Source organism: Oryctolagus cuniculus, chromosome 17 (genome assembly GCF_964237555.1).
Source record: "Oryctolagus cuniculus chromosome 17, mOryCun1.1, whole genome shotgun sequence".
NCBI classification, from domain to species: Eukaryota; Metazoa; Chordata; class Mammalia; order Lagomorpha; family Leporidae; genus Oryctolagus; species Oryctolagus cuniculus.
This window is the reverse complement of record NC_091448.1, coordinates 25,092,196-25,230,964: the sequence shown is the minus strand read 5'-3', so window position 1 is coordinate 25,230,964 and position 138,769 is coordinate 25,092,196. Positions and strand designations below refer to the sequence as shown.

At 52.4% G+C, this 138,769-nt stretch overlaps 5 protein-coding genes across 9 annotated transcripts; 2 read left to right on the top strand and 3 right to left on the bottom strand.

Moving 5' to 3' along the window:
• Window positions 1-3,749: 3,749 nt before the first annotated feature.
• IGF2BP1 (insulin like growth factor 2 mRNA binding protein 1) lies at window positions 3,750-44,546 on the bottom strand. 2 transcript variants are annotated; one of them, XM_051824873.2, is made up of 15 exons: window positions 43,983-44,546; window positions 42,832-42,892; window positions 18,995-19,043; window positions 18,521-18,572; window positions 15,222-15,285; window positions 12,958-13,239; window positions 11,742-11,876; window positions 10,077-10,199; window positions 9,589-9,724; window positions 8,434-8,556; window positions 7,946-8,062; window positions 7,438-7,512; window positions 6,551-6,682; window positions 6,245-6,358; window positions 3,750-4,207 (listed from the first exon to the last, which is right to left on the bottom strand). In XM_051824873.2, exons 1-15 carry the CDS (start codon window positions 44,155-44,157, stop codon window positions 4,115-4,117), a joined length of 1,731 nt encoding a protein of 576 aa, XP_051680833.1. In that variant the 5' UTR covers window positions 44,158-44,546; the 3' UTR covers window positions 3,750-4,114. The 2 variants fall into 2 exon arrangements, with proteins under 2 accessions (XP_051680833.1, XP_002719162.2); XM_002719116.5 differs by having other exon boundaries at window positions 7,946-8,065; window positions 43,983-44,544.
• A 26,069-nt stretch (window positions 44,547-70,615) lies between these two features.
• GIP (gastric inhibitory polypeptide) lies at window positions 70,616-73,759 on the top strand. Its single transcript, XM_070060901.1, has 4 exons — window positions 70,616-70,717; window positions 71,841-71,987; window positions 72,546-72,638; window positions 73,624-73,759. The coding sequence occupies exons 1-4, from the start codon at window positions 70,632-70,634 to the stop codon at window positions 73,757-73,759; spliced, it is 462 nt and encodes a 153-aa protein (XP_069917002.1). The 5' UTR covers window positions 70,616-70,631.
• Window positions 73,760-79,002: 5,243 nt separating this feature from the next.
• On the top strand, window positions 79,003-89,063 carry SNF8 (SNF8 subunit of ESCRT-II). 2 transcript variants are annotated; one of them, XM_002719308.4, is made up of 8 exons: window positions 79,003-79,158; window positions 79,497-79,547; window positions 81,324-81,462; window positions 83,595-83,699; window positions 85,127-85,199; window positions 86,347-86,488; window positions 87,957-88,031; window positions 88,816-89,063. In XM_002719308.4, the coding sequence occupies exons 1-8, from the start codon at window positions 79,105-79,107 to the stop codon at window positions 88,951-88,953; spliced, it is 777 nt and encodes a 258-aa protein (XP_002719354.1). In that variant the 5' UTR covers window positions 79,003-79,104; the 3' UTR covers window positions 88,954-89,063. The 2 variants fall into 2 exon arrangements, with proteins under 2 accessions (XP_002719354.1, XP_017204652.1); XM_017349163.2 differs by lacking the exon at window positions 83,595-83,699.
• Window positions 89,064-89,068: 5 nt separating this feature from the next.
• UBE2Z (ubiquitin conjugating enzyme E2 Z) lies at window positions 89,069-108,517 on the bottom strand. Its single transcript, XM_008271334.4, has 7 exons — window positions 108,088-108,517; window positions 106,016-106,088; window positions 103,354-103,541; window positions 100,806-100,917; window positions 98,289-98,401; window positions 96,570-96,660; window positions 89,069-92,190 (listed from the first exon to the last, which is right to left on the bottom strand). The coding sequence occupies exons 1-7, from the start codon at window positions 108,408-108,410 to the stop codon at window positions 92,020-92,022; spliced, it is 1,071 nt and encodes a 356-aa protein (XP_008269556.3). The 5' UTR covers window positions 108,411-108,517; the 3' UTR covers window positions 89,069-92,019.
• A 12,116-nt stretch (window positions 108,518-120,633) lies between these two features.
• ATP5MC1 (ATP synthase membrane subunit c locus 1) lies at window positions 120,634-123,425 on the bottom strand. 3 transcript variants are annotated; one of them, XM_008271336.4, is made up of 5 exons: window positions 123,095-123,425; window positions 122,472-122,519; window positions 121,635-121,712; window positions 121,138-121,316; window positions 120,634-120,853 (listed from the first exon to the last, which is right to left on the bottom strand). In XM_008271336.4, exons 2-5 carry the CDS (start codon window positions 122,508-122,510, stop codon window positions 120,739-120,741), a joined length of 411 nt encoding a protein of 136 aa, XP_008269558.1. In that variant the 5' UTR covers window positions 122,511-122,519; window positions 123,095-123,425; the 3' UTR covers window positions 120,634-120,738. The 3 variants fall into 3 exon arrangements, with proteins under 3 accessions (XP_008269558.1, XP_002719355.1, XP_051680849.1); XM_002719309.5 differs by having other exon boundaries at window positions 123,025-123,135; XM_051824889.2 differs by having other exon boundaries at window positions 122,977-123,107.
• Window positions 123,426-138,769: the final 15,344 nt, after the last annotated feature.

Sequence of the window (138,769 nt, the reverse complement as noted above, 5' to 3'; positions counted from 1 at the left end):
GCTCTGCGAGGTAGTTGGCAGTGCGGCTGGCTCCCAGCTGGGCAGAGGGTCCGCCTGGGGCGGCGGGGAGGGGAAGGCACCCTTGACAGCTAACAGGCCCCTCCCCACGGCCGGTCTGCCAAGCCAGGAGGGAGCTGCCCAGAGCCATCTCTGCAGTGGGGACAGGGATGAGCAGGGGTCCCCCAGGAAGGAGGCCCCAGCCTTCCCCAAAGTGCAACGACTGAGCCCACGGGGGTCAGGGCTCCTGCTGTCTCCTCCCAGGCAGTCGGCTCTGGGGGAAACCCGGCTCCTGCGAGGACGTGGAAGTGGCCTCTCAGCCTCTGTCTTTGGCACAGAAGAAAACGGACACGCAGAACCAACCGGAGTGTCCTCCTCCAGTGTTCTCTGGGCTGGACGTGGGGTCAGTGCCAAGAGCAAGGCATATCTAAGAGAACAGCTCCCAACTGCCCCCAGAAGCGGAGAGCGCAGGGAAAGGCGGGCAAGGCTGAGAATGAGTCGGGAGGACAGGTGGAAAGGGGGCAGTTGCCGTCCGTCACACTGGCTCTCTCCTACCCGGACCCCGACCCCCACCCCCGGAGCTGAGTCCACAGCCTGATCCAACTGCAAAAGGCAAACGAGCCCTAGAGGGGATTAAAGCCACTGGGGTGTAGCTGGCAGGTGCAGCTCCAACGTCAGTCAGTAAATCAAACCGTTTTGGTTTTCATCTGTTCCAAAGAATTTCAAAAGCAATCCTACAGAGACGGTCCTTTCTCAGAACTCCGTATGTGGCACACACACGCACACGCGCACACACACTCATCTCCAAGCACGGAAGCCTTTTCCTCAACGTCACTTCTCTCCTATCCTCCAATTCTTCCAGGTGCTTTTTGCAGTAGCTTGCTATCTCACCAAGTGTGGGCAAAGACAGGTGCTGGGCAGGGCGAGGCCTGGCCCCAGGACCCAGCCTGCACGGCAGGGGAGGCCCCGGGAGACAGGTCCCCCAGCTTGCTCAGCCTTAACCAGCAAAGCATATCCTTTCACTTTCTGCTCATGCAACTTGCATGATTTTCCTGCTGGGCAAATATCAGCGATGAGTGGGGCCAGGCCTGACCCACGTCGGCCTTCCAGCCCCGCCACACCCGTTCCGGTCCCCGCGGGGAGCTGAGTCAGACTGGACGGTGGCAAGGGACAGGGGCTTCCGCCGTGAAGGGAGCAGGCCCCCGGGGACAACGGGACACTGCAACAATCACACTCCAGGTACTGCGGGGTTCTTTTCCTGATGACAGCTTGAACCAGATATCAAAACACGCTTGCTGCTGGAAAGTCACTTCCAATCACTAAAATGGCCAATGTCTGAATGCTGATCGGCTTCACTTTGGGACAAAGAACAGAGAGCCAGAGATGGAAAAGTTGGGAGACCCTTTCTGTGGTTGGGACAGGTGGGATGCTTTGTTCTGCTGGCCTGACCAGTGTCCCTGACCGCTGTCCTGCTTGTCCTTTCTTTGGACTCCAGTTCCAGGGGCTTGGGAAGGGATGCCACGGGGAGAAAGTGGTCAGACCACAGTGAGACAGGACTCTGCCCCCGTCAGGTCCCCATTGCTCCACTCCGCCCCTCCTAGCTGCCCCCTACCCCCTAAGCCAAAGCATCCCCTAAGTCAGGGTCCGCTTTCAGAATCCATCACTCAATTTAGAGATCACAAGGGAGATGGAGGGCGGGCAGTGTTCAGAAAAGCTGTTTGTCTCTCAGTCCATGAGGATATTGACAAAGAACAGCAAGACAGGACTGAAACGAAACTGCGACCAAAGTCAAACACGCAAAGCACTGCCATCCCCAAGCAGGCGGGCCTCGCTGAGCGGGAGAGGGGGGCCTGGCTTTTCTTCCATGAATGAAATCTTGGCTTCCATGTTTTCAGACAAATATAGATTTTTCTTTAAAAGGGTATATTTCTTAGTTATTATTTAGTTTTTCTCTCCTCGATAAAACGGAGGCAATAGTTTTAAATATCTCAACAGCACGGCTGGGGGAAAAAACCGGCCGGGTTGCTATTTAACCAAAGGGGAGAAGAGGGGAGACCAAGGGCCCGGTGGCGGCTGGGCCCCGGCTTCATCCCAGCTCTGCCAGCAGGGCCCCCAGCCGGGCCAGGCTCTGCGCTCTGCCCCTGGGCTCCCCCCATCTGCCCCAGGGCCCCCTGGAGGGGCCAGCCCCTGCTGCCTCTCCCACAGGGCCTGTTCTCCAGACAGTTCCTGAAGGGCTATACTGGCTCACGTTGTAAGAAATTATGAAACATAACTTTCTCATTTTTTTCTTTTCATTAAAAAAATAAAATATTCAAGACTATCAGCTTCTCTTTTGCTTTGCTTTTCTTTCTTTTTTTATATAAAATATCAGCAAGCCGCAAAGAAAAAAAAAAAGATTGAAAATTAAAAATAAAAAAAATTAAAAAAAAAAAAAAGTGGGGTTGGGGGGAACACAAAGGAACATCATTGCTGAGGTAACTTCATACCTTGAGGTAGTTCACTTACACAGCACCGCCCGACTCGGCCTGCACGCCATGGTCGTCTTGTTGTTCCGGTTCTTGTTGCAATGTTGGGACGAGGGGAGCCCCCTGCGCGGGCCTCCCGTCCTCCCTTGCCAGCACACTTGATAGTATTGTCCAGGGTAGCTAAAGTGCATCACCCGGCTAATTATGCATTGACAGTCAATCAGAACAGTATTAGCAGGGGAGGCCTAACCTCATTTAACTGATGGCTGCTGTCCTCCGCATGGGCTAAACTTCCAACAGGATCTTATCGAGCCTAGTGAATTAATAAATTAAGCTTACCCTTATGTGCATAATGCAACTGGTACTCTGGATTTTTATTTTTCCTTTTGACACAATGGTTCATCATGCATGATGATTCATGGAGGCAGAAGCCACCAGTTAAATACTCCTCTGGGATAAAAACAGTACTCTCCAATCTACTGAATTTGCCAGATGACAGACTTTAGCTCAGGGTCGAGTCTGACGTCCCACCACCACTAAGGACCCAGCGCTGTGGTGGGGAGTGCCCTGCAGCCCCTGCTTCTGGGAACCAGCCTTTACGTGAACACGTGGGCTGGGGTGGGGGCACAGTGGCAAGCCTCGGGCCACTCAAGTCCTCCACGGAACTGAGACTTTATCAAGGGGACGTCGCGTCCCCTTGCCAGTGCTCACATCCAATCAATAAAATAGACTTTAAAAAAATAGAAAATCCGCCTGAGAATGACGGGAATCAGGGACAGTGGCGCGCCCCGACCCTGCTGTGTGTCGGCCCTACCTACGTGCACCTGCACGTGATGTGGGACCCTCCCCAGGGTGAGAGGGACATGGATGTGGTGGGGAATCCGGAAATTTCACTTGTGCCAATTTGTCTAGACAGTGACCTGGAAAACATCAGGCGCGAGGGTACTCCTTTTAAACGTGGATTACTCTGTTTCAATCAATCTTCTCCCCCTTCTTTATTCCTTGCTGTACCTATCGGTTGAGTGGAGAGAGACTCAATTCAGCTGCAGTTACTGATAGGTCTTCCCCATTGGGTCAATACTGTAGGCAAGGCAAGGCATGAGTTCCCATTTTTTTCTGGTACCAGTAAAGGTAAAGCAATCAGGGTGAACAGCGGAGGAGGTGGTTTGAGGGCTGGAAAAGGGGGTATTTCAATCAACTACCCAGGCAGGAGGAAGAAGGCTGGACAGATTTTTTAGGGTCAAGAAACAAACCATCCTTGAAGGCTGATTAAAACACCCCTCTGCGTGTTTTAAAAACCTGGAAGAAATTTTATTTCTCTTCCCACTAGGGTCAGACCCACCCTCTGGCAGGGTGGGGAGGGGCTGGGGCCTGGAGAACTTCCTTTAACAATCCACGTTTAAAAGCACCCTGAGCTAGAATTTCAATGGTGACACCCCTGGGGCTGGCGGTGTCGGGCCAATAGGTGGGGCGTGGGGGCCGAGAGATCAGGGTTCCTCCTCACCGGAGCATCTGTCTCGAGCAAGCGGGCAAACCTGATCTACAGCCCGGCCTGCCTGTCCCTGATCCCCACTCATTCTCAGGCCTGCCCGGGAGCGCACGCGCTGCGTTTCCGCCCGTGGTCCTGGAGTCGCTGGCACGGGAGGGGCGGCTCACTTCCTCCGCGCCTGCGCCTGGTTACTCTGCCCCTTCTGGTGCTGCTGCTTCACCTGCGCCAGGATGTCCCTGATCTTCCGCTGTGCCATCTGCAAGGGGGCGAGAGGGAGGGTGTGAGGCCACCCGTGCAGCCAGACTCCCGTGGATGCACAGAACAGGAGGCAAGGCAACAGGAAAACCGGGGCGCGGGGACCCCGAGCATCCACCGGACAATGCAGCAAGTGCAAGGGCCAAGGTGCAGCGAAAAACCAATTCACCAGGATTTACAAGCCAATGAAGGTGACACGCCTCTGAACCCAAACTGGAACCCCTGGGGTTTCTAGACAGAGGTATGGCACATGTTGTCCAAGCACCGTGAATTGAGAAACACCACACATCCAGCACTCACGTAAACACCCCGGGGAAAGGTGGGAAAAAGCCCAGTGGTGAACAGGCTCCACTGTGCAAGGGGCTGAAGCGGCGGAGGACCACCAGCACGGCCTCCCCAGACCCACACTGGTCTGCGTCTGATCCCCAGCTACCACTCCTGACGCCAGTTTCCTGCTAGTGCAGACTCCTGGGGGAGCGGAGGGGATGGCTTCTACACAGACCCCTGTCGCCCTTGTGGGAGACCTGGATTCAGTCCCCGGCCCAGTTCTGCACATTGCTGGCACCTGGGGGGCAAACCAGTGAATGGGAGCTCTTTCTCTGTGTCTCAGTTTTATAAGGGAAATGAACTGTAAGACGGGATTCACTATATAGAAATTGGTCAGTCTGTCTCCCCTCCATAAACTGAATGCTTGGTTTCTTGGTTAAAAAGAAAAGTGGAGGACGGGTGATGTGGCCCAATGGTTACGTCACCACTCGGGGCACCTGCAGGCCATACTGGTGCACCTGGGATCCAGCCCCAGCTACTTGGCTTCCACTGCAGCTTCCTGGTAAGGTGCACCCTATGCTCAAGCACTTGGGCCCCTGCCACCCACGTCAGAGACCCATATGGAGTTCCTACTCTTGACCTCAACCTGCCCCAGCCCTGGCTGTTTCTGGCATTTGGGGAATGAATCAGCAGATGTAGATCTCTGCCTCTCTCTCTCGAAGATAAATAAAAAATTTTAATGAGAATAATGGGCCTAGCTTGGGGAAAGAACGTGGAAATTGCTACTTGTCTAAACGCAGACTTCTCCATCAGCCCTGGCTTGACGATTTCTGTCGTTTTTGGCTCCCTTCCTCATTCTGATTAACCTGAAATGCCTGAGTGATTAATGCATACCCTGGCCCTGTGCTTCCTCAGCCGTGTCGCTGACCATGCAGACCGTGCAGGCCTGTGCCACGTGTGCCGCAGGCGCCCACACAGGGCTGCTGTGGCTCCCGAGACGTCTCTAGGGGTATTCAGAGAAAGCCGCTCTCCAGGGTCACATGGCAAGCAGGCTCTGTGGGGTTTGGCTCAGGGCCCTCTGGCAGCAAATCCCATGCTCCCGGTGTTGCACCAAGTGCACCGGGAGCCGAGGGCCAGGCTGGTGTGGGCAGCTCAGGCAGGCCTCAGCTTGCTATGCTTGGCTGTGCTCCATGAGTTGACAGCACTGCGCTCGGCATTCCCCACTGCCCCGTGCAGTTGGAACACTGGGGGACTTCAGATTTGAGGGAAACAACAGCAGCTGTCAATCACCCCCTCCCTGCCTCGCTGAGGTTTGGCAAAAACTTGAACCTGATACTGACTTCCCTTTCCAAGTTCTGGAAGTCTGCCCTGATGCTGGGCAGTGCAGAGACAAAGAATTCTGGGAAAGGGCTAGGAGGCAGAGCAATAGGAGCCAGGAAGGGAGCAGCCAAGTGTGCGTTTCTGTTGTTATCACCGCTCCCTGAGAGACTGGGTGATGGGCAACAGTACCCAGGGCAACAAGCACTTAGGGAGGGGCTGAGTTTTAGGGTTAAACAAAAGAAAGGACCTTTAGGATCTAATACACAACCTGTAACAGCTCCAACAGTTATGTACTGTCCAAGACAGAGGCGACCCAACAGCCTCCCATCCCACTCCCGTACCTCAAAGAGGTAGGCAGAGGGGGTGAGGCCACAGGACCGGTTCAAGGCCATCTGGTCAACCACCGAAGCTCAGGCTGCTCCCAACCCCCGGGGGGAAGCACTGTGCGCACCTGGCTGGCATAGAAGTGCCCGATGATCTTCACGATGACCTGGTCATTCTCATCAGGGGTCTGGTCTCGCGGCACCACCACCTCAGCGGCTGTCAAGTTCTGCAACTCGTTCACCTGGGAAGGGGGAGGTCAACAGGGGCTCAGGCTGCCAAGTGAGGAGGCAGGAGGCCGGAGCTGGGCTTAGGGAGCGGGATGAAGTGAAAGGGCAGATCGGGAGTGGTGGGGCTGAGCAGGCCGGCGGAGCAGGCGGCCGGAGCTGCAGGCTGAGGCCCAAAGCTTTCGCCACAGGCCGCACGTGAGCCTCACCGTTTTGCCACCTTTGCCAATGACCCGGCCGGCTGCCGAGGCTGGCACCCGTATGTGGGTCTCCAGTTTTACTTCCTCCTTTGGGCCAAAGAAGTTCTCCTCTTTCAGCTTGCCGTAGATTCTTCCCTGAGCCTGAGAAGAGGAGGAGACTGTCACTCAGGGCCATGCCGGTGAAGGAAGGAAGAGTCCCCGGGCTCCCGCCCACCCGAGGGAGGCCAACCAGGAAAGGTAGGTGACATGAGGTGCTCAGCTGGGCCACCTGCCCACATTCTGCCTGTCCCCCGCCCCCCTGCAACACTGCAGCCCCTGGCACCACACAGGGGCCTGGAAAGCTGTCCCAACCCTCTGTGCACACACAGGACAGGCCGAGCTCAGTGGCAGCTCCGTGGCTGCCAGTTCAGAAGTCCCACCAAAGGCCTTCCTTAGGGACCACAAAATGCCGAGCGGCAGCCCCCAGGAGGTGAAGTGAACAGAAATGAAGCTGGACACGGGGCAAGCACTGTGGCGTAGTAGGTTAAACCTCTGCCTGCAGTGCCTATATCCCGTTATGGGCGCCTGTTCGAGTCCCGGCTACTCCACTGCCCATCCGGCTCCTTGTTAATGGCCTGGGAAAGCAGCAGAGACCTGGAAGAAGCTCCTGGCTCCTCACTGGGCCAGCTCTGGCCATTGCAGCCATTTGGGAAGTGAGCCAGCAGACAGAAGACCTTTCTCTCTGTAACTCTACCTCTCAAATAAATAAATCTTTCAAAAAAGAGAAAGAAACAGCCAGATGCCAACACAAAAGCAGCTTGACTGAAGAGACTGAACGGTGCCCCTGCCCCTCCCATGGCCATGGGGAGCTGCGGGTCCCAGGATCCACATTCAGCTTAGAGAACCGAGATGATGACCTTGAACTGGGCCTCCGGGGGGCCGGTGATGATGACCATCCGGACTTTGGAGTCAGGGGTTTCCGGGGGAGCAATCTGTGAAACAGACAGCAATCAGAGAGGGGGGTCCCCTCTGGGAAGACCTCCTGCCTCGCCCACCCCTCCGGATCCCCTCCCGCTGCCCAGCCCGTGGACAGCAGGAGGGCAGGACAAGCCACTGGCAGGGGGTGGGAGTCTGGCTGCAGTGACGCTTCCTGGGCAGCGCGTCCCCGCCCCCTCCCCGTCCCGGTCTCTCGGGGAGTTTCAGGGACACAGGGATGATGAGCATCCACGAGAGGACATCGGCCACACCTCCACTAGGGACAGCCACAGCTGCTGCCCAGAGCTTTTAAGACCCCAGAAATCCCTGGATGGATTGAGGTTTGTGAAACTGATTTGGTGTCATGGTGGCACATTTGCTTCTCTCCCCCAGAACCCTGGAGCCAGGCCAGCAGCGGCCAGCAGCGGCCAGCAGCGGCGGGCAGCTCACCTTGATGGAGGCGCTGGCGAACCGTGAGAGCTGCTTGATGTGCTGCCCCTTCTTGCCGATGATGGCGCCCACCGCCTGGGCAGGAATGAACACCTGCACCACCTCCTGCTCGGGGGCCTGCTGCACCGACAGGAGACCTCGTTACCGAGGGGCTCAGAGGGGCAGAGCCCAGAAGCCCCTCCGCTCCCTTGCTGGGAATTCTCAAGGAGGAATGCATGCAAACACCCAATGGGCAACCTGGGCTGGCCAGGAGCACCGGCGGCTCCTTGGTTCTTCCTACGGCCCCAGGGCTAAAGGAGCCACCAGGGAAAAGCTGCCAGCACCCAGGGCAGCGTCCTCAGCCGGCTGCACCTGTGCAGGGCCTGTCCCACTTGCTGGGAGCGGCCCAGGAGGTGTCCCCTGAGACCCCGTGCTCTTGTCCCCGCCCCGCCCCCCACAACCTTCCTTCCGAGACCCAGGGGTCTCCTGTAGTCTGACCTTCCACCTACCATAAAGGAGCTGTAGGGAGCCGCCCCAGTGACGCTGCTTGGGGGTGGGGGGACCGCGCTGGACGAGGCTGGGAAGAGACCGACGGCAGCCAGGTTCAGGCCCGGGATCAGGTGGGACTGCAGCTGGGGAAGAATGAGGAAGATGTCAGCTCAGTGTGTGGCCCCCCGTGTATGGCTCTGGCCCAATCAGAAGGCCGAGGGTCTCCAGGGAAACTGAGCCCCTAAACGTGAGAATGACGAGCTTCTGCACAAAAACTTGACCTTGTGGTTTCCACACAACCTTGAGCACACTTCTGGTGTGGGGTTGTGAGTGATGTGACGTCCTCATCGCGCTACCAGGGACCAACTCCCACCAAAAAATCCATCGGAGGCCCTCCCTCTCCACTTGCTGACTCTGTTCCAACGTGCAGACCCTGGACTCCAAACCCTGTGTGTCAGGTCCCCCTAGGAGCATCAGGGACAGAGACCACCACCTTTGACTTCTGGGACCTGCTGGTTCTGAGTCATTTTGGCCATGTGCCCCACCCCAGCGCTCCTTTCAGAATCAGATGGAAAGCAGGGCCGGCACTGCGGCGAAGTGGGTTAAGTTACCACTTGCAATACCAGCATCCCACATCGGAGCGCTGGACTCCAGACCTGGCTGCCTTGTTTCCCATCCAGCTCCCTGATGATGCGCCTGGCAAAGCAGGGCAAGATGGCCCAGGTATCTGGGCCCTTGGAACTCAATGTGGGAGATGAGACTCAGATGGAGTTCTTGGTTCTAGGCTTTGACCTGGCCCAGCCCTGCCTGATGCAGCCATCTGGAGAGTGAACCAGAGGATGGAAGATCTCTCTCTCTCTCTCTGTGTCTCTCTCTGCCTTTCAAGTAAGTAAGTCTTAAGAAAAATATATAGGAACACGATTCTGGGGACAGACATTTGGCAGCCCAGCCACTGCCTAGGACTTCGTGTCCCATGTCAGAGTGTCTAGTTCAGATCCCGGCTCCACGCCTTTTCCCGGCTTCCTGCCAGTGCAGAGGCAGCAGGTGAGAGTGAGTACCGACATCCCTGCCACCCATATGCGAGACCCAGAGGCGGCGGTCCTGGGCTCCCGGCTTCCCCTGGCTGTTGCTGAGTCTCGGGGAGTCGCCCACACAGGGCCCTGCGGGGCACTCACGCTCATGGCGGCCACGTCGTTTTCATAGGCCTCTCGCACTTTCTTCATGATTTCCTGCTCGGCCCTGCAGCAGTTCTCGATGGCCCCTTTCACGGTGATGGTCCTCTCGGGGTTGTAGAGGGTCAGGTCCTGCAACCTGCAAGGAAGAGCACAGCGGGGTCAACCCCCACCCGCTGGCCAGCAGGCCCAGACGCCAGAACCGGGAGCTACAAGTCCAGCGTCTCAGTGGGCTGTGTAACTTCTGCCATATAATCCCGCCTCCAGCCTGGGGCGTCCCTGGTTGTCCCGGGGAGGGGCGGGGAGATGAGGTCTCCCACAGGAAGCCCCTCTACTTGCAACATGTGCAGTCCTGCCCAGGGCAGTGGGGTGGCAAGAGCGCAGCTCTCACGGCCGTTAAGAGAAGGACTCCTTGCACGTCCGCGACTGTTCTGCATCCAGTGTGGGGTGTGTGCCGGAAGGTCCCCCGCCCCTCCGGGACAGCGTCTTACGAGGAGATGGTGATTTTCGTCTCTGTGTCCTGCTCCACCTTCTTCAGGTTCCGCCCCTCCTTGCCGATGAGTCGGCCAACGAAGTTGTTGTGCGCCAGGATCTTCAGGGGGACCTCGTCAGCCCTGGGGAGGCGTGGGAACATGAGCGCCATCAGCGGTGGACACACAGACCCAACCATCGTGCCACGCCAGTGTGGGTTTCCCAGGACAAAATGCGAGAAGTGATGGCTCTGGGCCGGCACTGTGGCGTAGCGGGTAAAGGCGCCGCCTCAAATCTCAGCTACTCCACTTCTGATCCAGCTCTCTGCTATGGCCTAGGAAAGCAGTGGAAGACGGCCCAAGTGCTTGGGCCTCTGAGACCCAGGTGTGGCTCCTGGCTTTGGATCAGCACAGCTCCATCTGTTGCGGCCATCTGGGGAGTGAGCCAGTGGATGGAAGACCTCTCTCTCTGTCTCTCTGTGTCTGTCTCTGCTTCTCTGTAACTGTCTTTCAAATAAATGAATAAATATTTAAAAAGAAAAAAAAAACAAGGAGAAGTGATGGCTCAGCAGGCCCAGGTGGCTTTGCGACAGAGATATGGCGGTGAGGATGAGAGGTTGAGGGGGTTCAAGGACACTTGGGGTGCTGACTTCGTGGCACGGTGGTATAAGCCGCTGACGGGGACGACGGCAAGCTATCACAGTGCTGGAGTCCCGGCTGCCCAGCTTTGATCCAGCTTCCTGCGCGTGCACCCGGGGAAGGCAGCAGGTGCTGGCTCAGCCTCTGAGCCCGTTACTCACGTGGGAAATCCAAATGGAATTCCTGGCTCCTGGCTTCAACCTGGCACAGCCGCGGTTATTGCGAGCATTTGGGGAGCAAACCGGTGGGTAGAGATCCTTCCCTCTATGTGTCTCTCTCTCCTCTCTAAATCTTTCACTCTGCTTTTAAATAAATATTTCTTTAAATGTGTGACTTACTGTCTACGAACTGACCTCAATAATGCTGTAAAAAAGGCCAAAAGCGTAAATAAACATAGGAGTAATGAAGCACGCCTGCTGTTTTACTTTAACTTATTTCAAAAGCAGAGGCAGAGAGATCTCCCATCTGTGGCTTCACTCCCCGAACTGCCAGAGCTGGGCTCTGTGGAGTCAGGAGACCGGAACTCCATCCCGGTTTCCCACATGGACCCAGAGACCTGCGCCGCATTCATGAAGCTGGCGTGAGAAGTGGAGTCTGGGCTGGAACCCATTCCACTAGGAAGTGGGAACCCAATCAGCGTCTTAACCACAGCTCCAAGTGCCCTCGCCCTCCCCTCGTAACCAGGGAGAACGGAGACAACACAAACACCCATCAAGAACCAGGAGACTACTTAAGGGAGCACACACCAGCCCACTATGCCAAGGACAAAACGAGGTGTGTCCACAGGCTCCAGGACACGGGTGTTGGTACAGAGAGCGAAATGTGGACAGAACAACATACCTGGCATCACGTGATCTTCCGTGCCAGAACACCTGCGCACACACCCACACGCACCCCCCTGGGAGCACAGAATTTCTGGGAGACCCCACAGTGGGTCTAAGGAGGATTTCACTTAGTCTACGTCCCTGTCTCCAGGAATTCTGCACCAGGATCTGCGTGGGGAGAGGGGGCCCAGTCCCTGAGGCCCGGGAGGAGCAGGAGACTCACGTTTTGGTGTCTTTTGCCTCCTTATGCATGATCTCCAAGATCATCTTGCAGGCGGAGGAGCAGCCCTCGGGGGTGGAGTGGATGCTGATGGCCTTCTCGGCGGCGCCCGCGTTCTCCTTCCTGTGCACGTCTATCCTGAGCCGAGCAAGGGCAGAGCCCGTTAGTTCTCGCCAGCGACATCTGCTCTTCCCCTGCCCCCGACACAAAACCACACACTTCAGGAGTCCAAGGAACAGAACCTGTTCTTCTAGAAACAAGGCTGACACAAGGCAGCCCTGGGGGGCTGGCCTCGTGGTGCAGCAGGTTAAGCCGCTGATTGCGATGCTGCATCCCTGACCGAAGCACCGGCTGCTCCACTTCCAGTCCCTCTCCCTGTGAATGTGCCTGGGAAAGCAGCGGAGGATGACCCATGTGCTTGGGTCCCTGCCGCCCACACGGGAGGCCTGGATGGAGTAATGGGCTCCTAGCTTTGGCCTGGCCCAGCCCTGGCTGTTGTATCCATTTGGGAAGCGAATCAGCGGATGAAAGATCTCTCTATGTCTCTCTGTCTTTCAAAAAAATAAAAATAAATTATATCAATCATATATATATATATAAATCATATATACATAGAAAGAGATTTGAAAAGGGCCAAGGCAGGGCCAGAGAGAGAGCTGTGGCCAGCCTGTCTTTGCAGTGTCTGGATCCAGATACGGCTGGGTACAGAATGTCACGTATCACACAACACTGGCTCCATGTCCGCTGGAACACTGTGTGCCCCCCTCGAAACAACAGAAACAGCAGCCACCTTGTCCCCAGCTAAAAGTAGATACAGAATTTATGATGAGGAGGACTTAATGTGACCTGTTCTTTCCCACTGAGTACACTGATCAGCTATAAAGATTAGAGAAAGGAATTCAAAGGGGTGGAAAAGGAGGCAGGACATACACTGATGGCCTCTGACCAAGGGCCCTGCCTTTCGGGACAGACAGGCCAGCCCTGTGCCACCACTACGTGGTCGTGAAACCACCGACACCAGTACTGACTCCCCAGTGCCTCCTGCGACATCTCGCTGGTGGCGGTGCATGGCCAAGCCACTGGCACCCATGCTGCACCCCAGGCCCATTCTCCTTCCCCACCGGCCAGGCCCTCCCAGGGACCCCGAGGACCCAAGGGTGCAGGGCAACTTCTGCCTGAGTCCCGGCCGCTGTCCCCTGCCCCCTGCCCCCGGACTCACTTGGACTGAGTCTGCTTCGTGATGTTGCGGATGGTAGCACCCTCCTTGCCAATGATGGCGCCGACATACTGGGTGGGCACCAGGAGCCGAAGGGGGATGTCCACCTGCTGCTGCTTGGCAGGGGCCCCGGCCGCCACGGGCGAGCCCTGGCGGGGCTGACCCCGGGAGCCGAAGCCTCCACGGCGCCCGTTCTCGGGGCCCTGGGCTATCTGCTCGTCGGGAATGTAGGAGACCTTCAGGGCGTGGTTCTCCAGCTGGTGGCCATTCAGCTTCGTGATGGCTCTGGGGACAGAGGTAGAGGGGACCAGTCACTCCCCCACCATGCCAGTCATATCAGGTGCGCTCCTGGCGCAAAGCACTCTGGGGTACCCCAGCTGGGCACACACTGGGGGGATCCACTGCCCACCACTCCTGCCCTGGGCACCCTTCTGATCTAAACAGCCTGAGACACGGAGAAAGACATGGACTCGGTGACACCCAGCACGGGGCGGGGTGGGCGGTCAGTGGACTTCCAGGCCGGGAACAACCATGGATCTCCCAGGGCACTCCTGCCTTGGCTGCAGGACACACCACACACCTCAGGTGGCTCAAAAAAACCAGACTCCAAAAACTTAAAAAAAAAAAAAATCTGACTCTCTTAGAGCTGGCGCTGTGATGATGATGTAGCAGGTAAAACCGCCGCCTGCATCGCCGGCATCCCACGTGGGTATTGGTTCAAGTCCCGGCTGCTCCACTTCTGATCCAGCTCTCTGCTATGGCCTGGGAAAGCAGTAGAAAATTGCCCAAGTCCTTGGGCCCCTGCACCCACGTGGGAGACCGGGAAGAAGCTCCTGGCTCCTGGCTTTGGATCAGTGCAGCTCTGGCCATTGCAGCCAACTGGGGACTGAACCAGAGGATGGAAGACCTCTCTCTCTCTCTCTGCCTCTCCTCTCTCTGTGTGACTCTGCCTTTCAAATAAATAAATAAATCTTAAAAAAAAAAAAAAAGTTGACTCCCATTTTTGGACACAAGGGGCAGAGACACACAGTATGGCCAGGCTGCTCCCTGAGCCCACCGGCCCACGACCCGGCCAACGCCCAGCACGGCCCAGAACGCCTCGTCCCATCAGCTGTAGAGCAGGACGCTGGCTGGCGCCTGCCCCCCAGCCAGGTGTCTGTTTTCATCATTTCTGTGTCTGGTCTCGGGCAGGGGCCCAAATTCATGTTCTTGGGTGTGGATCTCACACTGCCCGGGGCGTCTGTCCAGCTGTCTTCCTAGCGCCTCTGCAAAGCCACGCGTTGGGGGTCCTGTTCTAGGTGCTCGTGCTGATGCTGCCAGCACCCTGCTGGGGTTACGGCAGCTCTGGGGTGAGCTTTGCGGTCTCCTCGCGAAGACGTCACAGTGATTCTGCCTCCCCTGCATCTCCTCACACTGAATGTCAGGAACAGCTTGTCAATCAGCCGAACTGTCCCGCCTCACAGGATTCACCAATGCGTTAAGATTTGGTTTCTCCATCGGTGGCACCTGATGCTTCTGATGAGTTAAGGAGACAGCGCAGCTGGCTAGCCAGGGGCACACCGGTGTCTCTGGGGGAGGGGAGATCTCTAAAACGGGACTGAACTAGCTTAGGGGGAGAGGGCCCGCACCCTCCGCTCCCCAGCCGCAGGCTAACTGGCAACCAGCAAGTGCAGATAGGAGGGGGGGGAAGGAGCCCGGGAGGCTCACAAAGCATCGCTAGGCTGGAAGAGGCAGCACTTTGAAGAAAACCGTCCAAAGCTAAAATGGGCCAAAACCTAGCGCAGGGTTGGCTGCAGGTAACAGGAGTTAATTCGCAAAAAGCATACTTCACCTGCGCAGTGGGTGCAGTTGAATTCGTCACCCGAAGGGCTGAGGAACTGACACTTGTGTGTCTGAGGGAACGGAACGGACCCTGCAAACGCACCTGCCAGGTTGGCCGCCGCCGCGGCAATATTTAAAATGTCTGCTTCGGCCGCGGAACAAATCCTTTCTAGGCCCGCAGCGCCCCTCGCCACCACTAGATGGCGACATCGTCACAGCAAAGGGCCCTGCGGGGCCCGGCAGATCTGGAAGAGGGTTTTCTCCCAGGATTTCCCACCTTTCCTGAACCTTGAGGTCCTCGAACAAAGGGCACACCCTGAACAAACCTTTTAGGACAGAGCCTGGGGACTGGCTGGGCCAGGATCAGGACCCCCGGTGGCGACCCCGCCGTCACCCTGTCCCAGCAGAGGAACCCGGTGCCCAGCACCCCACTTCAAGGCACTCACTGCCTGGTCTGCTCCCGGTTGGAGTAAGTGACGTTCACCACGGCCGTCTCGCTCTCGGTGTTCACTGGGAGAGAAAAGGGGCCAGGGTTAACAGGGCGACACCCACCCGCTCCCCCACGAACCCTCCAGCCTGGTCTTCCTATGTTCTGAGGTCGAGAAGGCATCTAGCAGACTGGGGAGGAGTTTATGAGACTGGAGCGGAAAGGCCAAACAAGCATACAAACAAACCAAGCATTTAGCCCCGTGGTTAGCGCACCCAGCTCACACTTCAAAATGCCTGGGCTGGGCCAGCTCTCTGCTGTGGCCAGGGAGTGCAGTGGAGGATGGCCCAAGTGCTTGGGCCCTGCACGCCGGCCGCAGCGGCCACTGGAGGGTGAACCAACGGCAAAGGAAGACCTTTCTCTCTGTCTCTCTCTCTCACTGTCCACTCTGCCTGTCAAAAATTAAAAAAAATAAATAAATAATAAAAAAATTGAACAAAATGCCTGGGCTGAATTCCTCACTCCTGACTCTAACTTCCTGGGAGGCAGCAGTGAGGGTCAAATGGCGCTCCCACCACCTACATGGGAGACTCAGATCGCGATCCTGCCCCGGCTTGGGCCCTAGCCAGGGGGCTGGTGTAGGCGTCTGGGTAGTAAACCAGCAGATGCGAGCTCTCTCCTCTCTTGCTCAGCCTCACATAGACATTTTTTCTTTCCCCTTGAAAGCCCCTTCACCAGAGCCGCTGGGAAGCCCAAAGTAACCTCCCTGACCGTCCCCACCCAGCCCACAGAGTGTGTAACCAGGAGTGCAGCTGCTACGTCAGTGAACACCTGCCCCACACGGGCACCCCACCTAGGAAACAGACGTACCCTTGGAAAGTTAAACTAGTTAAAAATCAACACACTGGGTGAGACGAGCAGTTTGCAGAAGCAAACACCCAGGATACGGCTCAGAGAACACCCCGCTGCACGCGAGGGCTGTGCATCGTGCAGGAACCCAGCAGCCGCAGCGTGCTGGGGTGCTGCGCCCCGGTGGCCCGGTTCCACACGAGTGGCGGCGGCATGGAAGGGGCAAAGCATCGACCTGCATCTTCTGCAGGTGAATATTCCCAACAGCGCACCTGGCCGCAGCGTTCGGACTCCAGCCAGCAGTCCCATCAGGATCCTCAGCGCTGTTGGTTTTCACCGGATCCCCCACATACCAGGGTATTTCAAAGCATCCACAGCAAAAACCGAAAGATCACTTCAGGGGCTGAGCTTCTGGCACACAGTTAAGATGCTGCTTAGGGGGCCGGCGCTGTGGCATAGCAGCTGAAGCCACCGCCTGCAGTGCCGGCATCCCATATGGGCATTGGTTTGGGACCTGGCTGCCCCACTTCCCATCCAGCTCTCTGCTATGGCCTAGGAAAGCAGTGGAAGATGGCCCAGGTCCTTGGGTCCTTGCACCTGCATAGGAGACCTGGAGGAGGCTCCTGGCTCCTGGCTTTGGATCAGCACAGCTCCAGCCATTGTGACCAACTGGGGAGTGAACCAGCAGATGGAACAACTCCCCCCTCGCCTCTCCTTTCTCTGTGCAACTCTGACTTTCAAATAGATAGATAAATCTAAAAAAAAAAAAAAAAAAAAAAAAAAAAAAAAAAAAATGCTACCTGAGACATGCACGTTGCAAACTGGAATACCCAGCGTTCGAATCCCAACTCCACGTCCAACTCCAGCCTCCTATTAAAGGGCACCCTGGACGGCAGCAGGTGACACAAGCACCTAGACCCTCACCACTAGCCTGGGAAACCCACACTGAGTCCCAGGTCCCTGGCTCCAGCCTGGCCAAGCCCAGCTGCTGCAGGCCATGTGAGATCTCTCTCCCTCTCTGTCACTTTGCCTTTCAAATAAATAAAATAAACAGAATTTCAAGTAACTCAGCCACATAGTTCTCGTTTCAGCAAGCTTTATCCTGTCTTACACAGCAGTGTCTTGTGAAGCTGGGCGCCCTGCTCCAAGCCCCTGGCGATCCCCCTGCTCAGCTCAGCCACCTCCAGGGCAAAGGCTCCCCCCCAGGAGTAACCTGCCAAGGCCTGGGGTGCAGAGTGCCACCCCCAGGAGAGGCGGAGACAGAAAGCACCATAAGTAAGCAAATCCTCTCCGAGACCACAAAGTGCTCGGTGCTACGGAGAGGTGGGCACCTGGATCGAGAGGGCGAGGCAGAGCAGGGCAGACAGAATGACCTCCCACGCAAGGGGACAGTGGCACAGCCTTGAGGACCTTCCCTGTTCTACTGTCCCACAAAACCCAGCCCCTCCCTACTCTCCTCTGCAGGCGGCAGGCACCCCCACCGCACTGCTCCCTGGCTAAGCTCCTGTGCACGGCTCCTGCCCCCTGGCCACAGCGCGATCACACTATTTGTCCCGGAGTAACTCATTAATCCGCACTGTGAGTCCCAGGCACTGGGCTGCAGTGGGTTCGGCTGTGTCTGGCAAACACAAGACACCTGCTTCGCAGACCCCCCCCACTCCTGTGGGCAGGCGAAGACTCGATCATTCACAGTCGCTCGTCACGTGCACCCCACGAAGAGCTGAGCTGGGCATTTCAATCCTGGGCCAAGCGATTACCCACTTATTGCTTTGAAGATCTTCAAATCTAAACTATCTTGCCTAAAGACCACCTTACAGTGAGCCAAACCACTCCCTATTTTATTTAGACTCTCTGTTTCTGAAAAGAACTCGTAATCCTAATAACAGAGAAAACTCAGGAATCCTAGCAAACTTTTTAGAACGTTAAATTTCCTTATTATTTTTCCTTTTGAGAACCCACTCTTTTTAAAGAAGAAATCTTTAGATAAATCTTTAGATTTAGACTGCCAGTCAGACTACATCTTCTGCATTTTCATTAATTGACCAAAGACCTATGGAGCTGCCAACCAGAGTTTTAAAAAAAAAAGGAGCCTGTGGACAATCCACCCCCTAAAACAAGAAACACGGGGGCTTTGAGGGTCAGAGGGTGGCCCGCTTGGGTGGAACACACAATTTCCATTCTTACACTGCGCCTGGGACCCTGGACTGTTTCCACCTCGGTCGGCTGAGAGCCTGGGCACCACCCCAGCACAGGAAATGCCTGGCTCCAGGGAGAGCCCGAGGGGTGGAATGGGGGTCCCTGCGTCACTGCTTCCCACTCTGCATCACTCCAGCTGCTTGTCCGTCTGTCTGTCTTCCCTAGGGACCCCAGGGCGATCTGGAGCTGATCACTGGAAGTGAAGTCCAGATCCCCCAAGCCCCACCCACGCCCACCCACGCCCACCCAGCGAGGCCCGGCGCCCGCTCTCACCTTGCTCGCAGTTCTCTACGGTGCCGTACTGAGCCAGCAGGCTGTCCAGCACCTGCGGGGTGGAGAAGACAGGGACTGAGCGCCCAGAACCCTCGCCAGGCGGCCACCCAGCAGCCCACACACACCCAAAGCACTCAGGAAGTCGCAGAGCGGTAAGAACTGGGCATCGCCTGTCCGTCTGCCCTTCCCAGGTGCTAGGGCTGCTGTCCACACCGGCCAGGGGCCAGCGGGCCTGCAGCTGTGCCTGCGGGGCCTCCTGGAAGCACACCTGGTAGTGTGCACAGAAGCACCCTCTCGCCTCCCTGGCGATGCACACCGAAGGGAGACCAGAAAGAGCGCCAGTGAGGGAGGAGACACCCCCCAACCAAGCCTGGCCCAGGGGACACGTGCCAGCCTGGCCCCCCAAAGTAACTCAGGTCTCCACTACCTCCCCGGCCCCACCCCCACCACTGAGTGCTTCCCCAGGACACTCACTTCCCATCGGAGCTGGGGTGGAATATTCCGGATTTGGATCTTCCGACTCCTGAAATTAAAGAGGGAACAGAGTTAGATCTGGCGGGGTAGCGCCCTACGTTGCCCTGTCCCAGTTCTCGGCTCCCTTTGCTGGAGAAAAGCTCAGCACTGAGGAATGATGACCTTTAGGAAAGGAGACCGGGGCATCTTGCTGGAAAAGACCAAAATCAACGTCACAGCCACGGAGACAAACACGGATGTGTTGTGGAGTAGCAGCCACCCAATTTGAGCGCCGGTTCAAGTCCGACTGTTCCACTTCTGATCCAGCTCCCTGCTAATACACCTGGGAAGGCACCAGAAGATGGCCCCAGTGCCTAGGCCCCTGCCATACACAGGGGAGACCTAGGCGGAGTTCCAGCCTCCTGGATTTGCCCTGACCCAGCCCTGGCTGTTGTGGCCATTTGGGGAGTGAGCCAGCCAATGGAAGATCACGCTCTCGCTCTCTCTCCCTCTCCCTCACCCCCCAGTGTGTGTACCTCTGCCGGTCAAATAAAATAATCTTAAAAAAAAAAAAAAAAAAAAAAACAACCACACACACAATGGCTTGTTTCCCTCACGATTTAGCTTGTCTCACTTCTTCATTCAGTAGGCACCTGTCACCACAACCCTGGGCTAGGCGCTAGCATCGCACACTGAGTAAGGCATTATTAATTAATCTGACAACTATTTAAGTGGCACCTACTTCCTGCCCAACCTTGTTGCACATACTAGGGACACACGACAAACAAAAAAGTGCCTGGCCCGGGGCACTCACAACCAACCCTGGGAGATGACCACATGCACACACTAGAGGGGTGCGAGGGCAGAGGTCAGGCCCTGGGCACAGGGACAGATTCAAACCACAGCCTAGCACTGATCTTAAAAGATGACTCCCTTTTTTCCCTCTGGTAGCCATGGCCGGAGTGGCAGTGGCCAAAATGAAGTTCAAGCCCTCTGACTTCTCATGGGAGCAAGAACTGAAAAAGGCATTTCCATGCCGTTTCCCACGTGGGCCTGAAGGCTCTGTCATCCCCTCTTTCCAAGGGCCAAGGCAGAAGTGCAGCACGCCATCCGTGCCCATCGGATGGACAATGGAACGTGCTCCAGGCGCACAGGAAGAAACACTTCGTCTTTGTTCAACGGGTGTGGTGGGGAAAGGCCAGTGGCACAGCTGTCCACGTGGGCATCCACCCCAGCAAGGCGGTGACCACTAGGGCTAAAGCCGGACAAAAACTAAACAGACCCTCAGACAGAAAGCCAAGTCTCACCAAGTAGGAAAGGAGAAGGGGGGCCGGCGCCGTGGCTCAATAGGCTAATCCTCCAGCTAGCTGCGCCGGCACACCGGGTTCTAGTCCCGGTCGGGGTGCCGGATTCTGTCCCGGTTGCCCCTCTTCCAGGCCAGCTCTCTGCTATGGCCCAGGAGTGCAGTGGAGTATGGCCCAAGTGCTTGGGCCCTGCACCCCATGGGAGACCAGGAGAAGCACCTGGCGGCGGCGGCCATTGGAGGGTGAACCAACGGCAAAAGGAAGACCTTTCTCTCTGTCTCTCTCTCTCACTGTTCACGCTGCCTGTCAAAAAAAAAAAAAAAAAAAAAAAAGGAAAGGAAAGGAGAAGGGCACATATAAGGAAGAAACCACTGAGGAGATGCAAGAATAAATAATCTTATATACGAACGTTCACTAGAAACTGCTGAAATAAAAAAAAAATTTTCAGCTTCTCTGAGGCATTTGAAAGACAGGGATCACGCCTACCCCGGGCAGCAGGTGGTGGTAGACAGTATTTATAAGGAGCTTAGGGGTGAGAACAGAGGCTCAGCCTAACTGTAGCTGCATTTGTGGATAACCGCCGTGGGACAGTCCATGGTGACCACACCTCTGCCCCTCCTGCCACTGAACCGGCGGCTTCTTCTCATCTTCCAGAGGCTTCTACCAACGTGGCCGTCCCTGAAGGCTCTCAGCTTCACTGCTGACCCCCGGCACCGCCTCACCACTCCAATCAATGCCCTCATCCCCGGGTTGAAGACAGTAGATTGACTCGATGTGCAGGTCAATGGTGTTTAAGTGTTTGTGTTTCTGGGATCATGAACTTCACACAGGGACAAGGTCCGAGAGAATTCTAGCAGCCTGAAGGAACGCTGAGAGAAAGTCTGGCTCCAACCCTTCACCTGTCCAGGGCAGGAGTCCCTACCAGAGGCTCAACACGGACGTGTCAGCTCTCGCTCACTCCGGGCCAGGGGTGGGTGGGTGCTGGGTCCACTGCTCACGGGCTGACCTTGGCTGTCCTGAGCCGGTTCACCCACATCACCCCTACGAGCTGTAAAATGTAGACCGGAGGTCCCTGAGAGCCTTCTCGCTCTGCAGTTAGTACTGAGTGTGCACAGTCTTATCCGTGAAGCTCATTTTGGAAAAATCTCTTCCCCGGAATGAAAGAACTTGGGGAATGGAGGGGAAAAGCAGTAACGTGGAGAAGAAAGCGCCAAAGTGGGTCTTTGCAGCTCTCTCGTTCAGGTGGGTCATGAACTTGACCTGCACTAAATAGTAAGGATGAGAAACCAAGGCGGTTCCAGGCTCTCAGCCCCACCAGGCAACCTGGTGATTCAGGCTCACTTCGCCAAATCAAGGTTGAAAATGCAGGAATCCTCCCGTGAAAGTCGAAGGGGTGGAGGACTGGGGAAAAGGAAGTGATTATTCACCATTGGAGGACTGAGCACAGGGGTAGCTCAGGCCCCAGCCACTGCCCTCCAGGAAACTGTCCTCAATCAAGGGCAGCCTAGGGACTAAGGGGCTAAAGCAACCCCAATGCTGGAGCCCAGTCTGAAGTTCGCTCTTTCAAGCTGGTCCCTTAGCACCATCAAGATCGAAGCTCCCCTCTCTCCCTTCAAACGGTTTTAGGGGCCTTTTCTTCAGGGAGGGGATGGGGGGAGAAGGGGGTGGTGGTGAAATCAAATCTCTGCTGGGATGTTAATCCATATCCTGAAAGCAATGGCAGTCAGATCGTCTGGAATGTCTGGAATGTTCCAGGAGAGGGAGGGGGAGGAGGGCAGGGCCCCTCAACCAATGAAAGCAGAGACCTCCTGGCAGCCCTCCCCCACCCCTTTAGGGCACACACCCCACCCTGGGAACGCACTCCAGGCCCCTCCCAGGCCTCCTTTCGGCAGAGCCCCCAGCCCAGATTAAAACGCCACCGGGAGGGCCTGGGAGAAGGGCGGCCGCGGGGACCCTCTGTGTGTTAAGCCCTTGGCCTGGTTTCTATTAAGAGTGATGCTACCTAATGTCTTTCAGCCCGCAGCACAGGGCAGTGCTGAGAACTGCAACCCGGGCTCTCCTCCTGGGGACCCCCTGGGAAACTCACTCACTCCACAAACATTTATACAAGGTCTCCTGTGGGCTGGGCTAGGGGAATCCAGGCGGAAGCTAGGAGCACCCTAACTGGGCGCCTCTTCCCTCTGTCTGCGCCGTGGGGAGGCAATGCTGATAACTCCTGCACCCCCGTTACCTACCCTCCCAGGGTGCCTGGTTTGAGGGTCCCTGCTCCACACCCTCACCCGCCGCGGCCCGCTCCCCTGGGATTCCAGCTTCCTGCTAATGTGCACCCTGGGAGGCAGCAGGTGCCACCTCCTGTAGTTGGTTGCTGCCACCCACGTGGGAGACCCAGACTGAGTTCCAGGTTCCCGGCTTGAACTTGGCCCAGCCTTAGCTTTCTGCAGGTATTGGGGAATCAGAGATGAAAGCTCTCTCTCTCTCTCTCCCCTCCACCCCAGTGTGTAATGAATTTAAAAAAAAAAAAATTTTAAATACATAAAGTATGTGAAGGGGCCAGCGTTGAGGCAAAGCAGGTAAAGCTGTTGCCTGCAGTGCAGGCATCCCATATGGCTGCCAGTTCTAGTCCCAGCTGCTCCACTTCCGATCCAGCTCTCTGCTATGGCCTGGGAGAGCAGTAGAAGATGGCCCAGGTCCTTGGGCTCCTGCACCCGCGTGGGAGACCCGGAAGAAGCTCCTGGCTCCTGACTGGTGCAGCTCTGGCCGTCACGGCCATTTGGCGAATGAACCAGGGGATGGAAGACCTCTCTCTGCCTCCCTATAACTCTGCCTTTCAAATAAATAAATATATAAAGGAGAGGGGAGGGGAGGGGAGGGGGGAGGGGAAGGGAGGGGAGGGGAGGAGAGGAGGGGAGAGTGAGTGCTCAGTCCATGACTGTCAGAGGTGCTCAGTGGATAAAATGTTAAAATACTTCAGAAAGTGAGTGGGAATTAGAATTAAAAAATCTAAAAACTTTGGGGAGTGAACCAGCAGATGGAAGACCACTTTCTCTCTCTCTCTCTAACTCTGCCTTTCAAATAAATAAATCTTTAAAAAAAAAAAAACAACTTTGGGTTGCCACTGTGGTGTAGTAGGCTAAGCCTCCTCTGCTGGCATCGCCCATATGCTGGTTCATGTTCCCACTGCTTCTGTTCTGATCCAGCTCTCTGCTATGGTCTGGGAAGGCAGTGGAGGAGAATGGCCCAAGTGCTTGAGCCCCTGCATCCATGTGGGAGACCCCAAAGAAGCTCTGGGTTTCTGGTTTCAGCTCAGCTCAGCTCCAGCCGTTGCTGCCATTTGGGTAATGAACCGGCAGATGGAAGACCTCTCTCCTCTCTGTCTCTTCCTCTGTCTGTAACTCTACTGCTCAAATAAATAAATAAAATATTTTTTAAAAAAAGGTTTAAAAAGTTTAAAAACTTTGAAATCCATGCATAGGGGTTAGGAAAAAAAAAAAAAGTCCACTGCCTGGAGTCCCACCCTCCCGGGGACCTACCCAGCTCGGCCTCTGGGAACAGGGCACTCAGGGCGCTATCAGCAAGTTCTGTGCCCCTGCAGGGCCCAGACGAACACCCACTGTTCAAAGCAGCCAAGAGAACCCACCAAGGTTCTCGGACTACCCCCACCCGCCACTGTCTGAAGAACCTGTGGACTACAGCATGGAACTGCCAGCCCCGGGCCACAAAGGCAAGGACTCGGCCACGCCTGCCCGGGGTGCCTGCCTGCACCAATGCTTCCCGTGCTCCACCTGCCCTGACAGATCCGTGGCACCTGCGGAAGAGCCACCTCTCCACGCCATGCTAGGCAGGGGGTACCAGGGCAACAGGGCCTGTGTCGCCGTTCAGGGGACAGCAGAGGGGGCTCAGGGAGAGAGGAAGAGGTTGCAAAGGCAGGGGAGCTAAGTGTGGGAAAGGGGACACTTTGAAAGCTCTCCAGCCCTCCACACGCAGGGTCAGGAGTGCCACTTCCCTGTCTGGGAAGCACAAGAGGCCGCAGTGGGGGCCAAGCCAGGAACTCACAGCGAGGAAGGAGCGCCAACCCCAGATCAGCCCAGAGACTCATCTCGCGGAACCCTCTCGGTACTCACGGAGGGGTTCCCAGGGCTCGGTTTCTCTAGGGCAATTGGATATCACGTCCACATCCCATAGCAAATAAGAGCCAGGGCCACGATGCGAGCGCTTTGCACTGTCCCTGTGCTGCCTTTTGGACAGGACAAAGAAGCCAAAAGGCCCCAGGGAAAGTGCTGTCACCTTAGGTGTGAGAGCAAATTAAAGGCACGGAGTTCCTGCAACAGAGTGAGCCCTGGGCCTGCCATGTGGGTGTTGATGCTCAATCAGAAAAAAAAAAAGAAATCCCACGTGTAAATCTTCAGCCATTAACTTCCTTTTCCTATGACTGCCTTAACTGAAGAGTGATTCTGACACATTGAACACCCACTAGGTATCTGATGGCATTAACACAGCATTGTTAAGATCGTCTGATTGTGAAGCTCTTCTATTTCCCAAATACATACACATGAACTATGTGGATAAAAATGAGACACTGGGGCCGGCACTGTGGTGCAGCAGGTAAAGCTGCAGGTAAAGGTATCCCATATGGACGTCAGTTCGAGTCCCGGCTGCTCCTCTTGCGATCCAGCTCTCTGCTATGGCCTGGGAAAGCAGTGGAAGATGGCCCAAGTCCTTGGGCTTCTTTCTGTACCCATGTGGGAGACCCAGAGGAAGCTCTTGGCTCCAGGCTTCGGATCGGCCCAGCTCTGGCTGTTGCAGCCTACTGGGGGGTGAACCAGCAGTCCGCCTCTCCTTCTCTCTCTGTGCAACTCTGACTTTCAAATAAAAATAAATAAATCTTAAAGAAAACAAGAGACACTTTGGATTCGCTTCAACGTAACCAGGGGATGTGTTGCAACTGCAGCAGTTGCCACTCGGTGGTTCACGGGCAGCTCATTACACTGTCCCTCTTCTATGTGGATATTTCTTTCCACAATAAAACAGCTGAAACACAAACAGAAGCACCACAGGCAATTCCAGCTCACCCAGTTCTGAAGTCATCGAAGGTTCCGAATTAACAGAAACTACTCTAGGCGAATGAGGTTTTTCCTATGGCTGTTTTCTTAGCAAGAATCCAGAACCTGGCTAGCTTACGGGGGAGCATGAGGCAGCCAGGAACTTGGGATGGGCACCCCGGGACAGGACCCCACTCAGAATGAGGCCTCCCGGGAAGAAGTGGTGCACACTAGGAACAGGACCTCTAGGTCTCAAGGAGGCTGGGCAAGACCCCCGGGAAGCAAAGCTTCTAATCCTCTACAGAAGTGGGCTCTCCCTTTTGAGGGGACAGTACCCTCTTCAACCTCAGTGCAGCCTCACCCTTCCCTCCGATAAAGCAGGGTGGGCAAGCCAGCAGAAGGAGCAGGGTGGCAGCAGTTTTTCACACTCTCATCAAGCTGCGGGGAGGGCAGGCCCCCAGGGCCCCTGCCCTGGGCCACTCCTACACTTTCCTGCCTGGTAGAAGCAGGAGCTGAAGATCTCTGCCTTCCTCCTTCACTTCCACCCCTCCCCAAGGCCAGGCTTCTGGCTCCCCGTGTGGTCTAGGGCGAGCCACACCTCCAACTCTCAGGAGCAGTAAGAGGAGCCAGCTTTCTGGGCCCTGTGGCCCCAGACAGGGATCAGGCCTTGTCTACCTAGGAGGGAGCTGCTCTTTTTTTTTTTTTTTTTTTTTTAATTTTTATTTATTTGACAGAGACAGAGAGAAAGGTCTTCCTTCCATTAGGTCACTCCCCAAATGGTTGCTACGGCTGGCGCTAAGCCAGGATCCGGGTACCTCCTCTTGGTCTCCCATGCGGGTGCAGGGCCCAAGCACTTGGGCCATCCTCCACTGCCTTTCCGGGCCACAGCAGAGAGCTGGACTGAAAGAGGAACAAATGGGACTAGTACCCAGAGCCCCAACTGGGACTAGAACCCAGGGTGCTGGCGCCGCAGGTAGAGGATGAACCACAGTGAGCCAGCCAGTCTTCATTGTTTTTAAAGAATGTGAAGCAAAAGCACGCTAACAGTCTGCACACAATTTCATGAGAGGTAAAGATCGTCAAAAAACAAAGCTGGGGGGCAGGCAATTGGCACAGTGGTTAGGGCCACTTGGGACAGCCGAATCCCATTTAGAGGCGCCCGGGTTTCAGTCTTCGCTTCCTGCTAATGGGGGCCCTGAAAGACAGATGATGACCACCAAGGACTTCAGCTGTTCGGTGTTTTGTTTTTAAGATTTATTTACTTGAAAGGCGTAGTTACAAGTAGGGGGAGACAGGGAGAGAAGTCTTCCATCTGCTGACTCACTCCCCAAATGGTCCCAACAGCCAGAGCTGAGCCAGGAGCCAGGAGCTTCTTCTGGGTCTCCCACGTGACTTGGGCCATCTTCCACTGCTTTCCCAGGCCATAGCAGAGAGCTGGATCAGAAGTGGAACAGCCAGGACTCGAACCGGCGCCCATATGGGAGGCCAGCACTGCAGGTGGATGCTTAACCTTCTACGCTATGGCGGTGCCGGCCTCTCAAGGGCTTCAGTTCTTGCCATCCATGTGAGAGACTCAGATTTGAATCTTGGGTTCCTGGCTTGGGCCTGGACCAGCCTCAGCTATTGCAAGCAAGGAGAGTGAACCAGTAGATGGAAGTTGATCATCTCTCTGATTTTCAAAAATTTTTAAAAAAGCTTTTTTTAAAAAAGAAAACAAAGCTAGGCTGGGGCAACCCCCAGGATGCTGGGAAAGAGCGCGCACAGGATGATGCAAGCCCACAGCAACGCACCATGCTCCCGTGGTCTACCAGGCACTGACTTCTACTTGGCGGTCAAGAGGCTGCCTGCCATGACTTCCCTCCGGATTTCTGGCAAGAGTCCAGCTGCTGGAGCTATTTATTCCACAGATGTTATCTTGGCAGTTACTACGTACTGGGCTTACGCTGTCCACTGTGACAGCCACTAACTGCATGTGACTACTAAGCGCCTGTTATGTGACCGGCCCAGATGAGGAACTGATTTTTGTCATTTGCATTTAACTTCGTTCACACTTAACTTCTTCACCTGCTCAATTCTATGTAATCCAAGTGCCAGCTGAGGATTTCTAACAAAATCCTTAGCCTCTGCATGTTGAGGGACTGCAAATGTAAAATAAAATACATACCGGTCCTCTCCCCAACTATATGGCAAAACAGCTCATAATTATTTATATGGAGCGCCTGTTGGGAAGATAATCTTTCTTACATGCCGAGAGATGGACCTTTCAAAGTCATTTTACCCGCTTCCCCTTCAACGCGGTGCGTGGAGACTTAAAGCTCACTAATGTGGTTCACGCTGCTTTTCCGCCGGGCGGTGCTGCGCGCTGCACTCCATGCAAGGCAGGGCACAGGGGACAGGCAGGCACCGCTGTCCCGGAGCTTCCAGTCCAGCACGGGATCCCCACTGGGTCGGGCTGGGTGGAAAAGCCAGGACTGACCGAGGAGTGGAGGACGGCTGTCCACCGGCCCCTCCCCGCACAAGTGGACGATCTGCTGACTCGTCAAAAGAGGGTCCCCCGGGGCTGACGCCACGTAGAGGAGCCCTCTTACCAAAGCAGGCCCCCTCCCGGCTGCTTCCCTTCGCTGGAAGTCCTAAGTGCCAGCTCCTGAGATCACCACTCAGCCCTTCCTCCTCTCCACCCCGCCTCCTCATCCCTACATACAGGATGGAAAAGCAGCAGCAGCAGAAAAAAAAAAAAAAAAAAAAAAAAAAAGAATCGTCCAGGAGAAGTTCCGAAGGGGGCGGGCCTGGCACGCTTCAGGCAGGGCAGTAGCTGAGAAAGGGGGCGGGGCCGGGAGGGAGGAGGAGCTGGCCCGGTGCCCAGGGCTCTGTGCCAGGCTGATCCAGGGGCAGGGCCGCCAGACAGGGAGGCCATCGGGTGGCTTGTGGACAGGGGTAAAGGCTGGAAAACGCTCAGCTACCGGGAGGTGTGGGACCAGGCAGAGCAGATGCCACCACTGGAGACGAAAGCCAGAGTGTGGGAGGCGGGGGCACCCCTGGAATGCACCCGTGACTTGGTTCACACGGTCCCTGAAGTAAATCTGTGTGGTGCGCACAGTGCCCCACGTGTGCCCAGACTCCTGGGTTCACAAGAAAAAGAGAAAGCAATGGCACAGCTCCAAGGGTTCCCCCACCCCCTCTCCCTGGGAGGCCTCTCCAGGTGCTTAGCACCAAGCCCTAGAGATAGCATCTCTCTCTCTCTCTCTCTCTCACTCACTCTCACACACACACCCCTTAACGTGTCACCAAGAAGTCTCAGTTGAAAAGGGCAGGATGGAAGGGGATTTGAACCCCTCAAGTCTGAGGCTCCTATAGCCACCCTGGTCCCTTCGATGAACAAAAAGGCTGAGCAAAGAAGATTCTTCCAACTGTGGATGCAAGGAAGAGCTGAGCTCTGCCACGGTGGTTCGTGCTCATTCAGCAAACCGCACTTTCGCTGGAGAGCAGGAAAGATGCCCATATTCTGTACGGTGAAGTGGGTGCCAACTGGCTTTCCCTGCATGCGGCTCCAATTTGGGCACGAGACTGAGCTTGCGGAGAAGCCAACTGCCCTATGACACGGCTGGGTGCCTGGCAAGGAAATGTTCACAGGGCGAAAAAGAGTCACCAGCCATCTAAGCCAGGTCTCCGTCTCGGGTCTCGGGCGCTAACAGGCCCCAGCCACGGCTGTTTCTCGCCTAATTCGCTCAGCTCAGACAGAAGCAGTGTGACAAGGGAGCCCGCAGGTTTTTTTCTTGCCCATCTGGGCAGCGCCAGAAGAAGCCAAAACAGAAGCGCAGGGACAGGCGAGCTCTTCCCAGACAAATTCCAAGTCCGCCTGCGCCAACTGCCGCCCCTCCCCCCACTTTGAGAGCTCAGAGGGGGCTGGCCACGTGGGGCAGCACAGGAGTCTGGGCCGTTGAGAGATGTGCAGTAGGAACCAGGAGAATAAATGTGAAGTGCGGACAAATGGAAGAGAGGCGACCCAGGGCGAGCGGCTCGGCGGGCCGTCCTGAGGGGAGGCAGGGGGGTGCAGGGCTCAACCTGTCTTTGAGCTGGCAGTGGGGAGTTCCCGGGATCTTCCCTGGGGCGCGCGCAGGTCACTAAACTCAGAAGGAAAAGGGAAATCCCTCTCTGGTCCCAGCCTCAACCTTACCAGGATGCTGCCCATGTCAGCTTCCCCGGCCCTGGGGGGTCCAGGGCACTGGCTGAGGCCCTGGAGGACACGCAGCAAACTTGGAAAACCCGGTTCAGGGCAGGCCCTGGAGGTGGAGCCCTCCGGAGCTGGGAGAAGGAAAGCGGATCAGCCTGAAGGAAGCGGCGCTCTGCCGGCTGCGCTGCGGAAGCTCGGGCGCTCTGCGCTGGGAGCCTTCGGAGCCTTCCTGCGCCCTGGCTGAGGACGCGGGCGCGCCCCGGCACACATCTAAGAGGCGCGATTCACGGTGCCCCATGCATGCGAAGGCCCTCTGAGGTGCTCTCTCCCCCAGTTGCCGACAAAGACCTGTCCGTGGAGGGGAGGCGCAGGCAGGGGCTGCGCCTTCCTCCCCCGGGAGCGCCCCTCTAGAAACCCTACATTCTGCCCGGCCTGGGGTTCAACCCCCCACCCCCGCCGCCGCCGCCGCCCTTGCAGGTGTATTTCCCCAGGCGCAGGGACTCTGCGTGCGAGGATGGAGCGCGCCTCCCAAGATGGTGCTCGCCGGCGCTGGGCCAGGGGGTGGGGGCGCGTCTCGGCCAAGAGGACCCAGGCCCTGAACACAGCCTCTTACTGTGGAGCTGGAGAGAGGTGCTTGCCTGGGAAGGGCGGCAGCAGCTGAGGGTGGAGGAGGGCTGGCAGCAGCTGGGGGGAGGGGGTAGTGTCATGAACGGGCAATTGAGAAGGTCTGAGCAGCTGAGAGGCCCAGCCTGCGCCCCTTGGGGCCAGCCCCTTCCCCCAGCCCCTCTCACCTAACCCGGCAAGCTGAGCCCCTGGGTGGGGACAGAGGATGCCCCCAGCCCCCTCTCCTGCAGGGCTGGGCACCGTCGCTGAGGTTCTGCCAAAGCCCCCCCCCCAACTTGCACCACGCTAACCCTGTGGGGCCCAGTGGGGGAGGGGATGAGCGCTGGGGGCTGCTGGGTGGGGGTGGGGACCAGGACTTTGCCCTTTGTCTCTCTCTCCAGAGCCACCGGCCGAAATCCGACCCCACCGGGCCGGCGAGGGGCAGGCTCCCCCTCCGGGTCCTTTAGTAAATCCAGACCCGGCCTCCCTGCGGTCAGGGCTGTGACTGAGGTGGTCCTGTGGGGGAGGGGGCTTCCAGCCTGCAAACAGGCCTGCAAGCATTTAAGTGGGAAGGGGTTGGGGGTAGGGAGCCGGGAAGAGGCTGCAAGTGGGGCCGCAGAAGCAGGAGGGAAGAAAATGGCCCGGGAGGCGGCATTCCTTAGAGACCTGGGCTGGCTGCGGGAGGAGGCAGGACCTGCTGGGGAGGCCCCCCACTGAGAAGCCGGGGACTCGGGCCAGAGAGTGGGGTGGGGGCTAGGAACTTAGGAGCCTTCCTGAACCCGGAGAGGAAGGAACTCTCTCCTCCCAGGGCAGGGCCCCATGGCCTTCTAGAAGATTCTACAGCCAATTTAGAACCTAAGGGTCATCCTCACTGCACACAGGTAGCATTAGGGCCTTTGTCTGGGAGCGCCTCTGAGGGGTCACAGTGAATCTCAGTAACACCGTCCCTTTGCTCAGGCTTCCTCAGCCACGTAGACCCACACTCTCCTCCGAACCCGGGACATCTGCACAAGCACTGCTTGACGGCAAATGCTGTTACTTCCACTCGGCACAGGTCAAGCGACTGGCCCCAGGTGACACTAGCCGGCAAAGCGAAAGGTAACTGGGTTCCTGCCTCTTAGGAACCACCACGTATGAACCATGACTTACGATCTGCAGGCATGTAATGAAAGTCAGCTCTTTGTCCTTTCTTGTAGGGAGGAAGGGGCCCTGCCCTTCCCCCAGGGGTCCCATGTTCCCCACCCCCAGCCCTGGCCCCATGTGAACCCAAAGGGGTGGGGGATTAGCCAAAAACTCCAACCCTGGAGACCTCGGAAGCAGAGAAGGATGGAGGCTGCTGGACCTAAGGTGCTAATGCAGCCGACTTCATCAGGTTACTGATGGTGGGGGTAAGGAAACAAAGGCACAGGAAACCTACTGACCCCAGGCCCTGCAGCTTACACAGCTGGGGAGAGCACAGGCCCAGCTGACAGCTGAATTCCTACCCACACTCATCGGCTCCCTCTCCATGGGTTACTTCACTACAGTGCAGAAGTCCCCTTCCCATCTCAGCTGCCCACACAGGGGAGGTTTCGACCCATTCCTCAGTTTTCTTCAACCAGGGGCCGGAGTTGTGGTGCTGTACCAGCATCCCGTAGAGTGCTGGTTCGCGTCCCGGATGCTCCATTTCCCATCCAGCTCTCTGCTGTGGCCTGGGAAAGCAGTGGAAGATGGCCCAAGTCCTTGGGCCCCTGCACCCTTCAAGGGAGACCGAGAAGAAGCTCTTGACTCCTGGCTTCAGATGGGCGCAGCTCCGGCCGTTGCAGCCAATTGGGGAGTGAACCATCGGATAGAAGAGCTCTCTTTCTCTGCCTCTCCTTCTCTCTGCAACACTGACTTTCCAAAAAAATAAATAAATAAATAAGACCACGATGGAGGGGCCAGTGCTGTGGTGTGGCATGTAAAACCACCACCTGCAATGCCGGGTTTGAGTCCTGTCTGCTTCACTTCCGACCCAGCTCTCTGCTATGGCCTAAGAAAGGCCATAGTAGAAGATGGCCCAAGTCTTTGGACCCCTGCAACCTTTTGGGAGACCCGTAAGAAGCTCCTGGGTCTTGGCTTCAGATCAGCCCAACTCTGGCCATTGCAGCCATTTGGGAAGTGAATCAGCAGGTGGAAGATCTCTCCCTCTCTGCATGTGTGTAACTCTGCCTTTCAAATAAATAAATCTTTAAAAAAGAGAGACCACGATGCACGATGGAGTTCCAGGCTCCTGGCTTCAGCCTAGCCCAGCCCTGCCCCAGCCCTCATGGCCATTTGAGGAATGAACCGGCAGACTGAAGATCTCTTTGTCTCTCTCTGTCACTCCTTTTACTATTTTTCCACCACTCAAGATGGCCTAAAAACCCCCATGGGGGGGGGGGACACACCAAGGAAAGCAGGGATGAGCCATGCGGGGGGGGGGGGGCAGGCTCCCGGCAGGGTGAATTCACATTGGGCAGGAAGCTCAAGGAAAGACACCCCCAGGGTGTTACAGGCCCACCTGCTCCCACCTTGAGAGAGCCCAGCCTTGGAGACCCAAAGGCCCGCACTTGTACTTATTGCAAGTCTGACCTTCATCACCAGAAGCTGTTTCTTCTGTGGAGTGAAGATAGTACCTTTAGGGTTCTTAGGGGGTTCCTGGAAGTAACAGAGCCGGGCAATGAGTAGTGGGTGCTCGGTCCACACTCCCCATCATTGTGGCAGGAGCTGTCTTTGGACACTCATCATGGCCCAGAGTGCTCTGGGCGAAGCCGACCCTCAATCAGGGTTCCCAAAGAAAGTGGGGTACTTTGCATGAGCCTCTCCCCTGCAGGAAATACTAATGATTCTTTACCAGGTTTTTACTTAGCATGATTGGGTCTCTTCAGGGTGGGGAAGGGAGACAAAAACGATGGACAGAGGAGGGAGTGTTCCAAGGAGGGGGGCAGCAGACAAAGCCCCGGCCTCCCAGCATGTTCCCTTTAGACCTGGGGAAGTGGAGGCAGAGCCAGAGGCGGCAGCGCACAACCTCAGGAAGGCAGAGGGGAGCCTCCCGCTGAGCCGGGCTTTGGAGAAGGGGCAGGAGGAAAACTGCGATGCGGATGAAGGGCACTGTCCGTGGGAAGACAGTTCCTCACCGCGAAGCGGGCTGGCAGGGGCTGGCGGGGGGGTGGGAGAAGTGGCAGGAACGAAGCTCCACTCATTTCCTTGAGGAGGAAAAGCCACACTGGCAATGGTTAAAGAATGACCAGGTTTTTAAATCCCAGCCCTATTGCCTACTGAAAATGGTCAAGCCGGGGAAAGGAACTGGGGGTGATTATTTCATGGGTACAAAGTTTCAGTTCTGCCAGGTGAAAAAAGACTTCCAGAAACAGCTGGGGGTGAGGGTTGTTCTTAATACCAGGGGACTGTAGGCTCCAAAATGGTTACGATGGCAAACGTCATGTTTTACGTATTTGACAAAAATATTTGTGATACACCAAGGATAAAAAGCTACACTTCCAGGGGAAATTTGCTGATAAGAATTATGGTTTCTTCCATCTCCACTGTAAGACCACGGGCTTTCCCTTGTTCCTTTTGTATTTCTAGCACCTAGCTAAAGGCATGTCATGCAACAGCAGAGTCTGGCTAGGAAAAGAAAAGAGGATGAATGCGTGCATGCACGCATGACTACATGATTAGAGGTAGCAATCCGCACCGATGTGCACACTACCAAAGCCAGGACCATCTTGCTAAATGTTTTCCCACACGGATTTTGGTTTTAAATTTGTGCTTTTAAGAGGCCAACGACTGAGTGGCAGGAACATCCCACATACCTGTTGCTAAAGCAAAAGTGGGATTTTTTTTTCTTTCTTTCTTGTTTTTTTTTTTTTTTTTTTTTTCTTTTGCAAGAAGAGCCAAGAAGCTTGGGTCTAGACAGGTGGTATTCCTCTTCCAGTTAGAAGTTGAAAAGAAATTACTCGCAGGAGGAGGGCCAGGGCAGGAAAGTGAAACAGAAATTCTCTCGGAGAGACAGATACCAGGACAGTGAGGACCATTCTGCTCCGAGCTCCACTCACTCCGGACAGGAATCGCACCAGGATTCCAAACAGAAGTAGCAGTGACACTGAATCAAATGAGAACCAACACAGGGAGGAAACCCCTCTGGGTAAGGCAACTTCAGTCAACTGGATCTTCCTTACTTTTACATTAAATTACAAATTGCTGGAGGGGCTGGCACTGTGGCCGGGCAGGTGAGGCCGCCATCTGTGAGACCAGCATCCCACCATAGCCCATATCAGAGAGCCAGCTGGAGTCCTGGCTGCTCCCCTTCCCACCCAGCTCCCTGCTAATGCACCTAGGAAGGCAGAGGAAGATGGCCCCCAGCGCCTGAGCCCCCACCACCCGTGTGGACACCCAGATGGGAGTTCCTGTCTCCTGGCTTCAGCCTAGCCCAGCCCAGGCTGTTGTGGGCACTTGGGAAGTGAACCAACAGATAGAAGATCTGTCTCTCCCTCTCTCATCACTTTCTCTGCCTTTCAATTAAATAAGCCTCTTTTCTTTTTAAGATTTCTGAAATGGACACTAAGAGTGCAGAAAATACTCTTCCAAACCCTTCTCTGTTCCCGGCAACAGCCCAGTCCACTCGGTGTTGCTGGGGACACCCTGGCTGCTGCCACTCGCAGCCACGCCTCTCTGGGAAGACTCCTGTTTGCCCTTTAATGTAGGGCTCCAGCTCCAAACTCGGCCAAAGCCACTGCTCTCTCTTACAGTTGGACTTTCTCCTGAGCAACTTGGAGATCTCGAAGAGAAGCAGAATAAATATTCCTAACTCTGAATACACATTCCCTGTTGCCCCTCACTTTCTCCCCTCCCCCTCTCCTCGGTACCTGATGGAAAGCTGACAAGCCTGGCGCAATCCAGAAAGAAGCAACACACATCCTTCTGCATAAACTAATTGTAAAAACCCTTTCTAGTAGCTGATTAAAGTCACAAGCCTGTTAAAGGGCCCAAACCCACATCCGGATTGAAAACCCTTCTCCTTGCCACCCCAGGAAGAGAGGGTTCAGCCCTCACTCCTCGGGCTGCGGCTGCGGGCACGTATGTGTGCGGGGGCTATGCGCCCTGTGCATGTGCCTGCCATGTATTGTGTCCCCTTGGAGCAGCGAGTGCAGCAAAGGTAAGCGGGCATGCAGGTGGGTTCTGAGAGCATGCAGACCAGTGGACCAGGGAGAGAATAGGACACTATGAAAGCAGAGCTGGGAGGGGCAAACATTCGGACCCTGCCCCTCGGCATGCGGGACCCCCAGTTCCGAAGGTTTACTTTGTTAGCTTAGCTTATCAGGAGCTGAACATTAACACATATACACCTATCTCCCACCAGGTGGGGGAGGCTGCTCTTTTTTCTTCCAGCCTTAGAGTCTCAAGCGGACTCACACAGGCCCCTTCATCCTGCAGGCTTACCTACCTCACCTGCACAAGCAGGTGGTTCGCCTCACACAAATGTCCCTATCACATTAGCCCTGACGTGTGAAATTCCTAGTGGGAACCCAGCCCAGGTTGAGGGCTTCAAGGACAGAAGTCGGGCCCATTTGCCCAAATGTACAAGCTGTAGCATGCTGCACTGTGCTTGCTCCATCTCACCAAGCCTTCTGTCTGAGGCTGCACAACCAGCTGATACACTGGTAGAGTGGGCCAGTGTCGAAGGGCTCTGGAGCGGGATCTGCAGTTCCCTCTCCCAAAAGGTGGCTTTTCCTTCCAGCACGAGGAGGAAGGTCAGAGCACCCTACACACAGATCCCCCTCAACAGCCTATGTATTGCCCCATAAACAGTACCCCCCAAATTCCCGTGAATACCCTGCAGCACCCTAACGATGCCGTAGACGTGTGCGCCAAGCTGCCACACGTGCAGTCCAGATTCTCAAGCATCTATGCACCTGTGCGTTCTGATTCTCACAGGGTGAGCCGCAGGTGTACAGGGCAAGGCAGCACAGAACAGAGAACTACAGAGCTTAAAAGGAAGACAACAGACTGGATGGGGGGCAGAGGCAAGCATGTCGAATGAAAATAATAGCAAAGACAGTGATCACGGCTCCACATTTGCAGAAGCAGAGCTCCTGCTTCAACCCTGATTTTCCTGGAACGGAGAGCTTTCCTGCAAAGGGTGCGTGAGGACCCAGGGCTCCCTAGGGTGCTGCTCTCAGCTCTCACACAGCTTCCTCCTCTCCCTTGAGCCTGCGGAATGCTGAGTGGGTCCAATCCCCTGACTCCTCTTGCGGAGCTCAGTTCCCACCAACCACCTTTACACCTAAGACCAAATTTGTAATTTCTTAATTCTGTTTTCTCTGCTTTAAGATTCCATCCCAATGAATCAAATTTCACTCTTAACATTTTCCATTTCAAGTGATCAAAACAGCTGGAGGAATGATTAATGTTTTTCACTAAAATTAATGCAAAATTAAAAAAAAAAAAAACCTGAAGCTCTCCTTAACCTTTTTTTCCCCCTTAATCTTCTTTGCCAAAGGAAAAGCTGAGAAGCTTGACTCCAAATCCACAGAACACAGGGTGCGAGAGGGAAAGAGAAAATGGAAGGACCCTCCTCATCTCCAGCCTCCTCTACTGGGAGAAAAATTCCCCCACAACCCTTGTCTAAACTCCGAGAGAAATTCTCGGCCATTCCCTATCAAACAAGTCCTGTATTCGCCTTCCGCCACCAAAATGCCATCTGCCTAGGGCACGTCCTCAGGACTAGTGAAAACAGATCTAGGTAATCCAGGCAAATAGTCTCCCATCATCCAGCTGTTTGCCCTGTATTTCATCCTCCAGCATTCGAGGCTAGCCAGCCATGCTCTGGCGTCTGAGGCAGGCTACATTTCTGAGGGTATGTGTTCTGATACAATCCCATTTCAGCGGATTGCAATCAGGCTTGCTCCAACCATATATTAAAATTATGAGATCTACATCTACTTTTCCCTGTGAATTGCCCATAATCAGTGCACACTTTATTCTGGCACTATGTTTAGGGTGAAAGCTTGTTGTATTTATTGCAGACCTACAGTGCTGCAGAGGTAAGAGCAGGACATAGAAAGTTTGCTCTGTGATCCATTTCAAAACTAAGGTAACACCTTCCCACCCACCGGCAAGTCCAGTCAGCCCCCGGACCTGATGAAAATCTCACCAAATTCTCCTACCAGGATGGAGTTCTCCAGTGCAGGCTGCACAGGACTCATTCCAGGAACTCTGTTCTATGCAAAGTGGTGTCTTGTAGGATCATTTTTAGCCAAATTAATAATCAAATGAGCATGCACCCTCTGTACACGGTGGTTTTTTTTTTTTTTTTTTTTTGAGACTTTCCCTTCTGTTTTCGTTTGAATATCTACTTGCAAAATACAGGGGAAGAAAAATAAAGGTAGAAATTGCTGGGGTACAAAGGTTACACACTGAGACCCAGAGAAAGACGCCCAAAGCCTCAACAGAGCCCACTTGGAGGACCTGCTGTCTACTTTTACAACAGAAATAAAATCCATCCAAAGACCTCTGAGCGCTATTAATGCCTCAGTAGCATTTCAGGCAGTGTTCAGACAAGGGGACAAACAGCCCATTTGGTAATAAGGATCACAGAGCATTCAAACGCAGTGAAATCTCAAGGTTCCTCCCGCCAAGGGGCCCCTGCTACTTCCATTTTCTCTCCACCTCTCATCCTATCTCGGTACCCAGCATCCTCCTGCCCCCCCTCTCCCACCGGCCCTGGCATTTCACTGCTCCCCACTGGCCCTCGGCCTTAGGAGCCCAGACGCCCAGACGCGGAAAAGGTCTGCGCCCTGCAGGCAGGAAAACCCTCCAAGTCGGGGAGCGGCAAGGCTGGAGTCCTGGGCGCCCGAGGCTATGGCGCGCCCCTGGGCGCTAGGGGCGCGCGCGGGGCGCGCGGGGGTGGGGAGCCCTCTCCTGCGGATGTTCAGGCAGGAGCTTGTTGAAGGAGGACGGTGGCCAGTGGCCGGGACTGCGCGCCGGGGCCAGGCCGGGCAGGGAAGGGTCAGGGCCGCAGGGCCAGCGCGAGCTCTCCGGAAAGAGCCTCCAGCGCGCCACCACTTTGTCTCCTTTTTTAATTTGCAAAGGAAACTCCGAAAGCAAAAGTAGCATAGCGCCCAGCTCTGCGAACCTGCGGCCGCCCCCCACTCCCGCCGTCAGTGTCTCTGGGGCTGGCGGGAAATCCACAGCCCCTCGCCTCCCTCCACCCCGACCCTCACTCGCGCCCCGACGGCTCCCAGCTCCCCAGTAGCTCGCTCTCCCTCCCCCAGAGCTCTCACCCCAAAATCTAAGCAGCAGTTTCTGGTAGATCCTGACCACACTGATAGAATCTTTTAAGAGAATGAATGAGACTAAGAAAATAAATAAGATTTAATTTAAATTCCAAAAGCTGGAAAAAAAATCTGTTCTTCAAACGCCTTGGGTTCAAGCGTTCATTGTAAGGAATGCCACCACCCAACTGGCACCCCCTCCACAAATCCACAGAGGTCTGTCTCATCAATAAATCTCTCTCAGACACAAACTCTAAACTCCAATAAACACTACTTCCCGATCTCCTTTTTCATTCATATCTGAAAAAGTTTCTCGATCTTTTAAAATTGTATTCCTATCAACCTATTCTCAATGGCATCTTTGTCAACTGCCTGTTAGACATTAAAATACAGAATAAATAAACTCTTAAAAAAATAAGCCTTAAAAGCACCCACACACAAAATAGATTCAAATGATATAGATTAAGGTAATTTAAAAAGATTAGAAGCTCAGAGCCTCTGAATTAAGAGTCTGCCCATTTGCTAATGTATGTATTTCATCTCTGAAACATAATTATAAGAACATTTTGTTTTTTTCCACCAAAAACTGTGCCATCGAAGCTTTGCATTTGGAACAGCTAACTATACTTTGAATAAATTAGTGATGGGAGTTGAAATTCTTTCCCTTAACTAAAAAGTTCTTCATCTGAGAAACTATTGAGTAAAATTTTACCTTTATGATTTAGGCCAGAATATAAGGGGTTCTCAAAACTTACAGCTCCTGCAAGGGAGTCAAATCCCACTAACTTTGGGAAAGTTTCCTCTTGAAATACTGACCAAAGAAGACTTAAGTTCCTCCCTATCAGGCAAGTCACCTCCAAAGTTTCATTTCTCAGTAGAAATCCAAGTGGAGATGGGAAGAATGAAGACTGATTTATTTCCACCTTCCCGTTCAAGAGTGCAGAAAATGTCAAGAGAAAACCATTTTTTCACTTACTTTAAAGCAAAAACAACCAAAATAAAACAAAAACCAAAAACCCAGGGAACTAGTATGAAACATTTTACGAAAAGGGTCATAAAATTGTTTCCATGTTAAGCTCACTTGTTGAATACTGATCACAAGTCTCTTTCACCTTCTGTGAGTTGTTAACTTCCTTTTTGATTTGGATACTAATCCATAATTACAACCATTAGAGTAAAAGTGGCTGAAAATCCTCACTCTAGGACTTTCCACTGCCTTGTTTGTCACTCCCACCCCTCCCCCTAACTACAAGTCTTTTTTCATTAAATGCAAATCCATTTCTGAAGGCAAAAATATTTCGCTTGTTTTGACAACATTTAGTGACCCAAAGTATCTCTTCTGAGCCTCCACAAATCATTTTCAAGGGTAAAATAATACTTTTTGCTGTTTACAAGACATCCCTTTGCAAAGACTTTTTAAAGCACTAAGTTCAGCCAGCCAAACTGTGAGACAGGCAGCAGGCTGTGTCTCTACCGAGTTCTCACTCAGGTCTGAGACACAGTTTTGTTTAGCAGTTGGATCTTTAGGGAGCAATGTCACCGACCTCGTTTTAAGTCAACTTACAGGAAAGCACAACCACTAAGCTGGCTAAAGAAATCACCAAATCCAAACCTCTATAATGTCAGCACATTTCACTGAGAAAAGTGCAATGTATCTCTTTCATTTTGATCTTAATTAACAGTAACACCTTTTATTTTGATGACACCAGTTGACAGTTATCTTTAAGTCACATTCCTTTAGAGAAAAAGACCACAAAGGCAAATGTAACAAAAGTTGAATTCCCTTAAAATGCAAATCATTTCCCAAAATAAACAAGTCTCACTGGGATGGTAACCCTGTGTCTTACCTACTCCAGATCTCCCTGAATAAAACTACACAAATCCTTTCTACAACTGTTAAAAATGCATTAGTTTTTCTCCTTTTTCCCAATATTTTGGCAGTGAATATATACAAATTCTCAACAAAAAGCCTATATTGTGAGGCAAATTCCAACACTGAGAGGATTTGGGAAAGAAATTTAACGCCACTCGTTTTCAAAAATTCAATTTTCTGTTTTCAGTTTAAATATATAGCGTTCAGTCCCTTGAATTCTTAAAAGATACAAATGCCACATTCAGAGAACAAAATACACTAATACTTCACAATCAGGGCTACCCAGAGGTAACTGAGGGACATGCTCTTTTGGTTAAGATTTCCTCCCTCTAAAAAAGCCAAACCCTCAAATACATCACACACACACACACACACACACACACACACAAAATCCCAAACATTTGGGTTGTTGAGTTTTTATGAATCTGTTAAAAATTTAAATCATATTACATTGGAACAGAGTGCATCCAGAACAATTCTATTTTAAAATGTAAACACAACAGTATATATACACAATTTTATATATGTAATCATTCCGTTTGCTTAGAATGTTAGTCGTAACTAATTAAACCTAGTTCCTGTTCCACATCCATGAGATTGAAAAAAATTCAACTGGAAGAGTACTTCTCAGACACAGACTAAAGACAAACACCACAGCAGGCTTCCTCAAAGAACACAAAATGATAGAGCAAACTGACTTAACGAAAACAAACCTTTCTTTTTTTAAATCCTGAGAGCTCCAAACAAAATTGATTCAATCTACAAAAATGAAGTCCTTTCTCACCACCTCCATCCACCAAAAAATAAGAAAATAAAAGAAAACACAATCAATGCAATGTTTGGACTTACAAAAAGTGTTTCAGGAATAAAGATCTAATTTAATATGAGTGTGGAAAAGGAGATTTTTTTTTTTAACCCAGGCTTCTCAAACCCCCTCCCCATTCCAACTCAAAGAAAAAAAGCCCCATTTTGGAGGGAACAAGAGGCTAGGAATGGCTTAAAAGCAAGCAGATGGCTTAGGGAGAAAGATCCATACATACAGAGCACCATGAAAATTAAAATATAAATGTTTTGAGTTCCATTTCACCACATTTTGCTATTTCTCTTCCTTTTCACTTCATTCCCTTTAAAATTTAAACCATCCTCTCTAGAGCAAAAGAAAATCTATACATTGACAATTCCAGTTATTCTGAGTGTTTCTCACCAACACCACTTAGCTTTCAATTCAAATATCCAGAATTTTTCCATAAATCTACTGGGTTCTGCATACTTCTTTCTCCCAGTTCCCATCTCCAGAAAATGCTTCAGATTAAATAAGACTTCTTTTCCTTCTTCCAACTGTATGCCTGTTCACTCCTCACTCTAATTGCCTTTCCAGTAACAGTACTACAGGCATCTGAGGTTAATCAGAAGCTCTATAAACATAGTAACAAGCCATATTGATCATCTATTGATACAATAGTTCCAAGTTGCTTAAATACATCAAGCTCAACCACTGGACAGATTTCTATCTCTGGTTAAACTTTGGAGATCCTCTTAACCACCCCTCTAAAAGCAAAGCCACCCCCAAACACACCCCCTTCCCACTTAGAAAAAGAACTGCTTCCGAAGGGGGAAGGGGGATGGAAGCCTTCCAGGGGGCCACTGCCAACCCAGCCGGCAACAGCAGAAGACTCGGTACTGTCACCACGCTTGGGAAACTAGAGAAGGCTGTGCTTACACTTCCTTAGCCAGAGCTCAACTCGAGATTTCAGAGTTCAATGAAAGATGCGAAATCCGCCATGAATTCTCAGAAAGCACCCTGTTTGGCCCAAGGATAAGGAGTACGGGTGCGCGCAAGCCCGCGCGCGCGCACACACACACACCATTCATCCACGGAGTTCTAGATCCTCCAAAGAGCCCCAGCTCACAGCCCTAACACAAAGCTCTCACCCCAGATGGCCCCCTGGTAACAATGGGCTGCAGGAGCCGGGGTGGGGGCCGCCACAGGACAGGAGGGCCAAAGCATATTCTCAGGGAAAGCCAGTGGGGGTGGGGGTGGGGAGGGGGTGGGAGGAACTGGGGGCGGCAGTCTGTAGGAAGTCTCTGCCTGTTGCAGAAATATAAATAAAGGGTAAGGGAATTCTGCGGGGCGGGGGGGGGGGGTGGTGGTGCGCGGGGCAGACCTGTGTCTCCACCAGAGTGGAGTAGAAAGGGATCCCCTAAGTCCACTTCCGAACCACCCTGCCTGACGGAAAATGGGGCCTGCAGGAAGCCTGAACTAAGATTTTAAGCTTCCGCACCAAAATGGCCCCACACTTGAGGCAAGCCCCACGAGGTGCTTCCCTCTGCTTGATTCTCTCCCCTGTGAGTCTGCAGGTACCGCCTGTTTGCCCACCCCATCCCCAACTTCTCCTGCTTTTCCAAGCTGTAAACCACCCATGACAAGATCTCCAGTCTTGCCTCCCAGCCCCCAACATCCCGAGTCGAGGGATGAGAAGCCAACGCCAGGTCTCAGCCCCCGGGGACGCTGTGGACCCCCGACCACGGCCTCTCGCCAACCTCTGTCCCCTTCCCCCCGCCCCCCCAGAGAAGAGAAGCGCTCTTTCCTACCTTTGTTTTTTGGGAACCGAATGTTCAATTTCTAAGCGTTTTCCTTGTAATTCTACTTTTCCTAAAGATTAAAAAAAAAAATTAGCGTGAGCGCGTGAACAGGGGCAGGGGTGTTGAGGCAGGGGGCTCTCGGGAAATTCAAGTTCCTGGGACCCGATTTCTCCTCGGAAGCAAGTCAGTGGCGCCCGCAGCCGGATGCCATCAATTCGTTATTATGTTCTCTTAATTTCTGCTTTGCGTCACCACGGAGCTGGTGGCGTGAATCGCTAGGAGAACCCGAACCGGGAAAGGTTCGAGGTGATCTGTGCGGGCGCTCTACCCGTTCGGCTCCCAGATGTGCGGAGCCGCAGCCAGCAGAGAAAGGACTTCCCGCTGCTCGGGGAGGGGGGGTGCAGAATCAAACTTTATTTTACTGTGGCGCGTAGGACAAGGGCTTCGGGCGGCAGGGCGGTCACCTGTCGGGCGGGTTGCAACGCCGAGGCCCCGGGGGAGCCGCGCGGGGCCTGGCGGGGAGGGTCCCGCGCCGCGCGCCTCTCGGCCCAGCCTCGGCGTCTCGGTTAGCAGCATGGCGACCCGCGCCGCCGCGCCACCGCTCACGCCCCACTTTCAAATCAAAATGGCTCAAGCCCCGGGCCCTGGGCGGGAGGCGGGATCCCCTTCCTCCCCAGTCTTGCCCGAGGGCTGTGATCCCCACGGACGGCGGGGAGCTCGGGGATCGGGCGGGGACCCCTTCCGCGCCCGGGAAGGCCTAGGGTTAGGAAGGGAGCGAGGGTGCTCCAGCTGGGGGGCCGTCTGGCGGCTGCTAGGGAGGGGCTGAACATGCAGCGAGCGCCCAGACGGGGTCGTCTCGTGGCCCTCGGACCACCACCCACCCCCCGCCACCGCCGAGGGGGGCTGCAGCCCCGGCGATGGGAGTGGAGATTGAAGGGAGCCCGAGCAGCCCACCGAGGGTGGGGAAATCCCGAATATTCCCGGGAGGGGGCGGGGGCGTCGAAGGCGGCAGGTCGAGGGTCAGCGGCGAGGCCGGGCCCCGCATGCTCGCTGAACGAGCAGTTGGCGGCCGGGGCGGCGGAGAAGGGGGGGGTTCGGAACACAGGCCTCCGTTGTACGGGAACCGGCCCGGGGCTCGGGGAGGCGGCCCGCGCGCTTACCCGAGAAAGTTTCGATGGCCTTCATCGCCCAATGCTCGTCCGGGCAGTCCACGAAGGCGTAGCCGGATTTGACCAGGAACTGGCCGCTGTAGGAGATCTTGTGCTCCGCAAACACTTTCTCCAAGTCCGCGGGGGTCACGCTCTCGTTGAGGTTGCCGATGTATAGCTTGTTCATGGTGGCGGCGGCGGGGCAGGACGCGGTGCCGGGCGAGGCCGAGCGGGCGGGCGGGCGGCGAGCCGCCTAGGCCGAGCGCGGGGAGGCCGGCGGCGGCCGCAAACTTTGTGTGCACCCCGCCCGGGAGTGTGCCCGGAGCCCCGGGCGCGGAGGGCGGCAGGAGGGCGCGCGGAGGTCGCGGCGGAGTTCGGGGGAGCCCGGAAAGTGCCCGCGGCGCGCTGGGAGGCGGACGGCGCGGCGCTGCTCCTCGCCTTCGCTCCGAAACCCCTGCGAGCGGGCTGGCGTGTCACGTTTCTCCGCGGCCGCCCTGGCGCCGCCTCTAAATAAAACCGACTTGAAAAAAAAATGGAGCGGAAAAAAAAAAAAAGGCCGAAGCCACGTGGTGACAGCCCCCACCCACCCTGCAGGGGAAGACCCCCGACGCCACAGGGCCCCACTGCCCAGAAAACCCGGCCCGGCCCAACAGCTTCCCTCCCGGGGGCAGGGAGGGGGCACTCGGCTCACGCTCAGAGGGAACTGGGGCGGCGGCGGCGGGGGGTGGGTGTGCAACGCTCCCGAGGCTCTGCCCGCCCCCTCCCCCTTGGCAGGAACCTGGCCCCCGGGGATGCGCCCCGCCCCCACCCTTCCCCCTGCCTCTACCCCAGCCTGAACTGGGGGAGGGTGGTCGAGCCCCCAATCTCCCGTCTTTGGGGCGAAACGTGTGGTCATTTTTCCACTGGTTTTGGGGCGCGGGATTGCCTACCCCACCCGGTTAACTGCTAGCGACTGACAGGCGGGGGACGACCAAGACAGACAAAGAGAAGCCGGGGACTCTGGGGTCTTCAGGAGGGGGTCGCACGAGCCGGTGATTTCAAAAGAAAGGCGCCTTTTCCTTAGGTTTCGAAGCGGGGGCGGGGGAGGTCTTCCCTTCCCCGCCCCAGCCCCGCGAGCCTCCCCCACCTCTTGGGATCCAGGACCCGGGGCCCTGCGAACACGGGGGATCGCCGCGGGTTAGCAGGAGCTCACAGGAAATAGTGTTCCGGACACCCCTGGAGAAGCGCGGGCCCGTGTCGGGGTACTAGCCACTAAATGATAATGTTCGGGTTCCCGGGGGACCGCGCAGCTCCGGCTGGGACGACCCCAGGACCGAGGGAACCGGGTGGCAGCTCCGGCTAACCCAAGCGGACCGAGTAGGGGAGCGCAGGCGGGGTGCAATCGGGTGGAGACCCGAGCGGGCCCCCAGCCCCCCAAGGCGGGGGCAGACAGGTGGAGTCCCCTGCGCCCGCACCCTGCCCCGGGACGCCGCCACGACTCCGGCGGGCGCTGGGTTTGGGTCTCGGAACTTTGTTTGGGGCGCAGGATTCGGGAAGGCGGGAGAGGGGCGGAGGGCGGGGGCCCAGCGCGAAGCCCCGCCCACGTCCCCAGGTCAGACCCGCGGGGGGAGGGGGTAATTTCCGCTCCGCGCTGGGGGAAGCGAGGGGCGGGAGCTTCTGGGAGGGGGCGGCGGTCCCTCCCGCTCGCCCGTTCCTGGGGAGGGGGAAGCGGATCCGCCCAGATCCCTTCCCTCGTCTTTGACCAACTCGTTCCGGATCCGCGGGCTCGGGAGCCCGAGAGAAGGACTAGGCTGGGCGAGGGGCGACACGTGGGCGGTCGCACCCCGTCTGGGCAGTGGGGGAGGGGGCAGCTCTCCGCGCGCTTCAGAGTCCGGATCCGCGGTGGAGAGCGGGACGCGCGCCCCACGCGCACGCCCGGGATCCCCGGCCGAGCGGCGAGCGGAGGCGACGTTTCTGGCGGAGGGGGCTGGGATGGCGTCCGGGGGTGGCGGGTAGCGCGGCCCGCGGGCGCAGGAGAGAAGCGCGGGGGGTCGACCCTCGGGAATGCCGGGGTCCTCCAGAGCTGGGCGGAAGGTGGGGTGTTCCGGGGGGGTGGGGTCTGCGGGGGAGGTAGGAGACTAGTTCTGTCGGGGGCGCGTGCACGGCGAGGGCAGGTGAAGAAGGGGGTCCCCCCTTCCCGGGTCCCCGACCCCATTGTCTCAGTCGCCTGGGGCCCGGGCGACTCCGGAACACGTGTTGCCTACACCAACACGAACGCCCGGGGTTTGTATTGTTACTGCTGATCCTTGCAGAGTCTTAGAGCTGGCCCCGACTCGGGCTGCGCGCCCTCGGGCCGGGGGACCCACGGCCCCGAGGGTCGGGGGCGCCCGGACAGCACCCGGCGCCTCCGGCCCCCCTCCCGGTCTCCCCTGCGCGCGGAGCAGGACTGGCGCTGGGACGTGGGGGCGGGGGGCGGCCTCCGCCGGCTCCACCACCTTCAGAGCCCACCCTCCCAAACCGGCGTTTTGTCCTGGCCAGCGACGTTTGTCGCATTTTTGTTTTTCTGACGTTTTTCTTACCGAGAAGCAACAGGAATTAAAAGACGATCAGCTGATCGTCGTTGGGTGGAAAAATGGTTTTTTGTGCCAGAAGGTGGAACTTCTGCGTCCCACCCCCACACCTACCCCGACCCTTAGTAGAGTCAGCTCCGGATCACAAACACGGTTCTAAACCGAACCCAACCAAAGAGCTGAAAACGGTGCCTGCCACATAGTAGGTACCCAGTAGTCATTTTTTTTTTTTAATGAAAAACGAGCTGATGCAAACTGCAGAGCCAAGAGAATTCAGGAAAATCGGAGTCCAGAGGGGTGGGGGGCAGCATAGATTATCTTGGGCAGAGTGCACGGGTCTGCGTTGCCTGGGGACCCGGTGCTTGTGGGCGCACTTCTGAAAAGCTGTCGGATTCCTGGGCCTTTGCCTGAGCAGGAGCCCCCATCTCCTTAAACCTCTGTTCCACTGGGGAGGCAGGCGGAGGGAAAGTGGTCAGGACAGCGCTGCTTCCAGAAACTTCGCGTGCCGTTCCCTCCATGTAATTTGAATGTGTAGGTATTAATAAAAGCGCCTCAGGCTTGCTCCCTGGGGAACGGATCTACTACTCTTTAATTTTTAAAACAAAGCTCGAAAATCTTCATCCTGACCTGAACCGCCACCAAAATGCAGCCCAAATTTCACTCTTCCTAGATGCAAAGGAAAACAAAATTTTGTAAAAGTAGCAATTGAATTCAGTTCCGTTTTAGGCTGACTTTTTTTTTTTTTTTTTTGTCCTTTAAAAACCAGAAGTCTACAAGTTAGCCAAAATTCCTCAGTTTGTTTAGATGCAATTAAAATCGCAGTAGAGGAGAAAATGTCAATTTACTTAAACCGCCTATTTTAAATGATTTAAAAATTTGCCAATTACGGCTGAGTTGAAACGGATGAATTCTTTTTTAAAATCAGCTGTTTCGCTGAATTCTAATCCTCTCCACCCCTAAAAGAAGGGGCTTCTGTGTGTGTAGTCAGCGGCTGCAAAGGCTTGGAGGACACAAGACAGAGGAGACAACTGGAGTGAGAGACAGTTCTTTCAAGCCCTCGAATCAGTTTTGCCTCAGTGACCTGGCTATTTCAGGCTAGGGTTGGGGGGAGTAAATGCTGTTGATTGGTGCTCCAACGGCTGGCCCTGAGGGAGCCCCACGCTAAAATTAACTTGAAAGAAGGTTTATTTCTGATCAAGACTCACGTTCCTAACTTAGGGACAGGAATGGGCAGACTTGGAGTGCCATAACTTTTCCTCTTCCTTTTCTTAATCATTTTGGTATCAAAGACAACCAACACATATTGTATTTATTTTCCATTTTCTTCCCCTACCTTACATCTTTGGGAAAGATGAATTTTCAATGAAGAATTAAATTTAGTTTGTGTAAGTTAAAAACAGCTGCATAACAAAATTGTTTCCTTTCCTTAATAATAATATTATTACACTTCTTCCTCTTTTCTCCTTCCTCCTCCTCCTTCTCCTCCATTTTTCCTGGAGAAGTGTTTGATCTGCTTTTGGAATTCAGCTCCTTTCTGAATTCAAAAACACTGAAATTTGACTCCATTTTAAAGATAGAATTTTTAATCATTTTTTTCCAATGTGAACATGCAAAATGCATACAAAGAAAAAATGAAGAGAAATAGAACAATTTTTTATTTAAAAGGTGAGGAAGAAAAAAATTGGAAGTAGAAGATTTAAAAAACCAACAGTTCCACCATTGTTGTACAAAATGAATTTTGTTTTAAAGTGTTTCTTTCCAACATTTGCCTTGTGTAATAGTTTTATATTTTGACATCTTACTTTTATATCTTGATTTTTTCACTGGTTCTTGCACCATAAGCATTTTTCCCCACGAGCCCTCTAAGTTTTTGTAAGTATCATTTTCATTCAGTTCAGTATCTGGGAATCATTACTCATTGATTTTAGATACACAAGTTACATCAGAATTTTTTTTTTTTTTTTTTTTTTTGTGAACAGATATTTGGGGGCATTTAAGTTTTCCTGCCTTTGAATTAATTCTTTTGGATAAATCCCCAGAATACATATTGCATCTTAAACCTAACATTTATCAGTGACTTTTTTTGAAGTTTAGCATGTTTCACAAAAGAAAAAAAAAAAAGAGAAAGAAAAGAAATGGAAAGTTATTAGGAGGTAAATACTTTCAGTAGACTAAGAATGTTTCATGTATCAAACAATTTTGAAATAAAACTACAATTGCTATGAAATATAGAAAAAATTACCATTTTCTGATGCATGACTGCATTGTTTTTCAAAGTTTTTGGAAGAGTTTGTATTTGGTTTATTTGGTTTTTGTTTTATTTTGTTGTTTGCTTGTTTTTTCATTGCTACTGCCTTGTGATGCTTTGTTTCTTCCAGCAAATTGAAGTCTTAGTGTGGTTCTTTTAAATGCCTATAAAGTTTGGGAAAGTGTAAATTAGTTCCAGTTTAAAAGTACATGCAGCATTGCCTTCTGTCAAATAAATAAGGATAATTGTGTGTTTAAGATATCTCATAAAATGAAAGACAACTATAAGCAAAAAAGGACATTTTCCTCCTAAAAATTAGCATTGATTCAATCATTGTCCCCATTCTCCACCATAAAGCAAAAAGGCATTCAGTGTTTAAAACCTTAAAAAAAAAAGAATCTACTTTTTACAAATGCAGAGGACTCAAGGAGGGGAAATAAGAAAAATCATTTGTTTTTCTGTGGGTCACACAGTCAACTGTTTTGTTTGGGCTCAGGTTTACAACACAGAAACTTTTAGATAAGGAAGGGCATCATTTGTTTCATGAACATTTTTAAAATGGTTGTTTCCAAATTCATTTGGTTAGTAAATTAAACCACTCCACCTTACCCCTATTAGCACAGGGGGAAGAAATAGGCAATAACATTCTACATTCTTCATACTGCGCTAGTCCTGCTTTTTGAAATTTTTTACACCAAAATAATTTGGTTAAAAGATAAAGAATAATTTTTATTTAGTTCCTACAGCACAAAATACAAAACAGTTCACTGGTTCATTTGGAGAAAAATTGTACAAACAAGAAAATAGAACAAATTCTAGAAAGCCACAAAAAGGAGGGAATCCATATCTAAGTATTATTCTAGGTGGAAATAGTAATGAGGCAATTTTGTGCTTGAAATCTACATATCTTCTAAGAATTCAAATTAGTTTAATTCAAAGAATTTAAATTACTTTAATTCAAAATGAGTCAGTTACAAACTGCATGGAGTTAATTCAATTTTAGCTCCACAATATCTGTGCATTTAAAATCTCAAAGAATTTTTCTAGCTGGAAAGAGAATTCTTTTTGTTTGATTTTTTAAAGTTTTATTCCTGATAAGGTTAATTGGTTTTACTCCTGTTTCTGGTTAGGATTTTTTTTTCCCTAGGAGTTGCTTTAAATATCTCAGAATTCTTAAGGGAAAATGTTACAGCTTTTTTAATTGTTTAAGTTCAAAAAATTCATACATACATTATTTCAACCGTGTTTTAGCATCAAAGATTTCATTAAAAGCATTTCAGTCTTTGTTCATTTGCAGACCAGTTTTACAAAGAAAAGAGACCCAGTCAAATAATGGTATTTCTTTAAAAAAAAAAAAAAAAACTGGTTGTTTGACTAAACTGAGATATGATTCTAACAGTAACTTATGATTTTCACGGGTTAACAATCTGGAAAGAGTTGTAGTTCATCCACCTCTTCCACAGGCACCTCCATATATTTAAGAAATATTCTTAAGACAATCTAATTTCCACTCTTAAACATAACCTGAAAATATTGGGTCAGCTTTTATAAGAGGAATTATTGAACCCATTTTTAGGATTTCTTTTCATTTATAAAATGTGTTTGTCAAATATGCAGGAAACAAATAGTAAGGTTATTTCTCAATTGCTTTGAAATGAGGCTCCTGATCCTATCTCTTTTCCTACCTTCCTCTTCCTCCCTGCCCCTCCCCCCTCCCCACTCTCTTCCTCCCCCTCTCCTTTTGTTCCTCCATTTTTCTTCCTGCTCCCGACACTGTCAATTCCTTTCCTCCTCCCCCTTTACCTTTACCCTCTTTTCAATTTTTCTTTTTTCTTTGTTGATTTTCTTCCCCCTTTCCTGTCCCCGTGCTCCTGTGCCCCTCACATCGCCTCTTCTCCCTTTTTAATCCTCGTACCTGTGCACACTGTCCTCCTTCTCTTCTCTCTATCCCCTTCCTTCTCCCTGTTGCCCCATCACTAACTTGTTGTCCTTCACGCTGTTATTTCTGGGGAAGGGGAAGGATGCAGGGGTTGTTTTCTACACCAAAAGGGGAAACACATGTTGGAGATGTCCAGGATTCAGATACAGACCCCTCCAAACCATGGTCCCAGCATTTGTTGATCGAACATTCACTAGACACCTTTCCTCCTTTGTATCATCTTTCTGTATCTTGTGTGGCTTGTGAGTAATTTTGTTATTAGCATTTTATGTATCAAATCCTCCAAAGCAAAGACTATGTAGCCTCCAGGGAGTCTAAAACGCTGACAGGTGGCTAATAAAAATACACGGAGTAAGTAGGTATGGAAGCTGACTGAGAATGCCTGGTTGGTGTGATCAGACACCATGGTCTGTTTAGCCTGTACAAACCCTTCTTAAAAATAAATGAAATACACTACAAGCATCCAATGAAACAGGCAAATGCCGTCAGTTAAAAGGTTAAAGGCTTTACGTCAATGGCAGTAGAGGGGTAGATCTGGGCTTGTCATTGGGTCTATGCCCAGGAGAGCCCTGTGCCCAGTGTTAACTGATCAGCACTTTTCCTCCTGTGTCTCCTCACAATGAGGGCATTTCAAAAAGTTCATGGCAAAACAGATTTAAAGGTAACTATTTTAGTGCAAAAAAAACTTTGAAATCTGTGCACTGTTGTTTTTTTTTTTTTTTCATAATATGCATTTCCCACTAACTTTCTGAAGACCTCTCATATACATGGTCTTCAAATTTTTGGCACCAAAATAATCTTATCTTTGAATACCATTTCCCATAAGTGTTTTGAAGTACACTTGTCTTTTAAAAGTTCATAGAAAGTGCCTATTGAGGAAAAACCTATGTGTAGGTTTCATATTATTTTTGCCCCCAAATACATTCACACTAGCATGTTATAACATGTCTGAGCAGGATCTGGTTTGAGGCACTAAGAAGTCGAAACATCGTTTTGCTTAGAACCCCATCAGAGCATCGTGAAAACTGCTAACTTTGAAGTAACGAATCTCAAATTTATGGTGAAGTTTGGGTGGAAGAATGGCGGAATCACAGATGTTTTACAAAACGTTTAAGGGGATGATGCTTCCTTCAAAGAAAGCAGCAGGTTGCAAAGGGATAACTCAGTTCGAGAAGAGACAAAATGTTGAAGATGCAGCCCACAGTCGTGGGTCATCCACATCAAGGCTAAAATTAACTTTATTCATGACCTCACAGAAGAGGACCAAGGGTTAACAACACCGGAGACGTCTGGACTGGCTGTGCGGGACAGTTTTGACTGGAAGATGAAAGTGGAGAAAACTTTCTGATTGATGGGTGCCAAAGCTGTTGCACCCGGATCAGCTTCAGGCAAGAGCAGAGCTTGTGAGGGAAATTTTGCACAGGGGACATCAGGATCTTGCAGCAGTTCTTTAAGGAATCAGAACGGGATGAAACATGGCTTGACCAGTAGGATTGGAAAAACAAACACAAAGCCATGGCTACCCACAGCGGCCAAAGCAAAGGCAGACCAGTCAAGAGCCAAGGTCAGGGCAGCCGTTTTTGGGGGACACTCAAGGTATTCTGCTTCTTCCTGCAGGGGCAAAGAATGAGAAGACCTGCTTCTTGGGAGGATGTCTTGAGATTGCTGAAGTCAAAGCTTTAGCAGAGAAACGCCTGGGAAAGCTCCACAGGGGGGTTCACCTGGACCACCACATTGCTTCTGCTCAGCCAGCGCAGTTCTGAGAAGGTTCCCAAGGGCAGCCACCTTGCAGTCCTGACTTGGTCCTTTCTGAATTATTTTTTGTTTCCTGTAGGCAAGAAATCCTGAAAAGGCACTCGTTTTCCTTCTGTTACTGTTATTAAAAAAAAAAGAAGAAGAAGAAGAAGAAGAAGAAGAAGAAGAAGAAGAAGAAGAAGAAGAAGAAGAAGAAGAGGTGCATGGACATGGTTGAATTTCCAGAACTCTCCATTCTTGAGGGATGGACTCACAACATGTCCTGAACTTGATGGAGCATAGATTGAGAAATAAAGTTTATATTTTTACGTATCTTTTAATTGCATTTTCACAGACTTTTAAAATTTGAATTGTGGTGTATACTTTTTGTCAAACATTTTAAGGCTGGAAAAAAATTTGTTCAGCTTTAAGAAGGAGTGAGATTCTGAACCCTGAAGACATCACGCTAGGTAAAATAAGCCAGCTACAAGTGGATGAATGTCCTTATTATCCTGAGTGATGCAGAGTTTCAATGTGGGATGAAAAAGTTCATAAGAGAAACAGCATTATGGCTGTACCACAAGGTGACTATGCTTAATGCTACTGAATTTTACACTTAAAATGATTCAAATTGTAAACTTGTTAGGTATAGTCTGCCGTGACCTTTTCAAGAGCAAAAGAATTCACTTCTTTGAAATATAAAAAGATAACAAGAAAGATATGCTAGTTTTGGCTGCCAAGAAAAAAAAATTAACATCAGTGCTCAAAAACAAGAGGATATACAAGTAACTCCTCATGCAGCCAACTGATGAAATACACGTTCCAAAAAGGGTTGGAAAGGGACTGGCATTGTGGTGCAGTGGGTTAAAGCCCCAGGCTGCAACACCAGCATCCCACATGGGCGCTGGTTCAAGTCCCAGCTGCTCCAGTTCCAATCCAGCTCCCTGTTAATGTACCTGGGAAAGCAGCAGAGGATAGTCTAAGTCCTTGGGTCCCTGCACTCACCTGGGAGAGCTCCGGCCATTTCAGCCATTTGGGGGGTGAATCAGCTGATAGACCTTTTTCTGTCATTTGGGGAGTGAACCATTGAATAGAATATCTCTCTCTGTAACTCTTTTTCAAATAAATAAAATCTTTTTTGAAAAAGAAGGGGGGGTTAGAAAATATGGAGGCAAAGTTGCCAAAAGGGCACAACACACACTTAACTATTTTTGTTCATCTAATTGGTCTGATTGGAACATTAAAAAAAAAAAAAAAAAAAAAAAAAAAAAAAAAAAAAACCCTGTATGGGCATAAAAAAAACTAGAAATCGCCCTAGAGACGCTCCTGTGTGTTGGTATCTGGAGACGTACACAAGAGTACTCACGGCAGCATTGTCCGGAATGCAGCAGGGAGGAGGCAGATGTGCGCCAAGGGGAGCCCCCGATAAGCTCAGACGGATGCAGTGTCGCCAATGAGGACTGATGAGCTGGAGCACTGGATGTACTTCCCACGTGGACAAGTCCCACATGGCTGCTCCTATCCACCCAGAGCTGAAGAATGTCCCCGTTACTGTCCTGTTTATACGAGTTCAAAAACAGGCAAAGCTGAGTATTGTTTAGGGATACAGCCAGAAAAGGCAAAACTTCAAAGAAAATTGAACGATGAACACAGAATATCAAAATGTGGTTAACTGTGGGGAAATGGCACAAGGCTAGTACTAACGGGCACCCAGAATACTTAAAGATAATGGGTGTATTCTGGCTCCTAATAAGAATGCCAGCTACAAAACGTTCTGGTAGTCAAGAAACTGCACGTGTACATTTTATATTAGCTTTTAAAACTATTTCATAACAAAAACAAATTGAGCAGCGGACATTTAGCCTAGCAGTTAAATGCCCGTGTCCCACACTGGAGGGAGTATCTGGGTTCCATTCGTGGCTCCTGCTTCTGACTCCAGCTTCCTGCTAATGTTCACCCTAGGAGGCGCAGGTAATGGCTCCGGTAAATGAGTTCCTACTTGGATTGAGTTCCTGGTTCCCTGCTTTGGTTCAGCCCAACCCCAGCTGTTGTGCACATTTGGGGAGCTCTGCCTGTTTCTCCAATAAATAAAGAAAAACTTGTAAAAAATTAATCAAAATTAAAAGTCTAGGGGCCAGCATTGTGGGTTAAGCCATTGCCAGCATCCCTTATAGGTGCTGGTTTGGGTCCCTCTACTCCACTTCCTATCCGGCTCCCTGCTAATGTACCAGGAAAGCAGCGGAAGATGGCCGACGTCCTTGGGTCCCTGCACCCACAGGGGAGACCCGGGAGAGGCTCTGGACTCCTGGCTTCGGATCTTCTGGAGCCAGCTATTTTGACTATCTGGGGAGTGACCCAATTAATCAAAGATCTTTCTCTATGTCTCCCTGTTTCTCTGCAACTCTGCCTCTCAAGAAAAAAAAAAAAAAAAAAAAAAAAAGGAGCTTTAAGTAAGTCGGCCGGTGCCGCAGCTCAACAGGCTAATCCTCAGCCTTGCGGCGGCACCCCGGGGTTCTAGTCCCAGTCGGTCGGGGCACCGGATTCTGTCCCGGTTGCCCTTCTTCCAGGCCAGCTCTCTACTATGGCCCAGGAGTGCAGTGGAGGATGGCCCAAGTCCTTGGGCCCTGCACCCCATGGGAGACCAGAAGAAGCACCTGGCTCCTGCCATCGGATCAGTGCGGTGCGCTAGCCACAGCGTGCCACGGTGGCGGCCATTGGAGGGTGAACCAACGGCAAAGGAAGACCTTTCTCTCTGTCTCTCTCTCTCACTGTCCACTCTGCCTGTCAAAAAAAAAAAAAAAAAAAAGTAAGTAAGTAAAATAAAAAGTCAGGAAAGAACTGTTAATTCTTTTTGGCTTTGAGAATGTTAGTGCACAAACAGTCTCTCTCCTCTCTTCCTCTGCCTCTCTCTCCCCTTGTCTCTTAGATTTCTCCAAATTTCCAGGTTGAGTCTACTGCATTTTTATAACAAATGCTAAAAAGTGAATTGAATAGGCAACTGAATTATCCCAGAATACCTGTACAAGCCAAATAGGGACTAGTTTTGTATCACTTGCTGCTAGAGATTTGATGTTGCCAGAAATTCTTCTGTCCATCCCAGCCAGAGCAGGGAATTCACTACAGCTCACTCCGATCCATCACGGATGTGGCTTGACGTTGGCTAAAGGTCTGATCAATTACACATGGTTCATAATAAATTGTGACGGTAGGTGCTGAAACTGTGGGCACCGCGGTAGACAAGAGGCAGCCAGCACTCAGGTTCACACTTGGCGAGTCTGCCCTGCCCCCGAGGCCACTGCTCCTTTCCACTCGCAATCCCAGGGTGTTTGGTTTGCATTAACGGGAAATCTCTAAAGCTTCTTTCTCTGTATCAGTTTGGGAGCTTCTTGCTGTCGGACGTCTCACAGCATCCTGCCTGTCACAGCCCACGTGGCTTCCTTTCTCTCTGCGAGTGGTTTTCAGGATTTTCACCACTTAGGATCTCCTTTATTATTTTTCCATCAGCCCAATGTTTTGAAAAATGCTGTCTCTCAAAAAAAATTCTCTATGGGTCAAATAATGACAACGTATTCTATCGAGTGACCCACACGGTACTTCTGCTCTGTACAAGAAGCCAGAGAACAGACTGATTCCACCAAGAGCACAGCAACTTGGCTTTGAAGTTTTCCCACCCAGCCTCACCAGGAGCGAATGTCTGACTTGTGTCAAACGTCCAGGCGTACCACGGCACCTGCCGCACCTGCCTCTCTTCCTTCTTAGGGCCTGGATCTGGGGGAGATGGGGGCTGAAAACAGCTCAGAACTAGGTAGCTTTCCCAATTGCAGCACTTTGCCTAGGAGAGGCAGGAAAGGAAAGAGCAGAGAGGGAGGACTTTGCAAAATGCAGCAAGCCCACGGAGGTGTGTGTGTGTGTGTGGGTGGGGGGTTGCTGTGTCTGCTTCACAGGTCAGCTCTGCCTCAGATAGGCAGCAAGACCAGGATTCCAACTCCAGTGCACCCAGAGCACGTGCTTGCTCTGCAACCTTGGGAGTGTTAGAAAATCTCAGTGCTACCCCCACACAACTTATTTTATGCAAACCTAAAGACAACTCAATGGAAAAAGGATGGACTTTTCACCAAATGGTGTGGAAAGAACTGGATATCCATTTGCAAAGCACATATAGATAAACTCAATCATATACCTAGATGCCATCGTTAAGTCGTCCACATAAATGTAAAACCACAAACTAAAATTTTTAGGAGAAAAACCTTTACAACTTGGGGTGAGGCAAAGATACCTTAGATATGGCATCAAAAGCACAATTCATAAAAAGCCAAATTGATAAATTGTGCTTAATCAAAATTTTAAAACATCTCTTTTGATAACTACTTTTTTAAAAAAAAAAAAGTTTATTTATTTATTTGAAAGGCAGAGGCAGAGAGAGAGGTCTTCCGTCTGCTGTTTCACTCCCCAGATGGCCGCAACGGCCAGAGCTGCACAGATCCGAAGCCAGGAGCCAGGAGCTTCTTCCGGGTCTCCCACGAGGGTGCAGGAGCCCAAAGTCTTGGGCCATCTTTCACTGCTTTCCCAGGTCATAACAGAGAGCTGGATCAGAAGTGGATCAGCCAGGACTAGAACTGGCACCCGTATATGGGATGCTGGCACTGCAGACAGTGGCTTTACCTACTATGCCACAGTGCTCGCCCTGAAAACTACTATTAAAAGAATAGAAAGGGACAGGCATTTTGACTCCCCAGCTTAAGCTACCAGTTCAAATTCCTCTGCTTCCAATCCAGCTCCCTGCTGATGCATCCTGGTAGGCAGCAGATGATGGCTCAAGTGTTTGAGCCCCTGCTACCCATGTGGGAGAACAGGGTGGAGTTCCAGATTCCAGATCTCTCTCTCTCTTCTCTTCAACTAGACAAAAAAAAAAAAAAAGTTAAAAAATAGTAATAAAAGAATGGAAACATAGGCACAGACTAAGAGAAAATATCTATAAATCATATATCTGATACAGATAAGTAAATAAATAAGGACTATCAAGACAAGAATAACAACCACCCTCTAAATGCTCAACAGATTCAGGTAGATATTTCACCGAGGATGTACACATGGCAAAAAGCCTGTGAAAAGATCATCATTCAGCATTATCAGTCACCAGGCAAATGAAAACTGAAGTTACCAATGTTGCAACTCTTTTGGAAAACAATTTTGCGGTTCCTTAAAAAGTAAAACATACATCAGTCCTAGATATTTGCTCAAGAAAAATAAAAACATGTGCCACTTGTTAACAAATGTTTATAGTAATTTGTAATTTCTAAAAACTAGGAATTTCTAAAAACTAGGAACAACCCTGATGCCCATCAACAGGTAAACAGAGAAGCAAATGATAAAATATCCTTGTGATGGAGGAATGCTACTCAATAAAAAACAGTAAAAAAGAATGAAGTACTGATCGTACTACAAAATAAATAAATCTCAAATACGTCCAACGAAAGAAGCTAGATAGAAGAGGTTACGTGCTGTATGATCCCTTTCATATAAGATTCTAGAAAATGCAAACGAATCTCCAGTGAGAGAGAGCAGCAGTGGCTGGCGGCGGCGGGGAGGAGATGGTAGGAGAGGAGAGTAAGAGGGGTGGCTGGCTCTGTGGTGCAGCTTACTAAGGAGCCACCTGTGAAGCTAGCATCCCTTAGGAGTGCCAGTTCGAGTCCCAGCTGGTCCACTTCTGATCCAGCTCCCTGCTAATGCACCTGGGAAGAAAACAGAAGATGACCCAAGCCCTTGGGCACCTGCCACCGGTATGGGAGATCTGGATGGAATTCCAGGCTTCCAGCTTCAGCCTGCTTCAACACCAGCTGTTGCAGCCATCGGGGGAGTGAACCAGTGGATGGAAGATCTGTCTCTTACTCTTTCTCTCACTCTGCCTTTCACATAAACAGAATAAATCTTAAAAAAAAAAGGGCCGGCGCCGTGGCTCAATAGGCTAATCCTCCACCTTGCGGCGCCGGCACACCGGGTTCTAGTCCCGGTCAGGGCGCCGGATTCTGTCCCGGTTGCCCCTCTTCCAGGCCAGCTCTCTGCTATGGCCAGGGAGTGCAGTGGAGGATGGCCCAGGTGCTTGGGCCCTGCACCCCATGGGAGACCAGGAAAAGCACCTGGATCCTGGCTCCTGCCATCGGATCAGCGCGGTGCGCCGGCTGCAGCGGCGGCCATTGGAGGGTGAACCAACGGCAAAGGAAGACCTTTCTCTCTCTGTCTCTCTCTCTGTCCACTCTGCCTGTCAAAAAAAAAAAAAAAAAAAAAAAAAAAAAAAGAAGAAGGAATATAAAAGGATTCAAGGTGGAGGTGGGAGATATGATCACTGCCTTGATTGTAGTGGTGGCTTTATGGGAGCAGATTATATATTCAAAGCATCAAATCATACACTTTAAAGGTGTATGTCAGCAATACTTCCACAGTGTTTTTTTTTTCTTTTTTTTGACAGGCAGAGTGGACAGCGAGAGAGAGAGAGAGAGAGAGAGAAAGAGAGAGAGAGAGAGAGACTAGAGAGAAAGGTCTTCCTTTGCCGTTGGTTCACCCTCCAATGGCCGCCGCGGCCAGCGCGCTGCGGCCGGCGCACCGCGCTGATCCGATGGCAGGAGCCAGGTACTTGTCCTAGTCTCCCATGGGGTGCAGGGCCCAAGTACTCGGGCCATCCTCCACTGCACTCCCTGGCCACAGCAGAGAGCTGGCCTGGAAGAGCGGCAACCGGGACAGAATCCGGCGCCCCGACCGGAACTAGAACCCGGTGTGCCGGCGCCGCAAGGCGGAGGATTAGCCTAGTGAGCCACGGCGCCGGCCTTTTTTTTTTTTTTTTTTTTTTTTTTTTTAATTTGACAGGTAGAGTTATAGACAGTGAGAGAGAGACAGAGAGAAAGGTCTTCCTTCCACTGGTTCACTCCCCAAATGGCCGCCACGACCGGCTGCACTGATCCAAAGCCAGGAGCCAGGTGCTTCTCCTGGTCTCCCATGCAGGTGCAGGGCCCAAGCACCTGGGTCATCCTCCACTGCCCTTCCGGACCACAGCAGAGAGCTGGACTGGAAGAGGAGCAACCGGGTTCAGAATCCAGCACCCGTATGGGATGCTGGCGCCACAGGCAGAGGATTAATCAAGGCGCCGGCCCCCTCCATAGTGTTTTAAATATCCCAAACAGACCTGGATGGAATTCCCAGCTCCTGACCTTGGCCTCAGATGGGAGCTCTTGCAGGCATTCAGGATACAAATCAGCAGATGGGAGCTGTTTCTTTCTTTTTCTCTTTCTCTCAAATAAATAGGTAAACAATCTCTGTGCCAAGGAGGAAGTGGTGAATTGGAAAGTGACCATTTTATAGCATCGTTGCAAAGATGGGTTCAAGGAAGCAGAGCCAACAGCTGTGTGATCTAGCGAGGAAGTCTCATGATAAATGGGGTATTTGCACGGTCTTATGGTGTCTCCCTATAGATTGCTTACTTATTATAAGAGAAAAAATAGGGGGTAGGCTTTTTTTTTTTTTAAAGATTTATCTATTTATTTGAAAGGCAGAGTTACAGAGAGGCAGAGACCGGGGGGGGGGGTCTTCTATCTGCTGGTTCACTCCCCAGATGGCAGCAGTGGCTGGAGCTGCGCCTATCCATGGCCAGAAACCAGGAGCTTCCTCTGGGTCTCCCACGCAGGTACAGGAGCCAAAGGACTTGAGCTATCTTCCACTGATTCTACTGCTTTCCCAGACCATAGCAGAGAGCTGGATTGGAAGTGTAGCAGCCGGGTCTCGAACCAGAACCCATATGGGATGCCGGCACTGCAGGTAGCGGCTTTACTTGCTATGCCACCGCACTGGCTCCATAGTGGGGGGTAGGCAGTTAGTTCCCAGCTCGAGACATGTGAATTCCATATCAGAAAGCCTGGTTGGAGTCTTCAGCTACGCCACTTAGGATCCAGCTTCCTGCTAATGTACACTCTGAGAGGCAGTAGGTGATGGCTCAAGTGTTTGGGTCCTTGCACCCTGTGGGAGACCTGGATGGAGTTCCTGGCTCCCGACTTTGGACTGGCCCAGCCCTGGCTATTGCAGCCATTTTGGGGGAGAGAATAAGCAGATCAAAGACTTCTCTCTCTCTGTCTCTCTCTCTCTCTCTTTCTTTTTAAAATCGGCTAGAGGGGTTATGTTTATGAAAGCATTGGGTCATTTTTAAAAAAATTCATTATATTTATTTGAAAGAGTTATAGAGAGGTAGAGAGGAGAGAGAGACAGAGGTCTTCCACTTGCTGGTTCACTCTGCAAATGGCCACAACGGCCAGAGCTGCGCCGATCTGAAGCCAGGAGCTTTTCTGGGTCTCCCACATGGGTGCAGGGGCCCAAAGACTTGGGCCATCTTCTACTACTCTCCCAGGCCATAACAGGGAGCCAAATCGGAAGTGGAGCTGCTGGGATAACGGGAGCCCATATAGGATATGGGCACTGCAGGCGGTGGCCTTACCTGCTGTGCCGCAGGGCTGCCTCCACCTCGCCTTTCAGATGAAATGAAAATAAACAAATAAAAAATGTCGTAAAGTAGTAACTATTCCATGGTCCAATCAAACCAAATCTAAGCTGCGTGATGAACCGCACCTTGAAGCAGGGGCAGGCAGACGTCTTGTCCACCTCTGGAAGGGACACAGACACACTCATTTCTCCAGGGTCCTGGCCAGAATAAAGAGCTCGAGTCTCATCTAGAGAAAACATCTGACAGACGCACCTCTCCCAGGAAACCTTGAGTGAGATACTTGGTCTGTTTTCTGGATAATGTTTAGCTCATGAAAGACAAACGAAGGCTGAGGAACTGATGGAAGGAGTATTAGAGTATTAGAGGCAACAGTTGCATGCAATGCACAGTCCCCAGCTGGATCAAGGAATGGAGTGGGAATGCCCAGGAAGACATTATTAGGACAACTGAAAATTAGATTGTGGGCTATATGCTTTACATCAGTGTTACATCTCTTGTCTTTGTATCTGAACTCACTGTGGTTACATAAATGAATGTCCTTGTATTAAGAAATACACGTGGGAGGTATTGAATGGCAAAGGATCATAGTGCATGTAATCTCTCAAATGTCACAATGGCCTACTCTCTAGATAAATCATAGGATGATATCACAAAAGTGATAAAATAGCACTGTGACACAGCGAGCAGAGCCGTCGCCTGCAGTGCCACATTCCATATGGGCGTCAGTTCAACTTCTAGCTGCTCCACTTCCACTTCCGATCCAGCTCCCGGCTAATGTGCCTTGGGAAGCAGTAGAGGATGGCCCAAGTGTTTCTTGGGTCCCTGCCCCAATGTGGGAGACCCAGAGGAAGCTCCTAGCTTCTGGTTTTGAACCAGCCCAGCTCCGGCCCATTGTGGCCATTTCGGGGAATGGACCAGTGGATGGAAGATCTCTCTCTCTCTTTCTCTCTCTCTCTCTCTGAAACTGTGCCTTTCAAATAAATAAATAAATAAAAGTGGCAAGATGTTAAAAGTTGGTAAATCGGGGTAGGGAGCATGTTGGAGTTTTCCATTTTATTTTTGCAACTTCCATGTATATTTCAAATGATTTCAAAATAAAAGGTTTTTAAATGCCCAGACCAATTATATTAGAATTTCTGAACATGGCATTGAAGCATTGGGATTTTTATAAAGCTTTCTGGGGGCGGAGCCAGATTTGGCTAAGAAAAATACAGGACAACTGATTAAATTTGAATTAAAAAGAAAAGGTAAGTATTCCTTGTGCAGTATTTGTTACGTAACCAGCAAGAACCTCTGAGAATGCAGCTCATCCTGCTCTCTGCTGTCTGTTGGCCTTTGTGGAATATCAGAGAAATCACTTGCTTGATCTGTTTTTGTCACTCCTACTGGGGCTGGTGTTGTGGTGCAATGGGTTAAGCCACTGCCTGCAATGCCAGGATCAATATCAGAATACCAGATTGAGTCCTGGCCACTCTGCTTTCTGATCCAGCTCCCTGCTAATGTGCCTGGGAAGGCAGCCAAAGATGGCTCAAGGGCTTGAACCCCTGCCACCCACCTGAGAGAATCGGATAGAGCTTCTGGCTCCTGGCTTCAGCTTGGCCCAACCCCAGCCATTGCAGCCATTTGGGGAGTGAACTAGCTGATGGAAGACATTCTCTCTCTCTTTCTCTCTCTCTCTCTCTCTCTCTCTCTCTCTGCCAAATAAATACCAAGAAATAAGTAAGGACCTTGGGGAGAAAGTCATGCCATGACTACGTGAGAACTGAAGCCTTCAACCGGGTCCCAGGGGTGCTGAGTTTGGATGCTGCTCCTGCAGCCTGCAAAAGCTGGCCAAGACTGAGGCTCCATTGCCAGCTTAACCGTGACCTCATAGGAGACCCTGGATCACCTAAGCTAAGCTGTCCCAAGATTCCTGAGAGCCAGAAACTGTGTGAGCTAATCCATATTGGTTTTAAGCTGCTGAAGTTTGGAGCAATTTGTTACACAGTAAGAGGTAACCAATATGTCAAGATATATAGCCGGCGCCGCGGCTCACTAGGCTAATCCTCCGCCTTGCAGTGCCAGCACACCGGGTTTAGTCCCGGTTGGGGCGCCGGATTCTGTCCCGGTTGCCCCTCTTCCAGGCCAGCCCTCTGCCGTGGCCAGGGAGTGCAGTGGAGGATGGCCCAGGTGCTTGGGCCCTGCACCCCATGGGAGACCAGGAGAAGTACCTGGCGGCGGCGGCCATTGGAGGGTGAACCAACGGCAAAGGAAGACCTTTTTCTCTCTCTCTCTCACTGTCCACTCTGCCTGTCAAAAAAAAAAAAAAAAAGATATATATTTAAGATTTATTTATCTATTTGAAAGGTGGACTTACAGAGAGGCAGAGGCAGAGAGAGAGAGAGAGAGAGAGAGAGATCTTCTATCTGCTGGTTCACTCCACGAACGGCTGCAACGGCCAGGCCTGTGCCACACCAAAGCCAGGAACTAGGAGCTTCTTCCATGTCTCCAACATGGGTGAGGGGTCCACGGACTTGGGCCATTTTCCACTGCTTTCCCAGGCCATAGCAGAGAGCTGGATCAGAAGAGGAGCCGCCCATATGGGATGCCGGCTCTGCGGACAGCAGCTTAACCTTCTATGCCACAGCGCTGGCTCCCCTTATGTTAGATATAATCTGACATAATGTTTCTTGTAAGTGTACATGTTTTGAGGTAGAACACATATTTCCCATTTTACAGAAAGGCAAACTGAGGTGCAGCAAGAGCAAGCAGCCTTAACGCCCCCTGCTAGTAAGGAAAGGGAGGTCGGTGGCCGAAGCCCTTGCTGCCAGTACGCACTCGCTTGGCCTTCCTTGTCCCAGGCACTGCGTGGGGTCCACCCTGTTTTACTACTCACCTTTCTTCGTTGTCACCAGGGAGTGACACAGGCCAGGTCATCCCAAACTGCCTGCCAGCCGACACGGGCAGGATGCCTCCCTGGGAGCGGGACAAGGACGTTACTCCTCCATCAGACCGGCAGGGCAGACTCCCTGTCTCACTCGGGGATGGAGGGCTGATCTCCCAGGGCTCTCCATGCCTCACCAAGCTGCTCCCAGTTAAAATTCAGCCCGTTTTTGGTTTCTACAGAGGTCAAGGCCCCACCCCCACTGTGCAGGAGTGGGTGGGGAAACCACTGGGTTCCCGCCTCACTCTTCTCATCCTCTCCCTGGGATGCTCAGGAATTCTGCTCCCTCTGGAGGCCCAGCGATTCACCTTTTATCTTGAGTGTATAGCCAATTCCTTGGCTCCCACCAGGACTCTCAGAGCTGAGGCTCCAGGGCCTCCCGCTCCTAGCCTGCACCCCTCACTGCAGCCCTCCTCCAGCGGGTAGGCAGCAACCTCTGTGGGCTGAGGGCCTGGGCTAGTTTCCTGAACAACAAAAACCTTTGGAAACCACAAGATGGATGAGGGTTAGAATGGAGAGGGGACTTCCAAACTGATCACCTGTGCAGATGGCTTGGAAAGATTCTAGGTAGTATATTCTTACTCTTTTTAAAAAAAAAAAAATTTAAGGGGTCAGCGTTGTGGCATAGCCAGTAAGGCTGCCGCTGCCTACAAGGATGCTAGCATCCCATAAGAGCACCAGTTCAAGTTCCAGCTGCTCCACTTCTGATCCAGCTCCCTGCTGATGCGCCTGGGTAAGCAGCTCCCATGTGGGAGACCAGAGGAAGCGCTTGGCTCCCAGTTTCAGCCTGGCCTAGCCCTAGCCCCAGCCATCGTGGCCATCTGAGGAGTGAGCAGCAGATGGAAGATCTCTCTCTCTCTCTCTTACTCTGCCTTTCACATAAAATGATGAATCCTTACAAAAGAAATAAATAAAGGAAGCTCAGTATTTAAGAAACTTTTTTTTTTTTTTTTTTTTGGACAGGCAGAGTGGACAGTGAGAGAGAGAGACAGAGAGAGAAAGGTCTTCCTTTGCCGCTGGTTCACCCTCCAATGGCCGCCGCTGCAGCCGGCGCACCGCGCTGATCCTGGCAGGAGCCAGGAGCCAGGTGCTTTTCCTGGTCTCCCATGGGGTGCAGGGCCCAAGCACCTGGGCCATCCTCCACTGCACTCCCTGGCCATAGCAGAGAGCTGGCCTGGAAGAGGGGCAACCGGGACAGAATCCGGCGCCCCAACCGGGACTAGAACCCGGTGTGCTGGCGCCGCAAGGTGGAGGATTAGCCTATTGAGCCACGGCGCCGGCTAAGAAACATTTTTAAGAGTTTTATTTATTTGTTTTTTTCTAAAGATTTATTTTTTTTAATTTTTTTATTTTTATTTTTTGAAGGGCAGAGTGGACAGTGAGAGAGAGAGACAGAGAGAAAGGTCTTCCTTTGCCGTTGGTTCACCCTCCAATGGCCGCCGCGGTTGGCGCGCTGCAGCCAGCGCACCGCGCTGATCTGATGGCAGGAGCCAGGTACTTATCCTGGTCTCCCATGGGGTGCAGGGCCCAAGCACTTGGGCCATCCTCCACTGCACTCCCTGGCCACAGCAGAGAGCTGGCCTGGAAGAGGGGCAACCGGGACAGAATCCGGCGCCCCGGCCGGGACTAGAACCCGGTGTGCCGGCACCGCAAGGCGGAGGATTAGCCTAGTGAGTCGCGGCGCCGGCCAAAGATTTATTTATTTATTTGAAAGGTAGAGTTACAGAGAGGCAGAAGCAGAGAGAGAGGTTGGTTTTCCATCTGCCGGTTCACTCCCCAGATGGCTTCGACGGCCGGAGCTGCACCGATCCAAAGCCAGGAGTTAAGAGCTTCTTCTGGGTCTCCCACGTGGGTGCAGGGGCCCAAGGACTTGCACCATCTTCTACTGCTTTCCCAGGCCATAGCAGGACGCTGGACCAGAAATGGAACAGCTGAGACTCAAACTGGTGCCCATATGGGATGCTGGCACTGCAGACGGCAGCTTTACCTGCTGTGCCACAGTGCCGGCCCCATTTATTTATTTGAAAGTCAGATTTACAGAGAGAGAGAGAGAGAGAGAGAGAGAGATCTTCCATCTGCTGGTTCACTCCCCAAATGGCCACAATGGCCAGGGCTGGGCCAGGCTAAAGCCAGGAGTTTCATCTGGATTTTCCATATGGGTGGCAACTGTCTAAACAGTTGGACCATCTTCTGCTGCTTTCCCAGGTGCATTAGCAGGGAGCTGGATGGGAAACAGAGCAGCCGAGACAGGAACTGGTGCCCATATGGAAGGCCGTGATTACAGACAGTGGTTTTACTTGCTACCAGAAGTGGAGCAGCTGGGACTCAAACCGGTGCCCATATGGGATGCTGGCGCTGCTGATCAGGGCTTTAACTCACTGCACCACAGCACCGGCCCCTCCATTTTTTTATTTATTAATTTGTATCTATTTTTATGAAAGGCTGAGAGAGAGAGAGAGAGAGAGAGAGAGAAAGAATCTTCCATCTGTTGGTTTACTCCCCAAACACCCACAACAGCCAGGCTGAAACCAGGAGCCTAGGTCTCAATCTGGGTCTCCCACATGAGTGTCAGGAACCCCACTACTTGAGCCATCACCTGCTGCCTCCCAGGATGCATTAGCAGGAAGCTGGAATCGGGAGCAGGGCCAGGACTCAAACCCAGGCATCGCCATGTGGGATGTGGGAGTTCCAAGCACCTTCCCTAAACACCTGCCCGGAGTGCATCCTTTCTGGAAGACTTCTCTGAAAAGTGCTTATCTCGACCTAAGTGACGTTGAGGGAGTGTGTGGGCAAAACTCAGGACCTCAGCCGTGACTGTGGTGTGATTGTGAGCAAAGCGCAGGGAGCCTTTGAGGAATCCGGGTATCCCAGATGACTTGGTTTACGTCCGCCGGGCATCATGTCATCCCTTGTCCCCTCTGCAGGAGGTGTGCAAAGGGTCTGAGAGGGAAGTCAGCTCTCTGAGTCAGCCCCAAGTCTGAAGACCAAGTGGACTTCAAAAGCAGGGCTCCACTGGGAGGCTGCGGCCAGTGCTCTGAGTCACCCAGGCCGTCTGCAGACTGGGCCTGGAATGTCTGCGGTGGCCGTGGTGGGAGGCGGTGGTGGTGAGTCACCCCAGGGGGCTGCAGGAACCAGCTCCCCCAGGCTTGCTTCTGCTGGGCCCTGGCTCAGAACCCGGGCGAGGCTGGGACGAGAGCTTGGGGTCCTCTCCCAGCAGGACCACCCATGACCCTGTTCCCCCTCGTCTTACCCTGCTGATGCTCTGACTCCCACCACCCTCAGGCTCCCCTGGCCCCTGGCTGGGCTTCAGGCCAGTTGGGGTCCTGTTTGACCACTCACATCTGGGAAGGCAGGGGGTGCTCAGCCACCTCCCCCAGGCCTTCCCGTGCCCCAAGCCTGCACAGGACTCTGCACGCCAGCCCCGGCCAGGCAGGCTGGGCTGCCAGTTGGATTTATTGAGCTATTTTGATCAAGTCCAGCAGCCTTCCAATTCCCAGAAACATCCCCAGGTCTTTTTTTTTTTTTCCTCCCTTTTAACATGCCCTGTGGGAGAGGCTTCTGGGGACCCCCTGGGAGTTTGGCTTCTTCTCTTCTGATCTCGTCCACTCTGCAGGAGGCCAATGAAGGGAAGCCTGTGTTTCTTCCCTGCAATGCACGGCCACCACTCCCAGGGAGCGTGGGACTTGTGAATGTGAGCTCGAGCTCTGGGCTTGGCACCCTCCCCTGCGCCGATGCAGGCCGGCTCGCCCCCTGGGCTGCCCACCACAGGGCGTGAGGACGAAAGATCAAAGAGAAGTCTGGAGCAGACTGCAGAGAGAGGGTGGCGTGGGAAGTGAAAACACAACTGGCCTTCCAAGCAGCCCACCCTCAAAACTCACCCAGAGGGGGCCAGCCGGGGTCTCGGGGCTGCTGGAACCCACTACAGAGCCTTCCTGGGTCCCAGCAAAATGATGTCCCTGCTCCTGGACACTCTCTGCCTCCAGGCAGAAGTGCTCAGGGCTTGACAGCAGAAACAAGATCACCAGCAGCCCCTGGGAGGTCAAGTCCGAACTGAGAGCTAATCTCTGCCCATCGGGAGCTGGGATATGGGACGGGGTGAGCTCGCCCGGGGAGACTTTCCACCCGCTCAAGGATGAGTGGGTGGGCAGGTGGGCGAGGTTTCTAAGAAGCAGGGGTGAGTGACCCTCCCAGTCCAGGTACCTCTCATCCTACACACACACTTAATTTCATGCTAGATCGGCTCCCAGGCTAGGGAATCCACCTGGAAGAAAAGTGGCCTTTCTTAGGCCCTGGAGCTAGCAGGCAGAGCACGAACCTGACACTTTATGGTTCTAGGTACCCACCGGGAACTGAGAAGGGGGAGCCTGGGAAGGAGCCTTGGGTGTCCGCTGCAAATGTGATCTGTGCTCTGGCCAGCTGGACTGAGCCGAGCCCCTGTGCACAGAGCCAGCTGCAGCGCCCAGGGAGGGCTTAGCCGCTGTCGCAGTCCCCCGCTCAGAGATCCCCGGTCTTCTAGCAAGAGGCAGAGGCACAGCAGGACCTTGGGGCCCCACTCCTGGAGGAGTCAGGGCATCTCATGTAGGAGAGGGAGGCATTCGGAGAGAGGGGGTTAGGGTCTCCTGATTTTTTTTTTTTTTAAGATTCATTATTTTATTTATTTGAAAGATGGAGTTACAGGGAGAGAGAGAGAGAGGTCTTCCATCTGTTGGTTCACTCCCCAAATGACCACAATGGCCAGAGCTGAGCTGATCCGAAGCCAGGAGCCAGGAGCTTCTTCTGGTCTCCCACACGGGTGCAGGGGCCCAAGGACTTGGGTTGGCTTCTACTGCTTTCCCAGGCCATAGCAGAGAGCTGGATTGGAAGTGGAGCAGCCGGGACTCGAACCAGCACCCATATGGGATGCCAGCACTGCAGGCGGCGGGTCTCCTAATCTTGACAGAAGTTCTAACTGGTCCCTCCTTCTACGTTCCCAAGGTGGGAATACACCTCTTTCTCCAGCTCTTGCTTGCCCTAAGCAGGAGGACAGCTTGAGTGTGTGCCCTCAGTTCAGCCAGCCATTCCTGGGGAAACTCGGGGGTCTCTAGCCCCTTTCCCAGCCTCCTGGGACCAGCCCCTGCCCTTCCCTTGGGGGCAGTACCGCATCCCCACTCTGCTGAGCTGGGGTGCAGCCCACTGTGGCCGCACTCTCGCATCCAGAAGCAGCCCATTGCCTTGTGGGAGTGGCCCTGTTCTGCCTGCTAAGGCCACCCTGGCCCAAGCCTGCCTTCACCCAGGAGAGAAGGAAGGCAGAGAGGGTCAGTGGGCCTGTACCCTGCAGGGAGAGGGGGTACTTGGGGTATCCTGTTTGCCTGCAGGCTCCAGACAGCAGCTGGAGATAACTAAATGTTAATCACCAATTAGCACCGCCCAGGCAGGAAGGGCAACCGTGTTCTGTGGGAGATGGACTTCAGGCGGTGGGCGCGTGGGCTTCATTTCTGGAGATAAGATGCTTTTAGGCTAATCAGTGGGTCTTTGATACTGGATATAAAGGTACGGAGGCAGCCGTCCTGGAAGCAGGCTCCGAAGGGCAGGGGGCAGAAGGAGGAGAGCCCTGTGCTGTGGAGAGCCCACCAGGAAGCCCGGTAAGAGAGCAGCTGGGAAGGGGATGGAGCACGACTGAGAGCGGACAGATCTCGTCCCCCTGCCCAACTGCTCGGCATCCGCACCTCCCTTTCTCCCCTGCACTTGAGTGGGATGGTAGCTATGCGGGCCCCTCTCCCACCTGCATGGCAAAGGCAGTCAGAGCGGGGGGCTCTTGCAGCCCCCACAGCTCCAAGTCTAGCTTAGGTTTTCAGGGCTTGGGAGGAAAGTTCTTCTCTCCTGAAGCCCCACAGGAGGAAAGGAGTCCAGCCCCAGAAGGGCACAGGGTAGACTCCTGGAAGGACTTCCCCTGAGCTGAGACTGTCAGGCTTGGGGGGTAGGAGAAGAGGATGGCTCTGGGTGTGGCTTTCCTACAGGGCAAGAGGAATTGCCAAGATTTCCATGACAGCCAGTGGGGATGCAGGAAGGTTGACGGACAGGGCCTTTGAGGGGTTCCAACAGGGGAAGGCCAGGCGCCTGCCTGCGGAGTGGGCGCTGGAGCCGGGGGACCAGATGTGCAGCTCCTTGGTGCCCCCATTGCCTTCCTCATACCTCATTCAGACTCTTCTTGAAACAAAACAAAAAGCAGGTTCTTCGCTTCTCACACTTTAATACAAGATTTATTTACTTGAAAGGCAGAGCTAGAGAGAGAGAGAGAGAGAGAGAGAGAGAGAGCGCTCACTCTTCTCTCAACTGGTTCACTCCCCAAATGGCCACAACAGCCCAGGGCTGGGCCTGGCTGAAGCCAGGAGCTGGGAACTCCGGCTGGGTCTCCCATGCCAGGGGGCAGGGACCCAAATACTTGAGCCATTACCCACTACCTCCAAGAATACACTTTGACAAGGAACTGGATTGGAAGTGGAGGTTGGATCTGAACCAAGCACGGAGATACGGGATGCAGGGGTTACAAGTGGTGGATTAACCGCAGCATCACACCACCTGGTCCCCAAGGAGAGTCCTAACTGCTGTGCAAACATCGGCTCCCAGGCAGGGCCATCCTCGGTCAGGCTCCCTGCCCCTCCAGGCGCTGTCTCTAATGCCCACACCCCCATTGAAGCTCTAGCCTCTTAGGACTAAATCCCAGGGCTCAAATCCAGAACCCTCAGCACAGCCCATTGACCACATTCTGGCTCTTTCTCTCTTAGCCCAGGAAGGAACCCTTGGAAGATGGTGGCCATGAAGACCTGCTCTCTGCTGCTGGTGTTGCTGTTCCTGGCACTGGGGCATGGGGAGAAGGAAGAGGGTCACCCCAGGTAGGGATGCTGAGAAGGGAGGGGGACAGGGACGGGGCGGGGGTTGGGTGATGACTAAGTTCTGGACTTGTTTCAAGGGAGGGATGCGAAAGGGAGGGGCCCCAGGCTCAGAGAAGAGAAGCCCAAAGGGAGAGCCTCCCCGTGGCCTGAGTGCCGAGAGTGAGGACTAAGCAGGAGGCAGAGCGTATCTGTGCCGAGTTATCGTGCAGGGAGAGACAAGGTGGTTAGACCTCTGCGAGGACTTCCCAGTGCCTAAGTGTTCCTGATGGGAGAGTGAACCCGGGGAGACCCAGACAGGCTGCCGCCCAGGCAAACTGCACTTTGTCATGACTACGGTGAAGAATGGTGGAGAAGAGAAGGCGGGACTGTGGCAGGAAGCAAGAGAGATGCGCCCAGCGGAAGAGCTGCATCTTCTCCCATGCAAGGGCAGGCTTCTTGGCCACACACATCTGTGAGAGCGAAGCACCGCGCGGATGAGGGGCCAGAGCGCCAGGCCCGGGCCAGACTGCGGGGGGCAGGGCCTGCACCTGCCGCCTCTGCCTCTTGGTTCCCTCACTGACAAAACAGGGACATAAATAGAATCTGCCTGTGGCGGTGCTGTGAGCATGCAATGATTGCTTTATTTATTTATTTTTTAATTAAGTTATTTATTTGAAAGTCAGAGTTACAGAGAGGGCGAGAGAGAGAGCTGTCTTCCATCCACTGGCTCACCCCCAGACGAGATGATTTCTTGTGCAAAGGGCTAACAGAGAACCCGAACCATGGTCAGTGCTTTCCCGTGCGTTCACTGCTGTCAACAGCAGTGAACCAAAGAACTGAATCACAAGGGCTGGGCAAGAGGAAGAAAGGGGGACTTGTGAGAGTCAGTGTTGTGGGGTGAGGCCGCCCCGCTCCCTCTTTGCTCAGAATTCAGAGCCACACACACTGAAGGTGCAGGAAGTGGGACCCTGAGTCTAGGGGTCAGCTGCAGGGGGTCTGCTGCACCTAAGCGGTGTCTCTGTGAAAACCAACTGCTCAGAGATGGGCTGGCTTCCCCTCTTCTCCTGTGTGCCTCCCGTGAGGGACAGTCGTCCATCCCGGCCTGCTGTGCCTCCCCTGGCATGTTCTACCTCTCGCCTCTCAGATCCCACCCTAAGGGCAGCGGCCCCCGGCCTCGAGGCCCGAGGTACGCCGAGGGCACATTCATCAGCGACTACAGCATCGCCATGGACAAGATCCGCCAACAAGACTTTGTGAACTGGCTGCTCGCCCAGAAGGGGAGGAAGAGCGAGTGCGTCCCCCATCCCGCTCCCGTTCCCCGCGCCCAGGCTCTGTCTGCCTGGGTTCATTTCATACCAGGCCACTGTCCTGGGCAGCACTGTTGCTAGGCGGGGCTGGGGAGTGGACAGGGTGGCCCTGGCCAGGACCCTGTAGCAGGCAGCAGTCCAGCCTGGGGGCAGGATGAGAGCAGTCCCTGCAAGCCTTCCTCCCACAGGGAGGCTTCAGGAGAATGGGGGGGGGGGGGTTCAGAGAGGGTCCCCAGGGGACTGAGTAGACGGCAGCAGAAGCTGAACTGCTCCCAAGGATGGTTTGGCGGTGGCTGCTTCGGACTGGAAATGGAATCAATTGTCTGTGTCCTGCTACCTGTTCTCCCGAGTCTCTCCCCACCCTCTCTGGTCAGTATGTGGATTCTGTAAAGCTCTTCCCTGCTGGAGGCAGCTACAGACAAGTTTGGGGGCGGGGGGGGAGAGAAAATGGTACCCTGTGCCCCAGGCCCGAGGCAGCCAAGACTCCAGCATATGGGACAATGTGGCCCCCACCACCCACTGCCTAACCTTTGTCTCACCAGCTGGAGACACAACCTCACCCAGAGGGAGGCCCGGGCCCTCCAGCTGGCCGGTCAGTCCCAGAGGAGTGATGAGGAGGCCGCCGAGCGGCCAGGGTGAGTGCGTCCCGGAGTGTGTGGGGGGGGGGGGCGGGGGGGCGAGCCTCCTGACCTGCGCCCTTGGTTCCCTGCCACCCCCGCCCCACCCCCACCCCGGCTTCCGAGCAGCATCTCGTCCTCTCAGAGATTCCTGGAGGGAGCTGCTGAGGGTCAGCCCTAGCTCAAGGGAGAAGCCCGGGGGGACACGGGGCACCTGCAAGGGGCGCCAAGAGCCAGGTGTGTCTGAGATCACTGACTTCGTGTGCAGGAGAGACCGCGGACCTGGCTCCCCACTTCTCCCTGCCAGACCTCAGGCAGGCAGCTTGTGACACGGGGACCCTCCCAGGACAAGTCCTCTGAAATCAGCGACCCCTCTCTGGGGACACCAGAACTCTGTAGCAGGCAGCGTTCCAAAGAGCAAAAGCAATCTCTAGGGGCTTATTATTATTATTATTATTATTATTATTATTATTATTTTGAGAGACAGAGAGCTTCCACCTGCTGGCTCATTCCCTAAAGCCTGCAGAGGCTGGGGTTGAGTTTGGCTGGGGCCAAGGCCAAAGCCAAGAGCCGTGAACTCAATCCTGATCTTCCACGTGGGTGGCAGGGACCCGATTACTTGAGCCATCCCTGTTGCCTCCCAGAGTCTGCCTTTGCAGTAAGCTGGGGTCACGAGCCAACCCAGGCCCTCCGAAGTGGGACGGGGCATCTTAGTGGCCAGGCTGAATGCTCACTCTCTGGGGCTCCTCAAATGTGTCCTGGGGTGCTGGTGGAGGTGGGGATGGGCTGTTAGGCACCACTATCTTGAGGAACCCATTTTCCTCCAGCAGACAGAGCTGGGTGGAACTGGTAGAAAATGGCCCAAAGTCTGAGCTAAGAGAGAGACAGCTGTGTTGACGCCTTCCCCCACATCCCAGGCCGCTCGGTGCCCCAGGCCCCGTATTTACTCCTCCTGGGTGAGGCCTAGGCGAAAGCAGTTCACCAGAGGCTGTCTCCTTCACAGCTCGCCACCCAAGAACCCTGGCGACCAAGATCTGCTGAGGGGTTTGCTGATGCAGGAGCTGCTGGCCTGGGTGCTGGATCAGACAGAGCTCTGCAGGCGCAGGTGGGAGGATGTGGTGCTGCCCAGTGGTTTGTAAACTTGAACTTCGGGGTCAGACATGGATCCTGATGTTTGCCCCCAGCGCATGTGGCCAAGCCCTGCTAACGGTTTGTTGTGAGGCTTAAATAAAGAAATGTGGGTGCAGAGACAAGGGTCATGTTTGAGGGGTACCAGCAGCTCAGGAGACTTGGCAGCTGTTGTGCCCACGTGGACTTCCTGGGTAACTTCCTCTGGGTGATGTGCCACTCTCTCCTCTGCACACCTGGGACATGGCACGTACCCAGCGACAGGAAGCCCTGTAGTGAGAAACAGGTTGTCCCGCTCTAGCCATGGTTGGTCTCTCAATGGCCTTTTTTTTAAAAAAAAAAAAATTATTTATCTGAAAGAGTTACACAGGGAAAAAGAGAGAGAGAGAGTGAGAGAGGTGTCTTCCATCTGCTGGTTCACTCCCCAGTTGGCTGTAATGGCCGGAGCTGTGCCGATCTGAAGCCAGGAGCCAGGAGCTTTGGGCCATCTTCTTCTGCTTTCCAGCAGAGAGCTGGATCAGAAGTGGAGTAGCCAGGTTTCGAACCAGCGCCCATATGGGATGGCAACACTGTAGGTGGTGGCTTTACCAACTATGCCATAGCTCCGGCCCCATCACAATGGCTTTTTTTTTTTTTTTTTTTTTTTTGTGACAGGCAGAGTGGACAGTGAGAGAGAGAGAGACAGAGAGAAAGGTCTTCCTTTGCCGTTGGTTCACCCTCCAATGGCCGCTGCAGCTGGCGCGCTGCGGCTGGCGCACTGTGCTGATCCGATGGCAGGAGCCAGGTGCTTATCCTGGTCTTCCATGGGGTGCAGGGCCCAAGCACTTGGGCCATCCTCCACTGCACTCCTGAGCCATAGCAGAGAACTGGCCTGGAAGAGGGGCAACCGGGACAGAATCCAGTGTCCCGACCGGGACTAGAACCCGGTGTGCCAGCGCCGCTAGGCGGAGGATTAGCCTGTTGAGCCGCGGCGCCAGCCACAATGGCCTCTTAAATCTACCTTGTCACCAAGGAAACTCTTCAACTAAATCCTAAACACTATGGAGAGACCCATCCAGCTATGGGAGAGACAGAACACTCATTCCAGGTGCAGACACAGATCCAGAACATTCTAATCCTGACACCGGACAGGGACTGAGGGAAGCGAATCTGGGCAGGTGGCTGTGGCCGGCCTCCTGGAGAAGAGCACGAGAAACTCTCCGCAGGAAGGCGGGTGACAGCTTCTGTACCTTTGTCACTTAGCTCTTACCACTAAACAGGTGATGTGGAGGCAGGCGAGGTGTGACTGTGGCCGAGTGCCAAAATAAACTTGCTGGGCTGATCTGAGTCGATAACGACCCTTAGGTCCACCCCTCTTCTCCTTTCCCCAGGTCTCCGTGACACTGACTGAGCCGGCTCAGGACTGGACTCTGCCCTCTGCTTACTCAGCCCCTGCTTCAGCCTCACTCCAGGGCACCCCAAGGGAGCCAAACCAATAAAGTTTAAGCTGAATTAGATCATTGTGCTCACGGTGAAAACTTTTTCACGAGTCCAAGGAGCCCCACCCAGGCACATGTGGCTGTGTGGGGTCTCTGCATGTGGGGGTGCCTCCCAGTGAAATGGAGAGCCCGTTCTGATCCACATCCTCTAACGCATCTGTTCACCCACAAACACGTACTGGAAACTTTTTTCTTCCAAATTGTCAAAAAAAATTTTTAAGACTTATGTATTTGAAAGGCAGAGTTACAGAGAGACAGAGAGAGACAGAGAAAGAGAGAGAGATATCTTCCATCTACTGGTTCACTCCCCAGATGACCACAACGCCTGGGCTGGAACGCCAGGAGTCTGGAACTCCATTTGGGTCTCCTATGTAGGTGGCAGGGGCCCAAGCACTTGGACCATTTTCCACTGCTTTCCAGGAGCATTGCAAGGGAGCTGGATCAGAAGTGAAGCAGCCAGGACTCGAACCAGTGCCAAACCCACTGTTCCACAACACTGGCCCCACTTACTGGAAATTTAGTATAGGCAGGGCCTGTGCTAAACACTGCGTATACACACAGCAATGGGCAAAGACACAATCATTGACTGGAGGAGCTTAACACGTAGTGACAGACAGGCCTTACTCTTTAAATACATTAATTAAATAAAAAAGAAGAAAAGAAACACATTCATGATCAAATGCATGCTCAGTTACATGAACAAAGACTGAGGCACTGGGGGAGTGGATGGAGACACCTTCTCTAGACAGAGTGGGAGTGGGAGGGTCAGGGCTACCTCTCTGAGAAAATGATGTTTACCGGTACTGCAGCTCAATAGGCTAATCCTCCGCCTGTGGCGCTGGCACACCAGGTTCTAGTCCCAGTCGGGGCACTGGATTCTATCCCGGTTGCCCCTCTTCCAGGCCAGCTCTCTGCTGTGGCCCAGGAGTGCAGTGGAGGATGGCCCAGGTCCTTGGGCCCTGCACCCGCATGGGAGACCAGAAGAAGCACCTGACTCCAGCGGCCATTGGAGGGTGAACCAATGGTAAAAGGGAGACCTTTCTCTCTGTTTCTCTCACTGTCCACTCTGCCTGTCAAAAAAAAAAAAAAAAAAAAAAAAAAAAAAAAAGAAAAGAAAAAGAAAGAAAGAAAGAAAATGATGTTTAAGCTAAGTGAGACTTGAAAAATAAAACAACCAGACACATATGAGGAGGCTTAACAAATATCAGCCAGTGTTATTATATAGCAAAAGGGGCAATGGGCAGAAGGGGGCCAAGTGGTGAAGACACCTGTGTCCCATCAGGGAGTGCCTGGATTTTAAGCCCAACTCCGGCTCCTGACTCCAGCTTCCTGCTAATGCAGACTCCAGAAGGCAGTGGTGATGGCTCAAGTGCCTGCTTCCCACCACTCACAAGGGAGACCTGGGTTGAGTTCCTGGCTCCTGGCTGAGTCCTAGCCCTGTCCCGGCTGTTGTAGGCATCTGGGGAGTAAACAAGCAGATGGGAACTCTAGCTCTCTCTGCAGGGATGAATGATAAATAAATAAATAAATAAAACAAAAAATGGGAAAAATGGAGAAAAGAATAGGCAAAGGTAGAACAACACAAGCAGAGGCTGGGAGGGTGGGCAAAAGCTATGCCCCAGGGTCATGTTAAGGATTTTCCATTTTATCCTCAGAGCAAACTTGAAGTTCCTGGAGGGTTTTGAGCAGGGGCATGTTGGAGATGATCATTCACATTCCAGAACAATCACTCGGAAGACAGGGAAGATTCTATTGAGATTATTTCATATTTTCTCTCAATATAAATGGTGATGAAAGTGGTTAAGAGGCTTTTGGGGATTCCAGGAGAGATGACATAAGTTGGATGAGGGTGGTGGCGTGGGGGTGAAGGGAAGTGGGCAAACTCAGCTTGTTCCAAGGTTAGCACCTCCATCTTGCATGGTCAAAGCCATCATACTTCAGTCTGAGGTCCTCTCCCAACACTCTCCACTCACTGAAGGGAGGGTTCTCGCCTTCCGCCCAACCCTTGCCTTGGGTTATTTCTGCCTGGAATGCTCTCCTGTCTCCTCCTAATCTCATCACATTTCAGCTGACTCTAGAGCTATGACACCTTAGATTGAAATCACTTAATACATCTCAGGCTTGCCCAGTAAATTTCTCTCTTGCAGTCTCAATTTCCTGCCTGTGAAAGGACCATAAGAAAGTACCTACGTCCTAGGTTGAAGCAAATGTGAAGATAGGGGCCAGCGCTGTGGCATTAGTGGGCTAAGCCTCTGCTTGTGGCCCTGGCATCCCATACGGGCACCGGTTCTAGTCCTGGCTGCTCCTCTTCTGATCCAGCTTTTTTGGGTCCCTGCCTCTGCGTAGGAGACCTACAGGCTCCTGGCTTCAGATCAGCCATTTGGGGCCATGAGTGAACCAGCAGATACAAGACCTTTCTCTCTGTCTCTCCCTCTCTGTCTGTAACCCTACCTCTCAAATAAATAAATAAACATCTTTTAAAAAAGTGAAAAGATAATACTTGGCACAAAGTGAAAGTTAACTTTGGTTATCATTATTCACACACATCTAAGTCTATGTCCCCATCTTAAAATACAAAAACCAAGGGCAATTGTTTAGAATTCAAAGGAAGCAAACCGGATTGGCGAAGAGCTGGCCAAAGAACTTTCAAGAGCAGAGTAGGCCAAAGGGTAAAAGGGGTGGGGACTACATAAGTGGAGAGACTGGCTCCCCTACCGGTATTCTGCTGACACAACTTCTCAGGGCTGAATTCTGCCGGAGGGCTGCGGTTTGTACTCCAGGAGACTCTTAAAGATTCTTCCAGCTCTGACAGTCTTGATTTGCTCTACTCAGATTTCTCTTATGTTTTGAAAAAGATTTATTTGATGGACAGAGTGACACACAGTCACATCTTCCAACTGATAATTCATTCCCCTGCAACAACCAGGGCTGGCCCAAGCTGAAGGCAGGAACTGAGGACTCCCTCTGGGTCTCTCACGTGGGTACAGGGGACAAGTACTTGATCCATGTTAAGCTGCTTTCCTAGGAGCATTAGCAGGAAGCTGGATCAGAAGCTGAGCAGCTGGGACCCCAGCGGGAGCTCTGATAGGGGATGCCCGGGCAAGAAGGGACTTACCCTGATCTGCCAAGATCCACCACCTTAAAAGACTAAGAAAAACAATCGTAACCGATATTTATGTGCTAGCCATTGCACTAAATGTGCTATTACTTAATCTTCACAAGTTCACGAGTAGGTTTTATTCTATTTTCCGACTATAGATAGTGAAACACAAGAACTAAGGCATTTGCCTGAAGTTACTGGACCATATATAGTGGAACTGAGCTTTGCAGCCAAAATGATGCCAGAGTGCATGCTCTTAACCCTAGGGCGCTCCCAAGTCAGAATCGCTATATATGATCCCAACAGGTGAGCTCCGTTAGGGCGGAATAGATCGTTTTCGGCTCGACGGCCAACACAACGTCTGGCAGGCTGCTAGCAGGTGCTCCACGAGCCACTGATGACCACCAGGCGGTGGACAGGCTGTATGTAATGGGGCGAGCAGGGCCCGAGGGCACCCACGTTAACACCATGCTAGGGGTCGTACAATGGCGGCCAGGGCTTCACGTCCAGGAAAGGACCAGCAGGCGCCCCGACCGCGAACCGCTCCCAGCGCCTTTCCGGCCGCGGGGCCTTGCGGAGCCCCGCGAAGAGCAAAGGCGGGGCCGGGGACACACGGCGGCGGGAGATCTGAGCCCCGCGGCAGGAAGTGGGCTGTGTGGCTTCCGGCGCGCACAGATGACGCGCGTCCCAGCTTCCGCATTGGGCAGCCGGCGGCGGAGCCCGGGACCAGGAGACCTGGGGTCCCGGCGGCGGGGCGGCCCGCGGGCCCGAGGCGGCGATGCACCGCCGCGGGGTGGGAGCCGGCGCCATCGCCAAGAAGAAGCTGGCTGAGGTGAGGGGGAAGAAGGCCCGACCCGCCAGAGGCCGAGTTCTCCCGGAACAGACTTCGGTAGCTTTAAATCGCCCCCAACACGGCTGCTCGGGCCCCGCGGAACTGTTTCTCCAGTTCCCGGGGGCTTGGAGTGTCATCATTCCCATCCTCACCAGCCCTTCTCTCCGCTTCCCCAAACTTGATTGCCCCGGGAGTCGTGGATTTCTGCCCCCCACCCGGCCCCTCTCCTAGGACGCCATGTCAGAGACCCTCCCCTTTTCCTGCGGGAGCTGTGGCGGCGCAAGCGAGGGCCCCCGGCGCCCACCCTCTCAACTTACGCTCCGCTCTTTGTCCGACAGGCCAAGTATAAGGAGCGAGGGACTGTCTTGGCGGAGGACCAGCTGGCGCAGGTGAGTGGGCCAGGCTGAGGGCTCCAGGCAGGAAGCGGGGTTGAAGTAACTGGATTGCTGGAGTTGACCTAAAATGGGCGTCTGGCGAGTCTGGGTTTCTGCAATCTTACAGGTGACTTGTGAATAACAAGTTAACATCTTTATCTTTTTAAAAATGTTTACTTATTTATTTGAAAGAGGAGAGAGAGAGACATCTTCCATCTGTTGGTTCATTCCCCAAATGGCTGAATCAGGCCAGAGCTAGGAGCCTCTTCCTAGTCTCCCAAAAAGGTGGCAGGGGCCCCAGCACTTGGGCCGTCTTCCACATCTTTCCCAGGCCATAAGCAGAGAGCTGGAACAGAATTGGAGCAGCCGGGATTCAAACAGGTGCCCGTATGGGATGCCTGTGCAGCGGCCGCTTAACTTGTGGCACCACAGCACCCGCCCCCTCAAGCTAACCTCTTTGAGTGATTACCTGTGAATGTTGGCCCAGGCGCTTGTCCATCTTCTTTGGATACATTTGTCTTGTTCAGTCATCATTACAAATCCATGAGTAGGGAACGGTATCAGTCCGAGTTTGGATTTGAGGACAGAGGCATTGAGTAAATTATCCAAGATTTTATATATATGGGTAGTAAGTGGTAGAGCTGTTTGACCTCAGTCTTTTGGGGGCTTTTATTTCTTAAAAAATGTATTGGTTTTAATTTTCTTTGAAAGGCAGAGTCACAGACAGAGAGAGGTCTTTCATCTGCTGGTTCAAAGCCGGGAGCCAGGAACCCAATCTGTGCCTCCCACGTGGGTGGCAGGAGCCCAAGTACTTGAGCCAGCGTCTGCTGCCTCCCAGGGTGTGCATAGAGCAGGAATCTGTTGGAAGCGGAGCTGGGACTTGAACCAGGCACTCCGCTGTGGGATGCTGGCATCTCAGCTGCTTCGCCAAGCACCTGTCCCTGGGCTTTTCAATTCTCTGGAATAAAATGAAGATATGGCCTGGCCTGCCGCCGGGAGACATCCGGACACATCCAGGAGGAAGTGCGAGTGGCGGGAGTGCAGCTCCTGCGCGCTCCCCTCCTCTGCTGCCTCCTCCTCCGGAGTGGCGCCGAGGTCACTCACTGATTGTGGTCAGTGAAGAAGAGGGGGCGGCGGTTAGGCAGGGCAGTGGGCCCTTGAACTGAACTGAGAACAACGTCAGAAGTTCCCACGCCCGGGAGGGAGGGTGGGCACGCAGAAATCGCCTGAAAATGGTGATTCCCGTTTCTGTGACGCGCTCGGGAGTGACCACTCTCGATGGGGTTGAAGGTGGGCTTTGTTAATGAGGGAAAGAGAAGGTAGTACCAACAACGTTTTAGAAAACCCCAGCCCTTTTGCACTCAGCTTTGGAAGGCACTGTTAGATGCACAGCCCCGGCTGAGGTTTGCTGTGTCTGCAGCTGATCCCCAGCGCCGTCGCCGACGCACAGGTTACACAGCGTCGCCCCCTTCCCCGCCGGCCTGCCTTTCCCTCGTGCCGCCTTCTGGTGGTGGTGGAAGGTTTTCCTCCGCGTGGACCCTGCCTCCCCTCGCTTCTAAGAAAAGTGGCTTCTTAGGTACCACTTGAATTTAATAAGTTCTGGAAGAAGGGAAGCAGCACCCGTTAGATGTGCGTGCGGATGAATCCTGCTTTTAGAACGGGAGCACATGGGGAAAGGGAGGGGACGGCAGGAGGGCTGCTCCAGCCTTCGTCCTCCCCGGGCCAGCGCACCGCGTTTAGCGTCCGATTGTCACCAGGCTGCTGCTCCTAACCTCAGTGTCCGTCCAACAGATGTCAAAGCAGCTGGACATGTTCAAGACCAACCTGGAGGAATTCGCCAGCAAGCACAAGCAGGAGATCCGGAAGAATCCCGAGTTCCGGGTGCAGTTCCAGGACATGTGCGCGACCATTGGGGTGGATCCTCTGGCCTGTAAGGAGTCACCTGCAGGGGTCCAGTGTCCCCTGGGGTCTGTGAGGGACAGAAGCTTCCCTAGTCCCCATCAGCACTGTTGGGAAGTCCTGCAGAAGGGCCAGAGGGCGTCATCTGTAGGGAGTGACTGATGGGCCGTACAGAGAGGCCGGGCAGCGCCGAGCGGCCAGTATCCAGGATCTCTCCCAGAAGGATTTCCAGCGGCAGTCTTACGTGATGTTTTCCTCTTATCTTAAACAATTTAATTTTGTAAAAGTAGGGCGTGATCACGAAGTCAGGCAGAAAAGAGTTCCCTAAAGGAGGAAGTGGACACCTGAGCCTGTCCCCTCGCGGCAGAGAGCTGCACGCTGACGGTTAAGATCCACGAGTGTCCCTCTAGACCCCTCTTGTTTGCTTCCCTCCCTTATTCATGAGCTATAATTACTACGTGTTCTTCACTCAATGTTGTTTTCAGTGGATTTTTAAAAAAGATTGATTTATTTATTTGAAAGAGTTAGACAGAGAGAGAGGTCTTCCATCTGCTGATTCACTCCTCAAGTGGCTGCAGCAGCCGGAGCTGTGCCTATCTGAAGCCAGGAGCTTCTTCCAGGTCTCCCACGTGGATGCGGGGCCCCAAGGACTTGGGCCATCTTCTACTGCTTTCCCAGGCCACAGCAGAGAGCTGGTTCGGAAGTGGAACAGCCAGAACTCAAACTGGCACCCATAGGGGATGCCAGCACTGCAGGTGGCAGCTTAACTCGTTAGGCCACAAGACCAGCCCCTTCAGTGAAAAAAAAAAATTTTTTTTTTTTTTGACAGGCAGAATGGACAGAGAGAGAGAGAAAGGTCTTCCTTTTTCCGTTGGTTCATCCCCCAATGGCTGCTGTGGCCGGCACACCGCGCTGATCTGAAACCAGGAGCCAGGTGCTGCTTCTGGTCTCCCATGCAGGTGTAGGGCCCAAGCACTTGGGCCATCCTCCACTGCACTCCTGGGCCACAGCAGAGAGCTGGCCTGGGGAAGAGGGGCAACCGGGACAGAATCCGGTGCCCCGACTGGGACTAGAACCCGGTGTGCCGGCGCCGCAAGGCAGAGGATTAGCCTAGTGAGCCGCAGCACCGGCCCCTTCAGTGAATTTTTAAAGAAGATTTTAAAAAATTTATTTGAAAGGCAGAGCAACAGTGAGAGAGGGAGAAATAGAGATAGAGACAGAGACAGAGAGAAAGAGATAGTCCATCTGCCATTTCACACCCCAGGTGCCTGCAACAGCAGGCCTGGGCCAGGTCAGTGCCAGGAGCCAGGAGCTCTATCCTGGTGGCAGGCACCCGTGTATTGGGCCATCATTGGTTGCTTTCCCAGGTGCATTAGCAGGAAGCTAGATCGGAAGCAGAGCAGCCAGTGCCGGGCTGACCCGGCTCTACATGCCTACCGGTATGCAGGCATCACAACCAGTGGTTTAACCTGCTCCAGCACAGTGCTGGCCCTGTTGCATTTTGCTGTATGTTCTGGGAACATAAACAGTACTTTTTTTAGTGTCTTCAACTAGAATGATCAAAGTAGAAGTGACGGCCAGTGCCGCCGTGGCTCACTAGGCTAATCCTCCCCCCCGCGGCGCCGGCACACCGGGTTCTAGTCCCGGTCGGGGCGCCGGATTCTGTCCCGGTTGCCCCTCTTCCAGGCCAGCTCTCTGCTGTGGCCAGGGAGTGCAGTGGAGGATGGCCCAAGTCCTTGGGCCCTGCACCCCATGGGAGACCAGGATAAGTACCTGGCTCCTGCCATCGGATCAGCGCAGTGTGCTGGCCGTAGCGCGCCGGCTGCGGCAGCCATTGTGGGATGAACCAACGGACAAGGGAGACCTTTCTCTCTGTCTCTCTCACTGTCCACTCTGCCTGTCCAAAAAATAAAAATAAATAAATAAAAAGTAGAAGTGACGTTTAGCTCGCCCGCCCTTGGAATTGTGTGAACTCATTCCTCGGCACGTGACCGGGAGTCAGCAGGAGTTGCCTCGTCAAGGACCCTGAGCAGCAAAGGAGCAGGAGGCGTTACTGCCGGGTGGGGGAGGGCTTCGTCTGCTGCAGATGGGCTCATCCAGCTTTGAGAGAAAAGGAGGCACGGAAAGTAACGGATAACCTAGGTTTGTTTTTCTGTCTTGTAGCTGGAAAAGGATTCTGGTCACAGATGCTGGGAGTGGGGGACTTCTATTATGAGCTGGGCGTCCAGATTATCGAAGTGTGCCTGGCCCTGAAGCACCGCAATGGAGGTGAGGCTGCCAGTGCCTGTGGGCTGGCTTTGGACTTTGTCTGAGAGGGAGAGGGAGAAAAGCTCCGACGATACCCTTGGCCCTCCTGCACTGGGCAGGGCTGTGAGGGTGTGAGCTGCGCCTTGTGCGCTTCGTGCAGCTGAGTCCATGGCGCGTCTCCACGGCCAAGGAAGGGGAAGGCAGATCACTTGAATGAGTGGTTCTGTTCTCCAAAAATCTTTGGCCAGAAAATAGTAGGGAGGTGGGAGTAGCCCTTGTTCCCTGTTTTATGGTGCATCTGAGGCAGGGTTTCCTTGTGAGTCACTGCCTGCACCGCCTCTCCTAGGGATGGTGGCGCCAGCCAAGTCCCTGTGCTCCCCACATTGTGGCCCCAGATTGTGACATGGCCATCTGGTGAGGTCATCTTTCTTTTTTTTTTTTTTTTTTTTTTTTGACAGGCAGAGTGGACAGTGAGAGAGAGAGAGACAGAGAGAAAGGTCTTCCTTTGCCGTTGGTTCACCCTCCAATGGCCGCCGCGGCCAGCACGCTGCAGCTGGCGCACCGCGCTGATCCGATGGCAGGAGCCAGGTACTTCTCCTGGTCTCCCATGGGGTGCAGGGCCCAAGCACTTGGGCCATCTTCCACTGCACTCCCGGGCCACAGCAGAGAGCTGGCCTGGAAGAGGGGCAACCGGGACAGAATCCGGCGCCCAGATCGGGACTAGAACCTGGTGTGCCGGCGCCGCAAGGCGGAGGATTAGCCTAGTGAGCCGCGGTGCCAGCCGAGGTCATCTTTCTTATTAAGCACCTTGAATGGCCAGTGTTGAAGAAGGCAGGCAAGCTTAAAACAGTTACAAGTGACTGACTGCAAGTAGACAGTAATTTTAGAAATTAATTCATTGATCTGAGCGGGAGAGCAACAGAGAGAAAGCACAGGACAGAGACAGAGATCTTCTGTCTGCTGGTTTACTCCCCGAGTGGCCACCGCAGCCAGGACTGGACTAGGCTGCAGCCAGGAGCCAGAACTCCATCTGCCTTCCCACACGGGTGACGGGGCCTCAGGCACTTGAGCATTCTGCCTTCCCAGCTGCATCAGCATGGAGGTATCCTGGAGGCAGGGCAGCTGGGACTTGAACCAGTGCTCACACGGGATGTCGGTGTCAGAAGCAGTGGTCTAACCTGCGGCGCCACAGTGCCAGCCCCTGCTGCTGTGTTCAGATTCTCATGGGGCACTCTATTCAAGGTGCTAGCAAGGGCTCATAACCAGTTTTTAATATTGTGGCTGATTGTTTTGTAAGGAGCGAGGTGAAAGAAATTTAGGAGCTAGAATGCTGTTTGCTACTTGTGGGCAGTTGGAAAGTAATGACTGTCCACTTGTTTAAAGCGACTGCAGCCGTAAAGATAAATTCTTTGCTCTCTGTCTTCTCCCTGTGCCCGTGACTGCTGTAGGTCTGATCACTCTGGAAGAGCTACATCAGCAGGTGTTAAAGGGAAGAGGCAAGTTCGCGCAGGACGTCAGCCAGTAGGTCTCGCCTTCTAACCCCTCGGACTGTGGAAGGAAGTCTTTATTCCAAAGGAATCTTTCCTCCCTGTCCCTCAAATGTGTGGGCTAGCTCAGGAATCATTTTTATTCCTCTCTGTGATCAGACAAAATATACTTTAATTTTAGAAAAGTGAAAATACAGAGAAAAAGAAAACACAACCACCCATTCTTTCTCAGCCAAGAGATTGCCAGCTGTTGTGTTGATGTGTCCTTCTCAGCATTGTTCATGTGAACGTATGCTATTTTCTTCATTGAAATTCTTGGAGCCCAAGGAGACTGGAGTAGGCACCTAGAAAGGCTGGGGAAGAGGCGAGGCTCACCAGCCTGCGTGTGGGAGTCCAGTGTAGGAAGACAAAAGTTATTGGAGATGCAGCTCCCAAGGAGCCAGCCTAGCATGAGGTCACGAAGACCTGAGGCTACCAGGCATGCTGGTCGCACAGTAACTCTCGGCATGAGTTAGTGCATTTCAGACATGTTAATTGGTGCTCTCGGGCTGGAGAAGGTACTCGGCTCTCTTGAGGTTGCCTTTCCCCAGCCAGTTAGGTGATTGCAAACAGACTTCGCTGGGTCATGGCAAAATAGAGTTAAAAGTTTATTTTGGTGCAAAAACCAGCTTGAAGTCCATGCATAGTTTTTTCATGAGACGCATTTCTTGTGAGCTCTTGGAAGACGTTGGCGGAGTTGCCACCTCTCCGTGTAGGGGCTGGATATAGGATGTACACATTGCTTTGTGGCTTTTCGAAGTGTCAAAGGAATTAGAAAATATGGCACTTTCCAAGCAGCAGTGACCAGCTGGGTTGCTTTTGGGGAAGTTAGCCCCAGTTCGCGCTACCCCCTGTCGTCTCTGCAGCTCTCTCATTCACAGGTCCTGCTAGGCCCCTGTGGGCATATTTTTGACCTCTGTTTGGGTTGGGAGCAAATGGTTTGTGGAGCAGAGAGCCTGGCTCCTCTGGCATTGCTCTGGGATACCCGAGCCCCGCGCGGGCCCTGCAGCCCTGCCTTTGAAGCACAGAGTGGTGCAGGGCAGCCTTCTCGGTGTCCTCAGGGCAGCTTGCCCAGGACAGAGCTGAAGCCGCTTCGCTGGGGCTGATCTGCCAGGGCCTCACGCTGCTCTCCCTCACCTCAGAGATGACCTCATCAGGGCCATCAAGAAACTTAAGGCGCTCGGCACCGGCTTCGGCATCATCCCCGTGGGCGGCACTTACCTCATTCAGTCTGTTCCAGCTGAACTCAACATGGATCACACCGTGGTGCTGCAGCTGGCAGAGGTACTGGCGCGCCTCCTGAGTGAGTGTGGACCGTGTGCGGTGTGAGTGTGCAGCCATTCTGGTCTCCTCCTCCCCGTTCCTTCCAAAGCCAGGAGCTTCATCTGGGTCTCCAACATGGGTGCAGAGGCCCATGCACTTGGGCCATCATCCACTTCCTTCCCAGGCGCATTAGCAGGGAGCTGGATGGGAAGTGGAGCAGCTGGGGCTTGAGCTGACACCTGTATGGGATGTTGGCATTGCATGTGGCAGCCCAACCCACCACGCCACAATGCCAGGCCCCCTTATGGATTCTTCAACACACATTTTAAATCTCGTTTGCTATTCCCTCATTGTTCAATATGCCTGAAGCATATACCACTTGCCCCCAAATCCCCATTATGTGTTTAGGGAAGACATGTTCAATTTTCTGAATTCTATAGTGTTAAAAAAAAATGGGAAAGGTGTTTTTATTATTTTTTTAATATTGGGGTAGATAAGGTGAGACAGGACACGCTGAATATTTATTTGAAAGAGAGGAAATGGAGATCTTCCACCTGCTGGTTCAGTCCCCAGAGAGCTGCAACAGTTGGGGCTGGGCCAGGCTGAAGCCAGGAGCTTCTTCCAGGTCTCCACATGGGTGGCAGGGGCCCAGGTACTCGGGCCATCCTCTGTTGCTTTCCCAGGTGCATTAGCAGGGAGCTGAATCAGAAGTGGGACAGCCTGGATACAAAACCAGCACCCAAATGGGATGCCAGCATCGCAGGTGGTGGCTTAACCCCCTGTGCCACAGTGCCGGCCCCAGGGCCTGAATATTTAAATACTGTAATTATCACCCATTCTATGATTATCTCCATTCCTTCCTGTAATCATTGATTCTTCTCTTGTTATACTTAGGCCCTCTGCCGAAGTCTCACTTAACACCAAGGACCTCACTTCTACAGCCAAACCCACCAAGCCACCTCTGACCCGGGGGTGACCTCTCTCTTCCCACCTGCTAGGGCTTCTTTTTTCTTTTTTTCTTTTTTAAATTTATTTACTTGTGAAAATCAGAATTACACAGTGGGGGGGGGGGGGTCTTCCATCCGCTGGTTCACTCCCCAATTGGCTGTAGCAGCCAGAGCTGCACCGATCCGAAGCCAGGAGTCAAGAGCTTCTTCTGGGTCTCCCACGTGGGTGCAGGGGCCCAAGCACTTGGGCCATCTTCTACTGCTTTCCCAGGCCATAGCAGAGAGCTGGATCGGAAGTGGAGCAGCCAGGACTTGAACTGGCGCCCATATGGGATGCCGGTGCTTCAAGCCAGGGCATTAACCCACTGTGCCACAGTGCTGGCCCTGAGGGCTTCTCAACACTGCCTTTTCTATGCTCTGGGGCTTGGCCCCAGGGTAGTTCTTCCCTTTTTGTGTCCAAGTACATGTGTTGTGGGTGCAGATAGTGGATGCAGAAAGTGCCCTCAGTTAACTGACTCGATCCCTCTTCCTCCTTCCTTCAGAAAAATGGTTACGTGACTGTAAGTGAAATCAAAGCCAGTCTTAAATGGGAGACCGAGCGTGCGCGCCAAGTGCTGGTATGTGACTTCAGAACGGTCCAGGAAAGGTGGCCCTGATGGGAGGCAGTAGGTGGGTTCCACACAGGCAGGAGCTGCAGCCTATCTTTGCCTGCCTCTTACCTTAACCAGATGCCCAGTACTCCCCTGAAGGCAGGCAGGCTTGTCATCCTGGCAGGCACAGACCAGGTGGCCCTTGCTTTTGGAGGACCATGGTTGCCACCTGCCCTCTCTCCTGGGTGAGTGAGCACAGTTCCTGGTCACCAGCTTAATAGTTTGTGTTGATAGTGACAGCTCAGAGTGAAGGCAGTTAACCATGTAGGATAGTTATTTTCTTGTAATTATGTTTATACGTTGTGTCTTACAGTTTTATATCTACAAATTTCACAGTAGTGATCAACATGGGAGCCCTGCCAATTCTCTAGGCTTTTTCAGATTTCATCTGCAAAATGGTATTGGGCAGAACCAACCCACCTCAAGCATATTCCCAGCTCTAGGAACTGGCCCTGCACTTGCGTTCCCCAGTGAGATAGCACAGACAACCAGGGCAGCAGTGGCCACTGTACTGGATCCAGGGCAATCCCACTACAGTGGGCTTTGTTCTCTTCAAGTTCAAGGACGTGGGAGCATTTCTCACACCTTGGGCAAGAGACAAAGCCAAAGTGATCATTCCAGTTTGGTTGTGTTGATGTGTGCACTCTTAGATTGCTTGAAAGCCTCACTGAAGCCAAAATGAGTTTGCAGATTGTTGGTCCAGCCTACGCTAACTTCCCCGTTCGACTCACTCTGTACCGTTGTCCTCCAGGAACACCTGCTGAAGGAAGGGCTGGCCTGGCTGGACTTGCAGGCCCCAGGAGAGGCCCACTACTGGCTGCCAGCTCTCTTCACTGACCTCTACTCCCAGGAAATCACAGCTGAGGAGGCCAGAGAAGCCCTCCCCTGAGTGTGGAAGGGCGCACAGCAACAGGCAGGGACAAGAGGGAAGGCCTGCTGGGAAGTAAACCTGGGCAACTTTGTATATACATATACATATATAAAAGGAAAAAAAAGTTCCATGCTTTTCTTTCTTCCCCCAATATTTTATTTTTTAAAAGTGCCTTCACATTGCATCTTTATTGGAGAAAACCTCATTTATCCAGTAAGGATAACCTGAGTAACACAGAGAACAGCAAGCACATATATAATGACTTGCACAGGTCATCTACAAGTTCACGGAAGAGGCGGGCCCAGGACGCAAGCTGTGTCTCCTACCTAGATGGTCTGGTTTCTCTGCAGCTGTTAAGATAGAAATCAGAGCTTTGCTAATTAAAATCTCTTCCTTTAACGTTCTTTCTTAGTCACAGACCCTAACAGATGAGGGAATAATATTCAGTCTCCTCCAGCCTCTGCCATAGAAGGTCCAGGCCATGAGGGAAACATAGCCGGTGTTAGGTGGTGGCTAAGCTGGAGGAAAATGATGGAATCTGAGGGGACTCAATAGTGAAGGCTGCATCTTGGTTCTCACTCCACACTAGCTTTGCTTCCTCAACAGGGACTGCTGAGCAGGTCCCTGTAACCTAGCAGTGGCTGAGGGAATCACTGTGCCATTTTATACACACCTCATTTAACCTTCACCAACCTTAAAAGTGAAGTAGGTGTCCTTAATGTCACAGATGGCAAATCAAAGGAATTCACCAGAGGCTGCCAGCTTAAGCAGAGCCGAAGCTGGAGGCCAGAATGACGACCCTGAGCCCAAGCTCTGTCAGTGCTTGGCACGGTGCAGGCTGGCAGGACATGATGTTGTGTAGACTTCTACACACGTGGTCAGCCAAGAGGAAAAGCCTCTGTCAGAAAGCAGCAATCTAGAGCAGGTGAAGAGGCAGCCGGGGGAGAGGTTGGGATTTAAGGCTTTCATAGTCTTCACGGTCTAAATGCTAAATCCCTAAGCAGCGCTGGCTTGGACACCCAATAGACTCTCCCCACTGACACTTCCTTCTCTTAGTTGGAGCCCATCTCTACCTTTATCTCCTTGTGGGACAAGGGTTCCCAGAGCATCAGAGCAGGTGCGGTGAGAATGCCGTCCCCCATTAACTGCCAGAGTGACAGCCTTAAACAGAGAAGGGCCCTGCTCCTGCTCCCACCTTCCAGACAACACACCGAGTGCTCGCCTTCCCCCACTTCCAGAGGACTCCATGCTTTACTCCAATCCTCCCACACCCTCAGGCGCTTCCTCCTTCTGCCAAAACAAACTTTATTGCACCAAAAAGAAAAAAAAAAAACTTCATTTATGTACAGATATAAAGACATCTCTGACTCCTGTGCATATATTTCCTAAACTCAAGATTAGGGCGTCAAGGTCAGGCTGCGATGCCAGACGTGCTCTGCCCCACGGCAGGGCCCGGGAGAGGATTGTCACTCGGAAAGTGGGAACACCTGAAATGGATGACTGCCAACACTGGGCCCACAGACCAGCAGTGTTCTAAGCCCCGGACTGGCTCGAGGAATGGAAGGAAACGAAGTGGGGTCCCTCTGAGTCTGCGCAGACCCTGCCTTCAGGTGTCCAAGATAAACTTGCGTTCCCAAGCCCCCCATTCCCTGTCCAGCGTCACTGCTCCTGCCCTCCTCCTTCACACCAGGAGAGTCCCGTGATCCCAGGGCAGCAGCAGGAGCAGGCACACGCCATCCTCTCCCTTCAGCACGGCTGGATCCTGACTGCGGCCCTGCGTCACGTGCATCACCAACACCCCTGGGAGCCCTAACAAGGATCTGGAAGTGCGGGGAGAACACACCAAGAAGGGGAACGATGGATTCCCTCGATGCCCAGTAGTACAGGGCACCCAATGCACGGTTTTGTTGTTTTTTTCTGAGCCAACCAGCTAAAGGATCACTGCAGCTAAATACAGACAGAAGCAACACAGCCAGGCAAATGGCCATCGGAGCCAGTGACAAAGAGCAGCTGGAGGGGGAAGGGAGAGGAGGGGAGGAGTCTCCAGAGTCCCAGCCCTAACCCCCTTTTGCCATTGGCTACCCTTGCTCCCCTCAAATCCCTAGGGGTTGAAGTGAGGAGGGGGACAAGCTGGGCTGAGAACACACAAGGACAGCCAAACAAAATACAGTAAGGACTAGCATCAGTCTTCCCCCTGCACCCCACCCCAAGAGAAACACCCTCATGGTGACTAGCATTTATGAAAATCTGCAAGAGACTATTCTATGTAGTGGCTCTAATCCCATACACACAGCAGCTGCTTGTGCTGGGAACTTTTCAAATCAGTGATTGCGGGAACAAAGAGGATCTTCAGCTTCTTACAGCGCCATGCAGGCTTTACCAAGACCTTGGTTCAGTCCCAGTCACATTTACCTTCTGTCTTAAACTGAGAAAAGGGTGAGGGAGGGGAGCAGGGGAGAAAGGTGCTCAGGTGCCAGGTAAAGCTTACTGATCAGCAGCCTAGACTCCACCACTGTTCCTGCTCTTTGGTCTGTCTAGAACAGTGACTATAAATTAGGAAAAACAAAATTATGCTGGCCCATGGGGAAAGGGGGGGCAGGGAGGGGAAGGGCATTGGGAAGCCTGGCTTCAGGACTGAAGACAGACAGACAACCACCCAGACTGTTACGTGTCCCAGACAGCCCCCCACCCCGTGTTCCCTTCCAGACATCCCCATAAATCACGTGGGCACACCCCCTCTTGGAAATACAATTTGTCTTCCACCCGGCCCTAAGGAGCTGGCCCTGTGGAGAGGTGTGTTGGTTGCTTTGTTTGTTTTTCAGAGGCCCTCGCCCTGGGTGCTCCTGGAAAGGTACCTTGGCCCCTGATATGGGACAAACAGCCCCAGATGCTCCAGCGCCAAGGAGGTCAGATGGGGAACAACCCCCACTCCCACACCCTGGGATCCGAGCTTGCTTGGTTGTTGCCATCTTGCGGGATGACGTCATTTTGGAGGGAGATACGCAGTGCCTCTCCATCCCTGGGGTGAGGGGAAGGGACTCTGCCGGACTTTCGAGTTGGGGGAAGGGGAGCGGGGAGGAGGGCCTAGACCCTCAGGCTCCCGTGCAGGTCCGTCTCTGTCCCAGACGAGCTGCTATCAGAGTCCATTTCAGCATTCTCATTATGGAGCCTCTCCAGCACTTTCTGACGGATCAGTCCCAGGCGCATCAAGAGGGACTGGTAGTCAAAGTGGCCCCGCTTCTCTCCAAAAGGGTCCTGTGGGGAAGAGACAAGGGGGGTGGAAGAGTCACGCCTGGGTGGCACAGCCTAGAGGGCACAGCTCTGGGTCCATGTGAAATGCAAGCTCAGGGGCACAGTGGAGCACAGAAGAGCCCAGCAGCAGACAGCGTGTCTCTGCTCAGGAATTTATGCAGTGTCCCAAATCCATCCAGCTTGGGCTGACATGAAAAGGTTTGCATTCCTCAAAAGCAAGCCAAAATGCAGAAGGGGTACGGAGGACTTTATGAGACAGGAGGACTTTATGAGACAGGTGATGTCAGTTTGTGGAGGGGCTTCATTTTAAAGAAATCTTTTAATTCTATTAGCCTTTTTTTTAAAAAGACTTATTTATCTACTTATCTATTTATAACTCAGTTACACAGAGAGAGGGAGAAACAGAGATCTTCCATCTGCTGGTTCACTCCCCAAATGGCTGCAACCAGGGTTGAGCCAGGCTGAAGCCAGGAGCTTCTTCCAGGTCTCTCAAGTGGTTCCAGGGGCCCAAGGACTCGGGCCATCCTCCGCTGCTTTCCCAGGCTCATGAGCAGAGAGCTGGATCGGAAGTGGAATAGCCAGGAAACGAACTGGTGCCCATATGGGATGGTTGGCATTGCAGGTGGTGGCTTAACCTGCTAAGCCACACTGCCAGCCCCATGAGCTTTTTTAAAAAGGTTTATTTCCATCTCCTCAAAAGGTAGAGTGAGAGTGAGAGCTTGATTGATCTTGCATCTACTGGTTCACTTCTCAACTGCCCACAATAGCTAGGGCTGGGCCAGGCTGAAGCCAGGAGCCCATCCAGGTCTCCCATGTGAGTGGCAGGGGCCCAAGCACTGGAGCCATCCTAGGATGCTTTAGCAGGGAACTGGATCCGAAGCAGAGTAGGCAGGACTCAAACCAGCGTTCCTTTATATAGGATACTGCTGTCCCAAGTAGCAGCCCAAGCCACTGCACCTCAACACCCTCCCAGTTCTGGAAGGACTTTACATGGTCTGAGGGGCTTCTGAAATGATCCAGATAGCAAGGGAAGAAAGATTCAAGACCAGGACTACGACTATTAAGTGTGCTGTTGTTTTCAATTAATTTCTAAAACCACAGGAGGTCAGATGGGGAACAACCCCCACTCCCACACCCTGGGATCCGAGCTTGCTTGGTTGTTGCCATCTTGCGGGATGATGTCATTTTGTTCTTTATTCTCTATATTCATAAAAGGGAAATCTGCTGTTCTAGGGTCACTAGCAGGTCTAGAACTCCAGAGCTCTGGCCCCCAGGTAAGCACCTGTGGGTCTCCCCGGAGACGACCCGTTACCACGTTCCTGTCTGGTTGCTGGGCATTGTTTCTGGGCCACCTGGCCTTCATCTTGGTCCTTGTCCTTCTCTCTCAAAGGTCTCTGAACATTTCCCAGGAATATTTAACTGCCCTCAGGGTCTCAAAACTGATCATGGGTGGGGCAGAAGGCATGGAAAATGAGCCTAAAAGGCTATGTAGGGGCTCTCTGTGCGATCTCCCCACTTGCAGTTTTGCTCCTCCCACACACTGACCTCACGGTGGGTGCCAGCAGTCGGTACTCAGTCACCCGCAGGGGCTGTGTTCCCTGAAGGCTGAGCTCTACACTAACTCTACAGCTGTCCATTCCCCAACTCTTCTGTCTCTGGCCCTTGGCTCCATTTCCTCTATCTCCTTCCTTCCCAGATGCTATTCTTCTCCCAGGTCCTGTCCCAGACCACCCCTCATCACAAGCTGTCTGAGACTGAATGCTGGTGGTGCTGCAGGAGGTCGGCCATGAGAAGCCCTCACGGGAAACACTGGGGCAGGTATCATCATGCACTCTTAGAGGGACCAGCGTTTGGGGCAGCAGCTGAGGGCTGCTTGGTATGCCCACTTCCCATTCAAGTGCTGGATGCTCCATTTCTGATCCAGTTTCTTGCTAATGCATCCTGGATGGCAGCAGATGATAGCTCAAATACGTGGGCCTCTGCCACCCACATGGGAAACCTAGACAGAGTTCTGGGCTCCGGCTTGGGCTTGGCCCAGCCTTGACTGCCGTGGGCATTTAAAAACTGAAACGAAACAGCAGATGGGAGACCTCTCTCTCTTGCTCCTTCATGTAGATGAAAAGAAATAAGTAAACATTTTAAAACGAATGAAGCACTCAGGAAATAAGTTAACCCTGAGTTGGCCTTGCTTTCTGAGCTTAAATGAGGCAGGGGGGTGACAAGTCACTGAAGAAAGGATGGGGAAGCTACCAAGGGCAAAAACACCAGTGGAACCAAAACATCAAAGAGGGTACTTCAAAGCTTGTGAATGTGCATTAGGAAACAACTACACATAAAGAAAAACATTTCTTGCACTAAAGCAAATTTAAAAAGAAAATAGTTTTGGGAAGGCAGAGAGAGAGAGAGAGAGACTGACTGATCTTAAATCTGCAACAGCCAGGACTATGTCAGGTCCAAGCCAGGAGCCCAGAACTCAACCCAGGTCTCCAGGTGGTTAGGCAGAGCCCAAGTACTGGAGCCATCACCTGCTGAGTCCCAGGATGCACATCAGCAGGAAACCGAAACTGAGCAGCCAGGACAAGAACCCAGGTCTTGGACATGCGCCGTAGGCATCCTAACCACTGCGCCAAACACTTGCCCCTAACCTTACATTATAATCCTATTTTTTTCCTGAGCTTTTCAAAGTGTCCTTGTACTTCTACTGCTTTTTAGCAGGTAGGCAGAAATAAAGGAAGGACTAGCATTGTGGCACAGTCGTTTGAGCCACTGCTTGTGACATACGCATCCCATATCAGACTGGCAGTCTGAGTCCCAGCTGCTCCGCTTCTTTTTTTTTTTTTTTTTTAACAGTTAGAGTGGACAGTGAGAGAGAGAGACAGAGAGAAAGGTCTTCCTTTTGCCGTTGGTTCACCCTCCAATGGCCGCCGCGGCCAGCGCGCTGCGGCCGGCGCACCGCGCTGATCCGATGGCAGGAGCCAGGAGCCAGGTGCTTTTCCTGGTCTCCCATGGGGTGCAGGGCCCAAGCACCTGGGCCATCCTCCACTGCACTCCCTGGCCACAGCAGAGAGCTGGCCTGGAAGAGGGGCAACCGGGACAGAATCCGGCGCCCCAACCGGGACTAGAACCTGGTGTGCCGGCGCCGCTAGGCGGAGGATTAGCCTAGTGAGCCGCGGCGCCAGCCCCAGCTGCTCCGCTTCTAATCCAGCTTCTTGCTAGTGTGCTTTGGAAGGCAGAGGATGGCCCCTGCCACCCATATGGGAGACCAGGATGCAGTCTGGCCTGGCTCAGGCTTGCTGTTGAGGTCATCTGGGGAGTAAACCAGAAGGAAGACCACTCACTTCTGTTTCTCCCTTTCTGAGGCTCTGCCTTTCACATTAATCAATATTTGAAAGAAGAGAAGGGGAGGGGAGGGGAGAGAATGGGAGAAAAAAGATGAGGCGAGTCGAGTCCATAGAGCTGGAGAGCCTTAAGGGATCTTAAGTCAATTATCCAAGTCACCCCATTTCTAAGCAAGACTACGAGCAAGTGACCCAAAGATACAAGAACTGATCCTCCAGGTCAGGCGGCCTCTCACTTTCTTACCAATCAGGCCATTTTAAACTGAGTGTATCTATAGTTTGGGGGAAAAAAAACCTTCTAAATTGAGCCTAACTTCTGCATTCTTATTGGAAGTGAAAGCACATATCCCCAGCATAGGCAGAGAATAAACAACTGGCTACCACCTTTGGAGGAGCAATCTTTCAACATATGGCATATCCATTATTTCTCTGTCACTTTTATCCGTGAGCTCTTTGAGCTAGGGCTAGAATTCCAAGAGATGACTTTCATAATCCTCAAGATTCCAACAGGACTGAGTGTTTTGGTTTGAAAGGACCACTGATGGGGCCAACGCTGTGGCACAGCAGGTTAAGTCACAGCCTGTGGTGCTGGTATCCCACAGGGGTGCTGGTTTGAGTCCTGGCTGCTCTACTTCCAATCTAACTCCTTGCTAATGGCCTGGGAAAGCAGCAGTGGAGGCCCAAATCCTTGGGCCCCTGCACTCACTTGGGAGACCCAGAAGAAGCTTCTGGTTCCTGGCTTTGGCCTGGCCCAGCCCCAGATGTTGCAGCAATTTGGGGAGTGAACCCCTGGATGGGAAGATCTGTCTTTCCTCCTCCCTGTAATTCTGCCTTTCAAACAAATAAAAAAATCTTAAAACAAACAAACAAAATAAAACACTGACTCTAAAAGAGAAGGTGTTCTAGCCTAGAAAGCAGGACTATTCAGATTCTACTTATGAGGACCTACTTTATGCCAGGAACTCAGAACCGAGTCCGAGTGACTTGGGGCATTGCACAGGGTCTGCGGTGGGCTTCTGGAATGAGCAGGAAGGGCTGCGTTACCTGCATGGTCTGGCCTTGAAGGTGCAGGCGATCTTTGCAGGCCACCTCATAGAAGTCGTAATACTCGAGAAAGGACTTCTCCATCACCCCTCTGGAACAAAAAGCAGAGAGGTTAAAAACCTGGAGAACGAGGTCGCCCCTTTCATCCTCTAACCTTAGCGCCAAATAAACAGTCAGAGTTCATGTTTGGTTTCCACAAAAATCTTTAACTGGAAAATGGAACAGCTGACGTCCCTCATACCTTAAGGATCTATGCGAGTGCCCACAATACTCACCATCTGAATTTTGAATCTCACCTTCAACTCCTGACTGGCTCAACCTCGGTGGTTTCCCATAAGCCATCCACAATCCTAAACATTACTTAAAATTCTCCTAGAAGTTTAACTCTGTTCATTCAGTGTGAGCACTTAAAAATAAACATTAAGAAATGAGTTTATTGTGGAGTATTCTATACCTCTTTTGGCTGTAATACAGTATATCCAAGCCTTCATCAACTTGGGGTCTCTAAAGGTGGGGCTGCCTCCCCCATCAGATCTGTGCTCTTCAGAAAGAGAGCCGCTCTTGAGCTCCTTTTTTATTTATTTACTGAAAGGCAGAGTGACAGGGAGAGAAAGACAGATCTTCCATTTGCTGTTTCACACCCAAATGCCCACAACAGATGGGGCTGGGCTAGGCAGACGCCAGGAGCCAGAAATTCCACCCTGGTCTCCCACAAGGGTGGCAGGTACCCAAGTACTTGAGCCATTATTTGCTGCTTCCCAGGTGCATTAGCAGGGAGCTGGATTACAAGAGTAGCCACGACTTAAAACAGCACTCTGATACGGGATGTGACACTGCAGCAGTAGCTTAACCCACTGTGCCACAAGGCCCTCTCTGAGCTTTTCTTACTTAGCCACATGCATTTTTAAAAATATTTATTTATTTATTATTTATTTAATTTATTTGACAGGTAGACTTATAGACAGTTATAGACAGAGAGAGACAGAGAGAAAGGCCTTCCCTCTGCTGGTTCACCCCCAAAATGGCCACCATGACCAGAGCTACGTCGATCTGAAGCCAGGAGCCAGGTGCTTCCTCCTGGTCTCCCATGCAGGTGCAGGGACCCAAGCACCTGGGCCATCCTCCACTGCCCTCCTGGTCCACAGCAGAGAGGTTGACTGGAAGAGGAGCAACCGGGACCAGAACCCGGCGCCCATATGGGATGCCGGCGCCAAAGGCGGAGGATTAACCAAGTGAGCCACAGCGCTGGCCCCCCTATTTATTTATTTGTTTATTCGAAAGTCAGAATTACAAAGAGAGATGCAGAGACAGAGAGACCAATCTTCCATCTGCTGGTTCACCACCCAGGAGGCCACAACAGCCAGGGCTGGGCCAGGCTGAAGCTAGGAGCTTCATCCCGGTCTCCCACACTGAGTGGGAAGGCCCAAACACTTGGGCCATCTGCTGCTGCTTTTTCCAGGCCACCAGCAGGAAGCTAGATCAGAAGCGGAGCAGGCAGGACATGCAGTAGCACCCATGTGGGATGCTGGTATCCCAGGCAGCAGCTTTACCTGCTACGCCACGGCAGTTCCCATACTTGCTCTTTAAAAAGCATGACTACCTCCCCCCGGCCCGTCTTCTGGTTCTCCACAGCGGATTTTGCCACAAAGGCCCTCAAAAGTATAAGCCACCTCAATTTCCAAAAAGAAGGTATACCAAGTGGGTCCTCGTGACACGTACCGTAAGGGCTCTGGGCAGGGACATTTTCCTTCCATCATGTCACAGACTGCAACTCTGATGGTCTCGTGCCGGATACATTCATTGTAGTTTTTGCTATCTCCTGGATGTCTCTCCTGTAAGGTGACAAATGCCATGGCACCAAGCACAAAGTCTAGGTCAGAAGAAAAGCTAACAGAAGACTTCAGGTTCAGTATGGAGTGTGTGACCCACGCACACCAACTAAGAGGATACCTTTCCCACTATATAGGAAAACCCTGAAGAACAACTATTCACACACACACCCCCCACTGTACACCAATCCCTAGCCTCTGCTACAGGTAGCACAATCTCTACTAAGCAATCTAAGACCCATCAAATATTCCAGAACCTGACGTGAAGGCCTATCAGGTAAGAATTCAGTGGAAAATAACCAATTTAAGAGCAATGGTGGGATCAAAAGCTGTAAACGATGTTAGCAGTCAGTGTGGAAACCTCTGGGCATTCACATGTAAAGGAAGCTTCTTGCTGAACGCCCTCACACATCTGTATGGTTCCACCACCACTGGGTCAACTGTAGAACCAAAACTTTCAAAGGAAACACTCCAACTCTGGTCTAGAAAGCTCATCTGCGCGTGTGCTGTGAACACGGGAGACGGCCTGCTCTCCTGAACGCTGCTCTTGCCTTCTCACGGTTCCTGCTGCCTCCAATTCCAGCAGCTCAGACTGGCTGCCGCTGAGCTCGTCCATTTCCAGCCCAGCACCGTGGTTTCTGAAACCCCGGGGGGCCAAGTAGGGATTTTTAAACTTCTGAGGGGAATCACCACATTCAACATGTCCAGTAACCATGTGAACTACCACTCTGAGATAGGGAGTTTGCAGTTTAAAAACTAAACTGTACCATCTTCCCACGTTATCTTTGTGAAGTCGGATTCCTAGTCACTGCTGTGAGAAAAAACAAACAGCATATGAAAACAGTGGAGAATAGCCGACAGGAGTGGCGAGGTTCAATCTGATTCCAAGATTTTCAAAGTTGTGCATTGTCCAACAGGTACAGACACATCCTTTAAGGAATTATAATTATTTACTAAAGAAGCTGATTAGATCCAGCCACTTCATAAAAGGAACAGTTTGGTATTTTTCACCTGGAGAACTGCAGAAAAATTATAAAACATCATGCATGTGTGAAGCACCAAAACCTGGGAACACTAAGAAGTAAGCACTCCTGAATTTCCAAACAAGGAAAGACCTTAAAATCAGCTCCTCGTTTAGCCAAGTCCATTACCATTACTGCCCACTCCTGAAATCAGGTACATTATTTGTTTGGAAAGGATGGTTTAGAGATTCATTTTTGTTGAAAAGAATATTTATTCAGGTCTATTACAGAAGAATGATAAATTTTAGTGCTACCTTGAGTACTTTAAGAATTATGCTGTTTTAAGCACCAAGATGGAATTTATTTTGAGAATATCACTGCAATTTTTTTCAGTTCTCAAGAACAATTCAGGAAAGCACTTTGGACTAGTGATAGAACTTGGCCTGAGGTACAAATCCAGGGTCCCGCACTGATCAGTGTGTTCTTGTGAAAGTTAATTAACCTGAGTCACTACTGCCTCACTTGAAAATGGGCATGACAACATCTCACAGTAACTTTAGCATGAAAATTAAACAAGAAATTATACATAAAAGGCCGGTGCCGCAGCTCAATAGGCTAATCCTCTATCTTGCAGTGCCGGCACACCGGGTTCTAGACCCAGTCGGGGCGCCGGATTCTTTCCTGGTTGCCCCTCTTCCAGGCCAGCTCTCTGCTGTGGCCTGGGAAGGCAGTGGAGGATGGCCCAAGTGCTTGGGCCCTGCACTCCATGGGAGACCAGGAGAAGCACCTGGCTCCTGCTTTCGGATCAGTGCGGTGCGCCGGCCGCAGCGCGCCAGCCGTGGCGGCCATTGGAGGGTGAACCAACGGCAAAAGGAAGACCTTTCTCTCTGTCTCTCTCTCTCACTATCCACTCTGCCTGTCAAAAAAAAAAAAAACAAAAAAAACAAAAAAAAAAACATAAAAACTTGACAGTGTCCAGCATATCTGCATGACATAAACTTGGAAAATGTGATTTTTTTCCGCCTTCTCTTTGACAGTGTTGACTAAAACATCCCACCCCCAGCTCAGGACTGGCAACTTTGCTCTGCAGGATAATGGCACTTGCCAATTCTGGTAGAGCCGCAGGCTGGGCAGGGTTCTTAAGGGAACACCCCAGACCACAGGTGCTGAAGAACCCACTGGCAGCAACAGCCCCAGAGCAGGCTCAGAATTCATTTCCGAAAGACTCCACTGACTTCCACACTGTAGGTTAATCCAAGCCAATACTTACTAGTGTTACTCTAAACCTTTTAAATTAAACAGGTTATCATCAAGGAGCAGGCATGTCAGCCCTATTTTTCTCCTACAGTGGCAATCAGGATATACAAGAGCTGTACCGGGTCAAAGAAAGATCTCCCAAAACAACTCGCATTCCACACCCGAGAGCTGGGCCCACCCGGCCTTACCTGTTCAAAGCCAGGCTCATTGTGGTAAGGGTTCTCAGTCATCAGGGACTGGATGGAGATGAGCACAGAAGAGATGCTCTGGGCCGGGCTCCAGGCTGGGCCAGTCCACGTACTGCAAACACAGCCGAGGGAAGGGGAAAGGGTCAGGTGGAGAAAGACCAGGGAACATGCCCTGGGCCCGAGCGCAGGCAGGGACTCACCACAAGTGAGTCCTTCCTTCACTAACACCACTCTGGAACTTCCCAGCCTGTCTCATCCTCACTCACCAGCAATCGGTCAGCTGCCTAATCCCGTCACGTGGAAAAGAAAAGGGGCCACGCAAGCAAGAAACTGTGACGGAATTTTCCTTGGGTCCGTAAAGAACAGCCAGGGAAGGTTAGAGATGACACCACCAAGGAATGAGGCAGGCAAACAGCTCCAGGGCTTTAGACGCCAACCTCTGTGGCTCTGAGAGAGCTTACTGGCTACGGGTGGCAATGCAGGTTGTGAGGGGAAAGACAAGCTGAGCACAGAGGCTCAGAGCCATCTGGGGGTGGGGGGGAGCACCCAGTTCTGCATCAAGCATTCTCTGAAGACTACACAAGTCTGCTGGGACAGACAGGCCACAGTGGGTCTGAAAATAATATATGGACAGCATCTTGACTATGAAGAGAAATACCAAAATTGCTCCTCTTTCATAAACCTGAGCCAGCCTTAGGGAGCAGCATCTTGGATAGTAATGGTTATTTTCCTTTAGCTCATGCCTTCCCTAACTGAAGAGATGGCACCAGAGCTGAGCCACGACTGGCTCTGTGTTGACTGGCCCCTGTCCTCTCCCGAGTCAGCAAGCTGTAAGTGGTGACTGCGTCGGAGGTGCATCTGAAGTGCCTCTCAAGCTCCTCTTGCCAGCGTTGCTCTCCCAGGGACCCTACACCTCCTACCCTCTGCATCAAATATTTGGGGGTTCAAGTTAACAGGGTCAATTCTCGTGCAATTTCTTCGGTCAGTCAATCTGCCCAGTACTTTGGCCTGTGTAGGGAGGAAAGGAATGAAGCTGGTACAGCTAACACAATACACTAAGAACATGTGGAAATTCTCTACTCCAAGTCTTCAGGATGCTTCATTTCTACCCAAAACAGTTCTGCCACTTTTACCTGACTACCCGACTCCTCCTGTTCCTACTGTGTGCAGTGTCTGCTTAAGATGGTCTGCACATTGGCCTCATGAGGGAGAAGCTACACCAAAACACTTTCGTGAACAAATTACATGCAGAAGCCAATGATTACAGTTCCTGGGGCCGTTGCTATGGCGTGGCGGGTAAAGCCGCCACCTGCAGTGCTGGCAGTACATATGGGCACCAGTTCGAGTCCCGGCTGCTCCACTTCCGATCCAGCTCTCTGCTGTGGCCTGGGAAAGCAGTAGAAGATGGCCCAAGTCCTTGGGCCCCTGCACCTGCGTGGGAGACCAGGAGGAAGCTCCTGGCTCCTGGCTTTGGATTGGTGCAGCTCCAGCCATTGCAGCCATTTGGAGAGTGAACCAGTGGATGGAAGACCTTTCTTTCTCTCTCTCTGCCTCTTCTCTCTCTGTGTAACTCTAACTTTCAAATAAAAATAAATCTTAAAAAAAAAAAATTTCCTTACCAACACAGTTTCATGTGGATAAACACCACTGTCCTACCAGCCCAGACAATTATGAGATGAAGGATTTATTTAAGGGCAATCTGCCACAACCAGAGCAGAACGTATTCCTGGATTTGAGAGAGTTCTAGAACAATAAATCCTATTTCAAGTTTGTTTCAGGTGCCTCCCCCTGCCACAAACCTGGAAACATGTTGGCCAGGAAGAATAGGAGCATCCATCTGGGCAACTTTCTCAACTTCAACCTGTACTTGTTCTCCACCCCAGGGGAATTCAGATCACAATCCAAAATATGCAGGAAGACATTTCCATCCTGAGTTCTGAACCCACAAAGTCTCTTAAAATGGAATGACGGGAACTCCATGGATCAAAATCTCAGCAGCACTCAATAGAAGACAAACTTAAAGACTTCTAGGGTCTGTATCTGATGACTTCCAATGGCAGACATTTTTCATTCAATTGTCAAACGCCACAACAATTATCACTACCACTACTCACTGAGACCCGGAAGTGAGACCCCCCCACAGCCTTGCTCTGTCCAGGCGAGAGTAAGGCCTAATGCCGTTAGGGAGCAGCTCTCAAACCAGACGGGCACCTGCAGCGCTAGGAGGGCTTGTGAAAAGACAGATGGGGGGCCGCCCCAAGGCTGCTGACACAGCAGGGCTGGGGTGGCACTCCCAAATCTGCAGATGCTGCCTCTCAGGAACCCCACTCTGAGAACCACTTTACAGCACCTCTTGTATGGAAGACATGAACGCTTCTCCTTTGCATCTAGAATGATACTAGTTAGCACCATCCTGGGGAGAGCTGAGAAGAGAGTCATGCGATTATTTTCTGTTCCGTGGTTCAGACGAGAAGCCCTGGCTGATGAGGCTGGCCTGGCATAATTATTTGCTAACAATCAACTTGGCCACTTAGAAGTCTCCTCTTACCCTAGAATACTCAAGCAGACCTTCCCATTGCGGTAGAAGTTGGGGTTAAACCTCACTGTGTTATTGCCCGTTGTCATCAGTTTGACCCGAGGCGGGTGGATGGGATAGTCGGGTGGACACCGAAACACGAACAGGAAGAAACCCCCTTCATAAGGAGTGTCAAATGGGCCTGTGATCAATGCATGAATCTGCAAAATAAAACCCCATCTCAAAATCGTGAGGTGATGCTCCCTCCCCACCCACCCCTCCTGACCTCCGCCTGCAACCCATGCCAGGAGCAGGCCCCGTCCGGTATCCATATTCTCACCATGCCCAATAAACATCCTGTACTCACTCACACTAACAAGTACCCTGGAATCTGAAGAAATCTCACTGCAGTGGCACGGCATCTTAGGGGTTGAGCTGAGGTGGGAACTGATATATACTCAAAACCACCCTGGGTAGCTATCCCCTGAAACTCCCTCAAAGCCTGCTTTTTGCGTGCACCTCCTTCATCAGTGCTACGTCTAACACGCGACTAGGACATCAACGCTTGCAGTACATACCTAGCAGCTCTAAGAGATCCATACGCATTTCTGCAGAGCATGCTGTTTGGATTTGCCTAGGTTAAACACGCCTATGATGCAACTACACCCGGTATTTATGCTGCACAAGGGAGAGGTAAGAGGAATGGAAAACAAAGACTGGAGGCCACAGCACTGGAGCCAGTAATGGGGAGAGCTGGGGGCTGTGATGGAGGCAGACGGTGTCTCCTCGCTTCCTCCACACAGGAGCTAACCTGCTGTGGAAGATGTGGCTCAGGTGCATCCACTGTGTCGAAGTACAAGAAAAAATGGGGAAAATCCAGGGCCCAAGCAGAGCCATCAGGTCATCCCCAGAACTTCCCCAACTTCCCTGTTGGCTAAAAGAAAAAAAAAGACAGCAGCTCTTTACCCGCCCCCCCCCCCCCCACTCCGGCAGAGTGGACAGTGAGAGAGAGAGAGAGAGACAGAGAGAAAGGTCTTCCTTTGCCGTTGGTTCACCCTCCAATGGCCGCCACGGCTGGCGTGCTGCGGCCGGCGCACCGCGCTGATCCAATGGCAGGAGCCAGGAGCCAGGTGCTTTTCCTGGTCTCCCATGGGGTGCAGGGCCCAAGGACTTGGGCCATCCTCCACTGCACTCCCTGGCCATAGCAGAGAGCTGGCCTGGAAGAGGGGCAACCGAGACAGAATCCGGCGCCCTGACCAGGACTAGAACCCGGTGTGCCGGCGCCGCTAGGTGGAGGATTAGCCTAGTGAGCCGTGGTGCCGGCCAACAGCAGCTCTTAAAACACTAAATTTTCTACCTCCACAAACCATTACTGAAGATTTCCCTTCCTAAAGGGAAGAAAACCTGAAGCGATTCAGTCTGCTTTCTTCCTCTATAAAGGTTCTAGGCACGTAAGTCTACTTAGACTCTGAGCAGCAGGAGGAAAAAGGACACCGTGATATGCCTTGGTCTCTAATCCCGACCTTGGCCCAGGGACACCCCAAAGTATATTCTAGCCCCAATCATGTGAATAACAAATTCAATTGGGGGGCCGGTGCCATGGCTCATGGTTAATCCTCTGCCTGCAGCGCCGGCATTCCATATAGGCGCCAGGTTCTAGTCTTGGTTGCTCCTCTTCCAGTCCAGCTCTCTGCTGTGGCCTGGGAAAGCAGTAGAAGATGACCCAAGTGCTTGGGTCCCTGCACGCACACGGGAGACCAGAAAGAGGCACCTGGCTCCTGGCTTCGGATTGGCGTAGTTCCAGCCGTAGTGGCCATTTGGGGGTAAACCAACAGAAGGAAGACCTTTCTCTCTCTCTCTCTCACTAACTCTATTTGTCAAATAAATAAAATTCAATTGGTTCTAATAGGGCATCACTTCTAGGACCCCAGGGGTCAGCATATGAACACTAGTCTATGACTGAGAACAAGGTGTCCCAGGAAAAACATTCTGAAGCACATTAAAAAAAAATCTAAAGGGAATCCTATTCAAAACAAAGACAGATAAAACAACAAAACAAAATCTGAACTTTTACTGTAGGCATTTTCACTTAAAGACCCGTAGATGCAGCAAAGAGGGATGTCTTCCCCAGGCCAGCTTCTGAGGGCAGAGCAACGACAGAGGAACGCGACTCACGCACTAGGGATCTCTGGGTGGGGATGACAGAGATGCTCTGAGGTGGGACAGTCAGCAGCAACCCGTCCAGGACAGGAGCCGGAACAAGGCCCTTTAATCACAAATACTCAGTCAAGCGCAACCTCTCCCTGACCTTCCCTGCGTCTGCTTAACAGTACCACGGTCAAAGTCAGGAGGGGGAGACGGGCAAAGAGCTGGGTAGTACAGTGGGCAAGGTGACCAGGTAACTTCACCCAGCCTGGCGCACTCCGACACTCAGAAAGCGTCCTAACAGCTAAGCTGAACAACGCGCATCGGCTGGGATTTTTCCAGCCACTCACTACCTATCAGCACTGTAACAGACACCTGCTGAAGGCTCTGCTCCACTTCACTGTGTGACCCTGGCTGAGCCACTCACTCCCCTAGGGTCTCCACTTCTTCACCTGCCTAATCAGAGAGGCGAGCTGAATAATCTTTTATACTCTTCCAACTTTATGGGCCAATTTCCCGAAGCCCCCTGGCTCCCCATCAAGTTACATACCTTGGTCATGTCAACAGTATCGGGTACGACGAACATTCCCGGAGGAGGCTCCTTATAAATGGACATGATATCCCTGGTAACACCAAGAGGAGGCGGGGAAAGAGTGAGGGGAGGGGAAGGGGAATCCCTTGAGCGGGACAATTGTTATCGCCTCAGTGAGGCCAGGGTTTGAGAAAGTGGCGCTTGGTACCACAAATGTTTGCACTGTCTTGTTGGCTGAGATCCTCAGCTGAGTACTTATCAGGCAGGCAGAGAGCAAATTATCATCAAAGGGACATTGTTTCATCAGGGGGAGGGCAGGGAAAGGAAAGAAAAAAAAATATCAGAGATCCCAATGTTATCAGATGTCACCCTGGAAAAGCCACATCCCATTTACTCTCACTTCCTCCCACATGGCGACTCACCCACTTCCCACCTCCGAGGTTCCCAGGTACTACGGCAGACACCACACGAGGATTTTTTAAAGAAACTCTGAAGGCACAATCAACTCCACTAAAAAACCGAATTCCATAACCCATGCAACCTCTCATGTGCAGAAGATGACATGAAACAAGTGAGCTGGCGAGGAGCAACCCCATCACGGCGGTCTTCCAGCTCAGGGGACTAACAGAGCGGCAGCTTCTCTGGGTGGGGGGAGGGGGACCCTCTGAAACCGCTCACCCTCTCCTATCTAGAGGAACATGTGATTACTGCAGATGAGAGGATGTCAGGGTCACGGCTCACCAACTGGATTGGGCTAGCTGAGAGCAGGGGGCTAAAGGACATTCCAGGTAGGGAAAAGGCCAGGGACCTGCTAGGGGAGGCAGGAGTGTAAAAAGTACAAACGGTGGCAGAGCAAGGAAGGAAGTCTTAGGCCGAACTCAACAGTATGTCAGGATCAGAAGACTGACAGGAGCAAGGGAGTATACAAGAGTTGAGGTTCAAGTTTAAGTTGGGGGCAGCAAAGCCCAGAGAGTTGGTATCCTGTGTCAGGCACTGTGCCAGGTGCTTTACGCACACTGTCCTGCTGAACTTCTATCACAACCTTGAAAAGCAAGTAGAGAGACAGATGAAGGAACTCGGAACCTGGGGCTGCACCTGGAGGAGGAGGAGGAAGAGGAGGAGGAGGAGGAAGAGGAGGAGGAGGAGGATCGTGACGGGAGTGTGGGCAGCAGTCTGGTCATCTGGAAACAGATTTCAGGATTCACGGCAGCTACACAGTACTACTCTCTTCCTTATGTGATGGGTACCAGGCTATGCACTTCTGCGAAACATTTTATCTATGAAGTGATATTATCTCAAATCAGTCACCCAAGAAATAAGCACAGAAAGGACTTAGGCCTTTGTTCCTGTAATTAAGCTGAATATATTTGCTTGAGAAAAGTAAATCAAACAATCCAGGTGTGTGGGTGAGGAAAACCCGTAAGAAAGAAGGTCCTGAGTGGGATCTTACAATCCAGAGAGACCCGGGGGTGGGCGGGGGAGGCGTGCCTGAGTGTCCTGAGCAGGTGTGAGACTGGAAAAGGGGTTCGAGGGAAGATCTGGGTGAGCCAGGGAACCCACCTAGACCTGGGAAAGTACTAACTAGGAGGCGGCTGGAGATGCAGAGATAAAGGGAAGGAATGGCTGGAATCTAAGGCACGGTAAAGCCAGCTAGGTTATGTGTTAGAAACTGGGCTCCCGAGCGCACAAGAGGGACCCAGGGGTGGGGCCTGTGGGCAGCATCTAGTCGGGCCGGGGTGGGGAAGCGGGAGGGGGTGTCACTGAAGCGCCAAAGGGTCGGGTTTCGGGCGGGAGGCAGGGGGTGGGGTGGGGGTGGGGGAGGGTGTCCGGCTCCGAGATGCGGGGCTCGGGGGAGGCTGCCGAGGGGCGGGGTCCGACCTGGGCACACGAGGAGGGGATAGGTGCTTGGGGGGCCGGAGGAGAAGAGACTTGGACCCCGACGCTCCCTGCGGGCAAGACTTGGGCTTTGGAGCCTGGCCGCCTCGAGGCAAGCGCAGCGGGCTGGGGGTGAGTTGTAGTGGGAAGGGGTGGGGGGCGGGGAAGGTCGCGCCCCGGAGCTCGGGGCTGGAGGAGGAAACACCCCAGCTCACCGCTTGATCCGGAGTAGACACTGCGGCGCGGTTCGCTCGCCGTCCCAGTCAGAGCTGAGCGTGGGGTCCCAGTGGCTAAGCAGCGCGGCCCCGTGGGCAGCGGCCGAGGGCGGGAGCCCCGGCAGCGGAGCCAGGCCGCTCCCCGGCCCCCCGGCCCCGCCCGCCGCCGCCGCCGCCGCCCACACATCCGGCAGGAAAGGCGGCCCGAACCCGCCGCCGCCGCCGCTAACGCCAACAACGCCAGCGACGCCGCTCGCCCCGGGGCCCGCCGCCCCGGCGCCTGCCGTCGCCGTCGCCGCCTCTTCAGTCGGACTCTCCGCCATCGCTGCTTCGCTTCCGGGACTGCTCGGCAGCACGTCCGCCGACCAGAGCGGCCGCTGCTCCCGCCCGCTCTCGCACCACCGAGAGCCGGGCCAGAGTGTCCCCACCCTCCGCTTCCACAGCCCGGGCGGCGCTGGCTCCGCCCACCCCCGCCCCGACCAGCGAGAGGCGCTCTGCAAGAGCGTCCACCCACGGTCCTCCAGGGCCGGGCGGGGGCGGGTTGGGGGGGGCACTAGCGGGCCGAGCCGAGGGTTCTGGGCCCGCGGTGGCCGTTCTCCGTGCGGGAGCGACGGAGAGCCCGACTGCGTGGAAAATGTTATTTTCAGATGCTGAAACGGGGAAAGAAAGTTTAAAGAAGCGGCGGAGTGGGCTTAAACTCCTTGTTTACCGAGAGGGTGGCGGAGACGTGCGTCTGGGACGGGACTGGACGTAGGGCTCGCCGCGGAAGAGGTGACCGCCTGCGGGCCCTTCGCGGGCGCGAGGCTCCGTGGCCGAGCCTGGCGCCCGGCACCGTCATGCGCCCAGAAAGAGGAAGGAGTCGGGACTGCACGCGAGAAGCGGCCTCTCTTGTTTGAGCGTTGGTCTGAAGGCCCCGCCGAGGGCCAGGCGCTGCCCTGGGGATCGAGCAAGAACTCGAAGGAAGAAAGAGCAGGCCTCCCGACTTTTCCTGCCCGCAAATCCTTAAACATACAAGAACCCAGGGAATGCGTATAAATCCTAAGAGGATTCCTTAGGACTTTTCTGAGATCTTTCAAGTGAAAAGTAATCCTAAGGACTAAGAAAAACAGAGGCCTTCCAAGAAAAACTTTGCTTCTCCCTAGCAAAAATTACAGGCTGATGACCATCACCCAGAAAGCAGTAGGGCCAGACGCGTTTCCGATTGGAGAGCCAGGGCACGGGTAGCCGCCAGCAACCAAACATAGTGATGTTTCTTCAGAAAAGTGTATGAATAGCCCTACTAATTTGGGCACGTTACGAACATTGATGCCAAGGAGGGGAGCGTCACTTTGGATTATACTTGCTGCCAGAGGTGTGTTTTAAAACAGGCGTTTGGGTTCCAGAGGTCTGGATTTCCAGTAGTGGACCGTGGCCCTGAATGAGGATGAAACAGCTAAAAAGTTACTTCCCTGACGTTTCTTGAGTGCTTCTATATCCTGGTACTTTATTATTATTATTTTTTAAAGATTTGCTTATTTGTGTGTGAGAGAAAGAGGTGTTCCATTCGTTCGTTCACTCGCCAAATGGCCGCAATGGCTGGAATTGAGCCCATCAGGAGCCAGGAGCTTCTTCCGGGTCTCCCACCCGGGGAACAGGGGCCCAAGGACTTGGGCCATCTTCTACTGCTTTCCCAGGCCACAGCAGAGAGCTGGATCAGAAGTGGAGCAGCCTGGACAGGAATCAGCGTCCCTATGGGATGCTGGTGCCGCAGGTGGAGGCCTGATCCACCAGGCCACAGTGCCAGCCTGTACTTTATATCCTTTCAACAACCCATGAAGTAAGAACCATTATCAGAAATTGTTCTGACACCCACACAGGGTCATGGTGGGCGGAGCTGAGGCTGTAAAGCAGCCAACCGCTGTGTGACACTGACACCACTGGAACCACACTTCCTTTGTTTTACCTCATGCTAAGGAAGTTCCTGTCGTACCTGTGCCCCACCCTGCCCCCTGTAACACACACACACACACCCACACACCCTTGGGGCTATAGACCATGTGTTAGCATTAAATCCTGCACAGGACTTGGCACAACTTAGGTACCTGACGCAAAGGGAAATTATTCAATGTAATATTGTGTATGCATTTCGTATTTTGTTGGTATAGTGTTCATTACTATAATAAAGATGTTAGACCATGTATCAAAGGGCATAAAAGAAACTGGTCACAAGGGTTGCCTCCAGATTGATTGCTGACAGGTGGACCAAAGGGTTTTCTACTTTTTGAAGGATTTTTTTTAAAGATTTCTTTGTTTGAAAGGGAGTTGCAGAGACAGAGGGAAAGAGAGATTTTTAAAAAGATTTATTTATTTATTTGAAAGAGTTATCTTCCTGGGTACCTCACAGAGAGAGAGAGAGAGAGAGAGAGAGGTTTGTCTTCCATCCATTGGCCCACTTCCGAATTGGCCACAATGGCCGGAGCTGCACTGATCTGAAGTCAGGAGCCAGGAGTTTCTTCTGGGTCTCTCACGTAGGTACAGGGGCCCAAGGCCTTGGGCCATTTTCAACTGCTTTCCCAGGCCATAGCAGAGAGCTGGATCAGAAGTGGAGCAGCCAGGTCTTGAAGCGGCTCCCACGTGGGATGCCAGCACTGCAGGCGGTGACCTTACCCGCTACGCCACAGTGCTGGCCCCAGAGAGATCTTCCATTCTCTGATTCACTTCCCAAATGACTGCAACAGCCAGGCTTAAGCTAGGAGCCTGGAACTCCATCCGGCTCTCCCCCATTGGGCAGTAGCAGGGGCCCAAGCACTCAGATCATCTTCCACTGCTTTCCCGGGCACATCAGCAGGGAGCCAGATCAGAAGTGGAGCAGCCGGGACTTGAACTGGTGCTCATAAGGGATACCAGCATCATAGGCAGCAGCTTAACCTGCTGTGCCACAACGCTGGCCCTGACCTTCTCTTACTTCTTGAATGTTAATGTTGTGCATCCATTGTCTATCCAGACTATGTTTTACTTACTTTTAAAAGATTGGAGAATTTTACTGGGGTATTTTTCTTTTTTAGTGAGGTGGTCAATGGTCCACTTCCTGGGTACCTCACACAGAACCCCCACAGCCAGAGACTTCGGAGGCCCAAAGATGGCCCGTGGTGAGAGAGGATTCCTCAGCGCTTCTCTTGTTCAGGACTGGGCTGTAACCAGTGCAGTCTGGTAGTGCTGGGCCAGGATCCGAAAACTTACCTTAGAGTCTGGGCAGGGAGCTCCAGTTTCTGGTCTGTGCCACATCCTTAGCTTCTTTGAAGCCCAGTTCTGCACCCAGAGGCTGGTGGGAGTCCCTGCCCCTCCAGGTGTTCCTGGCGTTGCTTCTGAAGCGGCAGGCGGGGAGCAACGCGGGCACCACACTGGCCCAGCTGCCCTCTCTCCAGGCCTTTGCTGCTGTGGTCTCTCTACCCACAGTGCTCCTTGGCTGTGCCAGGGGAAATCCTGGTTTTTTAACCTCTCTGAACCTCTGTTCCTCACCAGTCAAACTGGGAAATGATAGTAGCTACTAAGAAGAGGTAATGTGATAATGAGTGTACACAATGGCTACAGTAAATGTTTGCTTGTTATTATTCTTATTATTCTTACTCATCCCACAAAGCTGGCTGGGCTATTACTTTCTCTGCTAAGCCCTAACACTTCCAGGTATATTATTAGTATTATTATTGTTAATTAGTCATTTTTAATTACTCCCTCTGGTTTTCATGGCTGATTATTCATACCTCTATTAAAGCAGTACTACCTTTTAGTGGCTTGGTTACTCAACTGTCAACCGCTAGATATGACTTCCCCTAGGGCAAGAAGTGTGGGGCATCTGTCTTCGTGTCTCTGGGCTCTGACCTTCAGCGGATGCTGCAGGAATGGTGACGAGTGGAAATGAGGACACGGTAGCCAATTGCCCTCCCCTGGACAAAGACCTTGAAGCTTTTACCGCCTCCCCAGATATGCCTCGTTTCTTTCGAAAGAGCTGAGCCAAGCTTTCATAAAGTATCTGCAAGTCGGCGGGGCCAGCACTGTGGCACAGCAGGTTAACACCTTGGCCTGAAGTGCTGGCATCCCATATGGGCACTGGTTCGAGTCCTGGCTGTTCCACTTCTGATTCAGCTCTCTGCTATGGCCTGGGAAAGCAGTGGAGGATGACCCAAGGCCTTGGGCCCTTGCACCCGCATGGGAGACCCAGGGGAAGCTCCTGGTTCCTGGCTTTGGATCGGCACAGCTCCGGCCGTTGCAGCCATTTGGGGAGTGAACCATTGGATGTAGGACCCCTCCCCTCCCTTTCTGCCTCTCTTCTCTCTGTGTAACTCTTTCAAATTAAGAAATAAATTTTTTTTTGGCTGGTGCCGTGGCTCACTAGGCTAATCCTCCGCCTGCAGTGCTGACACCCCAGATTCTGTCCCGGTAGCGCCTCTTCTAGTCCAGCTCTCTGCTGTGGCCTGGGAGTGCAGTGGAGGATGGCTCAAGTGCTTGGGCCCTGCACCCGCATGGGAGACCAGGAGGAAGCACCTGGCTCCTGGCTTCGGATCAGCGCAGCGTGCCAGCCGTGGCGGCCATTTGGAGGGTGAACCAATGGAAGGAAGACCTCTCTCTCTGTCTCTCTCTCTCACTGTCTAACTCTGCCAGTCAAAAAATAATAGAATAAATAAATAAATATTTTTAAAAACAACTCTTTTTAAAAAAATCTGCAAGTCAGAGCATAAGCTGTCTGCGATGCTGGCATTCCATTATAGGTGGCTGTTTGAGAGAAACGGAGAAAAAAGGTCTTCCTTCCCGGCACCCATACTGGATGCTGGCGCCGCAGGCAGAGGATTAACCAAGTGAGCCACAGTGCCAGCCCCACCATTCCACCTCTGATCCAACTCCCTGCTAGTGTGCCTGGGAAAGCAGTGGAAAGGGGCCCAAGGAGATAGAGTTCCTGGCTCCTGGTCTCGGGCTCCTGGTTTCGGCCTGGCCTAGCCCTGCCTGTTGTGGCCATTCTTTCTTTTTTTTTTTTCTTTTCTTTTTTTTTTTTTTTAATGATTTAACTTATTTATTTGTGAGGTAGAGTTACAGACAGTAAGAGAGACAGAGAGAAAGGTCTTCCATCCACTGGTTCACTCCCCAGATGGATGCAATGGCCGGAGCTGGGCTAATCCGGAGCCAGGAACCAGGAGCCAGGAGCTTCTTCCTGGTCTCCCACGTGGATGCAGAGGCCTAAGGACTTGGGCCATCTTCTACTGCTTTCCCAGGCCATCGCAGAGAGCTGGATCAGAAGAGGAGCAGCCGAGACTAGAACCGGTGCCCATATGGGATGTCTGCAGTGCAGGCTGAGACTTTAACCCACTGCACCACAGCGCCGGCCCCCTGTAGTGGCCATTTGGAGGGTGAAGCCGCAGATGGAAGAGCTCTCTCCTCTCCCTTTCTCTCTGTAACTCTTTCGTATAAATTAATACATTTAACAGAAACTCTACAACTCAAGGCCTGGAGCTGCAGGAGATGGCAGAGGCTTAAAGGAGCAGCTCACTGGCCTGCCGCAGAACTCTGGGAGGCGTCTGTGCTGGCGGCCAGACCAGGAGAACAAGCCGGTGCTGCCGTGTCTAGGGCTCACTGATTTTCAAGGCAATACCTGGCTGCTTTCCCCGGACACCATGGCCAGAGGGCAAGAGTGTACTTTCTGGAGCCACGCCAATGGCCTCCAGGGATGGTTGACACAACCGAGTGGTCTCCCTCTAGGATCCAAGCCTCTCTCCTCCCCAGCACCAGCCTGCCTGGCATTGAGCCATCTCTCTGTGCAACAGCTTGCTCATGGCACCTAGCAAGTGTCCTCCCCCAAGGACAGGGGCTGGCAAGTGTCCTGGAGTTCAGGTCACTGCTGTATCTCAGCCCGTTCTAAAAAGATACACCGGGAAGAGCCCTCTCCCTTTGCTCAAGGTCCTGTGTCCAGCTGCTCTTGGGGGCAGTCCTTCCCCTCCAAGGCCCAGGCTTTTGTCTGGGCTCAATCCCAGGGAAATACTCCAGAGTGTCATAAATCCTAGACTGAAAGGGAAAACTGGACCTTAAGATTTTTTTAAAAGATTTATTTATTTATTTGAAAGTTAGAGTTACACAGAGAGAAGGAGAGGCAGAGAGAGAGAGAGAGAGAGAGAGAGAGAGATATCTTCCATCCACTGGTTCACTCCCCAATTAGCCAGAACAGCTAGAGCTGTGCTGATCCGAAGCCAAGAGCCAGGATCTTCCCCTGGGTCTCCCATGTGGATGCAGGGGCCCAGGGACATGGGCCATCTTCTACTGCTTTCCCAGCAGAGAGCTGGATTGGAAGTGGAGCAGCTGGGACTCAACTGGTGCCCATAGAGGATGCCGGTACTGCAGGCTTTACCTGTTGTGTGACAGTGCCAGCCCTGAATTTAATGATTGTATGTATAATAGCTATATTTGACAGTTTAATAATGTATTATGAGAGATCTATCATTAATACATCTTTTTTTAAAAAAAGGATTTATTTATTTATTTGAAATGCAGAGCTATAGTGGGAGTGGGAGAGAGCAAGGGAGAGATCTTCCATCTGCTGGTTCACTCCCCAAATGACCAAAACCTCCAGGGCTCAGCCAGGCTGAAGCCAGGAGCCAGGAGCTTCTTCTGGGTCACCCACATGGGTGCAGGGGCCCAGACACCCGGGCCATCTTCTGCTGCCCTCCCAGGTGCATCAGCAGGGAGCTGGGTTAAAAGTGGAGCAGCCAAGGCCAGCACCACGCGCAGTTGGTTAATCCTCCACCTGCTGCGCTGGCATCCCATATGGGCACCGGTTCTAGTCCCAGTTGCATCTCTTCCAGTCCAGCTTTCTGCTATGGCCTGGGAAGGCAGTAGAAGATGGCCCAAGCACTTGGGCCCCTGCACCCGCTTGGGAGATCAGGAAGAGGCACCTGGCTCCTGGCTTCGGATCAGCGCAGTTCTGGCAGTTGCTGCCATTTGGGGAGTGAACCAATGGATGGAAGACCTCTCTCTGTCTCTCTCACTGTCTGTAACTCTACCTAATAAAATCTTAAAAGAAAAAAAGTGGAGTGGCCAATATTTGAACTGGTACCCATATGGGATGCCAGCACTGTAGGTGGGGGCTTTAACCTTGTACACCACAGCACCGGCCCTCATTAATAAATTTATTACATGTATCTTATCAATGTATAACATTATTTGCATATATTATCTGTATTAGATTGTTTTGCTGCAAGCACACTACATTTTTTAAAAGTTAGTCACTTTCTTTAAATCTTTGTTTATTTATTTTTAAAAGTCAGAGTTACAGAGAGAGGGAGAGAGAGAGATCTTCCATCTGCTGGCTCACTCCCTAAATGGCTGAAATGGCTAGAGCTGGGCCAGGCTGAAGCCAGGAGCCTGGAGCTTTATCCATGTCTCCCACATGGGGGCAGGGGCCCAAGAACCTGGGCCATCTTCTGCTGTTTTCCCAGGCACATAGGTGGGGAATTGGATTGAAAGTGGAGCAGGTAGGACTCAAACCAGCAGCCATATGGGATGGTAGGTGGTAGCTTAATCCATTGAGCCACAACACTAGCCCCATAACCACCACTCAGTTTTGAAATTTCTTTTAAGTAACTGAGATTTTTTTTCTTTTAAGATTTTATTTATTTGACAGGTAGAGTTACAGGTAGTGAGAGAGTGAGAGGGAGGGACAGAAAGGTCTTCCATCCTCCCCAAATTGCCGCAACAGCCAGAACTGGGCCAATCTGAAGGCAGGAGCTGGGAGTCTCCTCCATGTCTCCCACATGGCTACAGGGGCCTAAGGACTTGGGCCATCTTCTACTGCTACCCCAGGCCATAACACAGAGCTGGATCGGAAGTGGAGCAGCAGAGTCTCGAACCGGTGCCCATATAGGATGTCGGCAATGCAGGCGGTGGCCTTACCTGCTACACCACAGTGCTGGCCCCTAAAATTGCTCCTTATCCTCATTTTATAGAAGAGGAAATGAAGGCTCAGGGATGACAGCATCCAAGTTAGGAGTTGGCAGGGCTGAGTTATACTTCTGTCTCCACCCCCAAGGCCATACGCTGCCACTGTGCTCAACTCGCACGGTCACCACCCCTCTGAAGAATAGAAAGAGTGGCCCTCTCCCAAGAACAATGCATCTCTGTATCCTCTCACAGATGTTGTGCGGGGCAAATGTTTGCTGCAGTGGTTAAGACACCACTTGAGGCCGGCACCGCGGCTCAATAGGCTAATCCTCCACCTAGCAGCGCCGGCACCCTGGGTTCTAGTCCGGTCGGGGCGCCGGATTCTTTCCCAGTTGATCCTCTTCCAGGCCAGCTCTCTGCTGTGGCCCGGGAAGGCAGTGGAGGATGGCCCAAGTGCTTGGGCCCTGCACCCCATGGGAGACCAGGAGAAGCACCTGGCTCCTGCCTTTGGATCAGCGCGGTGCACCGGCCACAGCGCGCTAGCCGTGGCGGCCATTGGAGGGTGAACCAACGGCAAAAGGAAGACCTTTCTCTCTGTCTCTCTCTCTCTCACTAGCCACTCTGCCTGTCAAAAAAAAAAAAAAAAAAAAAAAAGACACCACTTGGGACTCCAGCATCCTGTATCCAACTGCCTGGCTCTGCTTTGGATTCTAGCTTCCTGCGAACATGTACCCTGGGAGGCAGGAGTGAAGGCTTACATAGTTGGGCCCCTGCTACCCATGTGGGATACCAGGAGCTTCTGGATTCAGCCTGGCACAGCTCTAGCTATTGCTGGCATTTGGGGAGTGAACAGCAGCTGGGAGAGCTGTCTCTGCCACTCAAAGTGAAAATCAAACATTTTGCAGAAAGCAGAATGGTTCTTCCATGAACCAGTCTGTCGCTCCCCCTCTTCGTGGAGGAACGACACTAAACCCTGCCTAGGTTTCCTATCCGAGTCACGGCACCATTATGCCTCCTAAGTTTCCTATCCAAGTCACGGCACCATTATCCCTCCTAAGCTTCATATCTGAGTCACGGCACCATTATGTCGCTCCCCCTCTTCGTGGAGGAACGACACAGGACCCTGCGCTGTTCTTTTGTCTGCTCGGCCCTTCCCGGGTTTGCTGCCGTCCCTTCCACCTCCGTGGAAGGGCGGTGCCCCCTGCCACTTTCCCCACTTCCGCGGGGGAGTGGTACACCGCCGGCCGGCCGGCTCTCTCGGGGGCTGCTCAGATGTTCCTCAGGTAGATGTTCCTGGTGCATGTTGTCTCTCTCCTCCTTTATAGTCCTCTTCCACCAATCCCAACTCTGCTACCCACACGCCGAGTACGCTGCTCTCCTCCAATCAGGAGCAAGATCAGCTCCTGCAGCTCAATCAAATTGGTGAGAGGCAGCTGTGTAGAAGCTGTTTACTCCCTTCTCAGCGCCATATTGTGGGAGAGCAGATGCATAGAATAAGTCTTAATTCGAGTAACTTAGTCTAGTCCGAGTTGCTCCCCACACCAGTCCACAGACCTGAGGTAGAGCCTCAATGCCAAGGACCAACTAGCCTGGTCAGCCAGCATCCTCCCCTGACCCTGGAGGACTCCCTGGGCTTACCATCGCATTTGCAATTCAATTCCAAGGCTGTTTGGTGTAAGCAGTTAAGACTCTGGCATCCCACATCAGTTCTGGGTTCAATTCCAGCTACCTGACAGTATACACCTTGGGGTGCAGCAGGTGAAGTGCCTGGGGTCCTGCCACCCTCATGGGAGACCAGAATTGAGTTCCAGGCTCCTGGCTTCAGCCTGGCTTAACCCTGGCTGTTGTGGACATTTGGGGAGTGAGCAAGTGTATAGATCTGTGCTTCTGCAAAAAACAAAAAACTTCCAAAAACAAAAAACCAGTTTCCTAGAACTTCACTGGAAGATGTAACCACATTCCTTGGGGGATGTTCCTTGATTACCCCTGGAGGGTACTGACCTGGCCAGGAAGCCAGCGTGACATCCCAAAGGGTTACAGCCTTCCGTTTGTGTAACAGCATTACCAGTTAATCCACTGCTCCCTTGGCAGTACATTGGCTGCAAGTTCAACCTCAGTGCCATTCCTTCTCTTTGGCCTGGAGATTCCTGGGCTCCATTTCAACTGCTATCATTGGTTTGCTGTGGGCAGCTTAGAAGGTGTTACTTAGGGTGAAGAGGCTGGCAAGCAGGAGCTTATGGCAGACTTATATTTTTTAAAGATTTAAAAAAAAATGTATTTATGGAGTTACAGAGAGACAGAGAAAGGTCTTCCATCCCCTGGTTCACTCCCCAAATGGCTGCAGCAGCCAGAGGTGGATCGATCCGAAGCCAGAAGCCAGGAGCTAGGAGCTTCTTCTGGGTCTCCCACATGGGTGCAGGGGCCCAAGCACTTGGGCCATCTTCCACTGCTTTCCCAGGCCATAGCAGAGAGCTGGATTGGAAGAGGAGCAGCCAGGACAGGAACTGGCGCCATGTGGGATGCTGTACCACAAATTGAGGCTTAGCCGGCTACACAGTGCCGGACCCAGCAGATTGTTTTTGTTTTTTTTTTTTTTTAAATTTATTTATTTGAAAGGCAGTTACACAGAGAGGAGAGGAAGAGAGATCTTTCATCTGCTGGTTCACTCCCCAATTGGCCACAATGGGTGGGCTGTGCAGATTCGAAGCCAGGAGCTTCCTCCAGGTCTTTCCATGCGGTTGTAGGGGTCCAATGGCTTGGGCCATCTTCCACTGCTTTCCTGGGCCATAGCAGAGAGCTGGATTGGAAGTGGAGCAGCCAGAACTCGAACAGGCGCTCACATGGGATGCCTGCACTGTAGGCAGCGGCTTTTACCCACTACGCCACAGCCTCACCCCCAGACCGGTTTTTAATAGTGTGATCTTGCCACTCAGCCAGGGAACAGTTGGTAGGATCTGACATTGTCAGCAGTTGTTGGTACTTGGGGGCAGCTGGTGGGAAGAGGCTAGGGATCCCCGTACCCCACACACTGCCCAAGAGGGCCTCTGCACAGCTGTGAATTCTCTGGCCCCTGATATACCAAGGCTGAGAAATCCTGTGGTAGAAAGGCCTTGACTGTTGCAAGTCAGGACTTGGATTGGAACCTTGGCTTGTTGTCTGACCTTGGGCAAGTCATGGAACTTGTCAGAACCTTAGCTAGGTCAGCATAATGATAAGAACACAGAGCCTGGAGTTTTGAATCCAGGTTTCCCCAACCACGCAGGATGCCTCCCTGGTTCCTTCCTGGAAAACGCTTTCCTAGGGATGCTGGACGTTCACTGTGGGACATGCTTAGCACCGTGCCTGACACACGAGTGCTCGAATGTTGGCCTATGTTGTTACAACTGACGGCAGCCGCCTTGCCTTTTTCCTCTTGGAACATGGCACAGAGCTCCGGTACCTACCTGATGGCACAGGCTATTGTTCGCTGTTGTTTCTTCCCTGCCCATGCCCAGCCGCCAGCACCTGTTACCTCTTTCCCTCCCCAAGGCCCTCAGGAAGACGTGCAGCCCCTCAGCAGCTGCACGACTGTCTACGTTCTACATAGGCCTTCTCCGGATGTTTTAACTAACCTACGCTGCTACTTCCTTTCCATTGGAAGGAGTTCTAACAGTAATGAGGAATGTTCTCGGTGTTGCTGTGTCACAGAAGTTTTTGCAGTAAATTGAGGTAGAAGGTTTTCCCCACATGGGGCCCACTTCATGTAAGTTAGTATTCCTTTGGAAACCATCCAATCTGAGACAGACCATGCCCCCCGGCACCCACGGCTGGCTTTCTCTAGCCAGGGCTTAGAAGAGCAGTTGGTGCTGACCTGTCCGTTTAGCTCTGTCTTACCTGGGTTATCAGTTCCATGTTAGCCAAGCAGGGAGACCCTGGGTGGAGACTTCGAGACCACGAGGAAGATGCTACGGGAAGCCCTCTGGGCAATCTCTTACTTGGCACAACTCCCAGAAGCACCCTTTTTATCCTCAGCAACACGATTACAAATCCTCCAAGAACAGGGATGGTGTACCTTATCTGCTTTATTTGAGAACACTCAGACACTCATGAAAATGAAACAAGTGGGGCTACATACGGGCAAGCAGAGGCCTCTCTCCACCTTTAACTTGTACAACTTCTTTGGGACTAATTTTCCCTATCTACGCCTCCTTAATTGTTGGGTGATACAAATGGAAATAGATGGCACAACAGGGCAGTCATAGGTTTAGAATCCCCTATTCTGCCACCTTCCAGGTCTGTGACCTTGGAGGAGTCATTCTGCCTCCTTAAGCCCTGGGTCTCTCCTTTGCCAACAATGAAGAGCAGTCCTTATAATTCACTGGGTGGTGGAGATAACAAATCTCTAAACACCTGCTATAGCGCTTAGTGCAAATGAAGCCCTCAACAATGTCACATATCCGTGCAGTGGAGCTGACAAACAGCCCCCCCCCCCCCCCCCAGGATCACCACGTAGACAAGTCCACCTCCCTCCTGGGAGAGGAAAGGGTCCTCCCTGTCCCTGTCATCCTAGCCATGCTCCTGCTCAGCCTGAGAACTGGCTGACACAGTCCACCTCACACCTTCCCACCAAGGCCCTCCCCAAGGTCAAAGGACAGAGGCACGGGCATGTGGGTGTAGAGAAACGTCGTTTAATGGTAAAGTTCAGCGCACTCCAGCACCAGGATCGGCATGGAGTCCAACCAGCAGGAACAGGTGGCCAACTCCCATGGAGCCTCACATGGCGAAGAGGATGAGGAAGGCGACCATCAAACAGAAGAGCCCCATGGCCTCGGACAGCGCGAAGCCCAGAATGGCATAGGAGAAGAGCTGCTGCTTGAGAGACGGGTTCCTGCCGGGGACAGAGATCCATGACAGCCCGGGGACAGGAAGGGCGGGGGAGTGGGGTGTGTGCCGACTGGGAGAGGGCCTAGCCTGCCCACCTCCTGGGGACCGGGACAGGTGAGCAGAATAACACCTCGCCAAGTTGGAGTGAGCCCCGAGTGGACACACTTTTTAAAATTCGGACGCAGAGGCTGCTGGAGAACAGCAGCAGGTGGACGCAATCGACCTGAAGGCGCCGCCGCAACAGGGTGGGACTGACATGGGCGACGCTTTAAGCCACCCCAAACTGACCTGGCGTAGCCAATGATCAAGCTGCCAAACACTGTGCCGATGCCAGCTCCTGAGCCAGCCACGCCGACTGTGGCGGCCCCAGCACCAATGAACTTGGCCGCCGTGTCGATGTCCCGGGAGACAACGCTGGTCTGGAATTCCCGCCGGGCGACCTGGAGTGGGGAGCTGCTGCAGGGAGGCTGGCAGGAAGTGAAGGGAGGCAAGACAGCAGGAGACAGTGAGGCTCCAGGGCGGGTGGCCGACTCCACGCTCTCACCCCACCCACCACCGCTCTGAAACCACTGGCAAGCCATTAAGTACAGAGCCATGGGAGGCCTGAATTAGCCTGTTTTCAGACGGAGCTAGGGAAATCGTGTGGGTTAGGCAAACCTCACTTTGCAAGTTTCTCAGCCTACACGGTTCACCTCCAGGCCCTCAAACTATGGAATACCACAGGTTCTCTAATGCACCTCCCACTTAAACCTGGGGAGATTCTTCAAAGGGCCTCGCTTCCTTACCTGTTTAGGCAAGTCCTCTGGCCTGCTCAGGAAGGAGGCAGACACAGGCCTGAGTAGGCCCCTGGTACAACAGCGGACCTGGAAAATTCAGAAGGCACATCCCTCCACATTAGGCAAGAAAATAAATCCCGATTGCAGAGTTTTTGTCAAAACTGACCACATCATCACCAACAGAAAAAGTCTGGCATATTTCAAGGTCAACACATTTATTCCTGCTTCTACTACTGGTACAGCCAGCAGTGGCAACTGTCACCAAACCGCCCACCTAAGGGGCACAGACTCAAATCAGTTTCCCAGAATGGAACAGGAACCCACACTAATATCAAACCAGGTGCAGATCACCAAAGGCATGGGGGGATGGGCTGGGGTAAGGCCGGCCAGGATACAGCTACACACCCTGAGTGGAGTGGGGCTCTCCACTCCGTGAAATATTCTGCTCAACACTAGAATCACCTGGGAAGTCCTTAAAAAGGAAAATCCCAAAAAACATATGCCTGGTCTCCACCCTCATTCCCAGGGCCCGCTGTAATGATCTAGGGTGCAGCCTGAGCATCAGGTTTTCAAAAGCTCCCGGGATGAGTCCAACGTACAGCCAAGGTTGAGAACCACCCTTAGCGGGCCCCCAAGCCACACCGGGGGGTAAAGGTCAGATCCACACTCCCTGACAGCATTCCAGAGCCAAGAGAGCTTGGTTTACAGCCCCACGCAAACAGGGGTTACCTGCATCACAGCCTACAGCCTCCCCCCAAGCACAAGGACACCCCCACGTCAAAGCCGCTCTCCATTCATTCATTCCCGCATGCCTGACGCCCACATCACAGCGGCCCCGCAGCTTACCAGAGCTGGAGAAATGAGTAGCGACCCGGTGGCCTGCATTGTTTCAGTCTACAGAGGGGAAAAAATAAAAAAGCAATGGTGACATGGAGAGCCTGGCTGTTTGCTCACAGTGCGACCTTCGGTCGTCCCCTTCGTCCCGCTCTCCCTCCCTCGACCACTCCCTTCGTTGCACCGAGTCCCAGAGAGGAGGGCATTAGAGGTCAGAGGGGCAGCGCGGGCTCCCGGGTCCTCCACTGTCTGCGCGGCGGCTGTGCACAGGGAAAGCCACGAGATCGGAAGTAAAGGAAGGAGGCCCAAGCCCCAGGAGGGCAGTGTGGCGAAAGGGGCAGATCTCCCGGGAAGACTGGAGGCAGACAGCGGGCAGATGCTGCGGTCTCCTGCCCACCTGACACCGCTGTCCTCCACCCGCCCCAGCCGGGGCAGTTAGTCTCATTACCGTTGGTCATTTAATACGAGTGGATGAGGCTACAGCCTCCCCTGCCTCTCCCAGCCCTGGGGGAAATACCGTCCAGCCCACGAGCCTGCCGGCCGCTGGCTCCCGGCCCCGAGTCACCTGCACTCCCACTGCCCTGCAGCCCCTGCTCGGCCCACAGCGCTCGCCCCGCTCAAGGTGACTGACTCACCTCTCAGCGTTAGCCCTTGGTCGCAGCGACCAGCTCCCCCACCCACGTGTCCCGGGCTCCTTCCACTCTCATTGGCCGCAATCCTCGCGCGTTCCCATTGGGCAGCGTCATCAACTCCTCCTTCCTTATTGGCTTTCCTCAGCTCCTTCCTCTCTCTCCACAGGAGCTTCGTGGCAATCCCCGCCTCCATGCGGGTAAAGGCGGAGTTTCCCTCCGAGGTCTGGGCTACGATTGGTCGATCCCTGAAATGCTGGACCATAGAGTCGGCGGAACTCAGGGGTTCCACCAGCTCCCGCACAAAATGGCGACCAAGGTGGAAGCTGAAGAAAAAAGGCGTGGGAGAGATGACCGGACGTCTGACGCAGACAGACACATGACCTTGGCCCGGAGCCTCCATTCGGGCGCTCAGACGCCGGGGCGCGCTGCATGTTGGGATTTGTAGTCAGGTGGGAGTCCCCAAGGACAGCGGAGATCCCGCGAGACGTTGCTCCCCTGGCGGGAGAGCCGACGCCTTTGCCGCAGTTCCCACTCCGGTGATTGGTGGCCGGCTCTGCTTCCGCCATGGGGAATGAGGGTTCCCCAGTGGCCGGCGTGCCGCAGTGGGGCTCTGCCGGTGTTCAGCCGCCGCGGGCTGCGGGCCCGACGTCATGTTTTTTTTTTTTTTTTTTTTTTTTTTTTTTTTTTTTTTTTGACAGGCAGAGTGGACAGTGAGAGAGAGAGACAGAGAGAAAGGTCTTCCTTTGCCGTTGGTTCACCCTCCAATGGCCGCCGCGGCCGGCGCGCTGCGGCCGGCGCACCGCGCTGATCCGATGGCAGGAGCCAGGAGCCAGGTGCTTTTCCTGGTCTCCCATGGGGTGCAGGGCCCAAGCACCTGGGCCATCCTCCACTGCACTCCCTGGCCACAGCAGAGGGCTGGCCTGGAAGAGGGGCAACCGGGACAGAATCCGGCGCCCCGACCGGGACTAGAACCCGGTGTGCCGGCGCCGCTAGGCGGAGGATTAGCCTAGTGAGCCGCGGCGCCGGCCCCGACGTCATGTTTTAAAATGTACTTGGTATAACTGTAAAACAATAACCCGAGAGAGAAACCAGAGCAAAAGATGGGAACAGGCCATTCACTAAGGAAGAAGTGTGAATTGCAGAGAAAAATATTCTGCCTCTGATTACGAGGACTAGAAGTTTAAACCCATTTCGCCCTTACTGAAAGAACGGGATTCTTGCTAACACAAGCCAGGGTGTCTGCTGCAACTGCTGGTGAAAGTATGAATTAGAAAACCTTCCTCGAAAGCAATTTGGCAAGATTTATTCAAAGGCCTTGAATGAGCCATCCCCTTTGACCTAGCGATTCTTGATTCTTGAGTAATTGAGAGCGTTTAAGCTCTCCACCCTCTTTGCTCCAGTAATTTTTTTTTTTTTTTTTTTTTTTTTTTTGACAGGCAGAGTGGACAGAGAGAGAGAGACAGAAAGGTCTTCCTTTTGCCGTTGGTTCACCCTCCAATGGCCGCCGCGGCCGACACACTGCGCTGATCCGATGGCAGGAGCCAGGTACTTCTCCTGGTCTCCCATGGGGTGCAGGGCCCAAGCACCTGGGCCATCCTCCACTGCACTCCCGGGCCACAGCAGAGAGCTGGCCTGGAAGAGGGGCAACCGGGACAGAATCCGGTGTGCCGGCGCCACAAGGCGGAGGATTAGCCTAGTGAGCCGTGGCTCCGGCTCCCCAGTAATTTCACTTCTAGGAACCTACCCTGAAGAAATGATCAGAAATGCAAGGATTCTGTTAAAAGGAAGCACCTTGCAGAGTTTATTGAAATTGGAAACAAGTAAATGTCCCAGCTGCGGTAAATGGTTAAATACATTACTGTGTCTTGGTGAAATAAGCAGAAACAACACATGAAGTGAAACCATGTGTGTGAACTTTCCTACTGAGAGACTCTGCTGTAGGACATGGCAAACGCAAAACCATGTAAGGCACTGTGGAAAATACAGGCGGAAAAAGATTAGAAGAACATAAAAAAATATTAATAGTTTACTATGGGTGATGTAAGGTTGACTCATTTTATGAGTATGTATTAAATTTATTGTAGAAAAACACTTAAAAGTACACTAATCTGGTAAGGCAGAACTCTGTACTCCTAGGAAAACATCTTAAGATTGTACAGGGCCTTAAAATATCCTGCCAGCGTGGGGTAATGGAAAGTGGCGTTCCGAAATCCCACAGACTTGCATTCCTATCATGTCTCGCCATGCACCTGGCATGTAATGCCAAGAGATTACCAAGTCTCTCTGGGCTTTAGTCTTGTAAACACCATTTACTGAGACCCTCCAAATGACAAACACCCTGATAGGTGCTTTCACTTATTGTATGATTTTAAGCTTTATTTATTTATTTAAAAGACAGACATAGAGAGGGGATCATCCATCTACTGGTTCACTCCCCAAATGCCTGCAACAGCCACCGCTGGGCCAGGCCAAAGCCAGGAGCCTGAGACTCCTTCCTGGTCTTCACGTGGCTGGCATGGACCCAACTACTGGAGCCATCACTGCTGTCTTCCAGGGTGTGCATTAGCAGGAAATTAGAATTGGAAGCAGGGCCAGGACTTGAAGTACTATGCCAAACACCTGCCTTTGCATATGATTTAGCCCTTACAACAGTCCTCGGGGGTGTAGGTATTACCACCAGCTTCTCTTTCCAGGTTTCCCCATTCTACAGAGTATCTCTCAAAAAGTAAAGTTCTTGTTTGAACCCAGGTTTATCAGAGTTACACAGAGAGGAGAGGCAGAGAGAGAGAGAAAGGTCTTCCATCTGATGGTTCACTCACCAATTGGCCGCAATGGCTGGAACTGTACTGATCTGAAGCCAGGAGCCAGGAGCTTCTTCCGGGTCTCCCACACGGGTGCAGGGACTCAAGGACTTGGGCCATCTTCTACTGCTTTTCCAGGCCACAGCAGAGAGCTGGATCATAAGTGGAGCGGCCATATGGGATGCCGGTGCTTCAGGCCAGGGCATTAACCTGCTGTACCACAGTGCAGGCCGCAAGCACAAGCTCTTTTAACAGTTTTGTGAAACTGACGAATCTATAAAATAGGGTTGATGTTACCCACCTTACAGAAATACAAACGCCAGGCACGTGTTTGTGGTCCTTTCCGTTACTGATGTAGAACAATTTATATTTTCATGTGGATCATTCCCGGCTTTGTGTACGTGTGTTTTTTTTTTTTTTTTCACATGTATATTTGTCACACATCACTATCCATTCAAAATTGTCAAGTTTATCCTGTGACCTACTGGAAAGTAGGCAGTTCAGTGTCATGTTTAGAATGTACATTGTGGAGTTCAATAAGCAGGATTCAAATCCTGGCATTACCACTTACTACTGTGTGATTTAAGGCAAGTTTCCTGACTGCTCTAAGACTCCATGTTTGGGTCTGGTGCTGTGGCATAGCGGGTGAAGCCGCTGCCTGCAGTGCCGGCATCCTATATGGATGCCAGTTTGAGTCCTGACTGCTCCACTTCTGATCCAGCTCTTTGCTGTGGTCTGGGAAAACAGTAGAAGATGGCCCAAGTCCTTGGGCTCCTGCACCCACTGTGGGAGACCCAGAAGAAGCTCCTGGCTCCTGACTTCAGATTGGCCCAGCACTGGTCACTGGGGCCATTTGAGGCATAAACCAGCTCATGGAATACCTCTCTCTGTCTCTCCCTCTCTCTGGCTGTAACTCTGCCTCTAAATAAATAAATAATAAATCTTTTTAAAAAATGGGGCTATGGCATTTTCAGCAGGACTGTTACAAAGAGTAAATGTGATAGTGTCATGGCCATGCATTTTTTATTACTGATATAGAAAGTCTGGGTGAACCAAGGGAGGATGTGTGAAGTGGAAGGTGGCTGGGAAGCTTCAAGTCCAGGCCTGATATCTTGGGAGTTACAGCAGCTGGCTTCCAGGAGGCCAAAGAGCTTCTGTCGCAAAGCTGAGGATTCCTGGGAAGGCACAAATACTTTTGACAAGTGGGGCAAAGGGTGAACTTGTGGATAATAAGCCAGCAGGTCCTGATTTTTTTTTTTTTAAGACTTATTTATTTGACAAAGTTACAGAGAGAGAGAGAGAGAGAGAGAGAAGACAAAGAGATCTTCCATCCATCCACTGGTTCACTTCCAGATGGCTGCAATGGCTGGAGCTAGGCCAATCCGAAGCCAGGAGCCAGGCAGGAGCCAGGAGCCTCTTCCAGGTCTCCCACGCGGGTGCAGGGGCCCAAGGACTTGGACCATCTTCTACTGCTTTCCCAGGCCACAGCAGAGAGGGACTGCTATAGCTATAGCAGCTGGGACTCGAACTGGCGCCCATATGGGATGCTGTTACTGTGCCGTAGTGGAATGTTCTTGATGTCACTGTTTCACAGAAATTTTTGCAGTAAATTGAGGTTGAAGGTTTTCCCCACACGGAGCCCACTTAATATAAGTTATCATTCCTTTAGAAAACATCCCAATTTGAGACAGACCATGCCCCCAGCACCTCTGTGCTACTTCTGTCTGCGGCTGGCTTGTTCCCCCCAGGGCCGAGAAGAGCAGATGGTGGCTTAACCGCCCCTAGGCCCTGGTTTTCTAAGGCGTTTTGGATTCTAATTTCAAAACCCATCTCTTTCACCTAAAGTCTTAGCTCAGATCCTCTCTCATTATTTATTTGGGGGGGAGGGAGACTGCTCTCATCCTCTGGTTCATTCCCTCAGATGTGTACAAGCCAGGGAGCCTGGGACTCAATTCAGGAATCTTGTGCAGATTGGTTGACAGGAGCCCAGTCACTTGAGCCATCACCACTGGCTTCCCTGACCAGCACCAACAAGAAGCTGGAGCCCAGGCAGTCTCACATGCGACAAGGGCTCCCAACCACTAGGCCAAATGCCTGCTCCCACCTCTTTCTTTCTTTCGAGCCTTATTCCTTAACTTTGACTTCAGGAATTCAATTCAAGAAACATTTTTAAGTATGTAACATATTCCATGCACTGCTCATGGTGCTGGCAGTACAGTGTACTAGGAGTCTTCAAAAGTTCATGGAAAATACATATTTAAAAAACCATATAGGGGCTGGCGCTGTGACATAGTGGGCTAAGCCTCTGCCTGTGGTGCCAGCATCCTATATAGGGGCCAGTTCGAGGCCGGCGCCGTGGCTCAATAGGCTAATCCTTCACCTAGTGGCGCCAGCACACCGGGTTCTAGTCCCGGTCGGGGCGCCGGATTCTGTCCCGGTTGCCCCTCTTCCAGGCCAGCTCTCTGCTGTGGCCAGGGAGTGCAGTGGAGGATGGCCCAGGTGCTTGGGCCCTGCACCCCATGGGAGACCAGGAGAAGCACCTGGCTCCTGCCTTTGGATCAGCGCAGTGCGCCGGCCGCACCGGGGCGGCCATTGGAGGGCAAACCAACGGCAAGGAAGACCTTTCTCTCTGTCTCTCTCACTGTCCACTCTGCCTGTCAAAAAATGAAAAAAAAAAAATTCTTTAAAAACTAAATAATTTTCTCAGCAATGTGCCTTGCTGAGGAAATTCAGTCACCTAGGTTTACTCCATTGTGAGCAGCTCCAGGGAAAGCTAGCCATTGATTCTTATGCTAAACAGGCCTCTGAGGCAAATTAAGTCAGAAACAAGAAGCTAAATTTTCAGAAAAGTGAGATAATACAGATAGGACACTAAAATGTATCAGCTTTCTTAGAGAATCAGTTTTGAAGTGACAGATGAAAAATAGGAAGCATTCAGTAAAATATGCAAAAAATTAAAAAAACAAATAATTAAAACCATTACGTTAATCAGTATCATAATAAAATTATTAACGAAATACAAAAAGGGGAGGACCTAACTTCAACCGGAGAGAAGCAAGGAAGAGCTTTGGGGAAAACAAAGCTGGGTTTTGAGGATGAATGTGTGTGCTTCAGCTGGGCGGACCAAGGGTGAAGGCGGGGATGCGGTTACCGCAGGCGCACCGGACGACAGGTAGGAAACCACCACAGGTTCCTTCATCCGTAGAAGTTAAGAAAAGTCCACCTTAGCTTAGGACAATAATTTCTAGAAGCTGAGAAGGGTGGGAGCAGGGGAGACAGAGGGAGGTGGGATAATTGATACAACAACAGAGCAGTCCTAGGTCTCAGTGTGGCGCAGCAGTGAGGCGAGTATAGCTCCCAATAATGCGTCATGTTCTGTATGCAGACCTGGGAGAGGAGCCCGGTAGGTGCCAAACAAAGAAAAGATAAGGGAAGGGGGTGGTCATCCTGGTTTGCTCAGTTTATGCTGTATACATGTGTGCAATATTGCACTGCACACCATAAAAATGTGCAAGTATCGCATGTTGATAATTTTTTAAAAAATTTAAATAGATAAAAAACACAAAGGGAAGTTGGTTCCAACCTTATGTCTCCATGCCATGGTTGGGGGGAGAGCTCAGGTCAGACTGTGGCGCTCCCATTTCTGGTGATATTATTAGACTCAGTATTTTGAAAATCCTCCTGCCACAGCACATGAAAATGCTACGTAGAAGATGACAATTATACTTTTGACAGCTAGGTGTTGTAGATTATACCCAAATGACCAATTTTCCCCAGTCCAACCCAACACCTCCCCAGCTGGTGATGAAGGACTCTGTCACAGCTATGGTGACAACACAGAGAGCTTTTATAGGGGGAGGCTGTTGCGTAGAAGGGGAGAGACGGAGGATGTTGATAACTGCTAGCTTTAAATGCAGAGCTGAGCGTTCAAGAAAGTAAAGAAAGTCCTTAGGGACCTCAGACACAGAGAATGCACGAGTGGAGCAGTAGACATGGAATTCTGCACTGCAGCTGCCGGGGCTGGGAGCACAGGGGCTGGGGAAGGGGCCGTCAGCCAGGGAAATCAGGTGGTTTCAGTGTTCAGCCCCCATGGAGACAGAACGGCTTGGGTCTGTGCGGGATGGAGAATTGGAACAGAAATTTCCAAATAAAGATCCTCTAAAGGCTATAGCTAGGGCAGGCGTTTGGCACAGCAGTTGAGACACCTGTATCTTAGACAAGAGGGTCTGGTTCGAATCCCAGCTCTGCTGCTGCTGCTTCTTCTTCTTCTTCTTCTTCTTCTTCTTCTTCTTTTACAGGCAGAGTGGACAGTGAGAGAGAGAGACAGAGAGAAAGGTCTTCCTTTTGCCGTTGGTTCACCCTCCAATGGCCGCCGCGGCCGGTGCACCACGCTGATCCGAAGGCAGGAGCCAGGTGCTTCTCCTGGTCTCCCATGGGGTGCAGGGCCCAAGCACTTGGGCCATTCTCCACTGCACTCCCTGGCCACAGCAGAGAGCTGGCTTGGAAGAGGGGCAACCGGGACAGAATCCGGCGCCCCGACTGGGACTAGAACCCCGTGTGCCGGTGCCACAAGGAGGAGGATTAGCCTAGTGAGCCGCGGCGCTGGCTCCAGCTCTGCTTCTGATTCCAGCTTCCTGCTGATGGCTCAAGGACTTGGGTCCTGTCCCATGCTTGGGAGATCTGGATGGAGTTCCTGGCTCCTGACTTCAAGCCTAGCCTAGCCCTGGCTGTTGCAGGCATATGGGAAGTGACCCAGAAAATGGAAGATCTCTCTGCCTCTATCTACCTTTCAAATAAAATAAAGTCAATCAAAAATTTAAAAGGATGGGAACTGGTGCTGTGGCACAGGTTAATCCTCCAACTGTGGCACCAGCATCCCATATGGGCACTGGTTCGGGACTGGCTGCTCCTCTTCTGATCCAGCTCTCTGATATGGCCTGGAAAAGCAGTAGAAGATGGCCCTAGTCCTTGGGCCCCTGCACCTGTGTGGGAGTCCCAGAAGAATCTCCTGGCTGCTGGCTTTGGATTGGTGCAGCTCTGGCTGTTGCAGCCATTTGGGGAGTGAATCATCAGATGGAAGATTTCTACCTCTCTCTCTCTCTACCTCTCTCTCTCTCTCTCTGCCTTTCTTCTGCGTAACTTTGACTTTTAAATTAAAAAAAAAAAATTAAAAGGATGTAGTCTTTGAAAGGAGGATCTTAAAAATCCATCCAGGGGCCAGTGCTGTGGCAAAGCACAAAAAAACACTGCCTGCCATGCTGGCATCCGCAGTGGGTGCTGGTTCAAGTGTTGGCTGCTCCACTTCCAATCCAGCTCCCAGGTAACGGCCTGGGAAAGCAGCAGAAGCTGGCCCAAGTACTTGGGCCCCTACACCCACATGGGAGATCCAGATGAAGCTCTTGTGTCCTGGCTCCCAGCTTTAGCCTGGCCCAGCCCTGGCCATTATGGTCATCAGAGGAGTGAACCACTGGCGCTCTCTCTCTCTCTTTCTCTCTCTCTGTAACTCAGATCAAAAAATTAAAAAAAAAATCCATCCTTGGTCGGCACCGTGGCTCACTTGGCTAATCCTCTGCCTGCGGTGCCAGCATCCCAGGTTCTAGTCCCGGTTGGGGCACCAGTTCTGTCCCGGTTGCTCCTCTTCCAGTCCAGCTCTCTGCTGTGGCCTGGGAAGGCAGTGGAGGATGGCCCAAGTGCTTGGGCCCTGCACCTGAAGAACCTTAAAATCAAACCAAGATGGAGTGACTTAAGCTAATGCTATTAAAAATAAGAAGTCACCTTTGCCCCAAATAAAATTAAAGTTTAAAAATTATAGCCCTAAACTTTTTCCCCCAGAGCTAAAATTAGGTGCAGCTATAAAAATAAGGGACCCTATGCTTAGCTAGCTGAGACACTTGCGCCTGGCTGTGCTAAGACCTAACCTGTTTTGTATGCCTCCTAATACTCAGATAATGGTGTGGGAAGCGGGACGCTGCTCTCCCTCCAGGGGAACGAAGGGAGCGAGACGTCGTCCCCCTCAGGGTGAACAAGATGACGCTGACAGGGAAAGGAACTGCTGAAGAAGTAAACAACAAAATGGTGACGAGGTGCATGCCTCCCATGTGATCCCGTAGCTGATTGGATAGAGGATGCATGCCTTTCACATGATGAGCTCACTGATTGGATGGAGGACGCATGCCTTTCACATGATCAGCTCACGGATTGGACAGAAGGCGCATGCCTTTCACATGATCAGCTCACGGATTGGTCGCTGCGGGTATATAAACCGTGTGGCTCTGTGCTGGGGGCGCTCTCTGGACTCCTGAGTTCAGGAGGCCCTTCTGCGCAGATGCCGAATAAATCCTCTTGCTTCTGCATCAGCCGGTCTGGACTCTGAGTCTTTGGGGTGTGCCTCTCGATGTGTTAGCATCCTCACTCAGAGGGTCTAACACACCCACATGGCAGACCAGGAGGAAGCACCTGGCTCCTGGCTTCGGATTGGCGCAGTGCACCAGCTGTAACAGCCATTTGGGGGTGAACCAATGGAAGGAAGACCTTTCTATCTGTCTCTCTCTCTCACTGTCTAACTCTGTTGAAAGAAAAAAAAATCCATCAATAGGGAGGTAGCAATTTTTCTGCCTATTTTTGGCTTTAAGTATTAATAAAACAGAATTGTTGGTTCTTTTTTTTTTTTAGATTTATTTAGTTATTTGAAGGTCAGAGTTACACAGAGAGAGAAAGAGTGTCAGAGAGAGAGAGAGGTCTTCCATCCGTTGGTTCACTCCCCAACAGCCAGAGTTGCGCTGATCTGAAGCCAGAAGCCAGGAGCTTCTTCTGAGTCTCCCATGCAGGTGCAGGGGCCCAAAGACTTGGGCCATCCTCCACTGCTATCCCAGGCCATAGCAGAGAGCTGGATGGGAAGTGGAGCAGCTGGGACTCAAACCAGTGCCCATATGGGATGCTGGCACTGCAGGCAGCAGCCTTACCAGCTACACCACAGCGCCAGCCCCCGGTTTTATTTTTTAAAAAATATTTGTTTCTTTATCTGAAAGGCAGAGTGACAGAGAGAGAGAGAGAGAGAGAGAGAGAGAGAGAAAGAGAAGCAGAAAGAGACTTTCTATCCACTGGCTTTCCCTCTAAATGGCCTCAATAGCCAGAGTTGAGCAAGGCCAAAGAAAGAAGCCAGAAACTCCATCCTAGTTACCTACATGAAGGCAGGGGCCCAAGAACTTGGGCCACCATCTGCTGCCTTCCCACATGCATTGTCAGGAAGCTGGATGAGAAGCAGAGCCCCCAGGAGTTCAACCAGCTTCCAATATAGGATGGTGGCGTCATTGCAAGGGGCAGCCTAACCTGCTATGCCCAATACCAGCCCTTTTTTCTTGTTGGTTTTACTTTATTTTAAAAGATTTATTATTTTTATATTTGAAAGTCAGAGTTACACAGAGAGAGGGAGACACACACATACACACAGAGAGAGAGAGAGAGAGAGAGAGAGAATTTTTCATCCTCTGGTTCACTTTAATGGCCACAATGGCTGGGACTGAGAATGAGTCAGGCCCAAGCCAGGAGCCAGGAGCTTCTTCCAGGTCTCCCATGTGGGTGGCATGAACCTGACCACTTGGGTCATCCTCTGCTACTTTCCCAGGATAGGAAGTGGAGCAGACGGGACACAAACTGGTGCCCATATGGGATGCTGGCACTGCAGGCGTCCGCTTTATCCATTATGCCAAAACACCGGGCCCTTTATGTTGGTTTTATTTACTTATTTTTATTTTTTTATTTTTAAAATATTTATTTATTTATTTGAAAGGCAGAGTTACAAAGAGGCAGAGGCAGAGAGAGAGGTCTTCCATCTGCTGGTTCACCCCTTAGATGGCCGCAATGGCTGGAGCTGTCCTGATCTGAAGCCAGGAGCCAGTAGCTTCTTCTGGGTCTCCCACGTGGGTGCAAAGGCCCCAGGACTTGGGCCACCTTCTACTGCTTCCCCAGGCCACAGCAGAGAGCTGGATGGGAAGTGGAGCAGCCAGGACTCGAACTGCTGCCCATATGAGATGCCAGTACTGCAGGCAGTGGCTTTACTCACTGTGCCACAGTGCTGGCCCTGTTGGTTTTAGATTTAAATCTATACACTGTGGTCCAGGAATGCACAAGCAAAGGAGCCGGCATAAAGCGGTTCTAGACCAGGGATGTCCCTGGGTGAAACCATGTCAACTCCTCTGGATGAGTGCAGGATTGCCACAGTCATGGAAAGATGATCTCCAAGGAGGAGCAAACCCCAGTGAGCAGAGAGCAGCAAACAAGCGGCAAGAATTTCAGATACTATTCATACAACCCTGAGATGACAAGTACAAAAGCAGTTATGTGTAGTGATTAAAGTTATGGCTGCTGGGTTTTAGTTAAGGTCATCTACTTACCCTTCATGTGATCATAGCCACGTTGAAGAACTTCTCTGGCTGCTTCATTTCTGATCCAGCTCCCTGCTAATGACCTGGGAAGGCAGAGGAAGATGGCCCAAGTGCCTGGGCCCCTGCCACCCATGTGGGAGACCTGGAAGAAGCTCCTAGCTCCAGCCTGGCCCAGCCCAGGGAGTGAACAGTGGATGCAAGAGCTCTCTTTCTCTGTAACTCTTTCAAATAAATTAAATAAATCTTTTTTTTTTTTTTAATTTGAAAGAGTTACAGAGAGAGGTCAAGACAGAGAGAGAGAGAGGTCTTCCATCCACTAGTTCACTCCCTAGATGGCCACAATGGCCAGAGCTGCGCGGATCCAAAGCCAGGAGCCAGGAGTCTCCCACGTGGGTGCAGGGACCCAAGGACTTGGGTCATCTTCCACTGCCCCTCCAGACCATAGCAGAGAACTGATCAGAAGAGGAACAGCAAGGACTAGAACTGGCACCCATATGGGATGCCAGTGCTTCAGGCCAGGACTTTAACCCACTGTGCCACAGCGCTGGCCCCTAAATAAATCTTTTAAAAAAAAAAAAAAAGAACTTGTAGAACTGAAAAAGGAGCGAGGGGCAGGCAGTGTGGTGCATCAGGTTAAGGCACGGCTTGGGACATGCACCCCCGTAGCACAGTGCAGGTTTGAGCCTCAGCTACTCGGCTCCCCAAGCAGCTTCCCGCTCGTTCCTCCTGGGAGGCAGCACATGGGGACTCAAGTACCTGGGCCCCTGCCACCCGAGTGGGAGACCTGAACGGAGTTCCTGGCTCCTGGCTTCGGCCTGACCTAGTCCTGGTTGTTATGGGGATTTGGGGAGTGAACCAGCAGGCGGACTATCTTTCTCTTCCTGTCGTTCTGCCTTTCAAGTAGGAGAAAACAAACTAAAAAATTTTAAAAAGGAAAGTAAATGTAACTTTACACATGAGAAATCATTAATTTGTTTAAACGTGTGTGCCTTTACTGCTGGGCAGGCTGCTCCGAGAGGCTGCAGCGGGAGGAGTGGGTAGCCCCGTAGCCCCGTGGGCCCGTGGCGGGCCGGCCATGCTTCGCAGCCTTGTAGGTGATGGAGAATTTGCCTAGGTAGTGGCCGACCACCTCGGCCGTGATTTCCACCAGCGTGAAGCTCGAGCCCGGTTCGCCCACCACCCACAGCAGGAGGACCACACCCAGCAGGGGTGTCCCCCACCCCCGCTTCCGGCCTCTCGGTGGGAGGCCCCGCCTTCTTGGCCTTGCGCAGGCGCGTCAGTGGAGAGCGCGGCTTCCGGCGCAGGCCCCGGCTCAGTGCCGCCGCCGCGGGGCGCTGTGCGGCTGCTCGGAGGTCCGCGTCGTGGGAAGCAAACTTGCCGGAGGTCCGCTGCTTCTGGGGCTCCGCTTCCGCCATCTTGTCGGCTTCCTGAAACTGGTCATTTAAATTAAGGAAAATTACTTAATAGACTAACGGCTGATTGGTCATAGCTGAAGGAAGAAGTAGCAGGCTGGAAAAATGGATCTGAGGAAATGATTCAGAATGAAGCACAGAGAAATAAAAGATAAAAACCTATGGAGCGCTCCCACTCTGCACCTGAGAGACGACGCACATGAGTGCCCTTCCTGCCACCTTTTCGTTTTTCGCCTTTTCGCCTCCGCACACGGAGAGTGGGTCTTCCCCACTCAGTCTGCAGATACCTGCGTGAACACCCAGACACCGTGCCGTCCAGGAATCCCTCAGCCCAGTCACGTTGACACCCAAAATCCATCGCAGGAGGCTAACGGACCTGGAAGGCAGCAGGAGACCTAACATCCCTGTCAACCATCCGCGAGAGAGAACAGGAAATGGGAAGGCGGCCATGGTTGACAACACAACAGCTGGAAAATGTGCGGACTTACATGAGTCCTCAGGTTTAGAAAAGGCAGCAAGCCCCAAATAGGATAAATATACAGAGGAAGAAACCCACACGTATTTTCATGGTAGTGAAACTACAGACCATTCCACAAAGGGAAGATAGGGAAGACTACCAGAGGAAAAACAGTTATCTACAGTAGGAGACTTCGCGGAGGAGGTGAACATTTGAACAGAGATGAGGAGCAGGGGGAGGGCAGCTGTGGGGTTATCCAGGGAGATGTGTTCCAGGCAGGAAGAACTGCTAGTGAAAAGGTTGTGTGGCATGATTGACACGTTGTCCAGTTTGAATGGAGAGGAGGGAGCAAGAGGGAGGGCCCCTGGAGATGAAATCAGAGACTGTGACGGGGCAATGGGAAGGGGAGGCAGGGCTTATGAGTCCTGGCCTTGTAACAAGTTAGGCTTTTACTCCGAGTGAAACAGCCAATAGAGGGCTTGGGTAGAGGAGTAACATAATCTGACCTATCTTTTAAAATGATGACTCAGAATATTGGGGTGGGTGGGGGACAAGGGTACAATCAGGGACATCATTTGTAGGTTATTGTTAATAATCTATAAGAGATGATATGTTGAGCCCACACTGTGGCATAGTGGGTGAAGCTGCCGCCTGCAGTGTTGCCATCTCATATGGGTGCCGGTTGGAGTCCCAGCTGCTCCACTTCCAAAATAGCTCTCTGCTATGGCCTGCAAAAGCAGTGGAGGATGGGCTAAGTCCTTGGGCCCCTGCACCCACGTGGGAGACCCAGAAGATGCTCCTGGCTCTTGGCTTCCGATTGGCCCAGCTCTGTCCTTTGTAGCCATTTGGGGAATGAACCAGTGCATGGAAAACCTCTTTCTGTCTCTCCCTCTCTCTGTAACTCTGCCTCACAAGTAAATAAATAAATCTTTAAAAAACAAACAAACAGAAAGATAGTCTCCTAGTGACGTCCGGTCTTCTAGTTTAGGTTGAGTCTTAGCGCTGTGTGGCTCACGTCATTACTGGACTAAATCATAAACATAACTGCCAGCTGCCTTCACCCTGTGCCCACAGGGGCTTCCTTCCCTGCAGCAGAGGGCTCTGACCGCAACAATCAGCTCAGACTCGTGGGATACTTGGTTCACATATGCAGGGCAGTACTGAGATTTCTTTGAGCATCTCTTCACTGAATTCCATTTTATCCACACTTAGGCCTTCAGTCTAAGGATTTCAGTCACTGGCTTCCCTCCTTTCTCTTGTGATGTTCAAAAAATTGGGAAACGGTACAATATTTTTTTAATTTTTAAAATATTTATTTATCTGAAAAACAGAGGGAGAGCGAGAGATAGATTCTTCTGTTGGTTCACTCCTCAAATAGCCACTACAGAAAGGGCTGGGTCAGGCCAAAGCCAGGAACTAGGAACTCCATCTGGGTCTTCCACAAGAATAGCAGGTGGGTCATCTTCTCCTGCCTTCCCAGGTACATTAGCAGGAAGTTGGATCAGAAGTGGAGTACTTAGGACACAAACCAGACCCTCCAGTATGGGATGCCAGTATTGCAAGTGGCAGCTTTACTGGTTGCACCACAGTAGCAGCCGCCCCACCACAAACCTTTTTGAGGTGTGCTGATATACTACTGGCCGTAGTAATTCCCCAATTTTAATTCTGAATAGCAATATCATTAATCATTGCTCATATACTATGTTCTAGGAGACGAAATGATTGCAATAGCTACTACTAGGAAAAAAGACGCCTCTAGGAAAACACCATACTTAGCCACTGGTCCAGTGCTGTGCTGTGTTTTGCTGGATAACTCTATACAGGTAAACCCATGGGCATCGTGCAACTCACCTCCTAAACAGTGCGTTCCTTAGTCCCTACTTTCTCGGAGTACTTCCTCTGTAGAACAAGCATCTTTCAGCACCATGCCAAAGAGCACTGGCTGCGGTCACCTGTTGGGACCTGTGCAGGTCGAGCCATCCACTTCCTTCCATTACTGGTGTCCTTTGTATGTGAATTCAGGGTTGAGTCTTCCTGCAACACTGGCTTAATACAATTTTCACAGCAGGCATTTGACCTATGCTTAACCCGAAAGTTGGAACACCTGCATCCAATACCGAAGTGCCAGGGTGTCAGTCCTGGCTCCATGTCCTGATTCCAGCTGCCTGCTAACACACACCCTGGGAGGCAGCAGGTGATGGCTCAAGAAATTGTGTCCCTGCCACTCACAGGGGAGACATGGACTGGGTTCTTGACTCCTGGCTTTGGCTTTAGCCCAGTCCTAGCCACTGTGGCATTTGGGGAGTGAACCATAGGATGAGAGTGTTCTCTTATGCATGCTGTCTCTCTCTCCTTCTCCTCCTCCTCTTAAATAAACATTAAAAAGAAAAGTCCAGACCTCTGTGTGCCAGCAATATGTTTTCCTGTTCTAGCAGAATGAGTGTTTTGCCTGGGGGATACCTGCTAGGAAAGTCCAAACCAGGAATCTGGTCTTTCTTTGATAATTCCCAGGTAAAGATTCAAGGATGCGCTTGCCTTAGGGGCTCTGCCCACCTCTCGATTCCTCTCCAAATAAGCCTCAGGGTAGAGGTGGTGAATGGTGAGGGGATGGGGGTAAAGGGGTG

What these genes read in the sequence shown, in the direction of transcription:
- IGF2BP1 (XM_002719116.5), bottom strand. Translation starts at nt 44,157, where the DNA reads ATGAACAAGCTATACATCGGCAACCTCAACGAGAGCGTGACCCCCGCG. An exon ending in CACCCCAGCTCCGATGGGAA is followed by an intron (nt 18,573 to 18,994) that starts GTGAGTGTCCTG and finishes TCCACCCCGCAG; the next exon opens with GTGCTGGACAGCCTGCTGGC. An exon ending in GGCACTTCTATGCCAGCCAG is followed by an intron (nt 4,208 to 6,244) that starts GTGCGCACAGTG and finishes GCCCCCTTGCAG; the next exon opens with ATGGCACAGCGGAAGATCAG.
- GIP (XM_070060901.1), top strand. Translation starts at nt 70,632, where the DNA reads ATGGTGGCCATGAAGACCTGCTCTCTGCTGCTGGTGTTGCTGTTCCTG. An exon ending in AAGGAAGAGGGTCACCCCAG is followed by an intron (nt 70,718 to 71,840) that starts GTAGGGATGCTG and finishes CTCGCCTCTCAG; the next exon opens with ATCCCACCCTAAGGGCAGCG. An exon ending in CAGAAGGGGAGGAAGAGCGA is followed by an intron (nt 71,988 to 72,545) that starts GTGCGTCCCCCA and finishes TTGTCTCACCAG; the next exon opens with CTGGAGACACAACCTCACCC.
- SNF8 (XM_002719308.4), top strand. Translation starts at nt 79,105, where the DNA reads ATGCACCGCCGCGGGGTGGGAGCCGGCGCCATCGCCAAGAAGAAGCTG. An exon ending in CGGAGGACCAGCTGGCGCAG is followed by an intron (nt 79,548 to 81,323) that starts GTGAGTGGGCCA and finishes TCCGTCCAACAG; the next exon opens with ATGTCAAAGCAGCTGGACAT. An exon ending in TTCGCGCAGGACGTCAGCCA is followed by an intron (nt 85,200 to 86,346) that starts GTAGGTCTCGCC and finishes CCCTCACCTCAG; the next exon opens with AGATGACCTCATCAGGGCCA.
- UBE2Z (XM_008271334.4), bottom strand. Translation starts at nt 108,410, where the DNA reads ATGGCGGAGAGTCCGACTGAAGAGGCGGCGACGGCGACGGCAGGCGCC. An exon ending in TGTCTACTCCGGATCAAGCG is followed by an intron (nt 106,089 to 108,087) that starts GTGAGCTGGGGT and finishes TGGTGTTACCAG; the next exon opens with GGATATCATGTCCATTTATA. An exon ending in GTCTGCTTGAGTATTCTAGG is followed by an intron (nt 100,918 to 103,353) that starts GTAAGAGGAGAC and finishes CTGTGTTTGCAG; the next exon opens with TACGTGGACTGGCCCAGCCT.
- ATP5MC1 (XM_008271336.4), bottom strand. Translation starts at nt 122,510, where the DNA reads ATGCAGGCCACCGGGTCGCTACTCATTTCTCCAGCTCTG. An exon ending in CAGAGGACTTGCCTAAACAG is followed by an intron (nt 121,317 to 121,634) that starts GTAAGGAAGCGA and finishes ACTTCCTGCCAG; the next exon opens with CCTCCCTGCAGCAGCTCCCC. An exon ending in TTGATCATTGGCTACGCCAG is followed by an intron (nt 120,854 to 121,137) that starts GTCAGTTTGGGG and finishes TGTCCCCGGCAG; the next exon opens with GAACCCGTCTCTCAAGCAGC.